At 39.4% G+C, this 133,160-nt stretch overlaps 2 protein-coding genes, 1 long non-coding RNA gene and 1 pseudogene across 3 annotated transcripts; 1 reads left to right on the plus strand and 3 right to left on the minus strand.

Moving 5' to 3' along the window:
* Positions 1-3,289: 3,289 nt before the first annotated feature.
* LOC128930099 (uncharacterized) lies at positions 3,290-26,529 on the minus strand. Its single transcript, XR_008477693.2, has 3 exons — positions 26,453-26,529; positions 9,063-9,122; positions 3,290-6,543 (listed from the first exon to the last, which is right to left on the minus strand). It is a non-coding gene; the product is annotated as an uncharacterized LOC128930099 (long non-coding RNA).
* A 3,871-nt stretch (positions 26,530-30,400) lies between these two features.
* On the plus strand, positions 30,401-86,831 carry RGS5 (regulator of G protein signaling 5). Its single transcript, XM_002760307.5, has 5 exons — positions 30,401-30,525; positions 64,977-65,087; positions 70,969-71,030; positions 79,279-79,445; positions 81,617-86,831. The coding sequence occupies exons 1-5, from the start codon at positions 30,482-30,484 to the stop codon at positions 81,776-81,778; spliced, it is 546 nt and encodes a 181-aa protein (XP_002760353.2). The 5' UTR covers positions 30,401-30,481; the 3' UTR covers positions 81,779-86,831.
* Positions 86,832-95,896: 9,065 nt separating this feature from the next.
* On the minus strand, positions 95,897-103,954 carry RGS4 (regulator of G protein signaling 4). Its single transcript, XM_002760305.5, has 6 exons — positions 103,602-103,954; positions 103,061-103,337; positions 100,115-100,219; positions 99,763-99,824; positions 99,008-99,174; positions 95,897-98,329 (listed from the first exon to the last, which is right to left on the minus strand). The coding sequence occupies exons 1-6, from the start codon at positions 103,657-103,659 to the stop codon at positions 98,090-98,092; spliced, it is 909 nt and encodes a 302-aa protein (XP_002760351.1). The 5' UTR covers positions 103,660-103,954; the 3' UTR covers positions 95,897-98,089.
* Positions 103,955-116,986: 13,032 nt separating this feature from the next.
* Positions 116,987-117,190, minus strand: LOC118149389 (U2 spliceosomal RNA; annotated as a pseudogene).
* Between the last annotated feature and the right edge of the window lie 15,970 nt (positions 117,191-133,160).

Here is a 133,160-nt window from a genome sequence, read left to right on the forward strand (position 1 = left end):
GCAAAGGTATTTGGGGAAAGTTTAATGAGGAACCAGATTCTTCTATCATTTCAAAACATCTCTTATTACAGATCACATTAATTACAAAGGGAAAAAAATGGGAAATCCCCATAAATCTCATTTTAATCAGGTGGTCAAAGTAATGTCATCAATGACCAGACACACAATGACGCAAAGTTAATGTCATTAATCATGTACTTTCTGATATCATGCACAGAGAAGAAAAAATATCACTCAAGTAGTGCTCCCGTTCAGGATTCATAATTAAATCTAACTATGGAGAAATATTTTTTAAAAATCCAAATTAAAGGAAATTCTAAAAATTGACCTTTATTCTCCAAAAATGTCAAGATCATAAAGGTTTAGGAATTAAAGTGATGAAAATAATAAAATGGATCTTGGATTGGATCTTGAATAAGAGGAAAAAAATGATATAGAAGACATAAAATTTGAACATAGGCTGAATAGTAAACAGCATTACAGTATTGATGTTAGGTTTTCTGAATGTAATCAATATACAAAGGTTTTAAAAGAGACACTCTGTGTTTTTCATTTGGGCCTATGCTATCCTTCATACTGGAAACATTGTTCTTATTTTCTCCATCTATGCATTTTCTGCTCATCTTCAAATTCCTGTAGAATTCTCTCTTCTCTGAAACCTATTCTGGTGACCCCAGCTCACATCCACGTCCCCCTCCTCAGCACTCCTATAGTAACACACTATTATATTGATAGGTAAATTAATGAAATAGAAGGCACAGCATATTAACAGATTGAAAAGACAGGATTCTGTACCTGGGCATGTCTTCTGTTTAATGATATTCATTTTTACCTGTTACTTGACTCCCTTCTTACCTGTAGACATTTCCTCCTTGAGAAAGTCCCCAATTTCTCAAGAAGGAATCTATAATGATATATATACAAACTTCAAACCACAGCCAATATTTTACCCAGACTTAATGTGTATATAACTATATTGCCTACAAAAAGTTTATACTTATTTTTAAGAGTTTGGTGAACATAATACCAGAAATATATCAGATATACCTGATTTGCTTCAGAAGGCACAGGAAACATTCACTGAGAATGAACAGTGAATAAAATCAAATACCGCATGTTCTCACTCACAGGCGGGTGATGAACAATGAGAACACATGGACACAGGGAGGGGGGCACTACACACTGGGGTCTACTGGGGGGAATAGGGGAGGGACAGCAGGTGGGGGGGAGTTGGGGAGAGATAGCATGGGGAGAAATGCCAGATATGGGTGAAGGGGATGAAGGCAGCAAATCACACAGCCACGTGTGTACCTATGCAACTATCTTGCATGTTCTTCACATGTACCCCAAAACCTAAAATGCAAAAAAAAAAAAAAACCTGGATATTTCAGAGATGAAAAAAAAAGAGAGAGACATTAAGGTTGTGTGTCTATGCTCATCGCAAGTAAGCAGTTCAGAAAATTGCTTCTACTTTAAATGGACAATTGGCCAATCTCCATCCCATAGCATTCTAGAAAAAAACTATCAAGAAATTAGAGTGCTGTACCTTAAGCCTAAGCAACCACTTAGTTCAACACCCATCCCTCCCAACTCCCGCCATCTTTGCATTTCACAGGAAAACCAAACAAAGAAAATGGAGTCCTAATAAAAGAAAATTAATCACCCAAGCATATACAATTAAAGGGAAAAAATGGTCTAGAATCCAGTTCTCAGAACTTCTGTTCTTTTCTTGTTTTCTTTGCATATCAGCCTCTCCGATTTTACTCTTAAATACAGAAACTATTTAGGTGATAGCAACTACTGTAGTTGTGAGAATACTTTACTTCTGTGCATACAGTGATAACAAGGAAAGGTGGAAGGGCTGCTATTTCCAACTTGCTTTGAATGAATGAAGTAACAATTTTAACCCTGAAGATAAGAATATGTCCTATTTAGCCTTTTTTTTAAAAAAATTTTAACACTTGTTTCTTCCCAGTACACCAGATAAAGGAGGCCTAACAAGCATAAAAGGTCCTGGGGACTCTAGGGCAAGGGGACAAAAGGCAACAGTACCAAATAAGTTCAGTTTATTCCCCATCACACAAAACATTCCTTCAGGCTTACTCTTGCCCTGTGCATACCAGTGGACTAAAAATAGACCCAATGTTTTTTCTTGAAACATTGTTTAGTTTACTATTGTTAAATTCTCCAGGCAGAGTGTTTTTCCTAGGAGATTACTTCTGGGGATCACAAAAGCTAAGGTTCTCCTGGATTCCTCCTACAAAGCACACTGCTCTCCTGGTCCCTTGTAACATGAACACAAACGCTTGTCTTTTTCCATTACACAGATTTAACAAGTCAGCTGTCATCTCCATGCCTCCGTTTTCTTGCCTGTAAAATGGGAACAACTGGTTATTTCATGGGTTTTGTATGGCTCTAAGTACATAAATGTGTGCAAATGTACAAGATTATTATAGTTGTCAGAGACCCATAAGAGGCATTTTTTTCAATAGTACCTATTATTTAAAAAGAGAAAAATGTTGGAAAAGTTTCTCTAAATATTATCTTTTTACATTTCACCTGTCCCTCAGGTATCCCACAGCTTCTGACATGCATGCAGTTTCTCGCATTCCACCTCTACTCTGCTGTATTGGCCAGAGAATGGATCCTGACTTGATTTTGCCAGTCAGACAAATGCCAATCACTGTGCAGCCATTTAAAGTCTAGAGTGGCCATCTTACAATCAATAATGGGAAAGGTGATTACAAATGGGATTGAATTTTTTGGTAATATGTCTTTATGGATTTTTTTAAAAAAGATATCTGATGAACATATCCTGTTATGCCTCTTACATGGTATATAGAAACCTGTTATAAATAATCAGACAACTGTCTTAAGAGGACCCTATTCTAACTAGTAAGTGTATTATGGACTTCTTTTTATATCAATCCAATATGCCATGAGATCCCGAAGGCTCATGATCAGGTGTTATACATCTTTTATCCTTTACAGAGTTAATTAATGGTAAAAGTAATTTAGTGCCAGTATAGTGTCACTGAATGAATTGTCATTAGAGACTGAGCTTTAGACTGTTTTTAAAAGTCGTACAAGAAAGGCATGAGTTGACACAGCCTTCATTGCTGGTCAGGTATGGCCAAGGTGTAGAGAGTCAATAAAGTGAAACTGAGTTAAACAAATCAGCCTATGTGGACTAAATACACCAAAAACTTAGTATCTTACAACTAAGGTAACCACCCAGAGACAAAGTAATACTAGCTCCTATTGGTGTTGTTAGCATTATCACTATAACTTTTTTTTTTTTTTTGGTCTGGCTAATAGGAGAGAAAATAGGATTGACACAAATATTGACTGTATAACCTACTATGTTCCCTGCTCTCCTTCCAAAGCTCACAACAATCTTAAGAGGTAGAGAGGGAGATTATGGTTATGTTAATATGAAGTACAAAGATCTCTTTTCTAGTCTTCAACCCAGGTCTTTTGACTCCCCAGATCAAAATTTTGAATTTTACCTCTGATTATAAACATCACCTCTCTCAATGCTTTTGATTAAGAAATGTGAAGTTCTTTGTAAACATGAATTCACAATCAATGGTGAAAGCAATGACTTTGATGGAGTACTATGACCTTTATTTTACAGAGGAATAAATTCAAGTAAAAAGAGATAAATTGTTTCTAATTAGCCAACCATTAGATATAAAGCCCAGGTTTATTTTATTTATATCATTTATTCATGTAGTTATTAATTTGGTGAATATTTTTTAATCATCTACTATGAGCCAGGTATCTGGAATATGCTGAGAATCCAGAAATGAATAAAAGGAATGAAAATCCTTGCCCTAGAGAACCCAAATGTTAGTGGGAGGAATCAGACAGTAAAGCACTAAGGACATAATGAGAGTATTGTATAGGTGTTGAAATTTTAATTAAAACCATAGGAAAAGTCTCACCGAAAAGACAATATTTGAGTAAAAGTCTGAAGGAGGTGAGAGAGACCGCCATGTAGCTATCTGAGGAAAGCATTCCAGGGAAATGGAACTGCAAGGGCAAATGCCCTGAGTCACAGGAAAGATACCAGTATGGTGAGGACAGAGTAAGAGGGAGGGGTCAGAGAGGTGGCAGTCATTGGACCTAGGGATGCAGGGAACATGTCAATCTTGAGAACTTGAATGTTATTGCTCCAACTTTGCCTGATGATATGATTTGGCTCTGTGTCCCCACCCACATCTCAACTTGAATTGTAATAATCCCCACATGTCAAGGGTGGAACCAGGTACGGTAATTGGATCAAGTGGTGGGGGGGTCCCAATGCTGTTTTCATAATGAGTAAGTCTCAAGAGATCTGATGGTTCTGTAAGAGTCTGACATTTCCCCTACTTGTACTCCTTCTCTCTCCTGCTGCCCTGTGAAGAGATGCCTTCCATCGTAATTGTAAGTTTCATGAGGCCTCCCCAGTGATGTGGAACTGCGAGTCAATTAAACCTCTTTCTTTTATAAATTACCCAGTTTTAGACAGTTTTCTTTATAGTGGCATGAAAACGGACAAATACAGTAAATTGGTACTGATAGAATGGGGTGCTGCTGTAAAGATACTCAAAAATGTGGAAGCAACTTTGGGTAATAGGCAGAGGTTGGAACAGTTTGGAGGGCTCAGAAGAAGGCAGGAAGATGTGGGAAAATTTGGAACTTCCTAGAAACTTGTTGAATGATTTTGACCAAAATGCTACTAGTGATATGGACAATAACGTCCAGGCTGAGGTGGTCTCAGATGGAGATGAGGAACTTCTTGGGAACTGGAGCAAAGGTAACTCTTGCTATAGTTTAGCAAAGAGACTGGTGGTATTTTGTCCCTGCCCTAGAGATCTATGGAACTTTGAATTTAAAAGAGATGATGAAGGGTATCTAGTGGAAGAAATTTCCAAGTGGCAAAGCATTCAAGAAGAAGTGGAGGATAAAAGTTTGAAAAATTTGCAGCCTGATGATGCAATAGAAAAGAAAAATCCATTTTCTGGGGAGAAATTCAAGCTGGCTGCACAAATTTACACAAGTGATTAGGAGCCAAATGTTAATCACCAAGTCAATGGCGAAAATGTCTCTAGGGCATATCAGAGACTCTCATGGCAGGAGAGTCTCCCATCACAGGCCTAGAGGCCTATAAGGGAAAAATGGTGTCCTGGGCCAGGTCCAGGGTCCCCTTGCCCTGTGTAGCCTTGAGACTTGGTGCCCTGCATCTGAGCCACTCTAACCATGGCTAAAGAGGTCAGCCTACAACTCAGTCTGTTGTTTCACATGGTGCAAGCCCCAAGCCTTGGCAACTTCCATGTGGTATTGGGCCTGCGGGTACACAGAAGTCAAGAATTGAGATTTGGGAACCTCCACCTAGATTTCAGAGGATGTGTGGAAATTCCTGGATGCACAGACAGAAGTCTGCTGCAGGGGCAGAGCCAGCATGGAGACTTCTGCTAGGGCAGTGCAGATGAGAAATGTTGGGTTGCAGACCCCACACAGACTCCCTACTAGGGCACTGCCTAATAGAGCTGTGAGGAGAGGGCCATCATCCTTCAGACCGCAGACCCTGGAATGGTAGATCCACCGATAGCCTGTGCACCTAGAAAAGCCGCAGGCATTCAATGCCCCTCTGTGAAAGCATCCTAGAAAGGGGCTGTACCCTGCAAAGTCACAGGGGCAGAGCTGCCTAAGGCTGTGCAAGCTCACTTCTTGCATCAGTGTGACTTGGATGTGAGACATAAAATCAAGAGAGATCATTTTTGAAGTTTAAGTTTTAATGACTGCCCTATTGGATTTCAGACTTACATGGGGGCTGGAGCTCCTTTGTTTTGACCTATTTCTCCCATTTGGAATGGGAAGATTTACCCAATGCCTGTACCCCCCTTGTATCTCAGAATTGACTACCTTGCTTTTGATTTTACAGGCTCATGAGTGGAAGGGACTTTCCTTGTCTCAAGTGAGACTTTGGACTTGGACTTTTGGGTAAATACTAGAATGAGTTAAGACTTTGGGGGACTGTTGGAAGGGCAAGATTGTGTTTTGAAATATGAGGACATGAGATTTGGGAGGGGCAAGGGTGGGATTATATGATTTGACTGTGTGTCTCCACCCAATTTTGACCTTGAATTGTAATAATTTCCATGTGTTAAGGATGGGACCAGGTAGAGGTAACTGAATCATAGGGGTGGTTTCCCTCATTCTCTTCTCATAATAATAAGCAAGTTTCACAAGATCTGATGGTTGTATAAACATCTGGCATTTCCCCTGCTTGCACTCATTCTCTCTCCTGCCACCCTCTGAGGAGGTGCCTTATGCCATGATTATAAGTTTCCTGAGGCCTCCTCAACCATGTGGAACCGTGAGTCAATTAAGACTCTTTTCTTAACAACTTACCCAGTCTCGTGTGTTTCTTCATAGACGCATGAGAACAGCAAACACACCGTATATTCAGCAAGATGGAAAGCCATCAGGATGTTCTGAGCAAAGATGTGACCATACTGTGACTTAGCTCTTCCCATGACATGATCACTCTGATGGCTGTGTTAAGAATAGACTAATAAATACAAGTATGTAGGATGGCAGACATTTAAGAGGGTAAATCATTAACTCAAGCAAAAGATGGTGATAGCTCGGGCCATGCCACAAGCATTGGTGGTTGTGAGAGTATTTTTTTCTAATTATCACTTAGGACTATCACTCCTCTTATTTTGTTATATCACTTTAAAAAATGTCAAATGTTTAGAATGATAATCCTTAAAAACTGAAGTGGAGGAGAAATGCAAAACAACTTTTGGTCTTTAAGGGTAGTAATGGAGGAAAGAAGTTGGGCACAGATAACAGTGAAATGCTAATTACTTGAAACTGTTTTTTCCCACTAGATATAATAGCAATAGTCTCCAAAGACTCACACCTCACATAAAACTTAGCCCTATTTGTAATCACACTTCTATTGTTGATTAGAAAAGAAAATTCTGTAGGTTAGTTCTTCTCTGTACCCATAGTTGGTATTTGCTTTACGAACAAAGTCAAGTTCTGGAACATTCTTTGGCTAATATATTGAGCATACTTATTAGGGTGGTGGCACTTCTCAGAAACCACAACAGATTTATGGAACAAATTTGTTCCTCAGAGGTCTTGGTCGCTGTCCCAATGCGCTCCTTTTTGGAGACCAGAGACTCTAGCATCGGTTGAGCAGTGCTTCCTCCTCAGAGGTGTGGGCTACAGGTCCAAGGGGCCACTAATTCAAACTTTTAACTTCAACACGATCCCTTTCTTCCCCCAACTCTAGAGGTGGCAGCTGCTTCCTGCAGTTTCTACCCTAGTAATAATTTTGTCTTTGCTTTTTTGCTTTTAAATGTATCCAGTGAACAATTTTTATACCTGTTTTTCATATTAAATCCTTTCTGTTAAAATTACTCATGATTTTGACTTCCTAACTGAATTGAATCCGAAATTGGAATTAATATTGTCCCAGGAAATAGTTCTTTGAAGATGAAATTTAGGGATTGGTTTGGTAATTCATTGGACTTGAGTTCAGTGCTGAGATTCTGGCCTTGAGAAATGAGATGCTCATAATTTATGAAATGCGGTGGTATTACAGTCAAATTATTATTTGTGATTGATTGGACTGGTGCATCTAGTGCAGCAAGTGCCTCAGGATGCCAAGGGTCTCATACACTTAACTCTGTGGCAGATATATAGTAATAAGTCCTGCAAGGACTTTGATATATGAATGTGTCTGTGTGTGTAGTGGGGGGTGTAGGAGGGTGTACACAAGCACTTCAAGAGAATGACAAACTCAGATCTTTAAACACTAAGCTTGACTCATGGTTAGAGGGTCCTAAAAGAGCCTCTGATTTTGTAACCAGAAGGTCAACATTGTCAGAAACCAAACACAAGATTTAATTCTGTAGGTTGCAGAAGTGTCACAGCCTCCCCGAATTTCTCATGTGAAACTTTGAGCCCCCATGGATCCATTGGGAAGAAAAGGATCCATGAGGATGGGTAAACCTGGATGGACTCAGCTATCTCAGCATATTGAAATCTGACTCACTGTGGCTTTTCTTTGACAGTGGGAGCAATCTTCCCTTTTGTATCTGAGGAAGCTCGTCTTCTCTTGCTTGAAGACCTACTAATACCCCTAATTAGATGATCATTATTCTCAAAACCCACCCCAATGGAAGTTACAAAACATAGAGGAAAAAAAACCCAGGGGAAACACTTTGTAACTTTGATCAGGGCAAGGATGTTTTGAACAAGATGTCAAAAGCATACGCAACGAAAGTACGAATAGGCAAATGGGTGTCATCAAATAAAGAGCTCTGCACAGCAAAGAAAACAGTCAACAGAATGAAGAGACAGCCTCTAGAATGGGTGAGAATATTTACAAACTACGTATCTGATAAGGCGTTAGTATCCAGAGTGTAAAAGAAACTCAAAAAACTCAATAGCAAAAAAACCAAATAAAATAAATCAGACGGGCAAAATATCTGAATATACATTTCTCAAAACAAGACATACAAATGGCCAAAGGATATATGAAAAAGTGTCCCACATCACTAATCATCAGGGAAATGCAAATCAAAACCAGAATGAGATAACCCCTCACCTCAGTTAGAATGGCTGTTGTCAAAAATAAAAAATAACAAATGCTGAGGAGGACGTGGAGAAGGGAGAACTCTTATACACTGTTAGTGGAAATATACATTAGCATAGCCATTACAGAACAACAATATGGAGGTTCCTTTTTATAGAACTACTCAGCAATCCCACTACTGGGTATGTATGTCCAAAGGAAATGAAAGCAGCATATCTATGAGATATCTGCAGTCTCATATTTATTACAGCATTGTTTGTAACAGCCAAGATAGGGAACCTATGTGTCTATCAACAGACGAATGGATTAAAAAAATGTGGTATATACACACAATGGAATACTACTCAGAAATTAAAAGGAGGAAATCCTGTTATTTGCAACAACATGGATGAAGATAGAGGATATTATGTTAAGTGAAATAAGCCAAACACAGAAAAAGAAATACAACATGGACTCACACCTGTGGAATCTAAAAAGTTGATCTCGTAGAAGTAGAGAGTAGAACAGTGGTTACTGGAGGCTGCAGAGGTAGGAAGGAAGAGGAAATGGAAAGAGGTTGGTTAACAGGAGGAATAAGTTCTGGTGTTCTATTGCACAGCAGGGTGACTATAGTTAACAACCATGTATCGCATACTTCAAAATAGCTAGAAGAAAGGATTTTGCATGTTCTTGACACAAGGAAATAACAAGTGTTTGAGGTGATGGACATGCTAATTACCATAATTGGATCATTACACAATGTGTACAGGTACCAAAACATTACACTACATTATATAAATATGTGCAATTATTATGTATTCATTAAAAACAAAATAAAGCTCAAAAAAACCTTACCACAATGGCTTTATGTTGCTCCCAGACCCGTAACTAGATTTTAATCCCAGCAAATTTGGGTGGGGGCAAGTATGAAGCCTGATGGGAGGAAATAAGATAATTGCAAGGTTTTGATAATTTATGAATTCAAACTGGTGGAATCTGTAGATCAAGGAATATGGAATATAAACTTGGGTTGTGTCTAATTTAATGATATGAGTTCTCCTGCCCGGTACTCTAGATTACAGCTGGTAGTAGTGCTAAAAGTGTATTTGGTGGATTGATTAAAACTTGGGCTATGTCTAATGAGGGTAAGATGTTAGATTTTTCCTAGCTTAAAGAGAAAGAAAGCCAAAGGCTTGGAGATATAGGAATGCTGAAGAATATTTATCATTTGTGCCCTACACACCCACCAACCCCTACACTTCATTCCTTAATGGGGTCTAGATAGCAATTTCTTCTTCCCCAAGGTATTAAGAAATATGTTAGTGAAAAGAGCAGCAACATCCTTAAAAGGTTGAACTATATCGATACTCTAACACCTCATAATTGCAGTGGGAGAAGCCACCATTAAGATGGGCTCTCTTAAGTCACTGAGATTGAAGAGGCCTGGGATAGAAGTGGCCAATTGGCAATGCTTTATCACATATGACAAGATGGGTGCATTTATTGTAATGCACAGCAGGACACAGTGATAGTCAGAATTCTTCTGACTTTGTAGTGGCCAGTTAATCTTTAAGAAACAGAGGCTGGGTGCGGTGGCTCACACGTTTATTCCCAGCACTTTGAGAGGCCAAGGTGGGAGGATCACCTATGATCAGGAATTTGAGACCAGTCTGACCAACGTGGTAAAACCCCACCTCTATTAAATATCCAAAAATTAGCTGGATGTGGTGGTGCATGCCTGCAATCACAGCTCCTTGGGAGGCTGAGGCACCTGGGAGGCGGAGGTTGCAGTAAATCAAGATTCTAGCCTGGGTGACAGAGTGAGACCCTGTCTCAAAAAAATAAATAAATAAATAAATAAAAATTAAAATTAAATAGAGAAGCAGCTCACTAAAATTTTGCTTTACATAACAGGAAAAACTCCATTCTGGTGGTCAGAAACCTGACTTCGGTCATCTCAACAAAGAATCCCTGTCTTTTACCTAGTTTCCACACCTAAGCCAGTTCACAGTTCAAGTCTTTTGAGTGCTGAGAGGTCAGGTCTCCTTGAGGATCTTCTCTGTTGCTCTGTCACAAGCATACACTGTAAAGATTCTTCTAAGCTTTCCATGAAGGGACCTGTGGCCATTTAATAAGGTCTATACATGGAGAAAAGGAGAACCCAGATCTTTTAGGAATGACTAAATACTGCCTGTTGAGGATCTGATCACCACTTTTGTCTACCAGTCAAGGTGGAGGCTTATGGAGGTCAGGTGATACAATGGCCCCCGACCTCTTTGGCACCAGGGACCAGTTTCGTGGAAGACAATTCTTCCATGTAGGTGGGGTGGGGAGTTGGTGGCTTTGGGATGAAACTGTTCCACCTCAGATCATTGGGCATTAGATTCTCATAAGGAGTGTTTAACCTGGATTCCTCAAATGCATGGTTCACAATAGGTTCACACTCCTATGAGAATCTAATGCTGCTGTTGATCTGACAGGAGGTGGAGCTCAAGTGATAATGCTCACCCACCTGCCACTCACCTTCTGCTATGTGGCCCAGTTCCTAACAGGTCATGAACTGGTATTGATCAGGCGGCCTGAGGGTTGGAGACCCCTTAGGTAATACACTGAATTTTGACCAAGTAAGTCCATCATTATTTCTCTGGTTCCTGAATAAAAAATTGAAAAAAGATGTATTGGCAACAGACAGATACCCCACATTGGATATCTGACTGATTGAGTCAAGATCATTATTATAGGAAGGGCCAAATGAAAACCTATGGAATCTTTATTTTCTGCCATGATAGTAAACCATAAAAATACTGGGTTCCTGGGAGAAGTGAAGATGTTAGTCTCATCATAAAAGTCTTAAAAGATGTAGAGATATTGACAGCTCTCTTATTCTAATTTAAGTCACATGGTTGGCCTATGTAAAAGGATTCTAGAGAATGACTGTAAATTATAAACTTGATAAGGAAACAACTCCAATGGCAGCTGCTGTTCTAGATATAGCAACGTCACTAAAATAAACCAGCATAACTTCCTGATAAGTGGCATGCAGCTATTGAGCTGGCAAATATTTTTTCTCTATACTTATTTGCAATAAACATCAGAAGCAAATTCTTTTTATCTGGTATGACTAACAGTAAAACTTCACAGTTTTGCCTCAAGGCTACATCAATTTGTCTGCTTTCTGCCATATGGCAACCTACGGAGTTTTTTTTTTTTAGACGGAGTCTTGCTCTGTCACCCAAGCTGGAGTTCAGTGGTGTGATCTCAGCTCACTGCAGCCTCTGCCTCCTGGGTTCAAGTGAATCTTCTACCTCAGCCTCTCAAGTACTAGGACTACAGGTACACACCACCATGCCCAGCTAATATTTGTATTTAGTAGAGATGGAGTTTCACCATGTTGGTCAGGCTGGTCTCAAACTCCTGACCTCAAGTGATCTGCCCTCCTTGGCCTCTCAAAGTGCTGGGATTACAGGAGTGAGCCACCATGCCAGGTCCCTACAGAGATCTTAATTGTCTTTCCCATACAACATTACACTGGGGAAAGAAGTTGGCTGATATCCATAAAAGGTCTCATTTTACATACATATATACAAATGGTGGGAAGGGCTGACACAGAGCGTCTCCTGATACAATTCACTAAAAAGAACCTATTAGTTTCCTGCTACTGCTATAACAAATTACCCAAAACTTAGTGCCTGAAACAACACAGATTTATTCTCAGAAGTCTAAAGTGAACATCACAACAGGGCTGTGTTCCTTTCAGAGGCATCTGGGAGAGTGTTTCCCAGCCTTTTTCACCGTGTAGAGGCTCCCTGCTTTTCATGACCCCTTCCTTGCATCACATCAAACTTGTCCTTTCATCATCAGATCTCCTTCTACTAATCCTGATCCTCCTGCCTTCATCTTATGAGGACATTCTGATGACATTGGACCCACTGAGATAATCCAGATTGATTTCCCCGTCTCAAGATTCTTATTCTTAACTTAATCACCTTTCCAAAATCCCTTTTACCATGTAAGCCGATATGTTTACAGGTTCTGTGAATTAGGACATGGACATCTTTGAGAGAGGGGGGCATTGTTCAGAGTGCCACAAGACCACAGCATCAATTCTATGGTTTGCTATAGAATTTGTCATGTGAAAATAGTTATAGAATTGGTCATGTGAAAGTATCAGGTGGACTCAGTTTGAAAGTCACCATAAAGAATCAAAGAGCTGAAACTGTCAAAGACATAAAAGAGAGGAAAAGAGGACCTACTCCAGATTGAAGGAGATTCATAAAACATGATGGCTAATGCAACACACGCATGATTCTTAAGTAGAAAGCTTGAATACTTAGTAAAAATTGAATGGAGTCTGGTTTGGATGAGTGCTATTTCAATATTGAGAGAAAAACATATGATTATTTTAATGGATGGAGAAAAAACATATATATAACTCCTACAACTCAGTAAGAAAAAGGTACACAACTCAGAAGAAAAATATACAGAATAACTGAATAATTTGCACAAGACTATTTAAATGGTCATATAAAGGACTCAACTTTACTTGTTTCAGAGAAATGCAAATTAACACCGTGATATGATGCCACTAAACAAGCAAAGGAATAGCTAAAATTATTAACAGTCCCTAGTGTTGGTTAGAATATAGAACAACTGAAAGTTTTTGTTTTTTTTTTCTTTTTTTGAGACGGAGTTTCGCTCTTGTTACCCAGGCTGGAGTGCAATGGCATGATCTCGGCTCACTGCAACCTCCACCTCCTGGGTTCAGGCAATTCTCCTGCCTTAGCCTCCTGAGTAGCTGGGATTACAGGCACACGCCACCGTGCCCAGCTAATTTTTTGTATTTTTAGTAGAGACGGGGTTTCACCATGTTGACCAGGATGGTCTCGATCTCTAGACCTCGTGATTCACCCGCCTCGCCCTCTGAAAGTGCTGGGATTACAGGCATGAGCCCTCGTGCCAGGCCCAACTGAAGGTTTTATAGATTGCTGATGGGAGTGTAAATTGGTACAGACATTCTGAAAACCTGGCGGTATTTACTAGAAACTAAATATATACTCCATGTCCCAGCAATACCAACCCTAGGTATATATAGCCAACAGAAATGAGTCCATACATTCACCAAAAGACATGTTCATAGAAGCAGTATTCGTAATAGCCAAAAATTAGAAAAACCCAATGCTCATCAACAATGTAATGAAAAATAAATTGTGGTATAGTCACAAATTTATAGTAATGGTTTTCAAGGTTTTTGGTCTCAGGACAGCTTTACTTTAAAAAAAAAATTATGGCAGAACTCAAGGGACTTTTGTTTATGTATTTTATATTTTGTTATATCTACCTCATTTATCATATTGAAAATTAAAACAGAAAATTTTGTAAACAGGAATGCATGAACACCATCATGTACATTGTAGCCTCTGTGCAACTCCACTGTACACTCATGAGAGAATGAGAATGAGGAGACATATTATATCTTAGTGTTTTATAAAAATGTTTTAGATCTTGTGAACGCACTGGAAAGGTTGCAGGCACCCCAAGAGTCCCCAGATCACATTTTTGAAAATCTCTGCCTATACAACAATGAAATTGAACAAACTACAACATTCAAAAGTATGGATTCGTTTCCCAAGCTTCATGAAGAAGCCTGACACAGAACTGTGCATACTATATGATACCATTTATATAAAAATAACAAGAACCAGCAAAACTATGCTTTTAACAGTCAGAATACAAGACGAGGACGGAGTGAGAACAGGCAGGGCTTCTGGGGTGCTCTTAGCGCTCTTCCTAATCTGGGTGCTGGTTGTATGAATGTGTTCCGTTTGTGCAAATCCATAGAGCTCTCCACGTGCAATACTTTTCTGCTTCTTGATCCCCAGCTGTTTCCCAACTACATTTTCACAATATGTACATTTGTCCCTTTTGTGAGGTAGAAAACGCCTCTTAGGTAATGCTGGAGAATATCCTGAGGCAATCTGTTTGTCTTTTGCCAAAATCCCATTCCTAAATCTCCTGTTTTCCCATAGTTTCTCTCACTAATTTTACCTTGGATAAAGGTTCCTAACCTTATTTATGCCACAGACACCAAGGAACTTAGGTGAAGCCTATAGACGCTTTCTCAGAATAATAATTTTACATAAAATTTTAACATTTTTAGTTTTTACATATTTTATTTTGCCTAAAATAAAATGCATAATGTATAGAAAAAATAAATTGAAATACAGTTGTGAAACTATTAAAAACATATGATATAGGTATCTATAATTCATGTAAATTAATATTTAAGATATGCAAAATTAATATCTAGCAGTGAATCTACTAAAATTTAAAAAATAGTTTTGACTGTAAATGATATTTTAAGACATTTGTAACAACTACAATGTGATATGAAAATATCTGCGAGTTCTATTGGTGACAAATTATAAATAACTACCTGTGGGTTTGTTGGTTCTACATTTATAATTATAGGAAATGCAAAATTTCAGTTAGAGGTTAATGAGAAGAAAGATATCATGTTTTCCTCCATTCAAGTTCATGTATGCTTTTGATTTTATCAATAGCCTCTCAAAGCACTTGAGACATACGGCACCTGATTAAGAACTCATGGATCATGCTCAACTTTTCAAACCTGCATGGCTCCAAATTATCAGACGCATAGTTTACTTGGGCTGCAGGGTATGACAAAGCCATATTTCCCACTTCTTCTTTTTTTTTTTGCAGACAAGTCACTTTTAGCCCAAGCTTGTCTCTATTTCTAAAGAGGGGCATGTTAAATGATCAACACAATTGACATTATAAATAACGGGTTCCTCATGGTTCCATATCCTACCTCTTGGGTCTGATCAATTCTGTAATTTAAAATCTGTTATTCATAGTACCATAATCTGTGCACCAACTTTCTCTCTGTCAGTTCACATTCCAAATAATAGAAACCCCAATTCGAACACTATTAACCAATGAGAAGATTTAATAAAACACATACCAGAAGTTTTGCACAATGATAGAATTCAGGTTCAGGATACTTTTAATCAGTAGCTCAACAATATCATGAGGATTCCAGGTTATCTGCTTTTCTCTCAGCTTGATTTCCCAAAATAAATTCTAAGGAACCCTAGCCCAGGAAAGAAGTGCCTGACAAAACAAAGAAGCCAAACCTCAGTGAAAAGTATACCCAGGAAATATTTCACAGGATAGTCTCATCGTACAGATGCACAGTGCTCATTGGCATATTCATGTATGTACAAATATTAGTCTTAAATAATGTTTTTGCTTAATGTTATAATTTATAGGAAAGAACGTACATAGTCATTTTGTGGAAGGATGCCAATAGTGCTCTGTTTTAGGCCCCACATTCCTTCTCTTTGATGGGAGGAAAAGTGCCAATGCTGATGTTTTTCAGAGACTCTTCTTCAACCGTCAGTGCTCCTTCATGCAAAAGACCCAGAGTAAAGGCATGATTGTTCTGTTCAGTTCCTTAGGGAAGGTGCATTGAAAAGTTGAGTCTTTTTTATTTTTTTAACTTTTATTTTAGATTCAGGGATATATGCACAGGTTTGTGATATGGGTAAACTTGTGTCACAGAGGTTTGTCGTACAAATGATGTCACCACCCAGGTCCCAAGCCTAGTACCAAATAGTTATTGTTATTTTTTTGATCCTCTCTCTCTTTCTACCCTCCTCCCTCAAGTAGACTCCTGTGTCTGTTGTTCCCCTCTTTGTGTTTACGCATTCTTGTCATTTAGCCTCTACTTATATGTGAGAACATGCAGTATTTGGTTTCCTGTTTCTGTGTTAGTTAGCTAAGGACCACACTTTGAGTCATTATTAAAAACCCAGTGGGGTTTATGAAGCCAACTGTAATGTGAGTATTTGGGGTTTGTGAGGTTTAGTTGGCAAGGTCTCTGTTAACCAAAATTTATTTCAAATTTCATTTCATTTAGAATTACTTTAAAGTAACGCTATCCACATTTTCTCAGGGCCAGTCACGAGCTGAGAACCCTGGAGCCCCTAGCCATGCTCACAATGGTTCTACAAAGTTATCAGCAAAATACTTGACACTTATTTGTGTCTTAAATGATAATATCTTCAGTGAATCCAGTATTAGAGTAACTGTTCTTATATTCAGCATTCTTTTTGCGATTGCAAATGATGACCTACTAAAAATCTCCTCAAAGTGGTTTGCTGACAGGTTATAAATCTCTACTGTGCTAGTTAGAGTTGATGTTAATCTGCCTTGTTATTATATACCGTAGAGTTGATCCCTGATGAGACAAAATTAAAACTGTTTATTGATGGATCTTATTGATCTGTTTGCTCCACAAGACAGTGAGGGAAATCTGTGAGGGCTGGAGTCCATCTGGTTTGTAAGTCTTTGCACTGTCACTTTTCACATGGTTAAAATTCCCCCAGCCAAGAGGTTTCACTAGGCCCACTAGGCTGCAAGGGAGTTGAAGCTGAAATGGTGCCTCATGTCCCTCTCTCCTGATTTTGAAAATCTTCAAGATACCAAATTCTCCCTGGCCCCCGAGCACTTGGCAGTCTTCCACAAGGGGATGAGACAGGATAAAGAGTGCTCTTCATGGGTTCCTTCCTGACTCCCACTTTAGCACAGGCAAAGCTCTAAAAAGTCCTGGTGAAAAGAATTGTTTAATTTTATTTAAAACACTATTCCTAAGCTTATTTGGCAAGAAACCCACTAACATTCTACGGAATTAGTTCTCCACTGAACATGCCTTTGGAAGGCCTTCATTATCTGACTTCTGTCTGGCTCTGGCAACCTTTTTCTCTAAAAAGGTTTAGGTGTCTGCCTATAGGAGTGTGTATAAAATTTTTATTTTACCTTAATTATTATTATTATTTAAATGAATAGATACAAGGTCTCACTCTGTTGGCCAGGCTGTTCTCAAACTTCGGGCCTCTAATGATCCTCCCACCTCGACCTTCCACAGTGCTGGGATTACAGGTGTGAGCCACTGTGCCTGGCCTAAAAACTTTTACATATAGTTTGGATATAACCTGAATGCCTAATAAGTCCCTTAGGGAATGGAGGGAAAGAAGACTGGAGAAGAGACTTCAACTTATTTATAAGATTAATTTATTCTCTAATGGTTGCTTTCATTCCGGCATAGAAACGTTAGTAGCTCCCTCTTCCAGCTGCTGTCATAGGTAAAGGTACTATTCTTTGGTCCTCCTATTCTCTGACCACACTTTCGTTTTTTGCTCCTTTATAAGTAAACCTTCTTCCAGTTATCCTAATTTGAGTGTGCCAGCTGTTTTCCTACTAACACACTCGTACTGCATGTTTACTATGAGACAGAAAGGGTCTAGGTACTTTTGATAATTTAAATCATTTAATCCAAAAATGTAGCTACATCTATTAACTATATTTGATAGATGAAGTGACTGACGTCGGAGAGTTTGGATCACTTGCCTAAGGTCTCGCAGCTAGTTAGCAACATGGGTTTGGAGTAAACCCAAGCAGCATGGCTCCAGAATACCTGCTTTTAACCAGTATACTATGCACACTCTTGAATAAATGATTTTGACTATAGAAGATGAAATACATACAGCATTTCCAATGAATGCAATAGATAAATATAAATCAACATGGGCAGATCTCGAAAATCTAAGATCAAGGCAAAAAGAAAGTTTCAGAATCATTCCATTTTACATATATGCTAAAATAAATACACAAAACTAGCTATAGATTGCTTATGGATACATGTGTGTATGTGTTTATACTAAATTATAAAAGGTTATTTGAAAGCAAACTAAGTGCATCATAATGGTTTTCATGATAATGGAAGAAAATGTGTCTAGAGAAGAGAAAACAGGAGATTTCAACTTCACCTACAATGATTTATTTGTTTAAAACCACAAAGTAATGAAGAATCTGGGGGGGAAAAAACAGACAAAATTAGGCAATTTTTGATTCTAGGTCATGAGTACATGAATATTTGCTATGTTACCCATTGCACTAAAAGAACACTTTTTATAGCTCAATTCCAAAAAGCAAACAGCAACAACAACAACAAAATTAAAGACATACAAATGTGAATAGTAACTAGAAGGTGAAGGCATGGAGATTAGATATGGAAAAAATTCTTTAAAGAACTTTGGCCATAAAGGGGAGGAGAGAGAGAGAGGGAACTGTGTTTGGTGGTAGGGGTGAGATTAAGGGTGGGTTCTTGAAGAGAGACTGGAGCATGGTTCTATGATTATAGAGAATGAGCCAGAATGAAGGGAGAAATTGATGATGAAGAAGATAGAAGGGGATTACATAGAAAGGAGAAAGGCCTTATATCTGTGAGCAAGGTTATATATACATAGTAATAGAAATGTGAAGGTGTTTGTTTCTGAAGGATTCTCCCTGAATTGAAATGTATGAAATGTAGTACAAGGCTTTGAGGAGAAGGTATGACACAGTCATTTCAGCAAGTGGGAACATGAACTTAGTAGAGCAACCTAGTGGAATTGCTGGGGAGGGCCAAGACCCACTTGAAGTTACTGATCACAGATTTAACATGAAATCTGTCTCTCCCGTGTGAGAACCTATGTGATTCTCTTTAAGAACGTTTAGTCGCTTGGTGAGATTAGACTTAGGTTTTGCTATAAGAACACATTGGAGGAATCAGGAGTCAAGGGAGTATTTGCAAGAGTAATCATACTTTACTCCAATGGAGCCCAACTATGGGACTAAAGCAGGGAAATAAATAGAAGAGGGATTTGAAGACTAGTGAGAAAGTAGAGTTCAACTGATTCGCTATGTGATGAGGTTAACAGTTCATTTTAATGGGGCCACTTGATCAGTTCATCTCAAAGAATAGGAGATGGTGTCAGAAAATGGAAGGTTTGGATTTGAGATCTTGGCAGGTGGAGAAGTTTCTGGTAATAATAAAATTTGGAGTGAATCTCTGGTGGAGTGACACAAAACTAATTAGAAATTAGTGTTTTTAAATCCGTGGTGGAAATGTTGACTGAAGGGAGATTCAGAGGGACTCCCCCGAATACAGATGACAAAGTGAATGGAAGAATGTGATACAGCAGTTGAAGTTCTGGAAACGCAGGAGGAAAAACCAGGAGGGAGAAGTTAGTTTTGTTTTATTTATCTTCAAACATGGATTAAATAAACAAAAACTTCTGTTTTCATTGCATAACCAGAAGCCTGGATGTAGGCTCTCCAGGCTGATAACAGCAGCCACATAGTGCCAACAGCCTCCTTTCATCCTTCCTCTAAACCATCTTTAGCTTGTGGCTTTTGCCCCCATGATTGCTGCCTCATGGTTACCAAGATCCATCACCAAGTTGTCATTACAGTCAGCTAGAAGGGAGAGGAGGACAAATGAGAGAGCCAGCTGACTCTTCCCCCATTTCAAGTGCATTCTTACAAATTCTGTCCAGTATTTTCTGTTTACACCACATTAGCTGAAACCATGTGATGTGGCTAATCTTTGCTTCCAGGGAAATTTAAGTTTTAATTTTTCCCTTAAAGCTGAGCATATTGTTGCTCCATACAAAATTAGTTTTGTTTTTTGGAAAAAAGCAAGTAATGTGTAGCAACGAGTAGTATCTGCCATGTGTTATATCCAGGGCATGAATTTTAATGGATAAATTAATTTTGTAAAAGAAAGGAGGCTTATTAATCTGAAAATAACTATGTATAGCAAAAGGGAAGACTAAATTACTTTTTGGTCCTGAGATCCACAGGATACAAGGAAACAAAATTGGATTTATTTTTTCTTATTTGAGGCATAGTTCAATTTCAGTGGAGTCCAAGAAGTGGTAGAAATGAAAAGAGAAGAAGAAAAAGATAGGGAGAGTCAGCTAATTCATAAAGACAGAGATATAGAAGGGCCAGTGATATGGGTATGACAGAAAAAGGAAGTGGAGCAAAATAGTGTGAGATTAATAGTTGATGAATAGTGAGGTTTTACTTCTGCAGGTGCCAGAGGTAAACAGAGACAAAATGCAGGATGGTGTTGATCCCTATAGTATATTGGAGGAGCTAAGATGCTGTGTGTCAGTGCCAGGCATGCCCAGCAGAGTTATGGAGGTAGTGTTCTGCACAACAGCACGTGGGCAAGAGAGGTGGGTTATCTGATGAGCCAGTGCCTGTGTCTTGTTGCTTTGAGAATCAAGCCACGTACTTAGGTGTTTTGTCCACCTGGAAGAGCCTTTCCTTTCTAGTTCTCATTAAGACAATATTTCTAGGCCATGCTATTATATTTGTGGGTATTCCCATTTATTTAATTAACTCATATATTTTTTCAGTAACAGAGATTTACTTATACAGGCACTCCAGCCTACATGTTTTGAGGAACCCAAAGGCAAATAAAACATGTTCCCTATTTATCCTCAAGAAGCTTAATGTATACCAAGGAAATAAGATGCAATAGCTGTAATCACCCAGACTCAAAAAGCCCCAGCATGTTAGAAATGGAAGGGAACTTAGAGGTCATCTATTCAAATCCCTCATTCAGACACTGGAACCAAAACGAAATAAAAACATTTGTGAAGAAGGAGATTAGGAATTGCAAGGCTAATCCTCAATCCAAAAGATCTTTCTTATTTTGTGGAAAAGGAATTAAGTCTAAGACATTTTGGCTCAGAAAGATCAAAAAGGACTTTGTTTTGAAAATGTCCTTCAGTGCTACATTGGATAATATTTGCAGTGAGAACATGGACTTACAGAATGTTCTTCCAACAGAAATTATTTGTCAGGGGAGGATGCCGTTCTCCAGGGAAAGGGACAGCTTTTTAAATGGCCGCTACTGACCTTGAGGATAAATGCAACATTAGAGTAATTATACCAGAAAAGCAGCTCTCACAAAACTATGATGACTGTTCTTTTTAGAAACAGAGTAGGACTCCTTGTTTTTAAATATTATCTAGAGGCCAAAAGCATGGAGCCTGAACCCAACTCCATCCTGCTTCTCATATATCCTATGTGGTGAGAGATTCCTGAGATTTCCATTAGAATCATCTTATTCTATAGTTGTGTGGGGTTTAGATACAGTGAGGCCACCCGCAGGGAAAATTCTATCAATTTAATAATGTAACAGAATATGGGTTTTCCAGTCACAATTGTTTCATAAACCAAGCAAAAAAAGCTGGTGAGAATCCTTCTAAAACTTCTATGGTTTTGCCACCGCCTCAACTAAGAAGACGGGAGTTACCAAAGAATCCCTCAGCCCACTCACCTTTTGTTTCCTTAATACGTTTTCTTAGAATCATCATTTTATTCATTTTATTTTCCCTTTGTCTCAGAATGGACCTACACATTTGCAAACCTCAGCCTTCCACTCCAGGCACTCTGCTCACATCTCATTCTCCTATTAGAAATAATAAACTTGTGGCTCCTTAAGTTGACATATCATTTCTCTCCTTCCAATCACCCTTAACCTCCTGAAAAAAAGAAATCTTTTCTCATTGCTTTATCTACCTCAACTCCCATTCACTAGCAAATTTCTTACAAATGGAGTTCTGTACCCATAACTTTTCTGACATCATTATCTTCAAGGTATTTTTTTCAGTCAACTAGCTTAGACAAACCTGAATCAAACAGTACCCATCTCATTGTTGTTTACTCCTGGCTTAATTCATGATTCCTAAATGCTCTTAGCTTGGGTGTTCCATATGCATTTCACCACTCCATTCTTCAGATTCCCACCAAGACACCAACATAAGACCAGCTTTAAAACTCCAGTGTATACGGTAGAGCCAGGCATAGCCAATGTAGACTAGAGCCAACCATGGTCTCATGCAGTCTACCTTGGGAAAAAACTCTTACAGGAGGTAATTCCGTGAGGGATTAAATCCTAGGCAGAAATTAAAAGCCATGAGTAAATTCAGGGTCATGGGGGAAAAAAATTAAAAAATAAGACAGATAATTTCAATAGCAAATCTTGATTGAGTGTTGACTGTGTGTAAGGCACTACTGTTATAAACGCTTTTACGCACTGTCTCCCTTAACTTCACTTTATAGAAAATACCAAGGTGCTCAAATTTTAAGTAATTTGCCCAGTGTCAGTTAGAAAGTGATAGAACTATAGTGTGAATTGAGACACTTTCTCTCTTTCTTCAGTCCATACTCTTAACTGCTGTACTGTATTGCCTCCTATAAAGTCACTGGAACCCTTTAAAAGTGTTTAAAAATATTTCAAGGCAATTAAGCGTGGCTATTATATCCATAAAACTAGAACAAGAATAGTTACTCAAAAGAATCAAATAGAAATCTTAGAAGTAAAATGTATAGTCATTAAAATGTTTAATTCAGGGCCAGGCGCGGTGGCTCATGCCTGTAATCCCAGCATTTTGGGAGGTTGAGGCGGGCAGATCATGAGGTCAAGAGATAGAGACCTTTCTGGCCAACATGGTGAAACCCCATCTCTACTAAAAAATACAAAAATTAGCTGGGCGTGGTGGCATGCACTTGTAGTCCCAGCTACTTGGGAGGCTGAGGCAGGAGAATTGTTTGAACCCAGGAGGCGGAGGTTACAGTGAGCTGAGATTGTGCCACTGCACTCCAGCCCGACACCTGGCAACAGAGCAAGACTCTGTCTCAAAAAAAAAAATGTTTAATTTATAAATAATTGATAATTTGTTAATAAGAATAAAGGCATACAGCCTGGCATGGTGGGTGGCTCATGCCTGTAAGCCCAGCATTTTGGGAGGACAAGGTAGGTGGATTGCTTGGGCCCAGGAGTTTGAGACCAGCATGGGCAACATGGTGAAACCCTGTATCTACTCCAAAAAATAAAATAAATAAATAAATAAATAAAAGAAAATTAGTTGGGCATGGTGGTGCATACCTGTAGTCCCAGTTACTTGGGAGGTTGAGGTGGGAGTATGACTTGAACCTGACAGGCAGAAACTGTAGTGAGCTGAGATTGTAACACTGTACTCTAGCCTGGCTGATAGAAAAAGAAAAAAAAAGACACACAAAAAAAGAAAAGAAAAAGAAAATTACAGTTGTAATCTTAAAATCAGTATCATATTTAATGAGGAAACACTAGGAAATGTCCACTAATATCAGGAATAAGGCAAAAACATTCCTTTCTCAATATTGTATTATAGATAGTAGATAATATAATCAAAGAAACTCAATTAGAGGCATAAAATTTGGTAAAGAAAAAAGAAAGCCATCATCTCTTTTTGCAGACGTCATGACAGCAGGCTTCAAATACTCTAGAGAATCGACAATAAAACTAACTTAAACAATAATATAATTCAGTAAGGTATCATAATATACAATTAATAAGAAATTAATTAGAGGACATATGGTAGAGAAAATCCTATTTGTAATAGAAGGGAAGAAGATTAAATACTTAGAGATAAACTTAACAATAAATGTATAAAACCAACAAAAGGAAAGTTATAAACACTCTTGGCAGATATACAGTAGACTCAAACAAATAGTAGGACATTCCTGTCCTTGGATAGGATGACTCAGTATTATAAAAATGTCAGTTCTCCCAAAATTCATTTATAAATTTAACACAATCCTAATAAAAATTTCAACAAGCTTTTTTTTAGGGCATAAAATAACTCGATACTAAGGTTCAACTTGAAAAGAATGAACATACATTAATAGCTAGACATTAAACATACTACCGATCTTACATAACTTAAACAGTATTCTACTGGTACATAAACAAACAGATATACTGGTGAAAAGAATAGTCCAGAAATAGACTTAAGTATACATGGAAATTTACTGTAAGATAAAGATATTCTGTAATTTCAATTTGTATTTCTTCTTCACTCGTTTATTTAATAGAAAGTTTTTGAATTTCCAGGAGGAAGAGCCTTTTTGGTTTTGTTCATCACATTTAATTTTATTTCATTGCAATCATAGAACATTGTTTGTAACATTTCTACTTAATTGGACTTACTAATTTTCTTTTTGAATTGTTATACCCTCATTTTCTGTGTGACATTTTCATAGGTATTTGAGAAGAAGTTAGATTCTCTATTAGCAGAGTGCGGATATGGGTGTGTGTGTGTGTGTGCGTGGTTTTGACCATACTTATGTTTTGTCCTCTTTCTTGTGCTAAAAATAAGCCATGTCAGTCTCTGATTATTAGAGTGTCTCTATGTACCAGAACGGTAGTTGCTGTATTATTTGTGCAGAAATATTTATATTTAATACTTCCATTTTAAGTTGTGGCGTTTAAGCCTGAAAAAGTAGTTGCTTTTGTTGTGTTTAATACATTTTGGCTTGGATTTATCTTCTGTCAGGTTTGCTTCTCTTGCTTTCTTGTTGTTTATGATTTTACCCTTGCCCTTTCTTTATTTTTAATCTTTCTAAATAACTTTGTTTTAAGTATGGCCTTTGTATACAGAATATAGTTGGGTCTTCTTACTTTTTTTTTTAATGGAGATGGGATCTTGCTCTGTTGCCCAAGGTCAGAGTGTGCACTGTCATAGCTCCCTGCAGCCTTGAACTCCTGGGCTCATGTAGTCCTGCCTCAGCCTACTAATAGCTGTGACTGCAGGCATGTACCACCATGCCTGGCTAACTTTCTTAAAAATTGGTTTCATAGAGATGGGGTCTCACTTTGCTACCCAGGTTGGGTTTTATTTGTAAGCCTAACTAAAACTTTTATTTTAATGAAAAATGTATGCATATCTACATTTATTGATATAACTTATGTGTCTGGTCTCAAAATTCTGTCACACAATGTTGTATAATTATGTGTTTTTTCCTGATATTTTCTATATTTCATTCTTTATGAACTGTTTATTCTTTGCTCTTTAATTCTTTCTTTTATTTTTTTGGTATTTAGGAGGATTTATATTTCTGTTCTAAAGGTTACCTTTGTCATATACTTTACTTCATGCCTTTCATCTCCTGTTTTCTTATTTAATATCTGGTTTATCCAGCTTTATTGGTATCTTTTAACTGCTCCTACAACAATGATCTAATTCCACTTTTATTTTCTCCTTTCTCCCACTGTTAGTTTCATTATTTTTATAAAGAATTTTTCAACACAATATTAAAAAGCCAGTTAGTAAGATTGTTTAAAAAATGGGAATATATAACTAATGGAAGAAAAATTACAATGGCCATATGTATATGAATAGAAGCTCAAATTCCCTAGTAATTAGAAAGGTACAAATGAAAACGACATGGTATTTTTTGCCTGTCACTGGAAAAAATTAAAGCTTGGCAAGTGATGCATACTGGGGAAAATGAGGCTCTCATACATTTCTGTTAGGAGTCTCAATTGGTCTGATCATGTGATAATGCTGTAGTGTTACACCTCTCAGCAGTTGTTCCACTTCACGAACTATATTTTAGATAAACTGCTCCAGGAGACAGATATAGGAATATTAATTTAAGTACTTTTGCCAGAAACGAACAATTAGAAATGACCTAAATATTTAACAATGGATCTGTAAAGAAATGCAATTTTATTTGTATATGATAGAATTATCTCCAGCAATTAAAAAGCATGAACTAGAGGTATAGGCTTTACACTTTCTGTGTTAGTACTGATGCTTTTTAATCCTAAACAATTTTATTTTCATTTATATGATCAGAGGGTTTTCTATTTGAAATAGCAAAAATAATACCACTTATCTCCTGCTGTCGTTGTGGGAATTAAATGTGTAAATACATGAAGTGTTTTGTAAAATGATGGATACATAGAAAATATTCTATAATGTTAGTTGTCATTACAATCTAAAAACAAAAAACAAAAAAATTGTAATCTTAAATGAAAAAAGATGTGGATTATATTCACATAAATCAAAACACATACAAATAATTACTATATACTTTTTATGAATCCAAATTATCTTATTTGTGCTACTATAACAAAATACCTGAGACTCAGTGTTCTATAAACAATAGAAATTTATTACTCACAGTTCTGAAAGCTAGGAAATTCATGATCAAGGTCCCAGCAGGTTCAGTGTCTGATGAGAGCTGCTCTCTGCTTCTCCAAGATGGTGCCTTGTTGCTGTCTCCTAACATGGCAGAAGAAAATGAACCCCCTCCCTGAAGTCCTTTTATAATGGCTCTATTCTCATCCATGAGAGCTTCAACCTCATGGCTTAATCACCTCCCAACAGCCCCACCTCTTAATATTATAACACTGATTACTAAGTTTCACCACATGAATTTTGAGGAAAACATTCAGACTACATACAGCACATATGAATATGAGGACATTAAAAAAAGATCTCTAAGACCAGACACCAAAATCATAACAGGTCCTGAGTATGCTGAAAGTGGAAAAACAATGGACATGGGAGTTCTTTTTTTTTAAGAAATAAAAAGGCAACATTAACTATATACTTTTAATGACTCCATATTGTCTTGGTTTCTGCTGCTATAACAAAATACCTGAAACTGGGTGCTTTATAAACAATAGAAATTTATTTCTCACAATTCTGGAAGCTGGGAAATTCAAGATCAAGGTACCAGCACATTCACCAGGACTATATTTAAAATAAAGTCCAGGGATTTTAGTTTTATCCATTGCCACTGTATTTCTTTAAATAAAAAAAGCCATGGAAGCAATATCACAACCTATTGACAGTATACATTTCTGGGTGGCAGAATTATGAATTGAGCTTGCATGTTCTTTAAAACATTTATCAGAAAGAAAGAGAAATCAAGTAACATGAAGGTGAAGACGACCTTGCCTCTGTTTCCTCCATGCACTCCTAGCTGGCTTAGGGTGAGACTCTTATTGCTATTAGGGACATTAGTTAGTGAGTGGACACTTGTTCACCATTGATCACATAGTCCCAGAAGTCCCCACATTGGAAGTTATAAAATGCATCACAATAAATACATTGCCAATAATAGTTAAAATAAAGACACACATGATTTAAGGAAATGAATTAGAAATGAATCAGAGCAGTTGTGTGGGCAGGAGACCCTTTCACCTGATGAAAATGTTCAGTGTCTCACTACCTCCCCTTGCACGGCTAACTTCTGCCTTCTATAGAACCGTAGTATCTAGCACTTTGGAGCCCAAACAACCTGTGGCATCCTCCAGGGCAGGTGGATATCTCTTTGAAGCATCTCCTGAATTTCTTCCCCTGTTTCATTAGGTACCACTCCTAATCACTCCTTTTCACATTCCATGAAGAGGTGGTTGAAATCACACAGAATATGATGGCTTGTTTCTCTTTTTCTTTGCCATTATAGATTTATACCTTTTTCATATATTTACTGTCATTTTTGAGGGATTCTCAGGAGGGAAAGGAGATTTCAAAATAGTTCAATTTATTTTTTTAAAGACTTCAAATTTATTTTACATAGTACACTCCCTCCTTTTTTTTTTTTTTTTTACTGTGATTAAAAAAAAATCACATAACAGAAACTCTATCCTCTTCGCAGATTTTTTAAGTGCGCATTACAGTATTCCTAACTATGGGTGCAATGTTGCCCCACAGATCCCCAGAATTTTTTCATTTTGCATGACAGAAACGTTATACCTACTGAAACTTGATTGAATAGCAGCTCCTCCGTTTCTAACCTCTATCAATCACTGTGTTACTTTCTGCTTCCCGAGCACACTCTTTTACATGCTCTCTGGTTTTCCCATCCTCACAAAGTTTTAAAAACAAATAGGTGTTGGATTTAGTATTATTTCTATTGAAATTTACATTTTGGGTTCTAGTCCATCTTTTAGTAAATTGAGATAATTTCCATTCTTGGATAGTCCATCACATGACCTCCTCTGGGACAGTCAGAAATATGCTTTGATTTTTAGCCCTTGCCAAGACATTACCCTCCATTGTACTACAGCATTCTTGGGGTTTTTCTTTTCTATATTATTGTCTCCTCAAGGCCCCTTGATTTAGACTCTTGTCCCAAGGAGTCTCTTCTACAGGTTTTATATTTCCATTTTTAGATTTAATGGTCAAGAACAGTGTCCACATCTCTCAAAAACGGTAATTAATTGATTTGCTAATGTTTACTCAGTCAGTAGACGGCAGAACTTGGACAGTTGCGTTTAACTCATTCAGTATTTACAGATGTCTATGTGCCTGACATTATGCTTAATGCTGGAGGTACAAATGTGCATGTATCAGGATTTCATATATATATGGCTGGGCATGGTGGCACACACCTGTAATTCCAGTGCCTTGGAAATCTGAGGCAGGAGGATTGCTTGAAGCAAACAGTTCAATACCAACCTGGACAACAAAGCTAGGCCCTGTCTACACAAAAAACTTCAAAACTAGCTAGGGGCGGTAGCATGAGCCTTTAGTACCAGCTACTGAGGAGGCTAAGGTGGGAGGATCACTTGTGCCCAGGAGTCTGATGATACAGTGAGCTATGATCATGCCACTGCACTCCAGTCTCCGATCTGGGTAACAGAGTTAGACTCTGTCTCGAAAACATGTGGTTGTGTGTGTGTGTGTGTGTGTGGCGGGGGAGGGTTAGAGTTACAGCTTTCAATCTTTTCTGATTATGATCCATAGTAAAAAATATAGTATACTTAGTGGCCCTGTGCATACTTACATATTGATCATTAAAGTCAAAATTTCAAAACACAATACTTTCTATATGCAATGGACTTGGATATTTGTCTGTTTTTTTTATTTCATTAAAAACATCAAGTCATAATACACTGCATTGACTTTACAAGCTACTAATAGATGTTGATCAACCATTGTTTAAAAAGGGGAGGTAAAAAGGGTAAAAAGGGAGTCATTTAAAACAACTAATTTCAAATAATGGAGAAAATTATGAGAACAATATTTAATTCCAAATTCAGAGCTTCTCTTACAAATTATGCGGTGCCACTTGTTTTTAGGTTGAACTCATGCCTACCTTTTAGGCAGTTATATTCACAGATTAATTTGTGAGCACCCTGGGCCCCGACAGGACAAGACATAATTCACGTAAATTTTGGTAAATATTCAGGTAAATATTCCTTGAGTGATAGAAGACAGGAAAAGTTTGAAGGGGGAGGGAAGACAAGCCTAGGCAAGGATGGCTAGGGTGGGGAGGGCCAAAGAATTATAAAGCATTAGTCGTCCAAGTAAAGAATAATCAGAAGACGACTTACAGAATTAACTGAGTTCGGGGTAATATCATTATACTCAATCCCTATTCGGATTTTGGTCTATGGTCTCCCAGATCACTTTTTTAGTACCTTCACAGACATATGGATTCATAAAGAACATATAGTAATTATTCATATTTGTTTTGATTGATATAAACAGTAATCTTTTCTCTCAGCTCCATAAAACCTTCCCTGGTGCCCCCTGAAGGCTCACAACATCCCAGACTGGCCTCCATCACTCACTTATAATGTGTTTCGGGGTCTTGAGGGCAGGGAGCTTTCTCTTTCTTCTCTGAATACCTAGCATCCAGCTGAGTGTCTGGCATATGGTAAGTACTCACATACACATTCCTTGAATTCTCTACATCTCAATTTCTTTCACTGTGAAACAAAGTTGGGCTAAACAATCTCCAGGAGCCCTTACCGTCCTAATAATCTATGACTTTGACCGATCTGCAGTGGTCCAAGGCACTTTGCTTCACGAGAAAGCTCACCTCTTTCCTGTCATTGGCCTGGGATTATGAGTTCCAACAATAAATGGCCTGTGCAGAGTTTAGGGTCTAACCCGGCCCTGTCCGGTCAGCAAGAGAGTTTTGGGATAAGAGCAGATGAAAGCCTTGTGCCACAGCAGTGCCTGCAGCAGTGAAAGGATTCCCTCCTCCACCTCACGCCCCACTGCTGCTGCTCTCCAGCCTGCAGCTTCCTCTAAGGCTCTGGATTGGCTGGAAGAGCAACAGAGGGCTGGGAAAGAGCTTCTATATATGCCTCAGAAGGAAAGGCATCCCAGACGGTTTTGAAGTTTTCAAAGACTGGTTCTGCTGTTAAGAAGTTGTACTTAAAGCGGAGGAGCTAAGCCACCTGCCAAAATGTGCAAAGGACTTGCAGCTTTGCCCCACTCATGCCTGGAGAGGTGAGAACCAAGTTATTGCGGTTTAAGAGATGTAGATATGAAGAGTCTTTACTCATGGGAGCAGAGGTAACAGAGGTATTGCAGTTTGTGGCTAAACTGAGGTGAAGCCAGTGCTTGCAGACTGCGTATAGTCTCTTCTCTGTAAACAATATAGAGGTTTTGAAAGATCCGAGCTAGGAGGTTTATACAGTTAGAATATTTTATACACCATTTAATAACCAGAACATCATTTCCTTCAAGGAGATGCCTATTCTGTAAGTGCTTATTCTGAATAAAAACTGTATGGTTAAAGATATAGATTCTAACATCAAACTGTCTAGATTAGAATCCTGGCTCTACTAGTTACCCCTTGTGTAGCTTTGGGCAATTTATTTAACCTCTATGCAGCTCAGTTTCCTTATCTGTAAAATGGAGATACCATGTTCTCTACCTCACAGGCTGGTTATGAGGATTGAATGAATTAATGTATATGCAGCACTCAGAAGCATGTCTGGCACCTAGTAGGACTGTATAAATGTTAATTTTTATTAATGTACAGGGACTGGAAGAGGGAGGCAGGTTTGCCTTGAGGAAGGAAATTTCCCATTGTTCTTTGTTCTCTGACCTCATTAGATAGAAATAGCTGGATGGCTAGACAAAGAAAAAGCCCTTGGGATGCAGGGGTTATTTATTAGCTAGCATTCTTTTTTAGCTAAATGCATCAAAAACTTTGATGCTCCTGGTTGTCCCTAGGCTGGACAATATTCTGGAGGGAATTCTAGGTATCCAAGCTAAGTAAACAGAAGAAGAACAAATATCTTACTTGTTGGAAAACTTAACCCAACCATCCTATCTGATGGAGAGAAGTAGGGATGCTTCTCCTCTTATTAAGAATGGATTTGATTAAGCTGATTTTGATCCCATATGCATTAGGAATGTTTGTCTTGAAATACTTTGTTGTTTAATGGGCTATGACTCTGTCTCTTACAAGCTCAGGTCTTCTTTTTGTTAACTTCCACTCTAGAAATAACCTAAAAACAATTTTAAGGTGATAACATAGTAACATATAATTTTTTTTAACCAATAATACTATCTAGTAACTGAATACGAAACCTCCAGGGAGCCTTACTCTCTGAATTATGGCTTTCAAACTTTTTTTGTTATGATCCATAGTAAGAAATATAGTTTACCTAATGACCTTGTGGTCATTCACTTACATATTGATAGTTAAAGAAAAGCATAGCATATTATTATTGTTTTTAAATTTACATAAAAGAAACTTGTAGCTATTACATTGCAGTAGTTAGATCGTAACTAGGGGGTCAATACTGTCTATTGTACCAACCTGGTAGGGTTGGTTTTAAAGAGGGTAGGTTTTAAAGGTGAGTACTATCTATTGCTATCAGCCTGTTCTTTTCTCTTACCTACTGTACAGAAAGCCTAAGAAACAGGGAGAGCACAGAGCACTGAAAGGCACCCGAAACTCGTTGAATATGAGATAATGTATACTTACTTCCTTTTTCATTTTATAACTATGAGAATTGCAACTTGATTTTAATGGATGATTTTAGCCCACTTATTGTTTGAAATTGTGTACCTCATGTAGTGAATAAATCTTGCCTTATTAATAGGTAAACAGTTGACTTTAGAATGATTGTAATATCAGTTTTCCAAGCATTTGGTGATTCTACAACACATTGCTTGGCATTTGGTGAAAAATCAATAGAATTTCTATTGAAAATTTGCCATGTTAATTATTTTGCTCTATGTGTTCTCATAACTATGCATAATATTTACAGAGATATACAGATGGAACATTTCTTTCAATGATTCCTATTACTGTATTATATCTGATTCACTAGCAACATTAATATTGGATCACGTCTTTTAATGCACAGTAAATTCTTATGCACCAGGATTAACTCACGTTCATGTATTAAAGAGTGGCAAGTCATAAAGAAACAGGCTTTTTTCCCCCAGAGATTCACTGAATCTTTTATTTACTGGAATGTGGTAGAATACTGCAATTTGCGTGCACTATTATATATTATTTCATAATCTGTTTTATTTGTAAATAGGGTAATTGTAATTTCTAATTATAATGCTGTTGAGAAGAATGTTTTGGAGAAATGGAACTGTGGAGCTGAGAAGCTGTTAGAAAGGGTCTAACACTGTCTAACCTTAGAGGAAAATGATACTTGAATAAAGCTTCCAAACCTGCTTTCCATGCTCTATTCTCTGACTCCCACCCTCCTCCCCCACACCGTCTCCTGCCTTTGCATTTCTTCTCTCCATGCCACAAAAGGAACATGGGTATGCTTCAATGCTTAGACAAAAATAATTAAAAATTCATATCAAATAAATTAGGGCAGCAAATACACATTACAAAAAATCTGCTTTAAATGAAAAGCTCTGCTGAAGAGTCCAGTTCTAACTTCTATATGGTTTTAGAAATATAATTCAGTTTACAAAAAGCTGAATAACATACCATTTATTTATCATAGTGGAAAGAGTACTAGCTAAGAAGTAAGGTGTAGACTCAGTTTTGTCATTATCTGAATTTGTGTCCCTGAGCAAGTTATTTCACTTTCCCAGGACTGTATTTTCTAATTTAATAGGCAAAAGTTCAATTGATTGTTCTCTCATATGTTTTCCAGTTCCAACATAATGTAAACAAAGTGAGGTATGCACTTAGTCTCAGTGACTACTAAGAGATATAATTAAAGGAAATTTTCCTGATTTATTTTTCTGTAAAAGTTTGAGAGCAGGTGGGACATGCTGGCTCATGCCTGTAATCCCCTCACTTTGGGAGGCTAAGGGAGGAGGATCCCTTGAGGACAGAACTTTGAGGCTGCAGTGAACCATGTTACACCACTATACCCCAACCTGGGTAACACAGCAAGAGCCTGTCTCTATAAATCAATCAATTAATTAATTAATTAAAAATTAGAATAAAGTTTGGGAACAATGAAGAATCAAATAATGAAAAATAATCAAGGACCCAGTCCTGTGGTGAAACTGCTGGGCCATGGCAGAAGCAACATGCTCAGTGATTCTAACGCTGATTCATAAGAAAGCATTTATAAGAATCATTTCCTTCATGTAAGGGGAATTTTTTTGACAGCAACTCTTTATTAGTAAAGAATATAAAATAAACTTTTTCTTTAACAACAAAAAGAGAAGTGTTTTCCATAAGATTAAAAGGTGGAATATATATACTGGGTGAAGATTACCAAAATCTGCCACATAAGGTAAGAAAAACTTCAATAATTAACAGACTCACTTTTCCAAGGCACATAAGGAGAAATTTAATCCTAGAACATATTCCTTTCTCAATGTCTAGAGAAGCTTTCAGCCAAAGTCAACTTTAATATATTTGTATAAACCACTCTTTATTTGGATTTTTAAAGAATATTGCTCATTAAAATTTTAAGTAGGCCTCACATATTTTTATATGTTTAAAGAGGCAAATAATCCAAACACCTGGGTAATGAATAACCATAAGCATACAGTTTCTACCCTCTGGCTTATTGAAACCTGTACTATACGAGTGAGAATCTTACATGGTCAATGAAAAAGAAAAGAGTTGTGTCAATTGAAGATCTTATTTTTACCTACGATTTTCACTTTGAATTTTAGGCTTCTTTTGAAAATTTATTCTCATAGTCTGTTGCATTCCTCTAAACAAGTTTAAATTTTAAAGTAAATATTGCTCTTTGGGGAAATGGAAGTATCCTGAAACAAAAAGTGTTACTATTAGCCAGGTGCATTACTCATGCCTGTAATCCCAGCACTTTGGGAGGCCAAGGTGGGACGATCACTTGAGGCCAGGAGTTTAAGACAAGCATGGGCAACACAAAGAGACCCTATCTTTAAAAAAAAAAAAAAAGTCCCACAAAAATTAGCCAGGCACAGCAATTGCCCCTTTGGTGCCAGCTGTTCAGAAGCTGAGATAAGAGGATTGCTTGAGCCCAGGAGTCTGAGGCTGCAGTGAGCTCTGATCACCACCATTGCACTCCAGCCTGGATGAGAGAGTGAGACTCTGTCTCTGAACAAAGAGTTATTTAAAAAATTAAAATTCTAATAACTGCACTGGTTGCTTCATATTATGATGACAACTTTGAATTTTAGGCTTAAAATTGTGTGCTTAGGGTTATTCATTGCACAAAAGTTCGGATTATTTGTCTCTTTAAATATACAAAAGTATGTGAGTCCTACTTAAAATTTTAATGAGCAATAGTCTTAAAAATCTAAATATCATTATAATATAAAGCAATCAGTGCAGTTTTTAGTATTTGAAAGAGCTACAAGCCCTCTGCTGCTCGAGGTGACTGGCATAGGTCTGATTTCTGTTTCGGACTAAAAAGGCTGTTAAGGGTATATTGTGTTTAATCCACAGTTCACACTGGGGCTTTTGTCCATCTCAAGGGTGTGTCAATGCTAGGAATTTCAGAAGCCATAGAAAGTAAATGGGAAAGGTGATTTTCAAACATTTATTATTTTTAAATTTATTTTATATTTTTATTTCTTTTTTAAAATTTTGTTTTTAAAATGTATTATTATTTTACTAAACAATCAGTTTTCCCCTACGTTCTCTGATTTATGTGGGTCAAGTGTGGACAATTTAGAATAGAAAGGCAGCTAATAAGCAGAACTACTAATAAACTAATCTTCTGAGATTGTTAAACTTCTGAAAGCACTAGAGTGAGTCAAGGTCCCTGGGTTTGCAGGATAAATAAATACAGCGATTTCCAAAGGGATGAGCGTATTCCTGGGCTAATTGTAGAGAAAAGGTAAGCACCAAGTGTATTAAAGACTGGCAGTTAACTTGAGCAACTGATAGATCAATTGGAATGAATTGAGGAGCATCAGAGAAGCCTGAGAGAGGTCATAGCAGAGCATCTGGCTGGGTTTTGGATCATGCTTGCTGAGAGTAAGTATGAATTCAAGCTTACTATCGTTGATATACTAAAGATGTAATTGAAAACATTGCAGTGAAACTTTATAATGTTAAGAAAGTGAGTGAACTATTTAATAACATTTGGAGGGGATCACTAAGAAAAAAAGTTTATTTTGATTCCTACTGATGAAACAATATCAATTATCTCTTTGGATTGCCTTTCAAACATGTGTACCTGCCTTAGGCATAAGGATGAAAGACCTATGCCCTGCTCCCATGGAAATTTAAGCCCAGTTAGGGAGATAAATAAGAAAAACTTAATGCTCAGTGTTGCAATCTACTATGAAGGAATACGTGCATAAAGTGCTAAGAAGCACAAAAGTTGAGGTAGTAGATGGAGCCCCTCGAGTTTTGATGGATAGGGAAGAATTTACAAGGTTACAAGGATGATGCTTGAACCAAGTCTAAGAGGATAGAGGAGTGCGCCAGGTCTAGACAGGAAGAGGAGAGAAAAAGAAGACCATCTAGGCCAAGGGGACAGGCCGGTATGAGCAGAGACTCAGAGATGAGAGGGCACAGCCAATATGGCTGATGTTATGACATCTATGCACAACCTGTATTCTCTCTCAGAGGTCAGCAAGGAGGGAGAACTCTGAGTTTCTAGCCACGGTTAACCTCTTTGGCAACACGTCCTTCATATGGTTCTCTGGGAACTTCTTCAGTGCTCATCTGTTCCCAACTTTGAGGATGGAAGAGATTTATTCAGGGAAACATGGTCCTCCTCTTTGCCTAAATAATTCAATACTAAAAATATAGACTGTATTTGGCATATAGTAGGCAATAAGTAAACATTTTGTTGAAGGAATGCATGATTGAATTTACAGCAAATAGAGACAGGAGCATTTCCAGGACAGCCTGGTCTTTTCTCTGCTTTCCTTTTCTCTGGGTGTTAGGGAGACCAAGAACAGCATCGGTGGTGACGTTTTAGGCCACAATGGGAAAAAGAGTGTGTGTTGCTAAATAGAGGTGCCTGCTATGAGAGAAGGGGAGTGGGGATTAGGAGACAAGGAAAAGTAAAGTGCATTTCTATAATTTCATGAGGAAAACCGCATTAAAGAGGTGAGTCTTCTTTTGGCTGCAATAAGGTATCCCTTAGATGAGCTCTAGGAAATTGTACTGCCTGGGCTGTTCCTCACGCAGTTACTGTTGAAGCTTCCTTAGTGAATTACATCCTGTATTCTAGCAAGTTGCCCCTTCTATTCTGTCTTTCGTTTAGTCTGGGTTATGCTGAATCATTAGATATCAATTCATAACACTTTCAGATCCCAGAATCTTATATTTTGAAACATCCCTGAAAGGTTATCTTCTTCTCTGCAAGGACTACACACTATTACGGGATAGATGATATCTAGGGACAGAGTTTATTTATGACTCTGGAGCCAGTGTTAATGGTGTTTGTCTGTACTGCTGGCCAGAGAGCAAAGCGGCTAAATTTTAATTAATTTAGTCAGGATCAATCATTAGTAACAGGAACCAGAATATGGCTGGAGGCCAGAAGATAACAATTTCCTATCTCTTTCCTCCTTTAAAGTTCCAATCAGTTCTCAGGTAACATTGCATCTGCCTTACTTTGAAGGCTGAGTCAGCCAGAGGATAAAGACCAGTGAAAGCTTGATTGCTTCTGACCATGGGAGAAAGTTACCTTAAGATTACAGGATTCGGGAACAGGAAAGAAAATGTGCAGAGTAAGGAAGGATGTGAGCTCACAGTCTGTCCCCTCCCGCAAGTCCAGCGCTTGAACTGCAATGCGGTGGGGTAGAAAGAACGGTGATTGTAACTTTACCTCTATTTCTTCCTTACTCTATGAACTTAGGCAAGTCACCAACCCTTTCTGAACTTCATTTTCTCATCGGTAAATGAGGATATTTATCTTGTGGGGAAAAGTGCTATAAGAAATAAATGAAATATTATAGTAAGTTGACTAGTTTTAAGTAGAAGGACCCCTATTAAATAATTATTTTCCTTTCATCTTTCTTATCCCCTTTGTAGATAGTGAAGAAACATAATTTCAGTCAGCCAATTATGTGCCAAGGCCTTTGATGATACCCCTTTTTATCCTTTGTCATCATAACCTCATCTTTTAAAACATAATACATTTATAAAATAGTACAGTATTTTTTAAATACTTTATTCATAATTTTTCAACATATATAGATTTTAAAGTATTATTGTTACTTTTGTTTCAGTAGTTTTGGGGTACAGTTGGTGTTTGGTTACATGAATAAGTTCCTTAGTGGTGATTTCTGAGATTTCAGTGTGCCCTTCACCCGAGCATTGCACACTGTATCCTATACACAGGCTTTTATCCCTCATCCCCCTTTCAACCTTGCTCCCTGATTCCCCACAGTTCATTATACCACCCTTAGGCCTTTGCATCCTCATAGCTGAGCTCCCACTTATAAGTGAGAACATATGATATCTGGTTTTCCATTCCTGAGTTTTACTTAGAATAATAGCCTCCAGCTCCATCCAAGTTGCTGCAAAAGACATTATTCATTTTTACATGCAACATGGTGTATGTATACCACATTTTCTTTAGCCCCTCACTAGGTCAGTGGGCACATAGGTTAGTTCTATATCTTTGAAACTGCAAATTGTACTGCTATAAACATGCCTGTACATATGTCTTCATATAATGACTTCTTTTTTTTTTTTGAGATGGAGTTTTGCTGTTGTTACCCAGACTGAGTGCAATGGCACAATCTCGGCTCACTGCAACCTCCGCCTTCTGGGTTCAGGCAATTCTCCTGCCTCAGCATCCTGAGTAGCTGGGATTACAGGCACGTGCCACCATGCCCAGCTGATTTTTGTATTTTTAGTAGAGAAGGGGTTTCACCTTGTTGACCAGGATGGTCTGGATCTCTTGACCTCGTGATCCACCCGCCTCAGCCTCCCAAAGTACTGGGATTACAGGTGTGAGGCACCGCGCCCGGCCACATAATGATTCTTTTCCTTTGGGCAGACATTGGATTGGGATTGCTGGATCAAATGGTAGTTCTGCTTTTAGTTCTTTAAGGAATCTTCATACTGTTTTCCATAGAGGTTGTACTAATTTACAGTCCCACCAGCAGCGTAAAAGTGTTCCCTTTTTACCACATCCATGCCAATAGCTATTGTCTTTTGACTTTATAATTATCAACATATATTTCTTCTTAAAACACATATCAACTCTATACAAAATAATAAAGACTCATTAAAAACCATGATCATACCTAAAAATTAACAATAATTCTATAATTCACTGAATCTCCAGTAAGTATCAAAATATTTTCAATGCTCTTTTCTCAGTTGGATTGCTTGTATTAGGATCCAAAAATGTTCACATACTGAGATTTCTTAATCTTGGTCAATAGGCTTCCTGTTTACTCTTTCTTGCAATTTATTTGTAAAACACAGTCCTTTTAGACTCAAGTATAAGAGGCTATAACATGTGGGAAAGGTACTGGACGGAGAACACAGGCATCTGAGCTGTAACATTGTCTTCTACTACCTCGTGGAGGGTAAATTATGAGCCACTTCCCCTCTCCCAAGTACCACTATTATATTTGTAATAGGACATGGTCTATTATATGGTCTTTTATATTCCTTCTAGCTCTAACACCTTCTTATTCTGAATTGGGACACCATGTATTTTGAGAAAATATTCCATTTATATTCTAATTTCCTATTTCATCTAAGTCATATAGAAAAGGCTGGGAAACAAACTCCTGTATGTAGCTTAAAAGAAGATATCGCCGGGCGCGGTGGCTCACGCCTGTAATCCCAGCACTTTGGGAGGCCGAGGCGGGTGGATCACGAGGTCAAGAGATCGAGACCATCCTGGTCAACATGGTGAAACCCCGTCTCTACTAAAAATACAAAAAATTAGCTGGGCATGGTGGCGCGTGCCTGTAATCCCAGCTACTCAGGAGGCTGAGGCAGGAGAATTGCCTGAACCCAGGAGGCGGAGGTTGCAGTGAGCCGAGATCGTGCCATTGCACTCCAGCCTGAGTAACAAGAGCGAAACTCCGTCTCAAAAAAAAAAAAAAAAAAAAAAAGAAGATATCAATTAAATATGTGCAATTTTCTTCCCGTAACTTAAAAAAATCTGAATGGACTCAGTTAAGAACCTCATGTTTTACCTGGCGCGGTGGCTCATGCCTGTAACATGAGTGCTTTGGGAGGGGCCAAGGCGGGTGGATCACAAAGTCAAGAGATCGAGATCATCCTGGCCAACAGGATGAAACCCCGTGTCTACTAAAAATACAAAAATTAGTTGGGCGTGGTGGCGTGCACCTGTAGTCCCAGCTAATCGGGAGGCTGAGGCAGGAGAATCATGTGAATCCAGGCAGCGCGGAGGTTACAGTGAGCCGAGATCATACCACTGCACTCCAGCCTGGCGACAGAGCAAGACTCCATCTCAAAAACAAAAAACCTGATATTTCTTTAAAAGACCTGTGATGACAAGTTCAGAATATACTTCCAATTTGTGAAAAGTATATATTAACAGGCAGTGGAAAGTGACTCTATTTTGGTGAACTCTATGAAGACAAAGGATGGTCTCAGTTTCTTGTACAATTTGAGGATGAATTAGAATCTGAATATAACAGTTTATGATGGTTGCACTTTATTTACAGTTAACTTCATTTTTTCTTCTTCAAATGTGTAAGGTCATTGAGGGCAAGATAAAAAAGTGAACACAGACACATCTGACTTTGGGTGTGTGGTACCACAGACTACATCTATGCTACACTACATTATCTCCAGTGGGAAAGGGTGGCCCTCTCATGCTCTTCTGAATGCTGCTTAGAGGTAAACTTGTCATTTGCCTTAACAGTGCAGGAGTTTTCCTCCTTGAGGATTGGATGAGAAGGATAAGTCAAGGTTTCTAGGTCTTTACATAATTAACCAATTTTCGTCTGCCATCTGGCTAGATCATGAAGCACTGACAATTCTTGGAAGGGCTATGAAGACTGCTGACTACATAAATCCAAGTCAGGCATGTGTATGCACAGCAACTGCAGTTTTCCACCAGATTAGGAGCATATGGTTTGCCTCCAGACTACGCATTAGAAATTGGGTCTTTCCTGGAAAATCTGTAGGTGTGGTCAACCTGATTAGAGGATGCACGCATTATTAACACAGCTAATCCATGTGTGTTTTTAGGCTCATGTTCCCCTACCATAGAGCTCCTGAAAAGTCCAAACAGAGGTTATTTATTTGCAAGGCATTCTGTTCAGTTGTCATGTCTAGGTAAAATAACCTGATTTTTTTTCCCTCATTCTAAAAGGAAATATTTCAGTGTTTAAAGGAATTGACCAAGCAGCTTTTGAAAACTTTGGACAGTAGGTACTTGATAATAATGTTGGTTTCACAAATAGTAAGTAAGGCTAAGACCTTTATTCTATATTCTCCATGTTTTCCTTCCCAACTGTTTCCCCAGGCACTGCTCAAAACAGCACCTAGCCCACACAGACAGATCATTTAGAGCCTTAAAACTCTAGATTCTAGAAAGACATTGGAACTATCATGTTAGAGTCAGAAGAAGAAAAGCAGCATGAAATAAAGTAACTGTGAAAATGTGAAGTGCTCTCCCCTTCCAGTGTTTGATATTATTAGCAAAGCGTGTGGAGCTGTTTTGGTCAAGCTACCTCTTTTTGATATTTTCTTGTACCGAACATCTGTTTCTTGATGAGGCACTTGTCTATGGGATTCAGGAAGTTTAGAAAGAATCAAGATGTTCCACTAAAAAATAGCTTCCTCTATTTTGGCAAGTTATTTATGTGATAGTTTGTGAGAGATAACCAGTGCATGCGAGTGTGAGGCCACATAACCTGGATACTTGGGACAAGGTCAGCAGTGCAGGTCACACTGAAGACATTCCCGGAGGACCTGGGAGTCTGATGCTTTCTGGATGACAAGCTTCCAGAGTCTGAAATCTTGCTTCTGAATCACCCAAGTGCAAAACAAGGTGTCATTTGAACACACACATGCATGTGCACACACACACTTACAGACATACACCCTCGATATTATTTATGACTTGGATAAAAGATGGATTGTTTGTTGAAATCAGAGATTTGTACACACAAACTGAAAGTATAGCTGGGCCTGGTAGGAAGAAACAGTTTTTCTTACACGAAGATGAACACAGGGATTGATGGGAATTTTTTTCCATCTTAGTCAAATAGGGGTTTCCTATATTCATAGTTCAGATTTTAAACTAAATGGGAAAAACAAACTTTTTCTCTCTTCTCACACAACACTTCATTTCTGACACCCAATGTGTGGGCTTTCCAAACCAAGAAATTCCCTAACTTTTTGCAGTTACCAACTGCATGTTTTACAATTCAGCTGAACTCTGACGCTATCTACTTGAAGTTAATGTCATATTCCACTGGTTAAGGGCTCAGCCCGCTGTACTGCACTTCAGATGGCAATTCCAAGTTCAACTATAAATTGAGATTTCCTGTAACCTCTTCCTTAGCTTCAATAATCTGTATAATGGCTCATAAGACACAGAAAAACATTTTTACTTTTACTGATTTATCATAAAGGCTATTGCGAAGATATAGTTGAACAACCAGATGAGGAGGTACACAGGTCAAGGTATATGGGAAGGAGCACAGAGCTTCTGTGACTTCTCCGGGCACACCACCTCCCAGCACCTTGACACGTTCATTCTTGTTCACCAAACAAGAAGCTCTCTGAACTCTGTATTTTAGAGATTTTTATGGGGGCTTCATTACTTAGGCATAATTGATTATTAAGTCAATCTCCAGCTCATCTTTTCTCCCCAGAGGAAGCTTTGTTGAAAGCTCCAAACTTCTCATCATAGTTTGATTTTTCTAGTGACAAACCCTTATCCAGGAGGCCACCAAGAGTTGCCTTGTTAGAGCAAAACATGGTCTTCTGACCCAGGAATTCCAAGGGGATTTAGGAGCTTTGTGTCAAGAACCAGGGTCAAAGACCAAATACTAAAACAAAATGTGTTCCTAGCACCCTTATCACTCAGGAAATTATAAGAGTTTAGGAACTTTGTGCTGGGAGTTTATGGCCAGAGACCAGGGGTTAGACTATGACATCATAAGGAACACACTCATGAAGGCAGTAAGCTAGCCCTTCACGCCTGCACTGCCCCCGGTTTAGACAACCAATGTTTCAGTCACTTGCTCTACTTGTGCATTAAACTGTTACTCTGAGAAGGATATCTTTCTGCTCATTGTTGGACATTACAGGCTATACAGTGTGTTCCTTGGTCTGAATAAATGGTGGCTGGCTACCCAAATCACTGCACTATCTTCCTTTATTTTTTTATACCACTTTGAGCCTTTGCATCTAACACCTCATAAGCAAAGCACACTCCAGGGTCAGTGGCTATTCCTGTCAAGACCCACTTGTAGCCCCTGAAGGCTACCGGCATAAGTCTCACTTGCCAGCTGTGTTCATGGCCTTCCCACCACGGAATGTGCCACATAGCTATCCACAGTCTGTCTCTTTTGCTGACAAACAGGACAGTTCTTACTGGCATTTTGTTTTTCAGAGCGCGCAAGAAGAGTATGTCCGATTTAGTCCATCTCTGCCTTACTGCAGTACTCCCCTATCCACTCATTTCATGGACCCAGGCGACTGTCACAGGAGAGCACACACAATAAACACATATTATTGATCCAATCACCTTTCCAACCTGAAAGGGACTTCTGATGGCCAGCAGTATGTTCTACTTTAACGAACCCCTTGAATTCCCATAGTTGTCTCCATAGAGCTGGGGCCCCAGGTGGGTAACCCTTTAATGGGCTAGCCTTCCACTAACCATATGGCCAGGCAATTGGCCACTGACCATGATTCAGTAAAGACTGAAACTCAGGGCCTTTCATCATTGTTAAATTCTTCTATCATTGCTGGGCAAACAGCATGCAATTCAGCCCACTAGACTGAGCTGGTTTTTATCTTCTTTGATAGGGATCCTATATCTCCTTGTGATCTTAGCCTTCCAACAGGATGCTGTCCATACACTTTGAAACTGCTGTCCACAAACCAAGTAACTGTTTGTCAGTCAAGCACTGTTTATAGGGTATTGTCTAAATGATGATAGAGGTTGGCAGTTCCTCACACAGTTCCACAGCCAGTCCTAGGGGAAAAGGGTTCCCTGCTTTTAGATGCTGCTTCCATTCTCCAGGTATTATGATCCTGTATAAGCCATTCTTATTTCACTATGGAACTCTTCCAGGCACTGCCATCCCCATTAGAGTGTTTCTCTGATATCACCAAGACACCATGGGCATTTCAGGTTTCAAGATTATTTTATGTCCTTCAGTTACAGAGGCAGTTTCAATTAATGTCCAATAGCAAACTAATAATTGACCCTCAAATGGAGATTCTCTAGTCCAAAGTCCCAGTAGTTCTCACTGGGAGGCACTCACAGGCTTTTGCTATAAGCCTCAGTCTAAGCTCTGATAGTCTTTCAAACAAAGACTATGTGCATTCAGCCTCGACTCTGTATTGCTTAGGATTGAGCAATCTTATTGGCTCTAATCTAGCATGCTCTATTAGCATGGTTTGGAGAGTGGATTTACATGTCTTCTGTATTACAGTACTAGGTAGGGGAAGTACTCCCCAGTCAGATATAATGTTGATTTCCATAATATAACCACTTCACACAGAGCCTGCTTAAACATTCCAACTTTCATAATACTGTCACCTTCAAATTTTTTCATAATTCTATCAAATTTCAAATTCTATCAAATCTCAGATTTTTCTATTCTTTCAATCTCATTGTAGCCTAAGTGAGGACTTTGCCGATGGTTTTGGTACCACAGTGCATGAGACTCCTGTTTCTAGGAGTTCTGGAAACTTTTCTGCTCCACTCTCTGACCATTTACCCACTTATAGCAAAAGGTTTTGGGTTCCCATGAGGGGGTCAAGCTCAGAGACCCTGACCTCATTGTCAATCTTTATCTCAATGGAATAGCCTAACTTTTGCTCCAAGCAATTGCAGGTGCTGTATCTCCTTGTAATCTTAGTCTTCTGGCTTTTTAAACTTCTCTAAACTGGGGTGGACAGAAGGAACTTGGTTAGGGCCCTTTCATCACCAGAGATCACTTTGACCCACACAGCCGTTGTCAGTGTGGTGTTAAAAGTCTTGTTTTAACCCCATCAATGTTTGTTTTATTCATCGCACTTCTTAATAACCATCTAAAGATTTTATCATGGTTGCATGAGTCCCATTATACATCTCTTTATTTTTCTGTTTGTTTTGCTCCATCGGATCACCTAATGTCTTAACAACTTTTTTAACATTTTTGCCTTGTTGGGAAGAGTTCTTTGACTCTTCCTTCTGCCCTTGGCCATCCTCTTGTTAACTACTTGTACCATTTTTATTAGCATCTGTACAACCCATGAGTGGAAGCCAAGACAGCAAATTCAGTAAAACTTCCCAGATTGTCATTTAATTTTGCCACGGTAAAATTATATGGAGTGCCCATGCAAATGGTGCTTTTTTGCCCATGGCACTTACCATGTCCTGGGAAAACAGGCATATTCAGTGAGTGAATATCCTGATTTTCACAATTCAGTCCCTCATGGCTTGTGCTCTAAGCACAACAGCCGCTTCATCTGGGCTGTTCTACGTGGCATTTATGTGGGGAAAGGAATGGCTCACCTTCTTGGGATAGACAGAACTTACAGTAGCTTTTATCTAGCTCACCAGGTTGGCTCTTCCCTCAGGAATGATCTCCAGGGTCTCTGGATCATGTTTTACCATCTGTAATTATCTCATAGTAAACTGTGGGTCCAGAATCCACCCTGAATTCATTTTAGTAAAGGTTTTTCAAGAAGCTGATATACCAATCCACAAAATGAAGGAACTCCTTCACACTATATGCCCTGGTTTCAGTAGTTCCCGGGGTGTGCCCTCTCCCTGTTGACTACCTTTTGGGTGACCAGAGGGCTCACAGGTAGTTCTGCCATTCTGCATAATGTTTCCTTTTGTGGGTGCCTTTCAGGATAGCGGCTAAAGCTCAGACAAACTCACACCTGAACTTGGTCCGAAGTTGAGGTCTAACCCAGCACTTTGAATTTAGCTACTAAACATAACAATGGCCACAGGACTGTATGCCCGGCATGCCTCTTCTTAGTTTGTATTTCCTTACATATCCAGTGAACCAGCTCTTCACAAGTCAAATCTACCACCATTTCTAAACTCCACTGGTAACTCTGATCTTTAGTAACTGAGTGCACCACAGCTGTAAGTTCATACTATGTCAAAAAAACTCTCCTCAAACATGTTTTCCATCTGCTCTCACACCACCACAACAATCATCAAGAAGACTTCTGTGACTTTTAGAAAAACCCCCACATGCCAAGCAGTGGACACCAGCTGAGTATCCTCCAATTCAATTTCCCCACTATCTACGCAGAGACAGCGTCAACTCCCACAGGTTGAGGGCTCAGTCCCCCAAGACCGCTCCCCCTGCCAGTGGTAATTTTCCACCTCTGGAACTTCTGATAAACTGGCTTCAAGTTAAGATTCCCAAGATTTCTCTTTGGGTTCGATTAATATGCTGGAGTGGCTCACAGAACTCAGGGAAACACTTAATGTTTACTCGTTTATTGGATATTGCAAAGGATATTGCAAAGGATACAGAGGAAGAGACTAGGGCAAGGCCTGGGGGAAGAGGTGTGGAGCTTCCATGCCCTCCCTGGAGTGCCACCCTCCACCCTCCGGGAACCTCCAGGTGTCCAGCTATCTGGAAGCTCCTTGAACCCCCTTCTCTTGGGTTTTTATGGAAGGGTTTCTTCTGCCAGAGTATGAGGCAGGACCTCTCAGGGAAGAGTCTTAAGACCCACAATTGCAAACGTGGGAGAAGATTAGAGTTCTGCCTGTGGTAGGTGAAAGGAAGGCTGGAGAGATTCTGTTTCCTGAGGCCCAACACAACCATTAACACAAAAGACCATAACAAGGGGGTTATGAACCAGGAACCGTGGATGAAAACCAATGTATATCATAACACCACACATATTATAAGTGACTAGGGGGCCATAGCCATTCTCATTTAGCTGTCAAGGTTGAGAAAAATGCAAATAAGAGTTTCTCAAATTCTAATCTGAGGGTTAAAACAGCTGTTATTTTCAAAAATTTTCCTCTAATCTTTTATCTTCTGGATCTACTAAGTATAGCTCAGCTTTTATCTCTCTTCCTGGTCCAGATGGGGCCCTGATGTTTGTAATTACACTGAAATGTGAGTGCAGATGGCTGAGAGGAAGGGATACGTAACTGCCATTAGCCACTATGGAAAACATTTTATTAAATGGATACTGGCTCAAGAGCATGAAAAAGAAAATGTCAAAGACAGCTGACAATTATGACAGACTAGGAATGAGTGCCTAGCACAGTTTTGATCACACAGAGGTATGTAATAAAAGTCCATTGAATTGAATTGATAGATTCTGCTCCTTATATGGGATGTGAATATTTTCCCCATTCTCTAATATGACCAGCTTAGAATCAAAGACTGAGAGTTGATTCAGGGTAACAAACCAATTCCTTCTTCTGTAGATGAGAAAACAGGTCCAAACTGTTTTGGGGACTTGTCCAAGGTCACATAGTTGTGAGTTGGAGCTCATGCAAGGCCTCTGGATTTACATTTCATCTTCATTTTATTTTATCTGATAAATGTTTATTTAGGAATTTTGGTCATATATTCATAATTTTGTTTTTTAAGATATTTATTCTTCCATTAGCACATCTTTTACAAAGTTTTGGTTACTACACTGCAGTCTTTAATAAGAAATGATATTTTCCCTATTTCTATTTGCCAGTTACATATAACTACCAGTTGGAATATCTGAGCAACATGAGAGAGGTGATAGTCCATAACAATTAAAAGACCATATGCTGACATGAGACCAGGCTGAATTCTACCTCTATCATTTACTTGGTGAATCTGTGAATGCAGATCTAAGTTCTCTGTGAGGTCACAGTAGCACCTCCCTCCTAGGATGATTGTAAACACTAAATAAGTTTATGCATTGCATGTGTTGAGAGAGTCATATAGTTAGCTGAGAAATGCGTCATTTATCTTAATGTTTGCTTTTTCCTAGCTATCTTCAGGTTGGAACAACCTTGCAGCCAAACCCCAGAATGGATCTAAAACAGGGAACTGGAAAGCATCAGGAAATATCTTCATCTCCCTACAGAGGTGTAAGAATGAGACTCCCATGAAAGGGCCCCTTGCAAGGAATACTAGAAAGTAAATGAGACAACTGGATGACAGGAAGAAGGAGAGAAGGGAGGATCACAGATAACCAAGTTGAGCCTAGGGGTTGAGAGGATAACTGGACGATTGATGGAATATGATTACATGAAAGGGAAGCTATTTGTAGTAGGTGATGAGTTCATTCTTCTAAACTCTTACGTTGTCTTTTAGGAATTTTCAGATTATTTCAAGTCAAAAGCCCTGATCTTCCTGAACAATTTTATAGTTGTTAGTTATTAATTTGATTTTAAAAACAGCTGTGACTGCCATATGCAAGACTCCAGCAAGTAATTCATAGGTAACATGGCCATAAAAACGAAGCCCACCCTCACCTCTGTATGTATGCACGTGTAAATGAAGACGATAGGACACTGTCTTGTCTGGTTTGAACTCCGGTACTTAGAAGAGAAGGAGGAATATTGGAACAAATAGCTGGTTCAGGAGAGGAAGATTAGATAAGGCTGAGAAACAGATAATTCAGTAGAGGTTAAAAGAATTAAGATGATCGGTTGGGTCCAGTGGCACACGCCTGTAACTGCAGCACTTTGGGAGGCCAAGGTGGGCAGATCACCTGGGATCAGGAGTCTGAGACCAGCCTGGCTAACATGGGGAAACTCTGTTTCTACTACAAATACAAAAACTTAGCCGGGCATGATGGTGCACATTTGTAATCCCAGTTACTTGGGAGGTCGAGGCAGGAGACTCGCTTGAACCCAGGAGGCGGAGGTTGCGGTGAGCAGAGATCACTCCACTGCACTGCACTCCAGCTTAGGCAACAGGAGCGAAACTCCTTCTAAAAAAAAAAATTAAGATTATCTATTAAGTGAAAATAGAATGGTAGAATGAAGATGGGAGAACAGGCTGACTGGTTTTAAGTCTATTTCCTACAGTTACCTAAATTTTGGAAACAAAAGCTAAGTGAGATATATTAGCTTCTTATTTGCTGCTCTAACAGTTGCCACAAGCTTAGTCACTTAAAGCAACATGAATTCATTCTCATACAGTTCTGGAACTCAGAAATAGAAAATGAATCCCTAGGGCTGCATTCCTCTTGGAGGCTCTCAGGGAAATTGATTTATTTGCCTTTTCTAACATCTAGAGGCCACCTGTAGTCCTTGACTCATGTGACAGACAGCAGTACAGAATTTTAAATCTTTCTTTTATTGTCAGACGGCCTTCAGACTTGACCCTTCTGCCTTCCTCTTACAAGGACTCTTGTAATTACATTGGGCCAGCTTAGACAATCCAGGATAAATTCCCACTTCAAGATCCTTAACTTTATCACTTCTGCAAAGTCCTTTCTGCCACCACAGAGGGTGACGTCGGGATGTAACTTTGGCCATCTGACTTGTTCCCCTTTCTCCTCTTGTTTCTGTTTCTATGCCTTGCTAACTGTTGTTCTGTCATCTAGATACCTTTTCATTTAACAGATACTGTTCTTCCCTTCTTTTTGGAGGATGGGGTGGTCAGGGAATGTTCCCAACACCCTCTACAGCGTCTCCAAGTTCTTAGGTCTTTTTTATTTCTTGGTGATGTGTTTCATAACTGATGATCTCCTGTCACCCGTGACTTGCGTTTGCAGTACATAAAAATACATTTGCATTTGTCTAGGATGGTTCATGTCTACAGTCTAGAGAGGGGTACTCAGCCCGAAGACACCCTGCTGTCTTGTGGCAACAGGCTGACCTTTTGCTTGGTTCCAGACTTTGTTGCTACACGAAGTCCTCATCTCTAACTTAGTGCCTCCTATTCCAGTAACCCCACAATTTAGGGGAGTTTCTATTCTTTAGTCCTCAATGTGCAAGAACCGCAGGGCAGACTGCATTGGTCATTGGAAGGAAAAGGAAAGAATATTCTAAAGATGCTGAGAAATTTCCAAGAATGTAATTCTGCAACATTTGCATGAACCTTGAAAACTTATATGAGATTTTTAGAAAACGTACTGGGGAAATGTGAACTTTTATATTAAACACTGGAAGGAATCTCTGAAGAGATGAGAGAAAGACAGAAAGAGGGTGCTTGCTTTGGGATCCAAACCAATACCCTTTCCTTCTCTGGCATGCAAGGTCCCAGTAAAATAATACATCCTCAGATGTCCACTCCTCTGGGAACACTTTTCCAGTTCTCTCTCAGAGAGAAGATATTGCTTCATTCTATAAACTGTCAGAGAACTTTTCTATGTTTCTTGCGGCTTATATCATTTTTACTCAATTTTCCACAGTCAACTTTGTCTGTGTATTTGATATTACCTAATTTAATTATTAGCATAATCTTTCAAGATAGAAATTGTCAACGTCATTATTTTACCAGTGAATAAGTTAAATGTCTGGACCAAGGTCAGAAAATACACCCGATCACCCCGAGTTTAACTTCAGGTTTGCTAATTCAAACCCAAGGGCTCTTTCTACCTTATCACAGCTGCACCTCAATAAAAGCATCTATGCATGTCTGCTTTGTAAAATGAAAGCAATCTGAGGTCAGGAATAATTGTCTATTAGTTTTGTAAAACAACCCCATAGCACCCAGTACCGTGCCTGACAAATGGTGTTTGCTCTATTAAAATCTGACAAGTAAATGAATACAGAAATGAATCAATAAACAGATTGTTCTTTACAATGGAAATCTTGGGAATAATAAACAGGTGTTAAATTTTGGGGGAAAAAGAAGTGGTTTGAGATTGAATTCAGTGCTTCAGAAACGGTCCTCTTATTCCTCATTGTTACGTTATTATTTTGCTCAGCAAACTCAGAAAGCTGGCAGAGAGAAATGTTGACCACGTATTGTTGTTTTCAGTGATTAATGTGTATATTTTATGTAAATGTATTGTGAGGACACATTAAAGTCCTGGGAACTGTAATCTTATTAAGTGATGTAATACATGTTAATGTTTATTAAGATCTCAATTAATTTTGCTTTTCTCCTCTTTCCCTTCTTCTCCAATACCTTTTACTACCGCTTTCATTCATTTTTTATGATATATAAAATGAGTTAAAAATAGAGTCATGTACAATAAGAAAGCTTCCGTCTATAAAGTCCCTCTGTGCAATTCCAAGCAGAAGGACATGGAGATGCTCAAAGGCTTTGAATGACGGTGGTGTTCAGAGGAGCTCTCGTGGGAATCCCTTCTGACCCTTCCACCTTTGGAACCCAGAATAAACCATAAATGTCTGTCTTCCTTGACTTGAGGACAATTTTCCCACTATTCATTATCTGGCTTCCAAAATGATTTGCCAAAAGTCCAGCAATCTTGCAAACAACATTTTGAATAAGATGAGGGAATCTAAGGCCAAAGGGAAATAAACTGTTTGTGTCCTGTTGGTCTCGTCCCTCCACTGTCTCCTTCCTTACCCCCAGCAACCTACTCTGAGGGACGAGCATGTCAGAGACAGGCCAGAAAAGCATGGGAAATATCTCAATTTCCATGGGAATCATTGAGTAGGGAGTGGCCAGTGCTTGGGAAAAACAATACTCTTTTAAAAACTCAAGTAAAATTACAGCACCGGGGGGTGATATTACAATGTAATTGAACTGAGCTAGGCAGCAGTGGTGATCTCCACACTTACTTTCTTTGTTCCTCCATAGGAGTTGCCAATGAAAAGGCCGGCAGTGTGTCTTCTCTTTGCTATCTGAATTGGTTGCATTATGCGGTGGAGGTCTTCTGAAAGGAGTTTACCTTGAATGTTAGTTAAATAGATCTCTGTTGAGCCTAGCCTAGCCTAGCCTATGCTATCCATTCACCCATTCAACTAACATATATCAGTCAACACATATATGCAAGATGCTATGATAGGGATAGGACAAAATAATAGTGATAATAATAGGTAACGATTACAGAGTAGTTATAAGACTATACACCAAGTGCCATGCTAAACCCCTTAATGCATGAACTGATTTAGCACCACAACATTATCTATGAGTTAGAAACTCTATTATTACCATTCTTACATAGAAAAATGAAGGCTTGGAATTTAAATAATTTGCCATTGTCACTCTGCTGGTAAATAAGAGTTGGAATATATCCCAAGCAGTGTGGACCTGTGCTCTCATCATCTATGCCATCCTAACAGTTAAAGCAGCTTTACGGGGCTCATTTTTAAGATGCTCTGGGGAGACCAAGGAAGTAAGATACGGTGCGCATCCTCAAGGAGCTTGCTATCTCACTGGGAGTGCATACACGTGGGACTGTTAGGTATACAGTTACAAAAAGCTAGAATCATTCTGTGAAAACATGCTATCCGTACCTCAGAAGAAGAAATGCATTCTGTTCTTTGCTCTGTGACTTATTGGCCATGAGAACTCGGAAACATCTTTTAATTTCTATAACTCTAAGTTTTTCCACTTTTAAAATGGGGAGTGCAAATTAAAGCTCTTTGAGATCCCTTAAAAATGCCTCTGTTATGTGATTTGATAGTAGAAAAGAGAGAGAAAGCAGTCCGGGAAGGAATACTTACAGAGGCTTCAAGAAAAGAGTGAGGCTTGTTCTGGTCCTGGAGTATTAAATTGGCAGAGGTGGAGGGAGGAAAAGATGGTGTGCTTGGGAGATACCGAGGAGGCCAACAGGACTAGGTGTGCACGTGGTTGTGGGGAATAATGGGAAATAAGGTTAGCAGTTAAGGATGTTAGAAGTCAGAAAGTGATGTTTGAAGTAGATCTGGTAGATCAGTGGTTCTTAAAGCATGGTCCTGAACCAGAGATGTGAATCCTCCAGCCTCCCCTCAGACCTCCTGAATGAAAAAATGTCAGAGCAAAGGCTGCATACCATAGGATCTTATGTATATGGAAAGAACAAAACTATAAGGATGGAGGACAGCTCAGTTGTTGCTAGGGATAGGAGAGGGTAAGGGCTTTATTACAAAGGGGCAGCATGGGAGAATTTCTGGGGTGACAGAACTGTTTTGTATCTTAACTGTAGCAATAATCTGTGTTAAAACTCATAAAATTGTACACCCAAAAATGGTGGGATAAAAGAAACTTTAGAGTGGAGCTCTGCTGTCTGTGTTTTAACCAGAGCTCCAAGTAATTTGGGTGCACACTGAAGTCTGAGAATTACTATGTTTAATATAGAGAATCATTAAAAGTGAGGAGGAAATTGTCTCTGAAAGGCTGGTCTGATAGGGAGTGCTGAAGGCACTGCAATAGGAAGAGGGAAATGGGCCGGTGGGATATTACAGTAATTCAGACCTGGAGAAACGTGGTAATTTAGGTTTGAGGAAGTAAGAACACATTTAAAAGGATTTTCTGGGCTGGGTACAGCAGTTCACCCCTATAATCCCAGCATTTTAGGAGGCCAAGGCTGGTGGATCATCTTCACTCAGGAGTTTGAGACTCTCCTGGGCAACGTGGCAAAATGCGGTCTCTACAAATAGGTACTAAAACAAAAGTTAGCAGAATCGGCTGAGCCGGGATGTGGAGGCTGCAGTGAGCCAAGATCATGCCACTGCACTCCAGCCTGGGTGACAGAGTGAGACCATCTCAAAAAATAAAAATAAAAGGATTTTCTGGGAAGACAGAAAAACACGCGAGAGATTAGCTCTTGGCAATAAAGAAGACAGTCTAAATAATGTAGATCGGAGAGTTTATAAATTGTGAGAATAAGGAGAATATTATAGTTACATAAAAATGGGGAGTTGGGAAGAAGTGTTGAGTAAAAAGGAATACATGGTGCCATTCATGAGGCATTGAACATCTCAGGGCCTTGATTTTTCTCATTTCTATATTAAATATATTGAATGTGATAATATTGAAATCTTAATTTATGAGAGCTAGAGGAGCTGTTAGAGGTTGTTTCACTAAACTTCCTTCCTTCCTTTCTCTTTTTCCTTTTCTTTTTCTCTCTCTTTTTTTTTTTTTTTGATAGAAAACAAGAGAGCTCAAATAACATATTCAAGATCACCCAGAAAAGTACTGACTGAGTTGATAATAGGATTTAGTCAAGGGCAAAGTTTTTGTTGTTGTACTGTTTTTTGTTTTCTTTCTCTATTTCCAATTGTTATGCTCTATGTTACATTCTATGATGACAGCTGTCATTTTTTTCTGTTAATAAGCTACACATTTCCCTTCACTGGCATGGGACTTTCTCTAAGTAATAATAATAAATCTTGCCACTTATCTAGTAGTATAGTAAACGTGCTGGGCACTAACATTAGTGTTTCATGTATAGTAACTCACTTAATCACAAAAGGCTTATGAAGTGGTTACCATTTTACAGATGAGAAAACTAAGGCAAGGTGAGGTTTTAAAACTTGCCAAAAGTCACACATGTAGTGACATGAATCTAGTTTGGCTCCAACATCCAAGCCCTTTACCACTATGTTATTGTCTCTTGCTTAAGAAAAAAAGAGCTTAGTTTTGGTGTTAACTGGATTTTCTAAGTAAGAGTTAATTTGTTCCACTTGACTTTCTCTCTAGGAACAGTCTTTTTAACATGTATCCTATTTGCTTTTCAATCTTCCAGTTATATAGCGTGAGACAGGATTTTTGCCATGGTTGGGAGCTGGACATTGTCTCTGCCAAGTGTGGGGAAGTTTTAATGCAATTCAACATGTTACTTGTGACTGTAGTAATGGAATGGGGATCTGGAAAGTATCTTATGATATCGCTTGGACAGATCCAGGTGGTCATATGACTTAGTTATTTAAAACAGCTGGTTGCTAGTCTTTTCTTGATAACTTTTCTTCTGTAATGGAAACTTCACCACATTTATTGCTCACGATTTCCATGGTTTCATCACCATTACAGTTAGTAAGTTCTCTTGAACACTTCCTGTTTAAATTTAAGCAATCTTGTATGTGTGTGTATGTGTGTTGGGATAGGGGCCTTTCACAATTATAGATGGCCGGGTTTTGAAAATTTATAAATGCATCATTATTTATCAGTTTCTTGTTCGAAGCTTCACAATCTCTTGAAGCTAGAGCCCTGTGTGTGAGTTTGGGTATCATCTTGGCTAAGGGTAGGAATCCTGTTGCTTAGGATCAAGTCTCATGAGGGGCACCACATAGTTGTCCCCCTCTGTGCTCCTGCCAACTCCCTGGTCTCCTGAAAAGGTGCACGTGGCCGGAGAAGATGAGGATTTGCCTAGTATCAAACCCTAAATCCCTGTCCTCTGACATTTTCTCAGGGATTCTCTCTCTTTTATTTTTCTGCTTTTTTAATTTTTATATTATTTTATTTCATTTCATTTTATTTTTTTGAGACAGAGTCTCTCCTTTGTTTTCCAGGCTGAAGTGCAGTGGTGTGATCTCGGCTCACTGCAACCTCCGCCTCCTGAGTTCAAGCTATTCTTGTACCTCAGCTTTCCGAGTTGCTGGGAGTACAGGCACATACTACCACGCCTGGCAAATTTTTTGTATTTTTAATAGAGACAGGGTTTCACCATCTTGGCCAGGCTGTTCTTGAACTTCTGACCTTAGGTGATCCACCTGCCTCGGCCTTCTAAAGTACTGGGATTACAGGCGTGAGCCACGGTGACCAGGCCTTCTGCTTCTTTCTTTACCACTCATCAAATACAGAAATCTTTCAGTCCTTCTCTCTGGGAACAAGCTGCCATATCAGTGATTTAGGGTTTTAGAAGACAGATGCCAAAATGCGATACTACTGTCAATTATCATCTGCCTTTGACCTCACAACACAACTCCCTCAGAGGCAAGAAAGCACAAAATACCGGCTACAGTCATTTAAAAGGAAAAATTCCATGTGGAGGAATACACAAATTAACATCTGAAATATTAATATGTATTTAAGCTATTATTATCTTTAAGAGTTGCTACAGATCACTTGTTTTCTGCCTGTTTGCCGTGGAGATGGGTGACTGTGTGATCATGGGTGGAGTCCTTGCACCTAGATTCAGGAGTTGTATGATTAAATAAAAGTCTGGTGATCTCATGTGGTCCTCCACACTTGGATATATTAGAGATCCGGGGAGACAAAGTCTGTTTCCCCCACCCCAGGTTACCGAGGAAGAGGATGCCCGACAAGTAGGGCCAGGTTTATGAAAGCAAGACCACCCTACACATAATGAAATCCAATTGTTCTATACTTTTTGGACAAATACTTATTAACAAGCTCAGGTAAAATGTTCATATGACTTATTCTATAATCCCAATAAAGTCCTAGTTCTTTCTACCTTGACTACACCTTGGATGAAAGGTTTGCTCAGATACAACAATATTCTAAGCTGGAATTCTAATACCCTTTAGTCGGTATCAGACAAAATAAATCTCAGCATCAGTGGCTAGATAGAGGACTATGTGGAAATCAAGCCACAGGTTCCATCTCTAAGGGTTAAGAATGAATTACATTTTCAAAATCTTTCTGTGGAATTGGTGGGGATTTCCACAATAGCATCACCAGTCCAAGTGACTTGAATATTATGATTGTGACTGGAGAGAGCCCATTATCTAATAAACAAGGCTACATGTAAGCACTCCCTTCTAGCATGTGTTCTGCTAGTTGGCAAAGCATCTGATTCAATCTCGATAGACACAACTGAGGCAGCTACAGCAGCCTCCTTTGGAGCATGGTCTTTCTAAAAAGCTTGTTGACCACCGTTGAGATGCAAATGCAAGTAGCCGAATTAACTATAACAAAAGTTTTCATCTCATTGTTTTTCATTCCTTGTTTTGTATCTGTCTTACCCAATTTAAACATAAACTCAATGAGAGGACCTTGTCTTTTTTCATTTCATTGAGAATCTCGAAACATAGTGTACAGCATGTGGTAGGCATTCAGTAAGCATATTTTAATTTGTTTAATAAACAAAAGGAGAAGCTGCACGGGCTTTTCCTTTTTTCTTTTTTTTTTTGAGACGGAGTTTCGCTCTTGTTGCTCAGGCTGGAGTGCAATGGCGCAATCTCAGCTCACCACAACCTCCACCTCCCAGGTTCCAGTGATTCTCCTGCCTCAGCCTCCCAAGTCGCTGGGATTACAGGCATGCACCACTGTGCCTGACTAGTTTTGTATTTTTACTAGAGACCAGGTTTCTCCATGTTGGTCAGGCTGGTCTCAAACTCCCAATCTCAGGTGATCTGCCCACCTCAGCCTCCCAAAGTAGGATTAGAGGCATGAGCCAGCCTGTGCAGGCTTCTCTCTGTCCACCATGGTCCTATGAAACAAAGTCAGCTTATTTAAACAAGAACCCTAGGAGACTTCCTGGTCTGCTACCACAGGCTACCTGTGATGGTCCCTTACTGACAATGAGTTAACGTGGGGCAGTTGAGGTAACAGCTTGAACCAAAAAATGAAAATAGTTGTTATTAAGACAATCTGTTGAAGGGAAACAGAACATACCAAGAGTTGGAACGGTATAATAAACGTGCTTTCTGTGAATATATTTGACACAAATGACATTGTCAGTTTCATCTTCGCAGTCATCTTATAGTTTGAAGGGGCTTATTACATAATTAATCACTAATATGAGCAAAAGCCTAAAACACTACTAGGGAATGATTCACTTGTGTTTAGAAAAAGAGCTGTCATTTCTGAAGTCATAACACTTTAATATTACCACTACTATGTATTCTTTAGCATGTTCTTCACCTTTTTATCATTTGGAGCACCTGAGGAGTATTTCATATCAATTAACCATAGAGTCATTTTATCATCTATCATGTATTAATTATATAAATCAAATCAATATATGTTTTAACATGGTATCACACTGCATGGCTAAACTTCTCTTTCATATGCTGTTAAAGCACAAGCAATGAGTGATTTTTCTGCAGTTCGAACTGAAGTAGGTTAATTCAGAAAAAGGGTAGACGCCAAAGCGATAGATTCTTTCTACCGCAATCACCCAGCACTGCCTTTCCGTGCAGCTGAGAGTCAATCTTGATTTTAGGGGCCATGCCAAAGATTCTGGCAAGTTGAGGATTTCAGCCCCAGAACTGAGCTGACTTTCCACTGGCATATCCTTACACTCTGCTAAGGGTTTCTAGGATCATCCATTACCCTGTCTCCATGAGCCACCTACGAGGAGCAAACTCCACTGATCTAAAGTCTTAAATGAGCAGCCAGGGAGAAGGCTTTTCCAGCTTTCAACCAAATGCATCCCTCCTGACTGGCCCGCGCAGGGGCCCTCTGGGCCCCCTTCCCTCTGTCAGTCTCTGCTCGATTCTGCCTCTGAGATTAGTTCTCAGCTGCACAGAACTCAGAGGAGCTCCTGTCTCTTCTGCTCTCTAATCCGGCAAACGCCTTACTCTCGGCTGTGGACATTGACAGCTAACGAGGGTTTTAGAAGCCTGCGTCGATCTTTCCTGGATATCTGCTCCAGACATGTTCTTTTTAGTCCGTGGAAAGAAGCTTCGTAGCGTTTCTTCAGAAGGAAGCATCCTGGAACCGATCTGCTCTCAGCTTACATCGTTGCTAATGCTCATGCCTTTCCATGCCCAGCAGGGGGCATCTGCGACACGGATTTAAATTGCATTGAATTTAAATTGGATTATCCCATGTGAGGACACCGCTTTTGGAAATGTGTTGTAAAAATCCTGCGTTATACCTCTAAGCTTTCCTCCATCTCTTCTTCCTTGTCGTTGTTCCTGACATATGTCTGGCATCTACAGAGAAACCTGTTTGTGATTGCCAAGTCTTTCAACCACAGGAATAGCCTCTGCCTCCCAGAAACTTCTGTTTCTTTTAAATCCTAAAAAATCATGGTCTCATAATTGACTCTTTTCAGATTGCTACTGATTGCAGTTATCCTCCCGGCCTCTTCTCATCAGCATAGTTCTCTACAAAATGAGGAACTAAATGCCCCACTTGACCATTCTCAATCTCTTTCAAGGACAGAAATTGAATGCATTTACTTTATAGTGCGTATAGTCATTTAATGGTGTTACCTCTGTCCAGCTAACAAATTAGAGACATCTTAGTCCTCAATGACTCATTTTAAGCTGCACTCCAATGTTTCACCTATTCCACCCCAAAATGCAGTTTTATTATAACCCAGCGATTCAGTTCTTTTATTCATTAATCAATTTACACAGCAAATCTTTATTGAATGCTATTAAATGCCAGGCCCTACGCTAAGTGCTAAAGCTGTAATTGTGAACGAGACACATATTCACCCTGCTCTTGGGGACCTGACACTTCAGTGGGAGAGACAGACAATATTCACATGTGCACATGGAGATATAAATGCAAATTGAAAAATGCCATGAATAATGAATCCAAAATTCAGAGGGCTCTGAGGATATCTCAGGAGCAGCTTTTAGGTATGTAATGTTTCCATTTGCACATTGGGAGGTTAGGGCTCCTTGGGGTTAGAGTATACTTATTTTATTATTATACTCCATCTACTCTCATCAATGATTGAAAAAATATCTACTATACAGTTTACACGTATGTTTTATATTCAATTGTTCCAAGTGTCTCTGAAGCAAGCAACATCTCTGTAACTCTTGAAACACCTAATATAATATTTTTATATAGTTGGTTCTCCATATATTCTGGTAGAATATGATTATATTTCTCAAAATTTAACTATGTTTCTGTTTTTAGTGATTGCTTGTGCTGGTTTTCCACGCTTATGCATCTTAAGGTAATAACCCAATAAATGCATGCACTAGCAGGAAGGACTGAGGTGGGCCGTGGCCTTCTGAGTTTCGACTTCCCAGCCAGCCAGCATACCTACAGAGGGGGCAGTTTTAAAATTGCACAGCCCCAGGATTATTCAAACCGTTTTCAGTTTGAAATCACTACTATGAGTCATCTAGACGAAGAATTATCTTCCTCTGCGCCTTTAATTAAACTTTTACTCAAGCGTTTTCAATGGGTTTTATGTCAAAACAAGTTTTTCTTTGTTAAACAAAAGAATAACAAGAGGAAGAGGAGAGATGAGAGGAGGTAAAAATAGTTTCTTGTTAACAAGCCCTAATGTAATGTGGCCAGGAAAAAAAATGCCCAGCGTGCAGTCAAACAGAGCCCGAGACCAAGCATGAAACTGTAAACAAATTAGAAAATATCTTCTCTGGATAGCGTTGTTTTTGATGTTAAATTAATGTCAGATACATTCAAGTTTATAAAGGGAAAACAGTTTGTTAGGCATGAGCTATTGTTTTGTTTGAATTTTTCATTTGATTTGTTTTATTTTCATATTTATGTCTGCGAGGCTTTGGTACAGAGGAAAGGGAAAGGGGGATGAAATGATATTCCAGGAATTCTTGAGGAGAAAAACAAATCTGCTGACATTATTTAGTCTTGTGAAAACAGTACAATGTTTAAAGTGGTTTGAACTTCAGCATTTGTCAACTCCTTGGCCTTTGAACTGTTACTGTTGTACGAGCAGAAAAGCAATACTATTTGTTCCCTGAACGGTCCTGAACTCCTAATTAAATTTAATGGACTTCACAACTTACATACTCTTAACTTTGTAATGCTCTATCCTTGAGCCCATATCAAGCCAGAAGTTGAAGCCATAGAAAGAAGCGTTTTCCAAAGCACTGAGTATCTTTTCTCCCTTACATCCCCAGGGCAAGTAAGAGAAAAAGAGTCACCTGATGTTCTCGCATGTTCTACTCTGAGGAAACGGAGTATGATTTTCTCTTGGCAATGTTGTAAATGATAGTTGATTTCTAGATCATTCCACAAAAAAGTCTAAGCCGTGACATAGACAAAATAGTAGTAGGGTTCTGGTTCATCCTGGTCTTAAAAGAATTTTGTGGTATGTCTTGAGCATTTAACTACCATTTATAATTGGTGTTTTCACAGAAAATATATCTGGAAATGGTAAAATAAAATGTGAGATACACTGAGTTCATAGGATAGGATGCCACCTCTTTACATAGAGTCTTTGAGAGGCACCTTTCAATAATTATATCTCTTGCTTGTTTTCATACCAACTTTGCTGCAGGGTGGGTACTGTACAGCGGTCCCTCCAACATCCATCCCTCTGTCTGGAAGGGAGGCAGAGTAAGCTCATCTAATTGGCTTTTTGCTCTCTCACATTTCACCCTCTTGCAGTACAGACTACTTTCCCATTGCTTAAAATAACACGTACCCCTTCTCTCTGGAAAGCTCACTCTTTTCTAGCCCAACTGACTGACTGCTGCTCATTCTCTAGTTTCACCTTTGCCTCCTCTGAGACGTTCCGCCCTGATTTGTCCTTGTGGACATCAGGGCTCCTCCACTGGAGCTCGGCTGCTTTCTGGACAGTCTGTCTCTAAGTACCCGTTTGTAATTGTTTCCACGTCTAAGACCTCTGCAGTCTAAAAACACCTTGAAAGCAAGGAGCAAACCTAGTGGTGTTTGTATATTTACCATGTACTGCCTGACACAGTAAACATAATCAATGAGTAAATCAGTAAGGAATAAATGAATTAAGTCACTAATAATTCTTTTACAAACATTCAACTTCTTTGTTAATTATCCCTTAATCTCCAACTATTTTTCTTGCACCAGGCAATCAAACACAAATATTTTTCTGCCTTTTACAAAAGCAAAAGGCTCAAATGGAGCTAACGATAGAAAAAAAAAAAAAGGAACTATAGTTGAGAGGGGGGATAAGTTCAAAACCAAAGGAACCAATCAAACAGGAATCTAAACACAAGAGACTTTCATTACATAATTGTTATCTAAATATTGGTGAGTGGACTCTCCGGTCAAGGGTGAAACTGAAAACAGTAGCAGCATGCATTCCACTGGTGTACAGGAAGAAAGGGACCTATGGATCCAGAAGGAGATGGATTGTGGATGAAGTTTTTCATGGACTGGGTGGGTACTGCGTCCTATGCACCTTGCATCGCTGACTGTAATACTGCACATTAGCCAGCAGAGGGTAGCCACAAATATTGCATGCATTTCTCCTCCCCACTTAATGTTTTCTTCATTTTTCAGATAAATATAAAATTGGCAATTCTTGTCCCCAGAGGGAGAATATAGAAGGTGGTGGGTGTAGTAATTCCATAGTAACTTGCGGGGGATTTTTTGTATGTTTCAATGTGATGCTTGAAGCTAGGGAACATGGGTGGTGGGTTGGAAAAATGTGTAGTCAGAACTAACTTTGAAGAAGCCGTGTTCTATGCCAAATGCTGTGCTAAGTGACTCATATGCATTAGTATATTTAATCATCTCAAAAAGTCTTAGGATATACCATTTTATCAGTCCCAATTTCTGGGCAAAAGAACTAAATATCAGATAATTTAAGTAATTTGCAGCCCCTGGAATTAAAGCAATATTATTCTAATTCACAATATTATATAAGCTCCCTCAGCAGAACAGTCCCAGTTTCTACCCTAGGGCTGTGCTGAGCTTGATCTGAGGTAGTGTGGGACCTGAGATGGCTTTAGTCAGTGAGAGGGTTTTAGGGAAAGAATGAAAGCAGAATGAAATGAAAAGAAATCACAAGGGTGAATCACAAGGTCAGGAGTTCGAGAACAGTCTGTCCAGCATGATGAAACCATGCATCTACTAAAACTACAAAAAATTAGCCAGGCATGGTGGCATGCACCTGAAATCTCAGCTACTTGGGAGGCTGAGGCGGGAGAATTGCTTGAACCCAGAAAGCGGAGGTTTCAGTGAGCCAAGATCATGCCACTGGCATTCCAGTCTGAGCGACAGAGCAAGACTCCATCCCCCCCCCTCAAAAAAACCCAAAAGGAAAAAGAAGGTATTTAAGACTAAATTACAAGAAAGTAATTGGAGTAAGCTTTTTTTTTTTTGAGACGGAGTTTCATTCTTGTTACCCAGGCTGGAGTGCAATGGCACGATCTCGGCTCACTGCAACCTCTGCCTCCTGGGTTCAGGCAATTCTCCTGCCTCAGCCTCCTGGGTAGCTGGGATTACAGGCACGCGCCACCGTGCCCAGCTAATTTTTTTATTTTTTGTATTTTTAGTAGAGACGGGGTTTCGCCATGTTGACCAGGATGGTCTCGATCTCTTGACCTCATGAATCTAACCACCTCGGCCTCCCAAAGTGCTGGGATTACAGGCTTGAGCCACCGCGCCCGGCCCCGCTTTTTACAAAAAAGTATTGGAGTAAGCTTGGCAAATTGATGGGGGCAAGGTCGGGAAAATAAGATACCAGTTACCTTTTAGGCCCATAAGTTACCAAAGAAGCAGAAATGAATAAATTATGAAGAGTTAAACTGGGAAGGACAAAAGCTAAAGGCATCACATGGACGCATAGTTCTAATTTAGCGCGCCTCACACGCACTCACTGTAGAGATGGCTATTCCTAAAACAGTTTTCAAAACCGTATTTACTAGCCGAAAGGAAAATGCGTTATGATAATGAGGTGTTTGTGGGGTTTTTATAAGTTACCACGATGGGTTTCCTTACATTTTTCCTCCTAATATCCGTAACTGCGAATCTCAGGCATTTTATTTACTTAAATTGCCTCGTCACCGTTTTCCTGTGAACAAATGGGGAAAGTATGTGTACAACAGTAAAATCCTACTTGGCGGCCATGTGAACTTCACCACATCTCTTTAAGAATTTGTTTATGATTAGCATTGACTGGGAGGTAAATGTTAGCCCATTTGTAAGGAACAAAATCAAGATAGCTTTAGTTCACTTTGGCAAATATTTTTAAATGTTTACTATGTTGCCAAGCATTGTGCTAGGCATAGGGGTTAAAAGGTATTTAAAAGGCTGGGCAATGTGGCTCATGCCTGTAATCCCAGCACTTTGGGAGGCCGAGGCGTGTGAATCACGAGGTCAGGAGTTCAAGACCAGTCTGTCCAGCCTGGTGAAACCCCATCTCTACTAAAAATACAAAAAATTAGCCAGGCGTGGTGGCATGCACCTGTAATCTCAGCTACTTGGGAGGCTGAGGCAGGAGAATTGCTTGAACCCAGAAAGCAGAGGTTGCAGTGAGCCAAGATTGTGCCACTGTGTTCCAGTCTGAGCGACAGAGCAAGACTCCGTCTCATAAAAGAAAAAAGGAAAAAAATGTATTTAAGATTAAATTCCCATTATCAAAAAGTTCTCATATTCAAGTGGAAAAACAGAAACTTAAGTCAATGACCATAATGGAATATGATGAACCCTTTCTTAAAAGCATGAGTAATGTGTTAAAGTCACTAGAAAAGTATAGCTTTTTGGGTCTCCCAATATTCAACAACTTGTCCTATGGATTAATATTTCAGATTTGCCTGGTGCTTTTCTAGTAATGGGTAGATTAGAAGTTTAGTTTTAAAACTGAGCATGAAAGTAGTTGCATCCTGTGATGGAGGAGTACCCAGAATTCTGATCATATCTACTCACTAAAATACTGAAGCTACAAAGTAATACCTTCTGCTGTGGTTCCCTGTTTGGCAACTAGTACTCATTTATCAAGGCTCACTGCGCATAAGAAACTCCAACAGCCGGCCGGGCGCCGTGGCTCACGCCTGTAATCCCAGCACTTTGGGAGGCCGAGGCGGGTGGATCATGAAGTCAATAGATCGAGACCATCCTGGTCAACATGGTGAAACCCCGTCTCTACTAAAAATACAAAAAATTAGCTGGGCATGGTGGCGCGTGCCTGTAATCCCAGCTACTCAGGAGGCTGATGCAGGAGAATTGCTTGAACCCAGGAGGCGGAGGTTGCGGTGAGCCGAGATCGCGCCATTGCACTCCAGCCTGGGTAACGAGTGAAACTCCGTCTCAACAAAAAAAAGAAAAGAAAAAAGAAACTCCAACAGCCATGGGGAACAATGGATAAGAGGTTGGAAACAAAAATTTTATAGAGAAATAAATAGTTGAGTAGTATGATATGAATTTATAGCTGGAAATGGCTCAAAAAAAACATCTAAAATGATGGTTAACATCATCATTTTACAGACAAGGGAACCGAGGTCTGGCAGTAAAAAGTAATCATTTTTCCCAAATGCCATATATCTAATAATAGTGAGGACCAGAGCCCTCAGAAGACTGGTAGATAATGCGTGCTTAGTTCCACCTGGGAACTCGAGCATCAGACAGCTTGGGCTCACATCTGTCCCCACCAAATACTGACTGGGTTATCTTAAATTATTTAAACTCCTGTCATTCAGTGACCTCATCTGCAAAATGGAAATAAGACTATAGTATCTGCAGATACAAAATGAGTGAACACATATAAAACAATAATGAGGATTAAAATATAGTGCAAATTAACCACGGACATACTAAGAGTTTGGGAAATGCTAATTATTAGAACTTAGGTGGCCTAATTTCTGCATTAGTATTCTTTCTGCCACAAGAGACATAAAAGTGAAATGGGATTTTGTTCCTTTGTGTTTCTCTGACACAGGAAGAAATCTCTCTTTGAAATCTGTATGCTCCTGGGATGTCCTCATTCCCCCTTGTGTCTCTTCTTTCAGGGCCAAGGAAATTAAGATCAAGTTGGGAATTCTCCTACAGAAGCCAGACTCAGCTGGTGACCTTGTCATTCCATACAATGAGAAGCCGGAGAAACCAGCCAAGACCCAGAAGTGAGTCATGAATATGGATTCCACTCATTTCCTCCAGAAGATGGCTATTTTTCAACTGTTCAGCACCATGCCTCATCTGTAGAACTACCCCCTTCAAATACTCATTGAGGATCATAAGACCCTGAGAGAGTTGGTTTGCAAAGAAGCTTTTTTTAAAAAAAAAACACAAAAAAACGATCTCATGTTTGAATCATCTTATTGAATACTGGTAAAATATTTTAAAAATGAAAGATAAGGCTCTGCCTTATTTTTGGAGAGACAGACCATACTTATAAAATGACACCAGCCACTTCCTCAGTTACTTACCACACAGCCGTGTGGTAAAAACACCTGTTCATTTACTGTCTTAGTAACCACTCCTGATTCAGTTAATTATGAACCCTGGATGCTTACCTGCTGAGGACCTAGCTAAGGCTGCTTCCTCAGCAGGGCCATATGAGAACACTTCCCTCAGAAGGATACTAAGGTCGAGGCAGACAATGTAAGCCTAATCGTTCCTTCCCCAAGATAGTGGTCCTCGAGGTCCAACAGAGAGAGGAACAATATCTGTTACTTAAGAATGAACACTTGACTAGCTATTTCTATTTAATGTACACCAAGTATTATGCTTCCAATTAGTAAATTAATATTCTTGATTGGATTTCTACAGTCTTCCCTCATCCCCATTCCCCTCTCCCTACATATTCCTCCTGTCAATTCAGACATCCTAGGGAACTATACTTCTAAAGAATCATGATGTTATGACAGTGAATCCTGCTGTCATAGCGGGAACAGCGTGCATTGGCCCTGGCTTAACTCAGGAACACGACTCCCAGCGTTCCCATTGTTCATCATCATCCCTGCTAGCTACAGAGACTGTCACTACCTAGACAGATACACTCCATCTTCCCATAAAAACAGAGATATCCATGAAAATCAAGAAAGGAAAATGCGAAGAAGAAAACACCAAGGTATTCAGACTCCTTCACTCTGCTATCTTAGAGCTTTGAGGCGACCACAGAAGTGTGGTAAAAATACAGGAGTCACTTTAACCTCCATTTCTCTCTTTAAATGTAACATTTATATAAAGTGACCAGCCCATCCTTTGTCCAAATGACCTCAACTTAATATAGCTGGATTGATTGGGAGATAAAGAGATAAGTTATTCTTTTTCTTTTCAAAATCTTTTTCCATTAACCTAAGTGAATATTTCCATCCCCCCTTATTTTTTTATTACTTCAAAGTGATTCAGAACAGGAAGTGAGGCATAATTGAATTTTCTGCATTTGAAAAGGGGAAGCTAATTCAGTGTGGAGCAGCAGGCACCAAGGGGTAGTGGAGAGTAGGAACCACATTTCAGAGCAGGAACAGATCAAAACATCTAATTTGAAGTAAACAATTGTTATCGATCTGTTGGAATTAACCTTAAAAAATATTACATTTCCTGTTTTAAATCTCTGCTTTAACATTCACTTAGACCCTTAAAATGTTAGGCACACCGGGGATTCAGAGAGATGATGTTTGGAAGAAACCCTGGGGCTGACCATTGATTGGATTATTTGCTTTTCTTGTCTTCCATCTCCTTCCTTCCTCCAGAAGACTAAATTGTTTTGGAAAAATCCTTCATATCCCTAGAGAATAATTCTGTGTCTATTGCATTTTCAACAGTGACCACTAAACAAGTTTCCCACTCTCCTCTGAATCCATAAACCCCGTTCCACCTCCTCATATTTGGCAACCTTCTACGCCATTTATCTGACAGGAAATAATGTGTTCTGCATAAGCTCCATCCCTCTCTCTCTCTCTCTCTCTCTCTCTCTCTCTCTCTCTCTCTCTCTCTCTCTTCTCTCCACTTGAAAATGTCTCTGTATTTTTAACTCATATTCTTCTCTCAGAGGAGAAAATAGTCCTTCTCTTGATTGGAGGTATTTTAACCCCTCTCATATTCTTTGGGTTATTGACATCAGTAGAATCAGTTTTTTAAACAGCATTTTCTATTTTTTAACATGTATTTTTGAGTTCTCATTAAAAAAAAAAAAATGGACCATTGGGAAAAAACAGAAAAAAGCTACTTACGTTCCTGCCCCCTAAAGCCAGCTCTGTTCCCTTTTAGCATTTTTAGTTGCCCTTTTTCCCTGTGGACCCTCTTCTCCTAGGAGCAAACAGGTACCCATGCTCCATGCTGAAACATTTCCTTCCCACCTTTGTCTCCTTCTGCATCTATACCTTTCTCTTACTTTAATTGGCCAACTGTAGAAAACGAAGTCAGTTCTCACGGCTTTCAGTCTTTTCTGTATCATTGCATCCAGCTTCAGCCTTTCTTCCTCACCGGAACTGTGGTCTCTAGGGCCCCATCTGTGACTTGTCTGCAGCGTTTGACAGCTCACCAGTTGACCTACTCTTAAAACTCTCTTCCTTGACTTCTGGTCTTGCGTTCTCCCCCTGCCTTCCCTTTCTCTGAGTACTCTCACTGTGGCTCACCCTCTGGACGTGAGCATTCCTTAAGGCTCTGCTATAGCCCCTTGATAAACCACGGACAAAATTAGCCTACCATAGGCTTAGTTTGTGATAACTGTTATTACGGCTTACAAGTTCATCAACTGTAAAATGTTAAGAACCGATATAGATATCCATAGAGTTGATTTTATATTACAATTGTCTCCCTTTCCCCATGTCAGCAATTTTCAAGCCCTTTATTTGCTTTGCTGTTGGAGCAATCATTTCATACTCAAGAATGACCTCCACACATAAACAGTAGCTAGCCTGTGCCAGGCGGAAACAGTTAAAGGACGTTCTCCTGCATACACTCACCTGGTTAACTTAGAGTGAGCCTGGCTGTAAGGAATAAAGATGTATGAACAATTTCAGGCCCACATATGGATATCAAAAAATGACATGTTTTGCTTGTTTTTAAGTCTGTATCCCCAACCTTGGTGCCCAGGTCACCACTGTCCATCGGGTAAGGGCTCAATAGATGCTCATAGACTTGACCCTGGTCATGAGCAGACTGCACTGTGGGGCAGGAAGGGAGAGGGGACCAGCCTTGTCTAATTGACAGTAAATAACTTGAATTTTCTTTTCCTTGTTAAGAGCACCGATGTGTAAGAACATTATTAAGACATTTTAAGTGTGTGCCAGACACTGCATAGATTAAAAACCAAATCAAACCAAAGCAGAAACAAATGAAAAACAAAACCACAGGCACTTTAGAGAGGTTACAGCTAGTAAGGACCAGCATTGCCAATAGCAGTAATACTGGTTAACGGGACCTGTCATCAAAATCTAAGTTTGGGGTTATCTGTGGCTTTCATCCACCAAGCTAACTCAGGGCAAAACCATTATGCATTTACTTATGAATCTGACACACATTTATTGCAGGGTGGATTGATGTTGTAAGGGTACAGCATGGGATAGGGTGGAATGGGAAAAGCTCTCTAGGCATGACAACCCATACCCTTGGGAAGTGAGTGCATCATTGCCATGTGAGAGATTCAGTGCGTAAATGTGGTAAGAGTAGAGTGAAGAGAGAGATGGCCCTTCTGGCAGAGATGGCTACTTCCTGGGCCAGGTGGCATTTACACTAGGCATTATAAAACATGTGGCTAATCATCTCTATAAATGTTTGAGTTTCATTTGAAATAGCTTCCTCTCTCTCCCACACACACCCACACATAGAAACTCCATGCCCATCCTCTGTGGTCAGCTATGACCTAGCAAACTGGGACATTTATTGGTCATTTAGATCTGCATCTATCTTGTTTTCAATGAATTTAGACCTAATGAGGACTGGCAAATTCTGAGAATAGGGACAGGATGAACCTCTGTTAGCTCCTAGGCTGGTAATCAAAACACTGGGCTTCATGCTGTGGGGACGTGTCCTGCTTGATTGTGCCCTTGAATCAATTTGGACCAATTTCACTCCCAAGCAGGCTCTGCACATGTCCTTTTCAGGAATTTAATCTTGGCTGTGATGTGCTGCTGTTATTGACCATTAGCCTAGTTCCAACAAGACCATTTGGGACAAATTAGATCGGATAACATGCTTAAGTTTGGTGCACCTGCTCATGTCATTTCTTCTTCCTTTGCTCCTCTATACTAACCAGAGGAAAAGTGGGGCAGGAAAGTGATTTCATTTAATGAGAATATTTGTAAAATCAGGAAATCCTGTGAGTAAACCAGCCTTCCTCTTGCTCTGAGCTAGTTTCTTTTGTCCAATAATTTAATGTCCTGCTGCTCTTTCAACAATGAATAGGAACTTGGTGGGTGTCTATTATGTGTCTATTATTGAAACTACTGTAACGAAGAAGGTAAGACCTTGTGACAAACATGTAGATATGAAATAATAGGTACAAAAACAGTTCTCTACTTGCAAAAATATAAAAGAGCCAAGAGGATTTATTGACCTCTAGTAGATCCTTTTCTGGATAGAAGTAAAATGAACCAGAACACTACAGAAAAACAAATACATTTCTGAGGCATTAGTGTGTTTTCCATCTATAATGGCTGGGTTTCTATCCAGGAAAACAGAAATCACCCAAGATTATTTCACAAGGTTTTTTACCCTCACTTTGGCAAGTTTAACTTGCAAAGAGTGAACACATAAAACTTTATGAAAAATCATATAATCAGGACTCACAATCTATGCATGTTCTGGAATGAGGATTAAAGAGGGAAAGGAATTTTTCACAATATTTTAGCCCAAAACCTACTGCTGTCTTGGATTCCTTACATAAATAAAGTGAAGCTGATTCTGCACCTGGGACAGCAAAACGAAAAGTAGAATGAGCGGCTGTCATATCAGCCAAAGCTGCCTATCTGAATAATTTACCTCTCCCGAAATGTCCTTGTATAAAAACTAGAAGCAGGAATTTTCTTTGATCGCCTGGACAGTTGATAAACAAATTAAGAGCTAAGGAAATTCCAGTTTAGGAAAAAACACCTCATTTGGCCTTAATATTCTAATAATGCTTTGTCAGTCTGTTTGGATTTGACAATGAAGAACTCACATTATAATGCAAGAGTTCGAGCCGGGTGAGCCGAAGCGTGTGCAGTCAGCCATTTTTCCCAGACAATACCAGCTCCACTTGACACATCCTGCTGTGAGAGAAAAATTGGTGGTTAAAATGAAATAGCTGCAGGGTTTCTGCATATATAAATGTTAAAATAGAAACAGCCTAAGGAGAAATTATGTGTTGGCTATAACCCTCTCCTTTTGAGTCAGCATCTCAAGTATTTGTGTATAACATTCCTATTCAGGATATATTAACCACTTTTTTTAATCAGACAGAGTACATCTTTTTTTAAAAAATAGTCTGATCCTGTCCTAAGTAGGTAGAAGAAATGTACCTACAGTTTTTAACATGTAAATTTGCAATGATCACACTCCCAACATAAGGAAAGCATTATACATTCACATCTTCCACTAGCCTTAATTAGATGGCTTTGGGATGTGGATGTAGAACCCCAATGCCTTTTGCTGATTCAGTTAGGTAGTTAACATGCAGTAATGGTGAGGCCGAGAACAGGAGTTCAATCCCTGTAATGGAACAACTGAATTTCATGAAGTTATATTTGGAGAAAAGATCACAATTGGAACAACTTTCATGGGATATGCAAGAATATCAAGTCACAGCTTAACGACAAGTAAACTGTACTTCTAAAAAGAGACAGACCTAACCAAATCATTCAGAAAAGGTGAAGATATGCAATAGAGCTGTATGTAAGCAAACCCAACTCATCAAACCCAATTGTTAGAGAGGAAATAACTCCAACTTCTTTGTCCTGAGCATAGACCAACAGTCACATCATTTCCATCTAAGAGAAAGAGGGAGGAGTTACTGCTGGTACATGTGGTTCAATCCCGACTGACGCCATACCCTTTCTCTTCTTGTTATCAATGTAGGCCCTCGCTGGACGAGGCCCTGCAGTGGCGTGATTCCCTGGACAAACTCCTGCAGAACAACTGTAAGTTTGCGTTGTTTTTTAAAATAAAGGTCAGGTTAGGGACAGACACAAAAAACACGTTTGTGTTGCCTGTGCTCTTCTTCCCCAATTTGGACACTTCTTCAATTTTTGAAGGTGGTATGAACAACGGAAGGGGGCCACAGGTATGTGATTGTCCAGTTCACAAGGAGAGTCCATGGCACTGTGGGGGAATGTGACCGTAAGGTGTTCTGAAGACTCATGATTGTAGGTTGTGTTTCCATCTATCCTGCTTACTTGTATGAGCCAGAACAAGTGGCTTGACCTTCTCAACATTCTCATCAGTAAAACACGCAGAGAAACTACCTTTCCTGACTTAGCCTATAACAAATTGATAAAGATCAGATATAGCAGTGTAAAGATCACTAACGAGTCACGAGTGGTACCTCCTAGTTTAAGCTATTATACTGTAACTGCTCTTGTGACCTGACCTGGTTTATTATCTCCCCAGCCTCAGTTTCCTCTTCTGGCACCATGCCTTTTACATTTTCATTCACGACATGACAAAGGTACTAATTAGTGCAGACTCTTTTCCAAGCTAATGCCAGTGGATCTATAAGCACTAGGTGCCTTTCTCCAGTCCAAAATCCTTGCTGATTCCCGTGACTTAGAGTATCAAGTTCAAATTTCTGGTGTTCAAGATCACCATAACTATATGGCCCGCCTGTAGGCAAAGTGAACTCTTCTCTGTTCCATGCAGGATTTCTACATTTAATTCCCTTGGCTGGAATATCTTTTACTCACATCTCTCTCTGTTGAAATTCTCTCTCACCTATAACAGATAATTCAAATAAGAAATGTCCACTGTTCCTTGAACATCTAGAACAATTTATCCACCCTGTAAATTTCCAAAGCCATTTGTCTGCACATCTTTAATGCCACTTAATACTTTCTGCCTTATATTCTGTTTATAGTTGGCTCCCTTCTACAATAGATTATAAACTCACCAATGGGCAAGAGTTAGTCTTTTTCATGTAGTTAGTTTTACAACAGGGCATATGTAGTGTCAGGAAAACAAATACTTGTTGAATAATTCACTCTAAAATATGATTCAATATAAAATACCTCATCTATATTTCTCCATCTTTATCACAAGAATGGAATATAAAAATTTGTTACATGCTTTGCAAAACTAAGGATTTACAAAATATTTCTCACAAGACTATCATGATTAATAGACACAGAGTAGATAACAAGGAATGTGTGTTGAATTGAATGCGAACATTCTTTATGTCTTGCTTTTGATGTCATAAGCTCCTGCTTACTTGCAATAGAATTAATCTTTTATTTTTGGAGACAGACTACCACAGTATGTAATTTAAAACTTTCTCTAGCGTATTCATTTCTGATTCTCTCTCCTTTTTTCTTGTGCTAAACAAAGTACCCTGCCCTGACACATACAAGATGTTCGGTGAACATTTATGTAGTGAATGAGTGAATGAACTAATTCATTTTGCTTCTTGGACCTAGAAATTCCACGAGGTCAACTAGTAGAAAAATATTTATATTGATTAATGGACTTATTGTCTTGCTCCAGTGGCTTCTGGGCCAATAGCAGATTCACAGATGACCTATTGATACATTATGAATGCTAGTACTCCGAACACAGGGGCTTATTGCTATTGTCAAAAAACCTGAGAGTTAGCAGAACTATTTTCATGTTTTCAAAACCGTTGAGAAGAATAAATATTTATGTGCTGATATACAATCCTTTTCAGTCACACTAAATCCTTAGGGCCACATGTCTATATATTTCAGGCTTTTAGGAGACAGAGAGCTACTAGAATAAGAAAGATAGAGTTAGATAGAATTAGACAGAGGCAGTTAGTGCTAACACCTTAGCATTTGTTAAAGGACTGAAGATTTTCAGCTTGCCAACAGATGATTACCATGGTGTGAGATTGAGACCTGAGAGCCTCACAGTAATATTTTCTACTTCTCAGAGGGGAAAATATACTTGGACCTGTGTGTGTTCACATATGTGCATGTATATACACATGCATGTATATATATAATCACAGTATTTCATTGAATTATATATATATTTTAAAATTATACATGTGTATTTATGTGTGTATGTAGTACGTGTATGTATTCTTGTGTGTGTTTTCCTGTGTGTTTATATATAAGTTCCACATAATTATCTTCTTAAGTGATTAATATTTTTAAGACCTGAGCAATTAATTTCCCTAAAGCAATAAATAGGAAAGCATTTATAACTATTCTGGTCAATGCTTTCCTTGAAAGGGACACTAGTCCATTCAAACTAGCCCAACTGAAAAAGAAGGGTTATGGTATGGGTACAGAGACCCCATAGAAACAAAGGCAAGCCATGGCCCTCTGGGAGGTGAAGCCATCAGTAAGTGAGACAGTCTCTTCCCTCTCTAGTTCTCTATTCTTACTGTCACTGTATTGCTCTCTTCTCCTTTATCTGTCTCTGTTTCTCCCCATGATTCGTCTTTCTCTGTCTCTCTTGCCACGCTGTCTTTGCTCTTTGTTTCTCTCTGTCTGGCTGTTCCTAGAGAAGAACCAGTGCAATGCCAGGCATACCCAGATAATTCTACTCCAACTCCAACATCACCGATCTGAAGAGACAATATCTGACCTATTTTCCCAGACATCAGCTATGGAATACCATGAATAACTGTAAGCCAAACCAATAAATCAGTTCTTATGAGAAGTTCTTTGAATCCATGAAAACTTATAGTTTCTGAAACTACCTAACATTAGCTGTGGCTGATGCAAAACAGGTAATGAAGAAAGATACATTTGGGACACATATACATTGAAAACTTCATAACTGGAGCCAGATGCAGTGGCTCATATCTGTAATCCCAACACTTTGGAAGGCTGTGGCAGCAGGATTGCTTGAGGCCAGGAGTTCAAGACCAGCCTGGGCAACATAAAAACACCCCATCTCTAAAAAAGAAAGAAAGGAAGAAAAATAGCCAGGTGTGAGGCAGGAGGACGGCTTGAGCCCAGGATCGCACCACTGCACTCCAGCTTGGACCACAGAGAGAGACCCTGTTGCTATAAAAACAAATCAAGACAAACCACTTTACAATCTCTTTTTGCATGTTTGATGTGATCAATTTAAACCATTTAACTTTGAGGAATAGCATCATTGTCAATTTATAAGGGAAATTTGGCGGTTATGTTAATGTAGGAGATTGATTTTCACAGTTGCTATATTAAATAGTTCCCCAAGAATTCCTTACATTCACATCTTTCTTTTTATTGAGTGAAAGTGAAGTTAACTGGTACCAAGCTTCTAAAAAATATGACAGCTAAGCTGCTACTCTTTTCTAACACGGTTCCTCTCATCTTCCTTCATTTTCAAAGTAATTTTTAATCATCTGGTGTATGTGACTATTCTGAAAGGACATCAACTTCCTACATGTTTTGCCTTCAGTTCTTTAGGTGGCACCATCTGTTTTCATTTCATAGGCACGTGGGGCGTATACACAGTGTGTTTTTTTTAAACACAGAAATAGATTTCACATGGGAGTTTAAATAAGACAGTGACATTTAATAATTCCCCACATAACCATTTTTAAGGGCAGAGGAAGAACGAAACAAGCCAGAAACAGTAAAGTTTTTATGTGGATCTCCCTTCCGCAGGAGCTCCAGAAGGTCAGAGCGTCTCCTTGAGATCCCCCGGCTATTTAGATTTGTCCATGGGAAATGAAGGAACCTGGATCCAGACACATCTTTTCGTTTCTGTCTTTGCACTCTCCTTTTGCTTGTTCCTCTTTGGTTTTCTTCCTTCTCATTTCTGGTTCATTTTTGTCATCATCTTCCTCACAGGCAACCATAATTTCCTTGAAAATAATTATTATAATAAAAGCAATAGCTCATACTTATTCATCATGTGCCAAGTGCTGTTCTAAGCACTTTCCATGTTAATTTAATGATTGTAATAATTTTAGGACTTGAGTGCCATTACAATTCCTAGTTTTTAGAAAATGAAATTGAGATTAAGGGGGGTTAGGGATCTTGCTCATGAAATAAAATACAGCAAAATCCATAAATAATCTTTTTTTAAGTTAGTGTTCTTTGATTCTGTCACTTGGAAGCAAATGCTTCCCTGAATGTGTCTTATTTCCATGGGAACCTCTGTTAAACGTTAGGTGCACAGATTTAGACTGGGAGGTGGGATTTAGACCAGTGCAAACAGGTGAAACTCAAACCTTGAACTCAAAGAATTAACAGCCTCATGGAAAAGATACAAAAGAAAACAAGCCCAACAAAAGAACAGGAAGTGAGTGCTTCTCCCATAATGGTAAAAATCCTCAAGAGCAGGTCAATGGTAGTAGACTGCCTTACAGATGAGGCAACATTGGAGTTGGGTTTTGAATTAATTAAAAGATGAATTTAAAATTTGTAATGAATAATAATGAACACCAACAAGGATTGTGCTATGTAATGATAATTATGTTTGGTACCATGTAAGAACTTTATATGCATTATTTCTTAGTACAACCTCATCGGATAGGTTCCTTTGTTATCTCCATTTAACAGATGAGGCAACAGAGTCTCAGAGAGATTTGATGACCTGCTCAAGTTATTGAACCAATAAGCTAGAAACAGTGCTTATCAACTATCAATGACTTCATTTTTATCTCCCCTGGTTGAAGAGATTTGCATTAATCTAGTTTTGAGTTGGAGTCACGCTCTGTCACCCAGGCTGGAATGCAGTGGCACAATCTTAGATCACTGCAATCTCGGCCTCCTGGGTTCAAGTGATTCTTCTGTCTCAGCCTCCTGAGTAGCTGGGATTATAGGTGTGCACCACTAAGCCCAGCTCATTTATGTTCTTTTAGTAGAGATGGGGTTTCACAATGTTGGCCAGAATGGTCTCGACCTCTTGACCTCATGACCTGCCTGCCTTGGCCTCCCGAAGTGCTGAGAACACAGGCGTGAGCCACTGCACCTGGCCTCACTAATTTAGTTTTTAATATTTTTCCTTTATACCAAACTAACTGATTTGTCTAATGCTCCTTTGATTTTCAAAGTGATTTTATAGGTGTTTTCATCTTGTTCTTAGGTAGGGCTGCTAGTTTACATTGATGTCAAAAGTGACACCATTCATTGTAGTGTGGATTACAACTGGGAGTGTTCCTGTAAGACCAGATAATCAGGTGGGTTTCATTGGCTATCTAGATAGTGAATGCCTGCAGAGGTGGGTCGAGAGGCACTCTGAGGCTCCATGTAGGCTCAGCAGGGAAGAACGTGGTGATTTGTCAGGGAGCCATGCTGAGACTCTATTGGGGTGTGGAGTGGACAGAGGAATGGTGATAGGGCAAAGAATATGTGTGTTCTTTACAGAATAGAGACATTTGGCCTGGATTGTATTTGACTCTGACCTAATAGGATGTCCGCAGGGGTCACAGAGAGAATCACTGTAGAAGGAACTGATAGACAACCAGAGGCTAAGGGGGAGAAGGGGTCTCGGGGGTGGCTTTAGTGGGACCCTCTAGAGAATGCCCAAAGCCAGGAGAGAGAAGGAATAGCTTTATACATCTCACAGACCAATACAATAGAAAGCCATTTTATGAGTTATACATTAACAAAAAGGTTAAAATAATACTGTGGAATTCAGTGAAAGTTATTAAATTACTATCCAGGAAATGGACTTACTGCACAGGAAAGTTATTTTGCAAGCTTATTCCATGGAAATGCCGTCAGCGGGAACAAGGGGAATCCCAGCATACTTCCTCAGGTCATAAATAGCAGTGTTTGGGAGGACTGAGATTTTTGTCTCTACGTTTTAAACAGACGCAGAATGGGTGATTCAGAGATAGGTTATAGGATATGCACTAATGAGAATAAACAATGGACATTTTAACCATGACAGAGAGAGAAATAGGTCTTATATTTTTCTGTTAGCGCTTACGTTGACTAATTTAGTGACATGTCACTAAATTAAGACAAATAGTGCTGGAAATATAGTAGGAAATATTAGGAGAGAGAAAAAATACAGTTGATTTTATCCAGTTATAGGTTATCAAATGGTTTCAAAGTGATTCTTCTAGCCAAGTTTCTAGAAAATAATTTTTTTTCCTTTTTCTTTCTTTTCACAAGTGTTGAAAATTGTTTATGATACCTACCATTGCCCCAGAAATATTTTTAGTATTAATCAATGAAAAATATATTTAGGGTAAGTACAGGAAGAAGGGATCCAACTGCAAAGTGTCTTATCTGAACCCTGAAATCGATGGTGACCCTAATGCAAGTTAATAATCACCCTAGGCCTTCTTTTTCTTTAAAATTGGGTATTGTTGCAGGGTGCCATGAAGGGTGTGAGGACAGTAGAAATGTACAGGAGGTAAACTGAAAATGGACAACTATAGTGTCTTTTTTATTATTGCATACATTTTGTGCTTATGTGAAATCGATGTATTGGCAATGACTAATAAATGAAAATTTAGAGCCTATAAAAAGAATAGGGAAAAAGAATACATGGAAATTGGGCCAAAGGAAATGAATTCAGAACATAAATATGATCTCTAAGCAGAACTGATGTATTGCAGATGTGTCTTCAGGTGGAGGCAAATTAGAGAAAACTGGCCCCGAAAGTACTGGTGACAGTCATCTTGCCTTCTTCCCTGGGAGGCAAAGTGACATCCAAAACATGTTACTGAGGATAGGTCTGTGATTTTGACACAGCCTCTGGAAAATTAGAATTATGTCTCTCCTCCCTTTGGAAATCTTTACTTCTATTAGATAATAAATGAACATGAATTATCTCCCTATAGATAAACATTTGTTAGAATTTTGGCTTATATTGTGTGTGTGTGTTTCTAAGGAGAAGGAAAATACTGGACCAGGCCCAGGAATTCTTATATATACATAGTTTTATAATTTTAGTCTTATAGCTTTAGTTTATAATTTAAAAACTGTATCTATATATAATAGGCTATATCTATATTTATATAAACTATAATCTATATGGACTATAATATCTCTATATTACATATATAGTTTTTAAATTATAAATCGAAGTTTATTCTACATGAGCAATTGTACACTGAAAGCAGAATCATAATAGCTATAATTATATTAAATTTAACATGTTAAGAAAACCTGATGTATAATTGATGGACATGGTAAGTACACTGCATGGGGTAACTTCATCTGGCCCTTTCCCACACATCCTTTGGGTCTCAAATTGAATGTTACTTTCTTGCCTTCCCTTAGCCTAAAATGAAGTCAGGACTCTCCTATGATTCTGATACTACCTTTCATATAGTTTCCTTTCATTGTGTAAATATTTCTTCTATTTCTTCATTTTCTTTCTACTCTTTCCAGAATCTATAAGCCATTAGGACAGGAACCATGTCTATTATCATAGGGAGTTATCATAGTGCTTGGAACATAATCTATACAAAGAGAAAATAAAGATTTGTAAGTAGTTCATTGTGATACTTAACATTAACATTACTTATGTGAACAAGCCAAGTTTTAAATGTATTATTTTATCCTTTGTGGTTTGTTAAATGTCCAGAATGGCATTAGTGTTAATAGTGTTACTTAATATATAAGTAGGTAAACATTTGTCACTAAAATAGACATTGCATTCAATTGTTTAGAAAGACAATGTGGTAAATCCCTCTGTCTAGTTTCAGAGTTCCCTACAGCTGTATGATGAGCAGGCTTGAGCTCTGTGTTCTCTTCTTTCTTTCTATCTTCCGTCTCTGTCCCATTCCTTTTGCATTCGAATGAAGGGGTAAAGGAAGCTAGATATGAAGGAGCTAAAGCTTGTGCATAGAATAGCATTGGTAAGCCCTTTCTCTTTCCGTCACGGATACAACATTTGTGTTGTCCAAGTGCAGTAAAAAGCAGGCAGCCATTATTGGACAGTTTCTTTTCCAAGAAGCTGAATCATGCATCTCTTGAGAAGTAGCTTAGAATAATGGATACATGCATGGACTCTTGAGCCAGACTTCCCTCAGTTTGAAATCTGGCTCTGCCACTTACCAGCTGGTTATTAATGGGAAAATCACTTGATCTCTCCGACCTCATTTACAGAATGGGATATTGATAGCACCTGCCTCTTAGATTTGTAAGGAAGATTCAATGAGTTAACATTTGTAAGATTCTTACATAAATGACAAAGATAGTAAGTAAATAAGACTAGGCTATATAGTAAGACTAGGCTGTATAGATGGGTCTGCCATTTGTTAAGTAAATGAATGAATTTCTCCAACTGCCTTTTTTTCCTTGCTAGATGGTCTTGCCAGTTTCAAAAGTTTCCTGAAGTCTGAATTCAGTGAGGAAAACCTTGAGTTCTGGATTGCCTGTGAGGATTACAAGAAGATCAAGTCCCCTGCCAAGATGGCTGAGAAGGCAAAGCAAATTTATGAAGAATTCATTCAAACGGAGGCTCCTAAAGAGGTTGGTCTGTGGGTAGGTGGGCAGTTAAGGGTAGCTCATCAGCTCTCAGGAAGGATTTACATCTGAGACTCGGACCTCCTGTTGGGAGGCAAAGGCTATCCCTATTTGTGAGTTGGCCACCTTATTAAGCACCTACTGAGTACAAAGGCAGAACGATATGGTCAAGTATTTATGAACATGAATCCTGCTCAGACCGCTTTTAGTTGTATGGGTCTCACTTCAGTAGCATGTAGCCTCTAGTGGGAATCACACCAATCTGAAATCTGGCATGAATTGTGGAGTCTCTCTGAACCTATTTTTTCCTTTGGGAAAATAAGAATAATGGAGACTACTTTGGAGAAATGTTGTGAGGTTTGAATTAAAAAGTGGGTGTAAAAATTTCTTCACGTTGAACATCTCTGATCTGAAAATTTAAAATCGAAAATGCCTCAAAGTCTGAAACTTTTTCAGCACAATGATGCCGCAAGTGGAAAATTCCACACCTGACCTCATGCGATAGATCTCTGTCAACATGCAGCCAGAACTTTTTTCATGCACAAAATTATTAAAAATATTACATAAAAGTACCTTCATGCTATGTTTAACGGTATATATGACACATAAATAAACTTTGTGTTTAGACTTGGATCTCATATTAAGATATCTTACCTCGTTGTGTGTATGCAAATATTTCAAAATCTGAAAAAATTCAAGATATCTAAAACATTTCTGGTTCCAAGCATTTCGATAAGTGATATTCAACCGGTATATTAGTACTTTCTCACGCTGCCATGAAGAAATACCTAAGTCTTGGTAATTTATAAAGAAAAGAAGTTTAATTGACTCACAGTTCTGCCTGGCTGGGGAAGCCTTTGGGAAACTCATTATCATGGTAGAAAACACTTCTTCACAGGGCAGCAGGAGAGAGAATGAGAGTGGAGCAGAGGGGGAAGCTCCTTATAAAACCATCAGATCTCGTGAGAACTCACTATCACGAGAACAGCATAGGGGAAACTGCCCCCATGATTCAATTATTCCCACCTGGTCCTGCCCTTGACCTCTGGGAATTTTTACAATTTAAGGTGAGATGTGGTTGGGGACACAGAGTCAAACTATATCAACCAGGATCTCAGTGGTCTGAACTCATTAATGCCTAATGAGTATTTCCACAACTTTTCTTTGTTCCTCTTTCCTTTCTCACTCCTATTCTTTTCTCTAAATGCCTCTCTTTTTTTTCCCCCTCTTTACTCTTCTTTATCCTTTATTTTCCCACTTGGACTTTGCCATTTACACTGTAGTTGGGACAATGGTACATTTACTCATAAAAATCAAAATATTACAAGAAAACGGTGCTAGAGATGTTAAAAGTCAATATACCACTGATTGACTACTAAAGACCAGATTTTTGTTGATTTCAAAGAAACTTTGGGGAAGTTGATCTGCTTTTTTCTTCGCTAATTATAAAACCACATTGAAAGCCTATCGTGGAACTCAGGATGGACACAGCAAGCCTGTAATCCCAGCATTTGGTTGGCCAAGGCAGGCAGATCACCTGAGGTCAGGAGTTCGAGACCAGCCTGGCCAACATGGCAAAACCCTGTCTCTACCAAAAATACAAAAATTCGCTGGGTGTGGTGGCATGTGCCTGTAATCCCAGCTACTCGGGAGGCTAAGGCAGGAGAATTGCTTGAACCAGGAAGGAGAGGTTGCAGTGAGCCAAATGGTGTCACTGCACTCCAGCCTGGGTAACAGAGCTAGACTCTATCTTAAAAAAAAAAAAAAAAAATTAGGCACCAGGACACCTGGATTCAAATTCTGATTTTCTAGATTCAAATATGCTTATCAGTTCTGTGATCTTGAGGAAGCCACTTAATCTTCTGCATATACATATTTTTTTCTGAAAAAGAAAAGCATCGTTCTTAGGACTGTTGCAAAGGATTAAATAAGTAATGTGCGTGTTAGCTTCTGTGGGAGGTCTGACACCTGGTGGGTGTTTCATACTGGTTGGATGCATCTGTTGGAACATCAGCTGCATTATTCCATCACCTATAAAGTGAGAAGTGACATGTCTCACTTTTTAATGACTTTCCTCCCTTCTTATGTTTTATTGATGAGAAATTCCATCTCCCTCTTCACCCCTCATCAAATTTTATACCTCAGTTTACTTAGTGATCCTGTTTCCTGGTCCACAGGTGAATATTGACCACTTCACTAAGGACATCACAATGAAGAACCTGGTGGAACCTTCCCTGAGCAGCTTTGACATGGCCCAGAAAAGAATTCATTCCCTGATGGAAAAGGATTCGCTGCCTCGCTTTGTGCGCTCCGAGTATTATCAGGAGTTAATCAAGTAGTAATTTAGCCAGGCCATGAAATCATCCTGTGAGTTATTTCCTCCACAATAACCCTGCGTTTCCCAGTAATCCATATATCTTCCCACAGCAGCTTTGCTCAGTGATACCCACATGGGAAAAATCCCAGGGGATGTTGCTTACTCTTTTCGCCTACACTGCTTGGGATGCTTATCTACTGTTTGAAGGCCTTCTTTCCCCTCTCAGTTCTTCCTGCCCTGTTCTTAATTAAGATGTCTTCAGTTTTAGTCAGACCCAATCAGAATCACAGAAAAATTCTGCCTAAGGCAAAGAAATATAAAACAAGAATATGGTATCAGTGAATGTGGATTTAGGTAATAGATTTCCACCTTAATTGGTCTGAAAAAAAATCTAAGTGTGAACAGACCTGTTTCAAAGGAGCTTAATTGATCTCACTTGTTTCAGTTCTGATCCAGGAAGCTCACTCCTCTAATTATTTCTGAACTTGGTTAATAAAAGGTGATAAGATTTTTATGAAGCAGCCACTGTATATTTTAAGCAAAGATGTTATTTAAAATATTGATCCTTCCCTTGGAACACCTTCATGTTAGCTAGGTATTATAAATAAGAGATGCAACCATGAATACATTGTGTTTATACAAAATCAATCTGAACACAATTCGTATAGATTCCTATTTTTACCTTCCTCACTGGCCTCCCTCCACCTGCCCATGGTTACCAAATTTTGTTTTAAATCAATGATCTAAGGTCAGCAGTGAACTACTTTATATGTATCTATGCTCCTAGACTGTAGGTCAAATGTTTGCATTTTCAAATTATTTAAAATTCTTATTAGTGTAAAATTCACAAATTTCTAAATCCAATCATGTAAAATAAAACTTTCTTCATTGGAGTAGTCTCCCACCTAAATATCAAGATGGCTATACACTAAAAAGAGCGAATATGGTCAATTCTAAAATGGCTAATTGTCCTACAAAGCTATGATCATAGACTAATGACATTTGTCTTCAAAACAGCAAATTGTCTTTAGAAAAATTAATGTGACTATAGGTAGAGGCCTTCTAAGGTGAGACACATTTAAGGTACACTGCATTTTGCAAAAAAAAGGTAATCTTTCAGCAACCCCACTATTCCCTCACTATTTTGCTTCCTGCATTAGTAAATTTTACTTACAGTCCAAAGCACAGATTTATGCTCCTGATATGCCTTATTCACAGCTAATTGATAGACCATAGGATTTTTGGTAGGTTTAAACTTTTAATTCTGTATTTCATGATTATAAGTCTTGCTAGAATTTTTCTATTCTTTAATAGATTTGATTAAATAATGCTTTACAGAATTTAGTAACAAAATCGAAGTAAACCATGTCTGAGGGTAATCGAGATGAGGATATTGAGTTAACTCAGAAGAAAGAGGGTGACTTTTAAAAGATTAATAAAATTCTGCAATGTTAAGTAGACTATTACATTGTCTAGTCTTGTATTTCCTCCTTTTGTTGCTCTTTTTCATTCACACACTCTTAGTTTCCCATATTTGTAGCTCATTTATTTGGTTATTTCTTAAGAATATTGAAAGTGAAGCAACTATGTGACCGTATTCTTCAGGCAAACACCGACTGTGCTTGTTGGGTTTTCCCTGTTTTTGTGACTTCGAGGATAATTTGACCTGCTGAATACTTGCCATTTCATGCTCTGAAAATGGGTAGAGTGGCTGGCTGTGCTGCCAACAATTGCTAGTAGTGTGAATTCATTCATAGTTGCCAGTATTTTTATGTCAAAAAAAACCCTCCTTCATCAAGCAGTCCAGAGCTAGGCCAGATCAATGTTGCAATCATGAAGTTCTCATTACATGCAATCGCGTAGGATTGACAAGAATCTCAGATAAAAATTTCCAGAGTGCACTTCCAGCACCAGCTTCAACACCTATCTGCATTGCTCCCAAGCTAAAAAACTGCCAGCCCTTTACTCTCTCATACAGCTAGAAATGTTAGAAATCCAAAATCTTGGTGCATTTTTCATAAATGCTAAAACATTTAAAGAAAAATATAATCCAATAATACAAAATTCAGATATTTTATTCACTTTATTTGAAATATCCAAATGTTTGAAAATTCCCAGATAATTAACTAGCTATTACAGATCTCACCTGGAGGGTTGATGTTATGAAGATGCCAATGGACTGTACTCAGAAATTAACTGGACACCCTATGGAAGTGGGTAGACGTTTCGGTGGAAAATAAGATGGGCTTTTACCTTTTAATAAGCTGAATCTAGGAGGTAGAGGGCAGGAAAGAGCCCCATGAAAGCCATTCTGAGGAGATATAAAAAGGATGGAAGACAGAATGTCCTATAGTGATATCGTAACATTATATCTACATATATGTCTATCGATATCTATAGCTATATAATCCTACATTTAAAATCATATTCACACACATGTTAGAAACTCTTCTAACATATGAAGTAATAAAATTAGAAAGAATACAAATATTCTAGCCCCAAATGATAAACCAAATGTATTGAAATTGTTCTAGAAAATTTCTTTGAACACTTTTGAAAGTTTTTGGTGAAACTTAGAAAAAATCCTGTGTTACTAATAATTTCCAAGGTAATACAAATAAAATACATTCTTTTAATTCTGGGAAGTCAGAAAAAGTGGGGTGATCTTTTCAGGAAAAACATGTGTAATATCGATCACTCCATCTCCCCCTCCTCCTCCTCTTGTACATTCTCTTGAGTTAATGTCCGGGAAAGCATGAAGCTTGATGCAAGAGCCCTGTGGTGCCAGAGTTTTCATCCCCTGTGAAAACATAACTACAGTTGGGAGTGAATTGGAGTTGTACAAAGGTGGTGGAACCAAATTGTGGTCAATGGAAATAGGAAAATATGGTTCTCACTCTTGAGAAAAAAACCTAAGACTAGCCCAGATAATTGCCTGTAACTTAAGTTTTTCTGCCTGGTTTTGATATAGTTTAGGGCTGGAATTAGATTCAGATTTAAATTACATCAGGACAAAGAGAGAGACTATTAACTCTACAGTTAATTAAAAGGCATGTTCTATGTCGATTTGTTAAAGTAGTGTGAATAATCTTCAAGCACGTGAATAATCTATCTTCCCCCCCCCCACACACACACAGAAACACACAAACACACATGGAGGCACATTTTTTTTTCTTCCAGATAGACACCTTTTAAAACGCAGAACTAACTGAGGCATTTCAGTAACTTTGCTTTCACATTAATAAAGCCAAACGTGTGGAAACGTTTTGTGCCTCACTCTCCATACCCTATGTACTCCAATTCTCTATTGTATAAATTATGCTTCGAGTAGATTTCAGTTTTCCATGCCAAGGAGAAGAACTTGGTGAAAGAAATTACTTTTATTTTTATCCTCTACAAAGCCATAGATTTTATTTGGTAGATGTATTCTCTGTACACAAGCTATTTCAATAGGATGGAGCTGTTAATTATTCTCCAAAGAGTAATAGACATGCAATAGTTTCAATAAAAACTGGGCCATTAACAGATAAATTGATAAACTGATAAGCATTCCCTTCTAAGTTTTTGCGGAACTGCCTATCCAATGACAAATTTGAGAATCATTGAAAAGGCTATATTTCAGAGAAATGATTTTCAATATTGAAACTGTTTCCCCTAGCAGGCCATTTTCCCTGTTTCCTGGGAATTTAGCAAGTTTAGGAGAGAGTGGTCATGAGAAGAAAGGGAAGAAAGGGGAGAAGGGAAGTAGTTAAAAAGTTAGTGCCAGACCTATGAAATTCATCCCTTTGCTAGGAAATATTTAAGAGCAGTTCAGAATGGTTGAAACTAGCTTTTGCCATCTTCAATATTTGCAGGAAGGTATTTCCTGACTTGCAATGCAGCTAGATGTAAAATTTTATTTTAACAGCCTAGAAAGCCTTGACTAGAAAAAAGAATAAAATTTGAGGCTTGCATATTTGTCTTGGCATGTGCCAGAAAGCAGAGAATGGAAAATGGAATTTCTAACATCCAAGCATCCAAACCCAAGGGCTAGGCAACACTATGTAGGTTTTGGACATAAAGTTTGGTGCAGCTTGGTTTATCCTGGTTTATAAACCAGGATAAATTGCTATTAAAGCTCTCTGGTTTATAGTCTCTTCATTCTATTAGACAAGCATATACTGAACACTTCCTTGGCACAAAGCTCTTTAGTTAACAATTTAGCAGCTACTGTTTGTGTTAAACACTTTTCACCAAATAGGTTCTGAGGCAAACAAGAGCAATGAATATTTAAAGGAAGGCTTTCCCAGCATCACTTACCCATCCCAGAACTAAAAAGATCAACTTTTCCAACTGAGAAGACACTCCTGGCTTTGAATGGTAACTTACAGCAGAGAGTAATAGGCAGCAACAACCACAACAACAAATCTTTGGAATGTTATTCTCAACTCATGGTTTAATAAAAAATCTTTTTATTTTTCTAGTAGAGAAACTACCAATCAGCCTCTTCAACCTTTACATCCTGTTTACCAAGCCTCTTGCAAGATACTTGTTCTCTCACCTGAGATATTTTGGCCTCTCCACCTCGTCCGTATTCCTCCCTTTGTCTTCTCCCTTTGCAGGAGGAAATATTTAAAATATTTGGGTCTAACTTCAATTATGTAATAATTAATACATTAAAAGCATTTAACTTCCTGTCTAGAAAAACATACAGGCTATGGCATAGACAATAAAAAGAGAAATGCTTGAGAAATTTGCCACCGGAGACAAGTAATATGAATAAATATTTGCCAAAAGTTCTTTTTATGTCATACAGTGTCAGAATTTGAAGGAGCTATTTTTCTTCATGTTACAACTCACAAGTCATCTTCAGAAGACACAGCCAGGAAAATGCAGTAGAAGTGGAAGGTTTATAAATCTGTTTGTAAGCATTTGTCCCATATATTTTAAATTCAAGAACAATTGTGTTTATCTTTAGAATTTTGTATTCAATACTTTATGTACTATATGACTCACACTTCTGGATAATTAAAGCACCAAATATATATCTGTAACCACCATCACACATATTATATTAAATATATATCTCTATAACAGCCTCATATGAGTCCTTCTTGACTCCCATATATTTTCTACATGAAACGTTCTTCCTTAAGATAGGCTTGTTGTTTCACCATGCTTCTCATACCAGGTTAGCTCTTGATCAATTGGGAGGATGCTTACTATACTAATAAGGGCCAACTATAATACAGCCTGACATGCAAAACTCAGGGAAATACAAAGTATCCCATTTTCATACACTCGTTGACTACTTTCCTTTGGATTCAGGTGACAATAATTTATTGACTCAGGTGCCATCACTGTTAGAAACTGACTGAACATATTACGTCATTTGGATCCTGCGACATTCAGTGAGTATAATAATTCCTGTCTCTTCCTCCCCTGGTGAATGACCTGAAAGATTTGAAATCCAGATGCCACTGCAAGCAGCTTAATTCTGTGACCACAGATCTGATGCTTAAGTCGTTAAGATAATGTGGGATTGAGACTGGGTAAGAGGCGATCATACAACTAGTGGGGTTGAAACTGGGTAAAAGGGGAAGGTTGTGTTCAGAAAGAAGCAATAGGAGCAGATTTATAGGGAGAAATCCTGCAAAGAGAGAGAACGAGACAGGCAGACAGACATAAAGAGAGATTAAAGAGAGTGTCTGTCTTGGTCTCTGATAAGTTTCTTAATTTTTATCCCCAGGCTTCATGAGGCCTAACTGTATTTAATATAGATATGATGCCCCTGAATAATTTCAATACCACCTACTCTCCTCTTTATTTTTATTACCTTGAATGAGTTTCCAATAGTTTTCACCAAGAACTATCATTAGAGCAAAGATCATCCACACTTCTTTGTTTCCCCTACAGAGAAGTGATATTCTTGAAGTCACTCTGCAAATCAGTGGCAGAACAGAGATTAGAGATCCGTTTGACTGTCTCTCAGATGCCTGTTTGGCTCACTAAACAAAAGTAACCCCATATAATTCCTCATGACATTAGGGTTATTGGCTCTAACTTGAACAAAAGAGGTTAAATGAACCATTCTCCAAGTGGGAACCCATTCTATCATCTGTCAAAGTCAGGTAGGCCAAGAGCTCCAAGTTATCAGATTTCTAAAGCACATTGTACCAGTTTTACATTTTCCAAATCAGCAGTACCTCGAAAATCATTTTGCCCATTAACCACTTTCCAAGTTCATTAACTTTTCAGATGGCTTCCCAGTGCCTCCACTACATCCTGCATTTTAATTCGTTTCATCTGACAAGCTCCTAGTCTGCTTTCCATGCCTTTCCACTGGTTGGTCAAATCTTACCCTCTTTGAACAATTTAACTTGGTAAAGCAATAAAAGATATCAATGGAAATTTTATTTAAAAGTCAATTTTTTTATTCCATCCTTGGCAGACAGTCTCTGTGGCCAGGTTAGCCTGGTCTCTGTTAATGAGGTCACATTTTCAAGTCACTTTCACCGTAGGAGAATGCTTTTGATGCCAGGGGTACAGGGGTGGGTACACCCACAGGCAATTTTGAAGGTCAGTTACGCCTTGAAAGAGTGATGCCTTGTGAATGCTACTAGAAAGAACTGTCTGTGACAAGTGAGAAATAGACAGCTGCCTCAGATTTTGCTGTTACATGCCCTAAGCCTTTTTGCTTCCAAGCAGAATTCTTGGAAAACAGAAGAGACACTGAAAAAAAAAAATTGGAGCATAGGCACTTTCATGAATAAGTGTGAATGACAATGGATGTTTTGTTTTAATTGAACATCTATTTTGACTATTTTAATTTAACTAAACGAAAGCCTTAACTTCTATACTATTTGAGTTTCTCAAACAAGTAGACTAACAATGAGCAAGGAAGGCAATAAAGAAAAAGTCCAGATACAGAAAATGTCAGAGTTGGAACAGACGTTACACATGCTCTCATAAGCCCAGGATGAAAGTTCACTCCTCCCCTCTTTGCAGATTCTTTCAGCTTAGATGTCAGCAATTTGGGGAACACAGACACTTAGAGCCCAGAGAGCAAAGGAGGAACCTTCTTGCCTGGCCAGTCATATCAGCCAAATTACTAATGGTGATCAGTCGGGTAATGGTCATCACATACAAAAAACCACTCTGCCATTCTCCAAGGGCACCATACCCAGGCTAATCTCCATTTTAAATATGAGGAAATTTAAGCCCATAGAATTGAAACATTTGTCCAGAGTTACCCATCTGTATAATGCCATAATGTTTACAGTATGATCTGATTCTTAGTGTGGGGTGTCTTTTTTCCTCTGGAAAAAAATTTATATCATGTCACATTCACATATCTATGCTAACGAAAAATAGACGTTCTTAAAACTGATGTCAAAGAGCTATAAGACACTAGAGACCCCAAAGTTGACCCCACAACACGCTGCTTCTCAAAATGGAGTCCTCTCCCATATCTCTGTAATAATTTTCCCAACTAACTATCCTTTTGGGTTAGCAAACTACTCCTTTAAGTGTAAAATATCCTATTAGGAAGTTATCAGCCATTCACACTTTAATGTGAATGACTCCAATGGGATGATACACATTGCTTGTTTCTTAAAATCTTTCTGAAGACAGCCCAGAGATAAAGGTGTTCTGATTGAAAAGACTGGTTTGATTGAGGAAGAGAAAGTTCTGCCTATTTTAGTGTTACTTTTCAAAAATTGGTAATGTATATGTGTTATATACATCCCCATTCTCTGACGGCACCAGGAAATAATAAAGATTTATGTGCATATCAGTCTTTTATCCTAAATATTGCTCTAGCAACTATGATGTATTTACTCTCTACTGAGATTCAGAGAACAGACAGTTCTCATGCTAAATTTCCCAACTACCCATTGCAAAGTGTTATTTGCAATTGATTGCATTTTGTTAAGCATTGTCCATCACTTAAGAATTCTCCCTCAAATGGAAATTCTCATTTAAAAAGGTAACATAGAAAATCTTTAACTGCCTTTTTTGATAAGGGAGGAAACAATTTAGAGGATTTATCCAATTATGTTTTATTCTTCTGTTTCAGACCTTTCAATAGTTTTCCATGCTTGTACCCTCCTGTAGTCTTAGACACAGGGGACAGAGAAAGACTTGTCTAATCTATAAACCCATGTGGGGTACTCTTTACTTTTCAATGATTGAATAACACCTCAAATATCCTTATATTGTTATTATTGAGATAGAGTCTCACTCTGTCACCCAGGCTGGAATGCAGTGTGGTACAATCTCTGCTAACTGCAACCTCTGCCTCCCAGGTTCAAGAGATTCTCCTGCCTTAGCAGCTATATGGGAGTTTATTATGTATTAAAGTACACAATCACAAAGGTACAGTAGGCTCCACAAGCTGAGGAGTGAGGAGAGCCAGTCTGAGTCCCAAAACTGAACAACCTGGAGTCCAATATTTGAGGGCAGGAAGCATCCAGCTTGGGAGAAAGATGTAGGCTGCGAGCGTAGGTCCATCTGTCCTTTTCATGTTTTTCTGCCTGCTTTATATTCTCTGGAAGTTGATTAGGTTGTGCCCACCAGATTAAGGATATATCTGCCTTCCCCAGCCCACTGATTCAAATGTTAGTCTCCTCTGGCAACACCCTCACAGACACACCCAGGTTTAATACTTCATATCCTTTCTTGGTAGAAACAAAGAGTACGAACTTTTACTCCCCTAGTTCTATAAAACTAATCTGGGGCCAAAACTAATCTGAGAAAATGCTTGTCTAAATTAGAAATTGGGGAAGATTTATATAAATAACAGATTCCCAGGTCCCAACTCGAGAGATTTGGAGTTTTAGGGACAGGTACCCAAAACAACAAAACAAAACAATGTTTAACAATGTCTCTGTTGAGTTTGGAAACTCTGTCCACAAACAGTCATTTTCTATGTACTAGGCTAATGTCTTAATGCAAATCAAATGAGATGTGTTTCATAACCTTGAGGAACCGGCAGTGTCGCTTGAGATACAATGATAAATTCATGTCACAGGACAATGTGCTAGTAATAATCAAAAAAAAATAAAAGCATGCCAGAGTATCGGGGGAATCCCACAGAGGAACATTGAAATCATGCCAGAAAGTGGGGGAAGGCTTTTCAATGTGAGTAGTCTTGAGCTAAGTTTAAAATAAAGAGTAGGGGTTAGCTAGGTAAAGGAAAAGATCAGAAGACAAAGTTGGAAGATGATAGAGGCAATTAAAAACATGCTATTTCAGGACCAGCAAATCTTTATTGCAAGATCCAATGAGGAGTTGTAGAAGATAAGGCCAAAAAGAGAGATCGATTCAAAATCATACAGAGTACTGAATACTAGCCTAGAGTTGAGAGTTTTGCAAATTTTAAGCAGGTAATAACCAAATGAGCATCTCAGAGCAGACTAGCAGCTATTTGGAGTAAATTAGTGGCTATGAGATGGGATATTGAGAGGCCAGGAGAAAGGCTAAGGCCATAACCCGGGCGATACAGCACAAGAGCCTGGATGAAGCTACATCCACACAGGTGGAGAGGCAGACATAGCTTTTCATAGGGTTTATCTAGAGAAATTCTGCAGAGTCGGGTGACTTGGAGTGTATGGAGTGAGTCAGAAGTAGGAAATTGGGATGATTCTGTGGTTTCTAGTTGGAGTGACTCAGTGTAAGATCAGGCCATCACCAAGGTAGGAAACAGAGAAGGAGAAACAGCATTTGACCTGGAATTTACAAACAGTCCTTACAGTTGTGCTTTTTAATACCCCCAAAGGCATTAAAAATATTATTTCCTAGAAGGCAATAGGTAGCCAAAATATCACGGCCTGACAGGGGAGAAACAAGAAGAAAAGGCAGGTGGATGTTAAAGGTGTGGTGGAGAGAGAAAAAGATAAGCAAATTTTGTCTTGAATGTGACTTCACTAGAATGTGTTTCCCACAATTTGTTGTTATTGAGGAGATGTCTCAGTGACATATTGTCTTAGAAGAAGATGACTGCACAAAGACCAAATGGATCGGTAAAATCATCTAGGAATTTTACAAATAATACTTGAAAAAAATCAACAAAAATTTTCTTTTACTTCGTTCAGAAGCAATAGCTTCAAAGTTGACCTTGCAAAGTCACTCTCAAGAGGTGACTTCACTAATTCTCACGTTCTAACTTACCACATTTTCCCATGCTCTTGCCTTTACTGGACTTGGGTGTGTGTCTGTGTGTTTGGGGGCAATTCCCAGAGGGAATTTGACCCAAATCCTCTGCTCACTGTTGGCTTCCCTCCGAGAAGAGGAACAGGAACAATGTGACCAGGAGTGCCTATTTCCAGCTGGGATGTCATCTGAGTGTGAATCCTGGAATGGCTGACTAACTCAGATTCCCTGTACAAAGCCTCCCCAAACAGTACTAAAATAGAATCAAGGAGAGTTGGGGTATTCTTTTATCCTTTTTTCTTCAGGTATTGAAAACAGCAACAATGGAAGAGTCACTCTGTGGATGGTTCAATATCTAGCAAACTTAGAGTGAAAAAAGGATACAGAAAAGTGATTCTTAGAGAGAAATCTGACCTTGGTATCTGTTTCTTGCTTCCAAAACTTACCTTTTGCTAGTCCTCTGGAAACCTCTCACCTGCCCCAGCTCAGATAGGACTTGGAGACCAGCCAGTAGAATCAGTTGCTCTAGGGTAGGCACAGCTGACTGTGACATGAGGACCTGTGCATATTTGGCATTTGTCCTTCCATACCACATGTATCTTCATTTTCTTTTCTTCTTCTCTCTCTCTCTCTTTTTTTTTTTTTGAGACGGAGTTTCGCTCTTGTTACCCAGGCTGGAGTGCAATGGCGCGATTCGGCTCACTGCAACCTCTGCCTCCTGGGTTCAGGCAATTCTCCTGCCTCAGCTTCCTGAGTAGCTGGGATTACAGGCACGCGCCACCATGCCCAGATAATTTTTTGTATTTTTAGTAGAGAGGGGGTTTCACCGTGTTGACCAGGATGGTCTCGATCTCTTGACCTCGTGATCCACCTGCCTTGGCCTCCCTAAGTGCTGGGATTACAGGCATGAGCCACCGCGCCCGGCCCTCTTCTTCTCTTTTATGTCCCCTTCTTCCACATTTTCTTTCCTGTCTTTTCCTTCACTTCTTTTCTCCAGTCTTTTTATCTGTTTATCTCTTCCCTCCATTTTCATTTCTTCCTGTTATTCTTCCTTTGCTTGCTTTTGTTTCTGCTATTTTCCCTCCTTTTCTGGCTTCTTTGACTAGGGTACGCAAGTGTGTGGGCTTTGGAGGTGAATTTCTGGGTTTGACATAGGCTCTACCACTTCTTTTGTATATGATCTTGGGCAAATTTTTTTAAATTTCCTATATCAAAATTTCCCCATCTACTCTGAAATTATATTAATGCCATCTGCTCCAGAGTTTCGTTATAAGGATTTAATATGGTAATATAAAGCTGTAAAGCACTCAGCATAGGCAGGGCATAATGTAAGATACTACTACTGCTATTATTATTATTTTATGAGAGGGAGTCTCACTCTGTCACCCAGGCTGCAGTGCAGTGGCGTAATCTCAGCTCACTGCAACCTCCACCTCCTGGGCTCAAGCGACCCTCCTGCCTTAGCCACCCAATTCACTAGGATTACAGGCGCATCCCACTACCACCTGGCTAATTTTTGTATTTTTATTAGAGACAGGGTTTCACCATGTTGGCCAGACTCGTCTCGAACTCCTGACTTCAAGTGATCTGCCTGCCTCAGCTTCCCAAAGTGCTGGGATTATAGGCATGAACCACTGCACCCAGCCCTAGTGTTAAATTTAAGTCTCCTTTGGAAATCAAGTTCTCTCTCTAGGCATTGTTTGCCTCCATTTGGGTGCCTTAGAAATAGAATAATTCCTGATCTCAGATCTCCCAGTAATCTCTTTGAATGCAAAATTTTAAGAGTCTCATTGCTCTACCTGAGCTAGCCGGGCAGCAAAATTTAAAGAAAAACTAGATTCTAATTCTAAATGGATTCTAAATCATCTCATCTGATTTTTTTCTTATATCACAAATAGAAGTAAACCCAATATTTTCCTTCCTCATGTCATATTTCCATGCGACATCTCAATGAGCAAAGCAATGCATATTACAACATCAGATAATTTAGTTGTTTACTTGTGGTTTAATGACCTGAGCAGATTCATGCTTTGAATTCAGCCTCTGAAATAAATGAATGGTGCAGTTTAGTTTTATGATGTGTTTTAGAGTCAGGCTCATCAAATGAGCCACTTTATCTGACTGGCTTTCCTCTGCTGTGACTTTTCATCCACATGTTTGGTATGGGCTGAGAAGTAGTTGATTTCACCTTCAAGGTACTTCTTTTTTATTTCTTTTCCTTCCCCTTTCCTCTTTCATCCTTCTATAGTCACGTTTCCAACTTTAAAAATCTAAGCATTATTAACATGCAGTGCCAGAACACAGCCTGAGGCACCTTGGCCAGTGTTTCCCATCTTTAAAATTTAAGGGGAAATGCTCATGATTAGCATCTATATCTTAAGGTTGTTGTGAGAATTAAGCGTGTTATTTATAGAAGGGCCAGTCACAGAACAAACAATAATAAATGTTTTTCAAAAGGTGGTCCTTGTAATACATATCTTCAGAAAAAGGGTCAGCCAATATTTTTTTGTTTCTTTAATAGAGAAAGAATGAGGGAGGTAGACTGGGGAAAACGGCACTGCTCACACTTGCTGCTAATAGCAGTGACTTTGAATTATGCAGCAATTCTTTTTTTTTTTTAGGCAGAGTCTCACTCTGTCGCCAGGTGACAGGCTGGAGTGCAGTGGCACAATCTCAGCTCACTGCAACCTCCGCCTCCCAGGTTCAAGCAATTCTCCTGCCTCAGCCTCCCAAGTAGCTGGGACTACAGGCACACGCCAGCACGCCCAGCTAATTATTTTTTTTGTATTTTTAGTAGAGATGGGGTTTCACCATGTTGGCCAGGATGATCTCGATCTCTTGACCTCGTGATCCACCCGCCTCGGCCTCCCAAAGTCCTGGGATTACAGACTTGAGCCACCGCGCCCAGCCTACCCTGCAATTCTTGATTATCAAATAGAGTGTACAGCAACTATACAGTCTCAGTGAGAGTCTGACACATCTGTAGTGTAAGAGAAGAATGATAGTTTGGTCTGTTTTGAGGGGAGATTCTGAGAGTTCCCTCTAAATGTGTATGAAAAATTTAGATTCCTCTATGTATTTTTCTTAAAAGATGGTCAGGTCCATAGTTTTTACCAGATCCTTAAAAGGATCTATTACTCGGCTGGGCGCAGTGGCTCACGCCTGTAATCCCATCACTGTGGGAGGCCGAGGTAGGTGAATTGCCTAAACTCAGGATTTCAAGACCAGCCTGGTCAACACAGTGAAACCCCATCTCTACTAAAAAAAATACAAAACATTAGCTGGGCCTGTAGTCCCAGCTACTCACGAGGCTGAGGCAAGATAATTGCTTGAACCTGGGAGGTGGACAGTGCAGTGAGCTGAGATCACACAACTGCACTCCAGCTTGGGCAACAGAGTGAGACTCAGTCTCAGAAACAGGGATCTATTACTCAAAAGTGTTGAAGAGCATCCGTGCTTAACATCTTGTACTACTCTTACAATGGGAAAGAAAGATGATGAAATGGGAGTCTCATGACACAATAAACACAGCACACGTTGCCTATCACTGAGGATGTGAACGTTCTGTGACCTCTTTTCCAGGAAAGAGAATTATTAAGAGAGAGGGAAGGATTTTGAAGTTTGGGTAAGAGTCTATAGCTCCTTTCAGCCCTCTCAATTTCCCACTGCTCTACCATCTCTCAAGCAGGCAGGTCATCGGAAGTAAAAGAACACTTCTGGAAGGTGAACTCTATCAATTGAAAATCGATTGAGAATCTGCAAGCAAATCACTTAATCTGTTTAGCAGTGTCTGAAGCTAAGATTGCCTTGGTTCTATGAGGAAAACCAGGCAGAGCAGTGGCATGAACTAAGGAATAAACAATATTCAGTTTATGCTTTCTTTCCCAGTTCACTGGCATAGGAGGGATTAAAAACTCGGTTTGAGTCTTTTTCTAAAGTCACCCTACACTCTGATGTTTCTCATAACATGTCTCTGTGGATCATTAATGTGTTTCCAAGCAAATAGTTTCATATGGAGCGTTTATTTACCCTTATTATTAAGATGCATGTGTTTCACTGGAAGCATCAGCTTTGAGGCCTATAAAGCACATTAGAGAAATATGCATGCAAAAGGAAGTAGTAATCTGTCCAGAGAGCATGAGCAGGCAAGCTCACCATAGGAAATAGTGATGAAACAGCAGGGAAATACAACCGAAAAACACACTCAAAAATGTATTACATAAAATAATTTACTTCTCATTCAGAATGACCTTCCAGACCTATTGGTAAGACAGCAGTCTGTGAGTTCAGATACAATCTGAAAGTCATGACAATTATAATAGGGCAAGACCAATAAAGTTACACATTTGAAGTCAACTAGAGACAAAATTGTGGAACTGTGTATAACAGAAAATGACACTGATGAGGAACTGCAGGGATATTAAGGGCAAGATTGCCGGAGAGACAAGAAGGGTACAATTAGAAAATCTACATCTTTAATACAGTGATATTTGTATGCACACACTCTGTGTCTTCATTTTGCAGCCCATTACATTGGCTTAAAAGCCACAAAGGTACTCATGCATGTAATTTATACTGGAGAAACAAATGCAGTGTATGTGGATGCATGTGTGTGCACTTTCAAAGGCAGTATTTTTAGAAGAATGAGAAGAAAATTACTTCCTGGGCATTCATTAATAATACAGGTGATATCCTGCACCTCCATTTATAAAACAATATAATAATAAAAGCTTGTACAAAATAACATCATAAATAACATAAATGAGAAGTTTTCAAGTATTTCAATGTGCCTTGAAAAGTTTCAAACAGTAGCTCTAACAATTGGTTAGACGATGATTTTTTTTCTTTCCTTTGCCTCCCATTTAGTCTCAGAGCCTAAAAAGAAATGCTTCAGTCTCTGTTAGCCCTGATGTTTGGAATGAAATTAACAAGATTCTACCTTGGAAGAGAAAACTTACGTGGGCTCTTCAAATTGTGAAAACTTGTTTCCCTCTTATAAAATATAATCTTTCCCCTGCTGCTGGTTTATAAATATAGGCATATAGCCCAGAGCCATTATAAAGAAACAACAACCAACCACAATAAACTAAGAAGCCTCATCTGATGGCTAAGGTTCTCAGGAAAAAATGAGAAGAGCACCTTGATCAGGAGAGGAAAAAAGGATAGAGGGTAAAAACGGTAACCTTTAACTTCTGCGCACTCTTTCAGCCAGTAACTTATGGTAGGTGTGGCTGGTAAGGCCTTCACTGCATTTCTTCATTCAGCTCAACAGTCTCCCCACTCCGTATCAACCCAGCTGCTAATAAGCATGCCCTGGCAGCCTAGGAGCTCAAAAGTGCCATCAGTGAAAACCAGCTCAAAGGAGCTAAGGTATTTGCTCTTTAGAATAGTGCTTGAAGTGGAGGCTGTCAGTGGTTAAATCAAGCGTGAAGTTCCTTGGATGCTTCTCCAGCGAGATCCATGGAATTTTACAAAACCAACTTTCCACAGGTTAGCATTTCTTTCTTAGCCTACGTGGCAGTTAGTTCATTTTGCCCTGTTCAAAGGTAGTATGAAAGAACAGAGATCGAAACATGCATGTAAGTACATACACATACTCTAGTTATGAGCACCTAGGATCTTTCCCATCATTCTTGCAAAAGTTTGTGTGTGTATATACATACACTCATACATATATATGTATACACAGACATCTATATACAGAAATAATGTATATATGCGTATGTGTACATATATATCTATATATATATATAGACATACACACAAGCACATATCACAGATCAACCTCATCTAAACATCTAGTCTGCAGAATGTGCTGGCCAACAGAATACATGTGCATGTGGCTGTCATGTGACATGCACTAACCAACTAACCCAAGATAAAACTGTTGGGAGGAGGAAACTGCCAACTATCTTTGAAAATCCAGATTGACCAGGCCGTGATTTAGATATTTGCTCCCATAGAACTCTCAAAGAAACTTAGGGAAATTGGACTGGGATGGGGTCCCACCCCGATGAACACTCAAACACCAAAAGCTATATCTAGTTTATGCGTGGAAGTGACTCACACATGGCAGGCAGCATGACTATTAGGCTACAATGTGGATAAAGCACTGGAGCTTAATACAGATCAATATTTGGCCTCAGGTTTTCCAGAGCATTGAGTCTCGGCATTTCATCCCTCTGCCTCCATGTGAGAATCAGGCACACTGGGGGACCAGGGAAGCACAGTCTGCGGAACTCTTGGCTCCTTTCTGCTTCTCTGCCCCACAGCTGGAAGGGTTGACCAAATCAAGATAGAATCGTGACTTGAGGAAGCGGCGGTAGGAATCCTTCTCCATCAGGTTGAAAATTTTCTTCTGGGCCTCATCGAAGCAGGTTATTGTAGGCTCCAACATGTTCCGGCTTGTCTCTTCCCTGGTGCAAGAATCCAGGTTCACCTGAGGGGCAAAGGCCAAGACTCCATTAGACCTATATCCCGATGGGAGGCTGCATGCTTTGTAGCGACTTGTAAGTGACTGTGTACCCACCATATTTCAGAAGTGAAAAACAAAAGTGACATCAGGCTCGTCCCTGGCACATGTGAGAGAGTATAAAAGATTCATTCTGTTTCAGAGTAGGGAGGGCAAGATCTTCTGTTCTAACAAATTGGGGAGATTCATCAGAAAACTTCATGAAGGGAGGTTATGTAAGTCACATGGACGAAGGAGATTTTTTAAAAATCTGATTTATTTGGGGTTGTCAAGATTATGATAGTCAGCTCCACTATTCTAGGAACCTTCACCAAGATCCAGAGAGTTCTCTGCCATAAAAGCTTAACTTTTTGGTTGTTTGGCTAATGAGTAGAAGGAATAGACAGAAAGCCGGATAGAGGGAAAAAGTTCTAGTGTTTGATTGCATAGCAGGCTGATGACAGTTGTCAATAGTTCTTGCTGTATATTTCAAAATGGCTAGAATAGGAGATTCGGAATGTTCTCTAACACAAATAAATGATAAATATTTGAGACATCTATGTACCAATTGCCCTGATTTGATCATTACACGTTGTATGCATGCATCAAAATATCACACATACCCCATGACTAGGTACAATTTTCATGTATCCGTAAAAAACCCACCTCTTTGGTTGCCTGGACTGAGATGAATTCATTATAGATCTTTTTGGCCTTGGGACTTAGTTTAGATGGTGATTTGATTTTCTTGTACTCTTCACAGCTGATCCAGAAGTCAATATTCTCCTCACTATATTCAGACTTCAAGAAAGCTTTGAAAGCTGCCAGCCCACCTGTGATACAGAAGGAAGGACCACAGTTGTCATCACACCGGCTGGCCTCTTGGATATGAGATTTCACATAAAGCTGAGGTACTTGGGGAAATAAAGCATGGGTTCAAGCAATCCCTTATTTCATCCGCTTTTTTCAAGTCACTTGGAGTCAGGTAACCCTAATCTGTGTTTGATGTCTAGTGGATTCCAGTTCTACCTAATGATTCACACTCAAGTTTGAAGCCTCTTTCAAGAAAGTATTTCGTTTCTGAAATGCCTATGCAGCTATCTGTTACCAAGGTGGATATGGGAAAGAGAAACTGATATTGATTTTGCAAGAAAATATCAATATTTATCATTTTTTTCTCTCTTCCCTTTTTCCTTGTGATGAGAGAGCTGATTTCCTACATGGTTCCTGTATAAACTTTTCATTGTATATCGCAAAGCTCTAGGGCATTTTAAATTTTAAACAGACTGAATATAAGACCAAAAGGGTCTCCTGAGTCTGAATATCAGAAAGAAGCCAGGCCTTGCTGCAGTTACTAACAGAGCAGCACGATATAACTTGTCTGATCTAGAGTACCTCATCCAGGTTGCTGTCAAACTTACATTCATGACTAATCAGGTTTTCCAGTGATTCAGCCCATTTCTTGATTTCCTCTTGGCTCACCCTAGAAAAATTAGAGAGAAACAGAAAATAATTGGAATACTATGATACAAAATTGGGGCAAGAAATCTAAGATCCTGAATGTAAAGCAGAGATTTTATTTTCCATCATTATTACAAAATATATTGTTGATGAGGGCAGTTTTTCACTAAATGTATAGAAATTTCGAATGTAGTTATACTCTCCATGAAAAGGGGGGCTCTCTTGGTTCAAATCCAGCTTAAGTAGGAGCACAACACATCTATCATCAGATAGTTAATACTCGATAGATCTTCACCAGGCCTTTTCTCTTACCTCTGGCAAATAACCACTTTGTCCTTCTTGCAGTGAGAAGAATTATGTTCACAGGAATCAGATTTCTGCAGCAGGAAACCTAGCCGATGTTTCATATCTTTTGCACTGCACAGAAGAGGAAAAAAAGAATCAATTATGATAACCAACTTTCATTAAGAGATACCTAATGGTAGAGCTTCAAGAGTCCATTACTAGTCTATGGCTCAGAGGCATTTATTTAGGGAATAGGAGTTGGAGGTGGCATGAACTCTGAGGAAAACAAGATTCCGCTTTTGGTTGCCTATGACTTGCTACAAAACCTTGAGGCACAGTCATAACACTAGTTCCTTCATCCACAACTTGAATTCTGACCCTTCAGTTTACCTCAGAAATCTCAGAAGCCTTTGTATGCCGGTCATTTTGACCAACAGAATACCTTTGGTATCTTCAATAGAACCACACTGAAAACATGAGTGATCTCTGAGTAATTTTTAGGAATCAGAAGGCAGCAGCTGCGAAAGATGCACATCCTTGCTGCACGCCACCTTCTGGCAGGTGATTGCCATTTCCATCTGTCTCCCTGCTGGCAGAGAGGGAACTGTAGAAGCACCTCAGGAAAGTAAAAGTCTATTCCGTTCCAGCCCTGTACATGGTGGGCCAAGCAGTCCCTGCTGTGGGGTATGCAGGGAGAATACACTGAGGTGCGCAGCTCCAGCAGAGGGAAATGGAACATGGACGGTGAAAGCAAATGCCCAAGCTGAAACCTGAGCTCCTTGGGGCTTCTTTGTAGACAGTACCTGCTGCTGCTGCTGCTTTCCTATTTAATAGCTACGTTAAAGGACATATACACTATAAAGGGCATTTGGGGCTTAAAAACTATAGGGAGAAGGAGGCTAGAGACATCACTGAGCTTCTAGTTTATTGCGGCCGTTTTAATAGGTAGCCAGGGCACAACAGGGCTCCGGACTAACTAGAAAAACGGGGTCCTTTAATAAGCCTTAAACTCAACTCTCTTACTTTTTCTTAACTATCCTCTTGCTTGCATCTCTTTTATTTTAAAAGCCAAGAAATAATTTTAAAAGAGAAATACCATTCTTTAAAAAATGAATAACTAAATGTTCCTATTTGGAGCAAGAAAAATAAAGCCACAGAGATATAAAGACATTTAGGATGACTACTAATACATTAGTGGCTTATGTGTGTAGGTTTTCCCAGAAATTCTGAATTCCATTATGTTCGCTGACTGCCTCTTAAATAGTATTTTCTCTTCCTCCCAAGACTACTTTCCCTCCTCTGCCTCCCTGACTGATGACTGGTCAGGGGATATACTATCCTTTTTGATGATAGTGAGATATAATCCTGAATGTTAGGGTAATTCCGAGGTGATAATATAAGTATATCATGAAGTCCAAATAGAAATGAATTCATATTTCCATGTGCTGGATCCACCTGAGATCTGAGAGCTATTGATCAATGCAGGGGCTAAGTGTGCTTAGCAAGTATTCTTATAATAAAACCATAAAAATAAAAACCAAAATGACTTCAGAAGTTATTGGAGCCAGGAAATCTAGATTTGGCCCTAACTCACCCACCATCTATGTGACCTTGAGTAGGAGATGGCTCCTCTGGAGCCTCAGGCACTGGTGGTAAAGATGTTGCACTAGACCATTTGGAGTTTACTGGTGAGGAAAGGGAAGAGCAGCTCATCTGGCTAACACAGGGTTTACCTCCTTAGATTAGCTGCTTAACTCTTCAAGGGCAGAGCTCTAGTACTACCTTTCTTTATCTGCCTTGCAAAATATTTACCAGAGCATAACTTCTCCTGACCCTCTTGTATTTTTGAATGGTTCATTTTATATGTAAGTTAACTGAAGCTTGAAGTGATTTGCCCCCCTCCATTCAGAAAATTAATCATGAAGGTCAGAGGCACTTATTTCATACTCTCTGCCAGACCCTCCTGCTTCATTTTAAAGAAGCCATTGACACTTCCACACTCATGAATGACACAATATTTGAAAAGTAAATGTTTGAATAGTACATAAAACATTATGTTTTCTGAAATTATTTCCAAAATAAAAGTTGTGGTAATTTCTATTTGCAGGGTGATAAGAAAGCAGGTATATACCTCTAGAATGACTTTTTACCTTTATCTGCAAGATTAAGTAATGGAATATGCACTCATTTTGTGTTTCATTTTCAAGTGGCTAATATACGATCATTCTCTGAATGCATTTGTTTATGCTTTTAAAAGCATAAACAAATGCATAACTGTATGCCTGTAAGGTGTTTTAAAAACATTAAGAGAGCATACTAACAAAACAATGTCTTTAAGGTGAGATCTTCTACAAAACTGTTAACTGATTTGTAATGATCAGTACTTCTCAACCACACTCATCTAAGATACTTTAAGAACTAGAGATAGAGCAGAGAGATACGGAAGATCTCATTGTAACATTTGATTATAAGAACATAGAGAGTGAAAGATACTGAGCACCACACAGAAAGCATAATGCCTTTCCGATAATGCAGCCAAACCTCATTATGGGGTACTTTCCCTCAAACAAGATGTAGCGTACAATCAGAAAGCCCAGAGCCAGGCTTCTATATACTCCGGGGATGCTCAAATAACAGTAGGAATCACAGATGGAGATATTACAGACCACTATCCATAGCCTCAAACCTTATCTCACTTCTTAATTAAAACTAGCTTGCTTAGACCTGGCTTAAAGAACAGAACGGTTACCAAAATTGAGGTCATAAAACAACACGTAAGGACTGAAATTTGGGGAGCACATGTCTTAAGTCACAGTATCTAGCTTGTCTTGGAGGAAGAAAGTTAGGAAGTCATTGCTCTCCTGACCACATTGTTTCTAACTGCACAGAACTAGGTTAGTAAGTACAACATGTAAATGACTGAGAAAGTCTATCCAAAAGTTCAGCATGGTTAATGGCTGAAAGCAATCTTACCTCCTCAAGCAAGAAGCCGGCAGACCTGCAAGCCCTTTGCACATCTTATTTAACAGCTTGGGATTTGCAAGCAGAAAAGAAATGCGGCAGGAGGAGCTGTGGCTTCGGCTTTGAGCGTACTTTGCCTCTTCTCCGGCAAAGATACTGTCAGAATTCTCTGAGCGTCTTTCTCCCAAGCCTGTAGGGGTCTCTTTTATAGCCCAGCTACGACCATCCAGCCAATCAGACGACAGCTCTGCAGTACCAGCTCCTCTGTCTCCCTCTGCCTCTCCAGCCCCTGAAAGAGACGAGGAAGAAAAGATTGACGCATCAGCAATGCTAAGCGAACGAGCAGAGAAAATCCTTCTGCAAAGTAGGCAGACAGAAAAAAATGTACTCAACGTCTCTATGAATGTCAAAGGTTTAGAATTTCTAGAAAAGGAAAAAAAGCGTACAATGCTGCAAAATATAGTATTTATTCATATATCTATTAAAAAAAAAAACAATATCAAGGAAAGTTACCTCCTGAAGGAAAAGTACCAGCAAAAATTCTGGAGCTTACTTAGGAGTTGACTCCCAATGTCCTTCCTCTTTTGGATTAGAAGCATCATATTATACATGGTCCAAGGTCTGATCTTCACGGTTTCCAAAAGGGAGTTGGTAGGATCATCGTCTCCATGCAGCGATTTGCAGAAGTTGCCTTGGTTGTTATGCAAACAGGAAGGTGGAGAGCAATAGCTGGATGACAGACAGTTATAAGCCCGGCAGCAAAGAGAAACTAGCCTAGGAAAAATAGATTCGCGCTATCTGTAATCAACCCGACTGCGGAATACTTTTCTAGAAATCTTGGTAACAACAGAATTCAGCCTAGCACTGACAGTTTCTCCTTTACATGCCTGCATCCTATAAAAGTCTAAAACAGCAGCTCGAGGACCAAAGGAGGGAGTAGATGAGCAAATACACACACCAATTCTTATTGGCAAATGGGTTTATGTCTTATGTAACTCTAAGTCTCCAAACTGCTATCTCAAAAGATAAAGAGGGATGTACAGAGAGAGAGAGAGAGCAGGCAGAAAAATATGTAGTTTGCCTTATATATCACCGGCCTTCAAACTAATCATATCAAGTCCTATGGGTGCTTCTGAACACCTGGACAATTAGTATCTTTTACGTACAATATCATGGACTGAAACGACTGCGTGGACAAAAACATTCAGGCATTTCACATCTTATGGCCAGATATCAAATACCTACACCAGAGTTACAGAGGGATCTTTTTCATGGAGGAAAGCTATACGTGGAAGGGGGGAATGAATTGCTAAGTCTGACCAGAACAGCTTTCATTTTGAAAGCAGATAGGTTCCTAATCATAGGCTACCATGAGCTGTTCTTTATTTATAAGAAACAGAGGCATCAAATGGTTTAGGTGGAAGAGGTGAAAATAGTTGGGTTCCAGTGAAATGCAAAATACCAAAAATATGGAAAGAATGGCACAAAGCAATGCCCATACGTGGCCCTACCTAGTACATGCCCTTGAACATCCTACGCTGCCCCCAGTACCACCTCCTTCCATGACTAGCAGAGCAAGAAGACAGCAGACAAATATAAAATGGTGGAGGGACCATAATCCACAGAAGATGCATTTAAATTATAGGAAAAAGTCTCTAGCTGCCCATAAAGATAGAAAGACGTTTTATCAGATTAGCTACTGGGCAACTTTTCCTTGAATTATAACAGAACAAATGAAAGTTGACAGCCATCCCTGATGGTGGTATGGAAGGAACTGCAGTACAATGTGAAATCAGGGAGGTCATCAGACCAAGGAAGACGAACCAGGGAGAAGAACCAGTCAGAACTGACATCAAAGAGGACAGATTAATTAAAAGGGAAAGAAGGTCACTCAAAGAAGAACCATGACCTTCTTTGTTTACCTACGCACCTAAGAGAGTGATCACTCAAATAGATTGATTTTGGGAACATAAGCGAGGACCCAAGAAGATTTACTGATGTCTGAAATTCTACAATGAGAACTTTATGTCTTGGACTTAGAATAAGAGAAGCCTGATTTGTCACGAGTTAAATATAAATCACTGCAATAGATGGGACTTTAAAGGCAATCTAGCCTAACATCCTCATTTCACCAAAAAGGAAATAGAGACCCAGAAAGAGAAAGTGACTTGCTGAGGTTACAGCTTCTTACTAACGGAGCTGGGTCCAGATCTAGGTGTCTCTATACTCAGTTATGTGAGTTGTCCGCTGTGCTATCCTGTAACTCAACAGTCTGATCAAATGAGATAAACTGTATAAATAGAGATATTTCCAAACTATAAAAAATAATTTTTCCTCATTCTATTATACACAGTAGAGAATAGAATCCAATGTTAATCTTACATCTTTTATTCAAGGACTGCTCACTTGCCCAATCTGTTCTTGCTCCGTGAAAGCGGGAGTTGCAGCATACCTCACTGTGCTAGTTCCCTATTAGAACCAGGTCTTCTAACCTGCTTAACTCATTACTCTGTTCAGGCATTTCATATTTACTCACTTCTTTGGCTATTAAACCTTGCTTTCTTAGGAGTTTAAAACTTTAAAAAAAGTGTTTGTAAAACGCTTCACATGAGTTAACTTATTCTTTCACTGTGGGACTTGCAGATTGTGTTTGAGGAGGCGAGGGCTGGTACATCATGATACCTTGACAACCTTCCACCTTCTTTCTCTGATATGCACAAAGCAACGAATTCTGTTATTCTATGATTTGTCAATCCTGGGTGACTCTGGTAGTATAGAAGGGCTTTACTCTCAAAAGATCTACTTGTTATTTATTCATTTGTTTAAGAATGAATAAATAAAATTCATTGGTTTACGAAATATCTTTTGACACCTACTCTGTATCAGGTACTGTTTGAAGAACTGTATTTAGCATGGTGAACAAGCAGGCAAAATCTCCGCCCTAGTAGAGTTTTCATCCCAGTAGGAGGAGTCAGAAAATGAACAAATCAGATGATTCCAGATTTTGACCTGTACCATGAATAAAATGGGCAGGTGATGTGCTAGAGGGCGATCAGATGGTGAAGGACTAATTTAGCCAAGGTGGTCAGGAAAGGCCTCTTTAAAGAGGGGGCATCTAAAATAAGATTCGATGAGTGAGAAGCAGAAAGCAATGCAAGAAGCCCAGGAATGAGTATTCCAAACAGAAGTAAGAGCGAGTGCGAGTGCACTTTACCTAAATTGAGAAAGAACACAGCCATAAAAAGAAATGAAATCGTGCCTTTTGCAGCAACCTAGATGGAACTAGGGCCATTATCTCCAGTGAAACAAGTCAGACACAGAAGGACAAATACTGCATGTCGTCACATATAAGTAGGACCTAAATAATGTGTACACATGGATGTAGAGTGTGGAATGATAGACAATGGAGGCTCAGAAGGATGAGAGGGCAAGAAATCAGTGGATAGTGAGAAATTACTTAAGGGGTACAATGTACCTCATTCAGGTGATGGATACCCTAAAAGCCCTGACTTCACCACTATACAGTCTATGCATGTAAAAAGAATATTTCACTTACAACCTATAAATATACACAACATTTTAAAATTTTAAAAAAATTGCGGAAGAAGAGGAGGGAGCCAGCATAGCTAGGGAATTGAGAACATGATGGAAGTAGCATAAAAAGAGATGGAAACGTAGACGACAGATCCTGCAAAGATTTGTAGGCTGTTGTCAAGAGGCTGGACTTTATCAAAGTGCAGTGGAAATCTACGAAAGAAACAGAAGCAGAGGAAGGGCATGATCTGATCATTCTGACTCTTTTGAAAGAATGATTGAGATGAGTGGGCAGAGTATCAAAGCAGGGAGACCAGTTAGCAGAGTTAGCAACTTGAATCCTGTCTCATCAATTACACACACACACACACACACACACACACACACACTAGATGGAGTCACCCTCTGTCACCCAGGCTGGAGTTCAGTGGCATAATCGTGACTCACTGCAACCTCCACCTCCCAGATTTAAGCAATTCTCCTGCCTTGGCCTCCCGAGTAGCTGGGACTACAGACATCTACCACCATTCTCAGCTAATTTTTGTATTTTTTAATAGAGACGGGTTTTTGCCATGTTGGTCAGGCTGGTCTTGAACTCCTGATCTCAGGGGATCTGCCCATCTCAGCCTCCCAAAGTGATAGGATTACAGGTGTGAGCCACTGTGCCTGGCCACAAATATTTATTTATTTATTTTATTACTGTACTTTAGGTTCTGGGGTACATGTGCAGATCACACAAGATTGTTGCATAGGTACATACATAGGAAGGTGGTTTGCTGCCTCCGTCCCCCCGTCACCTACATCTGGCATTTCTCCCAATGTTATCCCTCCCCAATCTCTCCACCCACCCACATAAAAACAGACAGTTTCTCCTGGGTCTTTGGGTCTTCATTTTTGAAGACTCCCATGTCATGTAAAACTTTAATTAAATAAATTGTTTACGCTTTTCTCTTGTTAACTTGTCTTTTGATATAGGAGTGTTGGTTGCGACCCTTATGATGGAAGAGAAAATGTATCACAGGTTTTCACTCCTACTGCGGCTTTGGGGGAGAAGGAGAGATAAATGAAGATGCATGGATACGCTGAAAACTAAAGTATGTTTCTTGTGACTCTGAAGACCAAAATTTACTCTGCAGCTGATGGGGGAGAAGCGGTAGCTCAAGTACTTAAGCCAATCGGGTTGGTGTTCTAGAAAGAAAACTTGGGAGGCAGAGCAAAAGAACACATTGGATATGAGAGAAATTGGCAAAAAGTTTGAAGGCTCTTATAATAGTCCATCTGAAAGGTGATATGACAATAAAAATATGAACAGGATTGTTGTGAGAATCAAATGAGGTCATGTATAAAAGTTCCTTAAACTGTAAAATGCTAACATCTGGAAGGTATTGTTGACTTTGACGACAGGCTTTAGAAGAACCGTTTCCTACTGGCGGACGTTAAGCCTCACAGCAGGATGTGAATTATGTGTGGTCTCCAGGTAAATTTCAATTTTTTCCAGCCTTTGCTCAGGGAGAACAAAAGAAAACATTTCTCAAGCACTGACCGCATCAAATACAAGGAAACAAGTCATTGTGGCAGGAGTTGCATCCTTTACTTCTACCAGACTTTACATGGGCCACTGCTTCTCCACTTGGCAGGATAGAGGCCAAGGCTCAGCCCCAGGCTATGCTTGCACCACTTCAGATTACAATTTCCTCTCAGCTGTTAGAAGCCTCCCTCCTTTATTGTTTACTACAATGGCCTAGACACATCAATGAGATTTCAGTTATTGATTTTTACAACTAAAAGGAAACATATGGGGCTGGAGGATGCTGTGTACCAGGAAGATAGACGGGGACTTCCCAAGTATGTCTTACTTTTGGGAAATGTGTCTTACGCTCTGCACCAAGCTTTGTGGGCATATGCAATAAATCAAGAACTCTAACCCTGACATTGGATAGCAGCAGGTGATGCATCGCTGATTTCCCTGGAAGAACAATACCACACTTAATTAGCTAGGGGGAAAATAATTCTTTTTCCCAAGAAGTAGGAGAAAACCCAAAATATCTTTATCCCAAAGATTAAATCTTTTTTCTGCAGCACTTAGCCCAAGATAGAAACAGCAGTTTCATAAGAGTTCATTTGCATTGTGCGGGTGGAAAGAAACAGTATGGTGTCATGAAAAGTGCTTGAACTTTACAGAGACGCAGACCTGGATTCCAATTCTAGATCCTCTAAGAAGTCTTGACAAATCAGGGTGAACTTTCTGACCTCTAGTTTTCTAATGTGCCCTGGACCTCCATTTGCCCTCACATTTTAACACTCTGGTACTCTCATAATTCAACCCACTCTGACTCTTCATCTTCCTTTCCACTCTTTCCTTCACTATGTTCTACTCTGTAGCCATCCCAGACCACTGAGTAGTCCCCACACATTTGTGTATTTCCCCTACTCTATGCCATCAACCTGAAATGTCCTTCTCACAATACCCTATCAAGCTCTCTTTCCCTTGTCCCCAGTGGTGAGCAACTGCTACCTCTGATGCAATCTGGGAGTACAGTGTTTGGGCCTGACCTCTGTTTCACTCCTCTTTAAATCTGATCATGATATATTTGACAGTTCAGTTCAGTTCAACAAACATTTAGGTTGAACATCTTCTATGTATCTGACAAAGATCCTCATTCTTGAGATATTAATCTAACAAATACACATAGAAGGTAGAGTAATGGGATATGACACTGAAAAGAGGGAAAGGAGGCCGGGTGCGGTGGCTCACACCTGTAATCCCAGCACTTTGGGAGGCCGAGATGGGTGGATCACGAGGTCATTAGATCGAGATCGCGAGGTCAATAGATCGAGACCATCCTGGTCAACATGGTGAAACCCCATCTCTACTAAAAATATAAAAAAATTAGCTGGGCATGGTGGGGCATGCCTGTAATCCCAGCTACTCAGGGGGCTGAGGCAGGAGAATTGCCTGAACCCAGGGGGCGGAGGTTGCGGTGAGCCGAGATTGCGCCATTGCACTCCAGCCTGGGTAACAAGAGCGAAACTCCGTCTCAAAAAAAGAAAAGAAAAGAGGGAAGGGAAACAGAATGGAGACTTGACCAGAGCACACGAACATGACTTTTTTGTGCCCCCTCCAACTCTCCCACCCCATCCAGCTTCCAAAGCATTGATGAATCTCCTGAAGCCCAGTTTAAGACCTTCTTTTGTTAGCCTACTCTGAATATTCTAGCTAAACGTCAACTTTTTCTTTTAAGCAATTGTAATCTCTATCAGTTTAGACAATACACGGTTTGGTTCATATTTCCAGGCCTTCCCATTCCAACACAACTGTGAATTCTTCAAGAGTTTTATGCCACTTTTCCACAATGCTAAGATCCTCGGAGGTTCTCAGTTCTGATTGGTTTGGGGCATTTTTAGTAGTGGTGCCACCACCTAAGTTGGCATGCCACCTCCCTGGGTAGCTAATCTGAGGCATATCACCCTTTTACATGTAGCTGTCTCTGGAATCTCTATAATAGAATCAGTTTAGTTTTTAAACAAAATCTTTAGAGACAGGGTCTTCTCCTGTCACCCAAGCTGGAGTGCAGTGGCACAATCATAGCTCCCAGTAACCTTGACCTCCTGCGCTCATGTGATCCTCCCTCCTCAGTCTCCCCAGGAGCTGGGACAAGTGTGCGCTACCTAATTTTTTAAATAGCCAGACACGGCCGGGCACGTGGCTCAAGCCTGTAATCCCAGCACTTTGGGAGGCCGAGACGGGCAGATCATGAGGTTAAGGGATCGAGACCATCCTGGTCAACAAGGTGAAACCCCATCTCTACTAAAAACACAAAAATCAGCTGGGCATGGTGGTGCGTGCCTGTAATCCCAGCTACTCAGGAAGCTGAGGCAGGAGAATTGCTTGAACACAGGAGGCGGAGGTTGCAGTGAGCCGAGATCTCACCATTGCACTCCAGCCTGGGTAACAAGAGAGAAACTGTCTCAAAAAAAAAAAAAAAAAAAAAAAAAAGCCACACACCATGGGTTTTATAATGCTTGTGAATTGTGTTTTTGTTATACTAGAAGGATATGGAAAACTTATGGCAAATAATAACAATAACAACAATAATAAATTTTATAACAATCAGGAGATGATGGTGCCTGACTGAAAAACAGGAAACCTGCATTCTATTTAGCTTTGGCTAGTAAATGAAAAGGTTAGATTGAATGTCAACATTTTTTTCCTCTTCGAGGTTCTTTTTTTTTTTTAAGCTTTCTCTTTAGGAATAGATGGTGCTCTAAAATGTTCTACCCAGCTCAAAGGAGAGAACCAGGCTGACTTCAAATGTTGGCCCTTAAAAGCTGTGGACTCTATGAGAGATGAAAGAGCCCCAGAGAAAAAAAGCTGGGCCTTCAAAAGAGGTACCGGTATGAAAAGCTTCACTCTAGAACAAACCTCTCCTCTCAATATCTTCATTATGGAGTCTCATTTCCTCCATCACTTCTTGCTTTTGCATTTTCTTCGTTCATAGTCCTGGGTTTCTCACACTTAATGCAGTATGTGAACCTGGACACAGCCTCCACCATGCCTCTGCCACATGCACTGAGTTTTGGCAACTTGGCCATTCTTCTCTGACATTTCAACCCTGGGCCCATCCTTTAGGTTTACATTACTCTGTTGCTCTCAGCAACTCAAAATAATAGCTAGTCTTGGGCCAGGCACAGTGGCTCACGCCTGTAATCCCAGCACTTTGGGAGGCTGAGGCGGGTGGATCACGAGGTCAATAGATCGAGACCATCCTGGTCAACATGGTGAAACCCCATCTCTACTAAAATTATAAAAAAATTAGCTGGGCATGGTGGCGTGTGCCTGTAATCCCAGCTACTCAGGAGGCTGAGGCAGGAGAATTGCCTGAACCCAGGAGGCGGAGGTTGCGGTGAGCCGAGATCGCGCCATTGCACTCCAGCCTGGGTAACAAGAGCAAAACTCCGTCTCAAAAAAAACAAATAGCTAGTCTTTATAGAGCACACATATATAATGTGTTACCTTCTTAACTACCTGACATGATAGTTATTAGTTTCTTTCTTTTTCTTTTTGAGATGGAGTTTGGCTCTTGTTCCCTGGGCTGGAGTGCAATGGCACCATTTCACTCACTGCAACCTCTACCCCATGGGTTCAAACAATTCTCCTGTCTCAGTCTCTGAAGTAGCTGGGATTACAAGCATGCACCACCATGCCTGGCTAATTTTGTATTTTTAGTAGAGATGGAGTTTCACCATGTTGCTCAGGCTAGTCTCAAACTCCTGACCTCAAGTGATCCACCCACCCTGGCCTCCCAAAGTGGTGGGATTACAGATGTGAGCCACTGTACCTAACCAGGTATTATTATTTTCTTATTTACCAAGTGATGAACCTGAGGCACAAAGAATTTAAGTGATTCGTTCAACAGTTACGTAGCTAAGAAATAACAGGGCAAGCTCAGCCTGCTTGGCTCCAGAGGCCAGGCTTTTAACCACCATCCAGTGCTACCCATTGCAGGTTGTGCTTCTCTGCCTAACCTTAATAAGCTATTAGAAGTCTCCTATCTCATGAGCTTGCTCGTTCTCACAGTAGTGAGCATGTGTGCATTGCTTCCTTTCAGGAAAGCAAGATGATGGAGTCAGTGTTTCTGGTGTCAGTGAATTACCTAATGATTTTAATCTTCAGTCTTCACTGGCATTAATATAACTAAAAAGTTAAAATAAGGCAAGATAATAAGGAAAGGGCAGTTCTTTAAGTCTGACAAATTCCTGCAGTAGTTTGTCCTGGTAAATGAGTTCCTATGAGTACAAACCTTTAAACGCTGCATTTTTTAAATTATCACTTGACTTACGAATTAAGGTATGAAGAAGTAATCTTACCTGTTTCTATAAAGGTCAAGTTTTAAAGAAATACTAAAACAAAATCCTAACAAAGAGAACCAAGCTGAGGAGGGTTTATCAAGTTTTATCCCTCACTTCTGAACTAAGTATCTCACCCACCAAAGCTTTGCAGGCAAAAACCTTCACAACTCTTTTAGCAGTTCCATCTAGACTCATGTAAACAAGTAGATGCATTCACCTACGTCAGTCTATAGGAACAGCTCCCCTTCATTTCAAAGGAAATAGTAGCGATAAAAATAATACCGTAATGCCATGATGTTGACCTAGAAATTTAACAGGACTGTCCCACAATCTACAGCTCATGCGCTTTGTTTTTGCAGGCGTGTTGAGTCATAAAACTGTTTCAGCCATTTCCGTTTAAAACCACCCTTCCATGTCACTTCTCAGTTTGTGAAGCACCTTTTACTACATTATCTCATTTGCCTTTCACATCAAACTCAATATGTCCAAAATGGAAATAATTTCCCCCTCTCAAAGCTACTCTGCCGTTAGTGTTCTTTATTCCCGTAAATCCGCCCTATATCAATGTTTCTCACCCTGTTCCTCCTCTCCATCCTTCACTGTCCTAGTTTAGGCTCTCTTTACCTATCCCTTGGAACAGATGACATCATTTCTCTTTTAAGCAGAAATAATCCTGTTTTAAAGGAAGCCCTCATGCAGACAGAGTGACATGAAGCCTCTGGAGGGAAGGAAGGGAAGGGAAGTTTTCCATTCCTTCAAGGACATTCTCTGAAAGCCCTAAAGGGTTATTGGAACACAGTTATGCCAATTTATTTAATTTTTTAAATCTGTGTCTGTTTTACTCTCTGGTCTTTTACAAAAAAAAATGCTGTTAGTCTACAAGACAGCAGTAATATTCTAAATGAAATTCAATATCAACTTTCCTCTCCCTAATTAAACAAGCTACTGTCATACTCCACCTCAAAAAGTTAATACTATTAAGTTTTTACAAAATAAAGTTCGAATTTCTTAGCTAAGACTACCCAGAACATGACATGCAAGTCCAATCTATATGAATTTCTACACCCTTCACAAACACTCTAAAATATTTTTCTCTTTAAATGATCTGTGCTTCCTGTTACCCAACTCATTTCTACTAGGAGGAAAAACCTCCCGCACTTCAGCTTCCCAAGTTTGGTGCTATCCAACCTTCATACTCAATACTCCTACAGGAAGAGTTTCTGAAGCTGTCAGTTAAAAGGGGACTTTTCTTTTTTTTTTTTTTTGGAGACGGAGTTTCGCTCTTGCTACCCAGTGCAATGGCGATATCTCGGCTCACCGCAACCTCCGCCTCCTGGGTTCAGGTAATTCTCCTGCCTCAGCCTCCCAAGTAGCCGGGATTACAGGCACACACCACCGTGCCCAGCTAATTTTCTGTATCTTTAGTAGAGACGGGGTTTCACCATGTTGACCAGGATGATCTCGATCTCCTGACCTCGTGATCCACCCGCCTCGGCCTCCCAAAGTGCTGGGATTACAGGCGTGAGGCACCGCACCCGGCCGGGACCTCTTTCTTTTAACTTTCCAAAGTATTTTTCATCACTTCCTATCTGGTGGTATTGAACAATTTCTGACATATATGTTAATTATGTATCTATTACTGTTTTCTTATTATTTTATAAACTTATTGATAACAAGAGGCTGACACCATTTCAATCCTGTGGAACCTACTCATTTCTAGCGTGTGTCCTGCACTTAGTAAGATCGAGCTAAAGATCTGAATGAACAAATGTGAAGATTAAGAATTATTTTAACATACGTTTTACAGAGGAGAAAACTAAGAAATAAGATCCATATCAATCAGAACAAACTAGCTTATGCTGCAGTAACAAACAGTCCCCAAACCTCAGTACCCTTAAAGAACAAAGACCCATTTCTTCTTCTTGCATGTCCTTTTATATCAGATATGACTGTGCTGTTCATTGTCTCTGCTGCAGAGTCCAGGCTGTTGGAACAGCCTCTCTGAAACACTGCTGATACTCACAGCAGAGCAAAGAGAAAGCATACGGCAATATGCATTGTTCCCGAAAGCTTCCGTTTAGAAGGGACAAACATTAGTTCTGCTTATATTTCATTATATATCTCATTGAACAAACTTGATGTCAAAAGGCAAGTAAGTACAATCTTGCCCCTATGATATGGTTTGGATCTGTGTTCCTACCAAATCTCCTGTTGAAATATAATCCCCAGCATTGGAGATGGGGCCTCATGGGAGGTCTTTTGATCAAGGGGGTAGATCTCTCGTGAATGACTTAGCACCATCTCCTTGTTGATGAGTGAGTTCCTATGAAATATGGTTGTTTAAAGATGTGGGAACCTCGCACTCGCTCTCTCTCTTGCTCCCCCACTGCCATGTGAGACACCTGCTCTCACTTAGCCTTCTGTCATAAGTAAAAACTTTCTGAGGCCTCACCATAAGTGAGCAGATGCCAGTGTGATGCTTCCTGTGCAGACGCAGAACTGTGAGCCAATTCAGCCTCTATTCTCTCTATCCTTATAAATTACCCAGACTTGGATATTCCTTTATAGCAATGCAGGAATGACCTAATACATCCTAAGAGGGGCAACAAATGTTTTTGAACAGTAACACAATATACCACAAGGAGCTTATCTTTTTTTATTTAATTTTTTTTGCAGCCTCCCTCTATAAGGAGTTAAATGATTTGTCCCAAATCATACAACTAGCCAGTGACAGGATATAACTTGAAAAGAAATTATTTGACTTATAAATCGAGTTCCTCTTCATTTCATCATAAAGCAGACTGACGATCAGTGGGAATAATGGAATGACTATGAAGCAATCGTGCTCTGACGCCCTTAACTGACCTAGCAGCCAAGAACATCTGAAGAGGTGGAGAACAAATGAGATAAGTGATTTCTTAAGGTCAGTTCTTTTGGTGTATCAGTATTGAGAGTCAACTACTGTGGCCGTGGATGGAAATACAGGAAGTGACAGCTTCTTTTACTGCTGATTGCCTTAAGAGGATGCTAGAAGCAGTGAGAATGCAGTGAATGGAATAAAGCTCCAACTGCATTACCTGGACTCCAAAGATTATTACCAGCATTCGAGAGCAAAAAAGCCTGGGGAAACCTGATAGCACAAGGATGAGAGAGACACAGTGAGGCTGAGGGTGCCTTTGCTCATATGTCTCTTTTAGTTTATTAACTTTCCTGTCAATGACAAAATTACCTGAATTTAGTCCGCATAATCAGAGCAGATTTCTGGCTAGTTCTATGAAGAATTCAACAGTCACTGAGTTTCTACTGTTAAGTATTATGTTAGGCCCAGGAAACAAGACAGATATAATCCCTAATCTCATGCAGATTATAATGTAATTTATAGATGTATAAGTACTACATCTTACAGACATCAAGTAACACATCACTTCAAAGGTGTTGAAAACAAAAGGGGAGGAACAAAGTTGGACTGGACACTATTGGTGCTCTAACAAGACTCTTTTGAAACCCTTGAATTGTTTCTGTGAGCTTCTCTCCCAGCTTCTGAGGGCCTTTGCTTCTAATTGCCTGCACCTGATCTTTTTTTGGATAGCTGCCTTCAGGACACTGGAGCCCATCACCTGCAAGCATAGAAAGTGGGAGTTGCCTGGGAGTTTAAGTGCCCTTATCCAGTGATTGGTTGGAGTCTAAAATCCCAGCCTCTTTGCCTTCCGGGAAAACAAAGTTAGGGGCAACATTTACACTACAGAGTTCTCTTGATCAGGCTGAGCATGAGCCTTTGATGACCGAACCCTTGCTGGATACTGTGGCCATTAAGAATGCACCTCACAGACCTCCAGCTATAAAGAGCATAATTGACTGATGGCCCCAACTGCTGCTTCTGAACTCCATCACTGAGTTTGTGCCAAGGCCACACTTCCCTCAGGCTGTTCCCAGACAATGACTGAGTGTGGCAGGGACACTAAGACAGGCCCATACCCAGGAGGCCCAGAATTCCTATAACAGGTGACTTTGGCTCAAGAACTTACTTGACAGGCTCAGCTAATTTTCCTTAGACTGAACAGGAGTCTAGGATGCTCCCACCACCCTTCATGCCTTCTTCCTTCATGTGGGATCAGACCTGTATCACAGCCTCATGGCTTTCCCAGCCTGTTCTGATGACCCCTGCCAACAGACTCTTATAAGAATTTCCCTGATAAAATCCTCAGCTGCTTAATTCCATCTTGGCATCTGCTCCTCAGAGGATCCAGACGAATACACTGGGCTTCCCTATCCTTACTCTTCATATGCACTTCTTTATGGTTTCTCCTGCAGATGCTTGCATATGAATCCTCATCTCAGGGTCTGCTTCTCCAGAATCCAATGTACAACAAGGGCTCAATGGAAATACATAATAAATGGACCTAATCAATTACCGTTACAGCTGTGTTGAGGTTTGGATGAACAGTAAACATTAGTAGGCAAAAGGATGGAAGAGAAAGTGTGTCCCAGGTGGAAGAAATATAATATTCAAAAGTTAGGAGGCAAAAGCAAGAATGTCAGGGTCAAAGAAGGAGCAATTAATGACTGATTTAGTGATAACTGAAGAAAAAAGCCAACTATGAAGAGCCCGGTTGAGTATGCCAAGGACTTTCAGCTTTCCTTAAGAGTAAGAAGCGGTTGTAAGATTTTCAGCAGAGAGACAAAAGGATCCAATTTGCATTTTTAATCTGATGAGAACAGATGCTACGCTTGATCTTAGCCAAAAGACCAAGAAACAATAAGATAGATATGCATTTCAAAAACATCATTCTGGAGCATGAATTGCCGAGTAGCACGGAAGTCGGGGGAGCATTGGTCTGGTGTGGGACTAGGGAGGTTCAGACTAAAGCAGGGGTCAGCAAACCATAGCCTACAGCCTGTTTCTGTATGCCCCAAGGACAAAAGATAATTTTTCATTTTTAAAGGGCTGTTGCAATGCACTGAATGTTTGTGACCTTCCTCTTCTAAATTCTTATATTGAAGCCCTAGCCTTCAGTGTGACACTATTAGGAGGAGGTAATCGGTCATGATGATGGGATCCTCATTAATCGGATTAGTGCCATTGCAAATAAAAACCCAGAAGGGATTCTCACCCTCTTTCTACCATAGAAGGATACAAGGAGAAGTTGGGAGCCTGCAACCCAGAAGAAGGTCCTCATCAGAACCGACCCTGCTGGCATGCTGATCTTGAACTACCAGCCTACAAAATTGTACAAAATAAATCGTGGTTGTTTATAAGCCACCTATTCTATGGTACTTTGTTGTAGCAGCCCAAATTGACCAGGACAACTGTGAAAACAATAACAACAAAAATGAAGAAGAACATATAACAGAGCCCATATGTGGTCCTGAACCCCTAAAATACTCCGTGTCTGGCTCTTTGCAGGAAAACATGTGTGGATCATGGACTAGAATAATGACAATGGGAATGGAGAAAACTGGTTGGATCAAAGAAATATTTTGCAGGTAAAATCAATCTGTATTTTTGAACTACTGTGTATGGGAACTGAGAGAAAGGAGACATCAACAAATTAGCCTGCATTTCAAACTGGGCAGTTGAATGGATGGTACTATTTATGGGGGATGAGAGATAAGAAGCTAGTTTGAGAGAGCCTGCAAAACACTCACACTGTATCAAAATATACCTTTGCCCATTTTAACTAAATTCAATTCAATAGTTTTATAGTGTAGACCACAGATGAGCAGTTGCAATCTGTCCTCCAAATCACTTTACAGTCTTAAAACAGGAAGAAGTAGCAAGTAAAGTTAAACATAACACAATACAGGCCAGGCGTGGTGGCTCTGCCTGTAATCCCAGCACTTTGGGAAGCCAAGGAGGGTGGATCATCTGAGGTCAGGAGTTCGAGACCATCCTGGCCAACATGGTAAAATCCCATCTCTACTAAAAAAAAAAAAAAAAAAAAAATACAAAAATTAGCCAGGCATAATGCATGCCTATATTCCCAGCTACTCTGGAGGCTGAGCCAGGAGAACTGCTTGAACTCGGGTGATGAAGGTTGCAGTGAGCTGATATTGCACCACCACACTCCAGCCTGGGTGACCAAATGAAACTCTGCCTCAGGAAAAAAAAAACCTACACACAGTACAGAATAGTATCAGGTGAGTGTCATAAGAAAGATACAAAATGCTAAGAGAGTTCAATGGAGCAAGAGAGAGAAACTGAGATACTATCCATTTAGAAAACAACAGGATGAATTTCATAGATGTGTCACCTTAAGTAGTCCTTAAAATATGACTAGGATTGCAAGAAATATAGCATAATATATATATATACACACACACACACACACACACACACACACATAAAGATAGATATCTAACTATATATACACACACACACACACACACAGAGATAGGTATCTACCTATATAACTATGTGTATATATATATACACATATAGTTACATATAAAACTTTAATCCCAGAGCCCCTCTTGGTGCCACTTTTAAATATCCACAGAAAATCAAGGAAAAAATTATTGAAAATTCTAATCTTGAACATTATCCAGTTTATAAGCAACAGCTACATTTATTAGAGTCCTTCTTTCTTGCCTATCCACTTACTTTACACCTTTAGCACCTTTGAATTCTTCCACTATTCTACTTACACACTCTCCAGAAACCTAGCTGTCTCAAAAACCTTGATGCTTTCATTCCCATGCTCCTTCTTCTTCAAGCAGCTGAGGCACTTGTCATCTGATTTTGTTCCACAAAAACCTGAGAACTGCAATGGCTAAGGCAGAACTCTTTTCCAAAGACTAAGTTTGGGGTAGGGGCAGATTGGGGGACTCACCTGTTAAGAAATATCTTTTCTGCCCCAAGAAAATAGAGCGGGCATCACTGAGGTCTGTTTTAGGAAGATTAATTGGAAGCTGAGTAGAATGAATAAAGACTGACAGTACATCTCAGGATATTCCATGCAGGTTTGTCCTACCAGGTCTCAGTAGGTGTTACAGAATATGACACAGGGACTACATTATTTGGATACAAGAGAGAAACAGAAATGACTGCACTTCATGAGCTGAAGAGAAAAGGGGGGCAGGTGAGACCTGTATTTGGTGAACTCTATGTACCTTTTTGTTGTTGTACTGTTGAAAGAGTATTCAATTTTTGGGAGAAAAAGGTCATGGGGGAAAATATTTCCATGAGAGGCCTATTTTTTAAAACCCAGAGAAGGATCTAAAATCAGCATATACTTGGCCCAAGCTCTATCTCTGAGCCCTTCACCCTACCTCTGAGGACCCTACTGCGCTGATAAATGAGAATTCACATTCATGCTAATGTTCCCTCAAGCCACTGAGTCACCAGAGATTCAATTATGCTTTCCACATTTTCCATCTTAAGGCAGAAATGGACTAATGCATTTCAGAAAGATATTTGGTAATAAGTCTTGCAGCTAGGATGTTTTTCATTTTAAATGTCAGGTAATTGAAAAATGTGATCATGATTATTATTAACTATATTTCCTGGCCTAATTCTATTTTAAAAGTTCAGTGCTAAGTTTCATGGCTGTTCTGAAGGCAAAGAAGATAGGGCTCCTAATCTCAAAAATAGAAATGTATATAAATAGTGACACAAAAAGAAAGGGAGGGAAAGAAGGAACATTGAGAATGCGAGCAGAATGTGATAGAGATAACCTCAAATGTCTCATTGGGACATCGATGTTATCATGAGTTCCAATTTTAAATCCTGTCATGATTCTAGAAGCAAGGTTAGTATCCTACTCAAACTCAGAGGTAGAGGAGTTATTAATTCCTGTCTTTCTGGTGTGTTATTTTGGGTAAAAGTGTGATGAAAGGAGAAAGTGTTGACAACGGGAGAAATTTGTTGTCATTTTTTTTTTTTCAAACTCTACTTTTATTCAAGTACTACATTCCCCTTGGCTAATCTAGACACCCGTCTTTTTTTCTCTAATCACTGCTATTCTGCCAAAGAATAGGCATTTATTGAGCATCTACTGTATTCCAGGCCCTTCCAACTTTCAAAGACACAGACTGCTTGTGTCAAGAGACCAATAGCAATAGCCCCTTACCATTTTCAGTGTTTATTCCATTTCCAAGATGATTCCACACTTTGATCAAGGAAATGTGTCTATTAGTCCTCCTTTGGAGGAAATGGAGATGAGTATGCTGTTGGAGATCTCTGAAGAGGAAATGCTTTAGTCTTTGATTATTCATCCAATAAAGCAAACTGGGGATCTTTCTTACTCTGTATGAAGGCTTTCATCTGCTTAATAAACAGGGAAGGAATGAATGGCTTTTATGGAAACTTATAAACAAAATGAAGTGAGAGATCTTTAGAGATCCCAAGAAAAGAAAAAATATATATGGGCCATGTCTTATAGGTTCAGAAAACTGGCATAAATCTCAGAAAAGCCACCTCCTCTACCCTGACCCAGGCCCCAGCACAGTGCCCATGTGCTTCTGCATACATACATGTTCTCATGTGCTTTCACAGCAAGCCGTGGGCTAGGAGCACAGTGAGAGGATGGAAAAACTATCGTGAGCCTGTTTTTCAGCAGAGGAAGCTGAGATTCAGGGAGGTTACGTTGGGGATTATTGAAAACCACTAAGCTAGTAAAATTGGGGTCCTGATCTTCTGACTCCAGTCCCAGTGCTCCTCCCAGTAAATCACAGCTTCTACCTGAAATGTGGCCTCTTGGAAGCCCAGTTAGAGACAAACGTAGAAATGACAGAGACCTTTTGACAATGACTACCCCAGTTTCCGCTCCACTTTATAGAAAGATCAAGTGGGAAAATGCACTAGGCTATTAGAAATTATGCCACTAGAGCATTGTTGATGAGAATTGTGGGTGATTTCATCTGCTCAGAGATACCGAACAACATCCAACAGCAGGTTGCTATGACAATGCCACTCTCAGCTTAGTGCCTTTAAACAGAAATATCTCAAGGGCAGAGTAATTAGGTAAGTAGAGCAGTGAGTCTGCGTTGTTTCATGCAGTCATTTTCCAATGATTACCATTTTATTGTTGTGCCTTGTGCTCCCAAGTTCTGCCTAATATAGCACATCTCCCTGGGGCAGAGTGTGTGTGTGTGTTTTTGTCTGTGTCTGTATGTGTATGCATGTGTATGTGATATGTGGGTATCATGGGGGTAGTATTTTTAATTAGTTCCTGCCCCCCAATACCCTTTAGCAAGTGGCACCATATGGCAAACTCCCACTCAAGTGCAAATATGACAAAAGATGTGGGACTCCAAGATACACGTACAAACTCAAACTACGCTTGTCGGGGGTTATGAGTACATGTTATGGGAACAATATTTGCTTGTGCCTTGTTTTTTTCTTTTTAAATTAAATTTAAATGCATCTCAATATTGCTTGTTCCAATTCCCTGTGACTCAGATTGTTGTTTCCCAAGGCTTCCGAAAGGTTTTTTGCTTCTATTTCTAATGCCTGGCATTCCTACCCATCCAATCAGGTGCCACTGCTACCCTCCCCATCCTCTGGGTCCCGGAAATCTAGAACTCTCTCCTTGAATTGCTTATTCATCCCAGGAGAATGCTGCCAAAGAGACTATCTAATTCTCTGGGCTTTATCCTGAGTCCCCTCCCAACATAATTTTTAAAACATTGTTACTTGTCAAGCACCTGCTATGTGCCAGGCCTTTCGTCAGGCACTTCAGGTATTTTATCAGGTAGTCCATCCTCATGATAACAAGGATGAGAAACTGAGACTCACAGAAGTTAAACAAAATCTCAGAATCATGTGGTTATTAAATAGCAGAGCTGGAGTATAAACTCAGGGCTGGCCACGCCCATTCTTTCTATTATATCACGCCGCCTTACTTAAGGAGGGCTTATATATTTAAGATATGAAAGGAACAGTAGCTCATTCCCCCTGCCTTGCTTTGGCATGCTCTATGGCTCTTTAACAATTGTCTCTATTCATTTTAACCAATGAGTCTCACTGCTGCTTTTCTGGCAACAGTTGGCAATGTCTGGAGCCATTTTTGGTTGTCACAACAGGGGGGTGCTACTGGCATCTAACGGGTCAAGGCCAGGATTGATGCTAATCATCTTGCAATGCACACCTCAGCCCCCACAACAAAGAATTCTTCTGTCCAAAATATCAACATGGCTTAGGTTGAGAACAAACCTATGAATTTAGACAAGCCCTGTGGATTCTCAGGAGCTGGAAAATACTGCATGTATCCTTTACTTATGGAATTCAGTTCACTGACATCTGCCTGGTCTTCAGTCACGTAGAACACAAACCTATGCCTGGGAGGGATCTGAACACTTTTCTTTCATTAGAGCCCTCTGTGGGTGTCCACACACAAGAAACACTACTACAATGGACAGACAAATAAGAAATGTCATAAGATGATATAATAACTTTCCAGTGAACACACAGGGGACACGGTATTTGTCTAGGGAATCAGAGGAAGCTGCCTTCATAAAAGTTGTGATGCTTAACCTGAAAGATGAAGCACAGGTAAGCACTCCTCAGGTGCACAAGTGAAGGGTCAGCTATTCCAAGAAGAGTGGAGAGTTGGTGCTATGCCTTGGGGGTGTGGAAGAGCATGGCTTGTATGAGAATATGAGAAGAAGCATGATCCAAGGGCCTAGAGCAGAAGGGAGTGGTAAGACAAGAAGCAGAGCAGGTAGATAGGAGTCTCATCTTAAAGGACTTTGTGTGGAGCTTCAATGTTGTCTTCTAGGTGTCAGGAAGCTTGGTTTCCTGGCTCTGTTTCCTTTTAGTAAAGGCATGGTTATCCCAACCTAAAGATCAGCTACAAATCCCAACCAATAACTGCTCATAAGCATATACTGATTATTCATTTCATAAGGCTGCCATAAAAATAGGGGGTGGCTTACAATAACAGAAATTGATTCTCTCAGAGTGAGAAATGCTAGAAATATGAAATCAACATGTTAACCAGACCAGGCTGTCTCGGAAGCCTGTAAAGGAAGATCCTTCCTTATCTTTTCTAGATTCCGATGGTTGCCAGCAATCCTTGACATTCCTTGGTTTATAGATGCATTACTCCAATCTCTGCCTCCATTGTCACCTGGCATTCTCCTTTTGTGTCTGTGTCCACATTTCTCTCTTCTTAAAAGGACACCAGTTATATTAACTAAGCGATCACCCTAATCTGGTATGATCTCATCTAACTTGATTACACCTGCAAAGATCCTATTTTCAAATACGGTCACATTCAAGGTGCTGGGATTTAGGACTTAAACGTATCTTTTTTTGAGGGCAGAATTCAACCCACAACAACTGACTAGGTCATAATTCCCTACTTATACTAGGTCAAGCCTCTCTGACTTGGTACTAACACCTTTTTTGCTGGGACCACTACTGCTCAAAGGACACTCTACCTCCAATTTTGTACTTGTGTTACAGTCTGTGAAATGAGATGAACAGAACTTGTGCAAGGTTTGGAGAAATTAAAGGAAATCATGTTAAAGAGAGACCAACGGAAGTGAAACTTTACAAAGCCAAATCTGATAGAATAAACTGTGGTGCTGTATTTGCAGGACGGTCAGCCTGACATTTTTAGCCATGTAAAATGTGCTACAAGATGTTTTTATTCCTAAGTAAGTGGTCCCACAGGGGAGATTAAAAACAGAAGTTATTATCATCATTATCTGAAACAATGTAGCCACATTGTCACTAGGTAGTGCCTTTAGAATTTCGCTGTTGATGTGTTCTGTTGGTTTTCTGTTTTGGTTTCCAAAGCTGTCATCTAACACAAATGTTGTCCTCAGAAGCATCCTGCAGTTTGTTTCATGCCTCATGGGGCTCTAGCTAGTCAGAGCGCACAGTGCAGTGACTATGGGAACAGTAAAGCGCATTGGAGTGGACTCTGGTCTAAGAATTTGGGCTGTGTGGGAGCTGCCATGAATTTACCACGTGACCTTTAACAAGTCCCCTTACTCTTCTAAGCCTGTTTCCCTGTCTAAATATTAGGACTAACACTTAATAGCATCATGCAAAATTTATTCTTCAGCGTTCAACTTCTGTTCTGACCTGGAACTTGATGGTAGTTAGCAACATGGTGTTCATCTTTCATTATTGCCCTCAACATACTCCCACCTCATTTATTCCATGTAATTAATCACTAATTCTTCTTTGTACAATTTATTAACTTTCTTAAGGGGAAGTTGACATCTTACTTTACAAAATCAACCCAGTCCTCAAATTTGACCGCATACATATAAGAATGCCTCAATACCAAGTGTTCTCTGAGCAAAGTGAACTGTGCTTTGAAAAATGAAGTTATAACAAATTCTTAATCCATTCAGTTTACTGGTATGTATCAAAGGGTCAAGGCAGTCCTCCATTTTTACATGGCTCCAGGACTGAAACCTCTGTCTTCCTCCTTGAAACAAAGGGCACACACATGGGAAATTTGGCTACATTAAGAAGTCTTCTAACTTTGTTTTCCATCCTCTCCTCCATGCCCTTTAGACATTGTGATGGCCCTTTAGCCTTTAGCCTTTTTCTGATGAAAATCAGAAAAGAACTTGATATTATTTATTTACTTTTTAAAATGTTGCTGAGTACTTACCCTACCACTGGGATTGCAAAGACCAATCAGATATCATATTCAAATCAACAAGACCACAGTCTAGTGGGGCAAGGAGTCAAGCAAATTAATAAGGTGCCGCAGCAGTGCATGTGCCAGTTTGAAACAGCTGAGGGCTCAAATGATGGTCAGTAATTTGCCTCCAAGGATGTGACTCTTGCACTGAGTCCTAAAATAGTCAGATGTTTCCAAATGTGTAACCTGAATAGAAAAATATTTCAGAGGGGAAGCATTCCACTGCATGTGTAGTCAGAGAATGGTGAACCATTTAGATCATGAGGTAAGAGTAGAGTAGCAGATTAGTCTACAGGGTTAGTCTATCAGATACAGCTGGCTAAGAAACATGGATTGGGCATGGTGGCTCACACCTGTAATCCCAATATTTTCGGAGGCCAAGGAGGGCTGATTACCTGAGGTCAAGAGTTTGAGACCAGCCTGGCCAACATGGCAACCCCCCCCTGCACCCCACTTCCGCCGTCTCTACTGAAAACACAAAAATCAGCCGGGCATGGTGGTGTGCGCCTGTAATCCCAGCTACTTGGGAGACTGAGGCAGGAGAACCGCTTGCACCTGGGGTGAGGAGGTTGCAGTGAGCCAAGATTGCACTCCAACCTGGGCAACAGAGGGGGTCTCCATCAAAAACAAAGAAAAGAAAGAAGAAAGAGAGAGAGGGAGAGAGAAGGAGGGATGGAGGGAAGGAAGGAAAGAAGGAAGGAGAAAGAGAGAAAGAAAAAGAAGGAAGGAAAGAAGAAAGAGAGAAAGAGAAAGAAAAAGAAAGAAAGAAAAAAGGAAGGAAGGAAGGAAGGAAGGAAGGAAGGAAGGAAGGAAGGAAGGAAGGAAAGAGAAAGAGAGAGAGAAAGAAAGAGGCCAGGCGTGGTGGCTCAAGCCTGTAATCCCAGCAATTTGGGAGGCAGAGGTGGGTGGATCAGGAGGTCAAGAGATCGAGACCATCCTGGTCAACATGGTGAAACCCTGTCTCTACTGAAAAAAAAAAAAAAAATTAGCTGGGCACAGTGGTGCATGCCTGTAATCCCAGCTACTCAGGAGGCTGAGGCAGGAGAATTGCCTGAACCCAGGAGGCGGAGGTTGCTGTGAGCCGAGATTGCGCCATCGCACTCCAGCCTGGGTAACAAGAGCAAAACTCTGTCAAAAAAAAAAAAAAGAAGAAAGAAAAGAAAAGAAAAAAGGAAGGAAGGAAGGAAGGGAAGGAAGGAAGGAGGGAGGGAGGGAGGGAAGGAAGGAAAGAAAGAAAGAGAACTTGTTCCTTGTTCACCTTCAGGTTTTATGCTTCAGAATGTTAGGCAGCTCTAACCTTACCTGTGTAAACACAATGGAAAAAGAGTAGTCCCTTCAATCCTCCCCCCACAGAGCTCAACCGTCCAGGGTCACACTCAAGCTGCTGTGCTGGCTGCGAAAATCCCAAGCCAGTGGGATTGAGTTTGCGAGTGGGACTCGCGGAGCCAGATCACCTGGCTCCCCGCCTTTAGCCCCCTTTCTCTCAGGTGTATGGGCGACTGACTGTCTAGCAGGCCCTGCAGGAGCCAGTCAAAACGGCTGCTCAGATTTGTGCTGGGAACTTGCGGTGCCGACTGAAGCTGCTGCCCAGATTTACCCTGGAAACCCGAGGCGCCTGTCGGCATGCGGGAATCTCCTGGTCTGTGAGCAGCAGAAACTGCAGTAGAAGCGCAGCATGGGAACCGGAGCTCCAGAGAGGCGGGACGTCCCTGATGGCCTCCACTGGGTAGGAGGAAGTGCCCGCCCACCCGCTACACTTCCCTGGTGAGGCAGCGCCCCACCTGCCTCGGTTTGCCCTCCTTGGGCTACACCCACTGTCCAACTAGTCCCATTGAGATGAACCTAGTACCTTGGTTGGAAATGTGAAGATCACTGCCTTCTGTGTGGCTCTCACTGGGAATTGCTCCCGGAGCTGTTCCTATTCGGCCATCTTCGCAGAAGTCTGCCATTCTTTAAATTCAGTTGTGCTTATAACCAATATGATGGCAAAATACATCCTTATTATTTAATTACATTGTATATGTTCATACAATGTATGTGCACATATATAGTTTATTAATGCATACAATATAATACATACATTGATAAAGATATGTACATTTAATTATATTGTATATGTTGATTTTGACTTTCTGCATGTCACCTTTGGCAACAGGCTCAAACCCTAACACTTATTTTTATGGCTTAGGGGGAAAATACAAATGGCAGCACACATATTATGTGTCTAAATCAGCTTCTGGTCCACAGACTCCTAGGGGTCCCTGAGTCCTTTTTAACTCTGTTGACATTTAAACTGCTGCTTGAGAAGAAATATTGTATAAAATTGCTGATACCTTTACACCAAAGGTATCGAGGCACCAAATTGTTCTTGTAGTCATATCCTTTACTCACAGAAAACAAGAAAGAAAAAGCAGGTTTCTCTAAAAAAAATTTCCTTGGTAAAAACAATAAATAGTAAGATTATTAATTTTATTAAATCTTAATCTTTGAGTTCCTGTCTTTAAAATATTCTATAAGATCTTTTAAATATACTGTGAGATGAAATGGAAACTTTTCGTAAAACACTTTACCGCAACCTAAAATACAATGTTATCTGGAGGAAAAGCACTTGCGCAATTGCTTGAGTCATGGGGTGACCTACTCCTTATCTTCCTTTTTTATGAACCATGTTTACCTGAAAAAATGGCTGACAAACTATAGCAATTCAGACCTGAGTATCTTCAGGAAATTTTCTCAAATATGAACTCAATGAATCCACCACTTCAAAGAAAACAAATGACAGTATTCATTGCCTGACATAAAATTGGACCTCTTAGTAAACATAAAAGTTTAGAAAACTTTTATCTGGTACCATGAGCTTGACAGCTTCCCTATACTAAGTAAATTTTCTGATGAGATGAGTGGTGATATTAGTGGATTTTATTTTTCAGTGTTGGTACTTAACACTTAACTGATTTTTAAAATATTGTACAATCTAACAATGAATTATCCAAAAAGGAAATTAAGAAAATAATTTCATTTATAATAGCATCAAAAATAATACATACTTAGAAATAAATTTAACTATAGATATGAAATACTTATACACTGGAAATTAGAAAACAGTGATGGAAGAAATGAAAGCAGACACAAATACATGCAAAGATATCCTGTGTTCGTGGACTGAATAAATTAATATTATTAAAATGTCCATACTACTTAAAGTGATCTACAGATTTAATGCAATCTCTATCAAAATCCCAATGCTAGTTTTTACAGAAATAGAAAACACAATCCTAAAATTTATAGGATTTTAGGAACTACCAAAGACCCTATATAGCCAAAGCCATTTTGAGCAAGAAGAACGAAGCTCAAGGCATCATACTTCCTTATTTCAATGTCGATTACAAAGCAACAGTAATCCAAACAGTATGATACAGACATAAGAAGAGGCAAATATACCCATGGAATAGAATAAGGAGCCCAGAAATAAACTAACCTACACATATATAGTCACGAGCTCTGACAAGAGTGCCAAGAATACACTATGGAAAAAGAGTAGTCTCTACAATAAATGGTATTGGGAAAATTGTATCCACATGAAAAAAATAAAATTGAACACTTATTTTACAATCTTACAACTAAACAAAAATGAATTCAAGATGGATTCAAGACTTAAACATAAGACCTGAAACTATAAAACCCCGAAAAGAAAACACAGGGAAAACCTTCCTGACGTTGGTCCTGGCAATGATTTCTTGGATATGACACCAAAAGCACAAGCAACAAAAGCAAAAATAGACAAGTTACATCACACTAAAAAGCTTCTGCACAGCAAAGGAAAAAAATCAACAATAGAAAAAGGCAACTTATGTATGGGACAGAAAATATTTGCAAACCATATATCCGATAAAGGGTTAATATCCAAACTATATAAGAATCTCATACAACTCAATAGCAAAATAATATTAATAATAACCCAATTTAAAAATCGACAAAACTAACTGAATAGACACTCTCCACAGAGGACATATAATTGGTTAGCAGGTACATTAAAAAGTGTTAAACATCACTAGTCATCAAGGAAATGCAATTGGAAACTACAATGAGGTATCCCCTCACACTTTGTAGAATGGCTACTATCAAAAAACAAAAGATAACAAATGTTCCTGAGGATGTGGAGAAAAGGAATCCTTATACACTGTTGGTGGAAATGTAAATTAGCACAGTCATATGGAAAGCAATATGATAGAAAGTTTCCTTAAAAATTTAAACATAGAACTAATATGATTCAGTAATCCCACTTCTGGGCATATATCAAAAGGAATTGATATCAGAAGCTCAAAGATATAGCTTCATTCTTGTGTTCATTGCAGGATTATTCACAACAGACAAGATATGGTATCAACCAATTGTTCACTGATAGACTAATGGATAAGGAAAATATAGTATACCCATACAATATTATTCAGCTTTAAAAAAAAAAATTCTGCCATTTGTGGCAAGTTAGATGAACCTGGAGGATATTATGTTATGTGAAATGAGCCAGATACAGAAAAACAAACACTACATGATGCCACTTACACAAAGAATCTAAAATAGTCAAACTCATAAAAGCAGAAAGTAGAATGGTGGTTGTCAGGAGAGAGAGGAAAGGAAAAATAGGGAGGTATTAGTCAAAGAGTACAAAGTTTCTTATATGCAAATTGAATAAGTCTTAGACATCTGTACAATATGCTGTCAATAGTTAACAATATATTTTATACTTAAAAGATGCTGAGGGTGGCTCTCATGTGTTCTTACCACATGCGTGCAAATATTAATAATAAATAAAAGGGTGGGAGAAACTTTAGAGGTGATGGATAGGTTTATGTCATAGACTGTGGTGATAGTTTCATGGGTGCATATTTATCGAGTTGTACACTTTAAATATGTATCACTTTTTTTTTTTTTTTTTTTTGAGATGGAGTTTCACTCTTGTTACCCAGGCTGAAGTGCAATGGTGTGATCTCGGCTCACCGCAACCTCCGCCTCTTGGGTTCAGGCAATTCTCCTGCCTCAGCCTCCTGAGTAGCTGGGATTACAGGTGCATGCCACCATGCCCAGCTAATTTCTTTTTGCATTTTTAGTAGAGACGGGGTTTCACCATGTTGACCAGGATGGTCTCGATCTCTTGACCTCGTGATCCACCCGCCTTGGCCTCCCAAAGTGCTGGGATTACAGGCATGAGCCACTGCGCCCGGCCATATGTATCACTTTTTACATGTCAATCGTACCTCAATAAAGTGGTTTAAGAAATATTGTGTAAGGAAATATGTCAATGTTTGAGAGATCTGTATAACTCAGTGAACCAATATTTACCAAAAGACTAATTAGTGCACAATGTAACAAGTATTAAAATTTCTTTGATATGGTTTCAGAATTTACATTGGGAAACATCTTTAAGGAATTACTATTTGTCAGTTTTGGTGTGGAAGGAAAAAAGAATATACACAATTATGTAAAAAGGCTATAAAAACATTTCTTCTTTACCCACTGTGTATCTGTGTGAAGCCAAATTTTCTTCAAATATGTCAATTAAGACCACTTATCACAACAGATTGAATGCTGAAGTAAACAGGAAAATCCACTGTCTTTCTTTAAATCAGGTGACAAATTTGCAAAAATGTAAAACAGTACCACTCTTCTTTCGTTTTGAAAAATGTAGTATCTTTCATAAGAATGTTATTTATATCAACTTTAAGTTCTTAATTGCTTTTTAAATAAATTAATTATAAGTATTTAAAATTTTTAATTTTACTTTTTAATGTGGTACATATAAATAGATGTTATTCACATATATAAAAGCCCTTTGGGGGTCTTCAATAATGTTTAAAAGTATAAAGGGGTCTTGAGACCAAAAACTTTTTAAAAATCCAGCCAACAAACTATTAAATAGAATATGTTCTATCATCCTATCTTGATAATTTAGAATTAAATTTAAAATTCTTCTACTCCTCAGAAAACTACCTTGAAATATGAGAGTGTGAGGTAAGCCAGGCATTACTCCACACCCTGAAGCCTGTCCCCCTTTCTTCTCTATGGACCACAAGGGGTCTTGAGGGCATACAGGTCGATGCCCAGATCACAAGTCCAAGTGGATACCAACCAAGCAAACAGCTACCTATTGGCCACCTTTTGGGCCTAGGGGTATGCATACCCACAGCAACATCCACTCTCAGAAGGACAGACACTTTGAAGAAACCTATGTAGGCCCTGAAGGCAGGATTTGGACCACTGGGGCAAGAAATCCAGGGTTCCAGGTACTCATGGCTTGGTCTAGATAAAAGGTCTTGGGGCACAGGTTCCAGCTGAGTACTTCTCCTCTGTCCTTGTAAATTCTCCACTGCCAGGGGAACATAGAAGAGGGCCATAGTGGAGCCCTGAAATCAACAAAAGACCTCTTCCCTCTCTTTCTTGGGTCTGAAGGAGTACAGTGTCCAATCCTTTATCATCTTTGAACCACAGTTTTCTCTCCATAAACTGAGACGGTCAGACTAAATCCCATCTCGCACCAATCCTTCAAGACTGTTTTGTTCCTAACCCAAGGAAGGTAGCAATAAGTTCTTGCTGAGTAATCAAATTTGTAAAGCATAAAACCCCCTAAAAATTGGATACGTTAAGTGAGATTGATAAAGAGAATCCTTTCCTTCCCACCAGTAAACTGAAATGGGGAACTCTAAAGCAACTCTAACTCTTCCTTTCACTAATCTTAAATTCTAAATATCCATGAGAAAGTCTGTCCTTCCCATAACGTTTTCTCTGTGAGTCCTGCCTGTCAATGGAGTCTTAGTAAAAGCAAAGGGGGAAAAGAGTGTCATCCGAAGGGGAGTAAAATCTGACTAACCTCATTCAGCCTTGATACATTCTGCTTTGACGGCTGTCATGGCTTCAGCTGCTGGCCCGGCGTGAGAAAAATAATTCAGTTGCATATAAATGCAATCTAGGGCAACGATCAGTTGCATCTGTCTCCACCTCCTCCTCTGAATTCTTCCCCCAGCTCATTCTCATAAATCAAAGTTAAACCATTTTCTCTGTGCTTCCATGACACCTTATACCTTTATTAATAGCATACATCATTTTTTCTGCTTGTTAGAGTTATTTTTATATGCCTTTCTCATCATTAGATTATTAATTTCTTTAGGATGATGACTATGTTTTCATGATTTCTCTTCTTCCCAATGAGTTGGAATGCAATAATGTTTATTGGCTCGACGTAGCCACATAATTTCCACTGATTGCAACTGTGAAATATCTGGAAGAAAGTGATGAGGATGTTATTGCACTTTAAATTATGTCAAATAATTGCTCCTGGAGATGGTCCCTTTTTGTCTGCTTGGCAAATATCTATTTATCCTTTAAGACTTGGCTCTGGCCAGGTGCGGTGGCTCAAGCCTGTATGTAATCCCAGCACTTTGGGAGGCAGAGGCAGGTGGATCACGAGGTCAAGAGATCGAGACCATCCTGCTCAACATGGCGAAACCCCATCTCTACTAAAAATACAAAAATTAGCTGGGCATAGTGGCGCGTGCCTGTAATCCCAGCTACTCAGCAGGCTGAGGCAGGAGAATTGCATGAACCCAGGAGGCGGAGGTTGCGGTGAGCCGAGATCTCGCCATTGCACTCCAGCCTGGGTAACAAGAGCAAAATTCCGTCTCAAAAAAAAAAAAAAAAAAAAAAAAAACTTGGCTCAACGATCTCATCTTGCCCCAGTACAATCAATCACATTGCCCTTTGTTCACTTTAAGTTCAAGTAGCGTTGGAGTCTCTAAAAGACTACCCCTTCAACACCAGGTTTTTGGAAGAAATATCTGAATTAGAATTTAATCTCTCTAGAAAGATGCTTACTGCCCGAGTTCAACAGAACTCAGCTCTCTGAGATGTTTCATGAAAAAGGCATCTCTAGTCAAGTAAGAGCTGAAGATGTGCATATTATATCTCCCTAAGAGATTTACCACATAGAATAGTATTGTGAAAAGTCTGCTTAAAGAAAAGTAAGGAGGACCGTTTAAATTTATTTGGTCAAGTCTTTTAAACTCTTTTGGCCTAAAGGTTTTTTTTAAATGTTTTTCATCTTTTAACATACTAGGGAATGCCAGTAC

The sequence above is a fragment of the Callithrix jacchus genome, chromosome 18, assembly GCF_049354715.1.
Source record: "Callithrix jacchus isolate 240 chromosome 18, calJac240_pri, whole genome shotgun sequence".
Lineage (NCBI taxonomy): Eukaryota > Metazoa > Chordata > Mammalia > Primates > Cebidae > Callithrix > Callithrix jacchus.

Coding starts and splice junctions, on each gene's coding strand:
- RGS5 (XM_002760307.5), top strand. CDS start 30,482: ATGTGCAAAGGACTTGCAGCTTTGCCCCACTCATGCCTGGAGAG. Junction 30,526..64,976: donor CCCCACTCATGCCTGGAGAG/GTGAGAACCAAG, acceptor CTCTTCTTTCAG/GGCCAAGGAAATTAAGATCA. Junction 79,446..81,616: donor AAACGGAGGCTCCTAAAGAG/GTTGGTCTGTGG, acceptor CCTGGTCCACAG/GTGAATATTGACCACTTCAC.
- RGS4 (XM_002760305.5), bottom strand. CDS start 103,659: ATGTATAATATGATGCTTCTAATCCAAAAGAGGAAGGACATTGGGAGT. Junction 99,175..99,762: donor AAACCTGATTAGTCATGAAT/GTAAGTTTGACA, acceptor TCTGTATCACAG/GTGGGCTGGCAGCTTTCAAA. Junction 98,330..99,007: donor CAGTCCAGGCAACCAAAGAG/GTGGGTTTTTTA, acceptor TTTGCCCCTCAG/GTGAACCTGGATTCTTGCAC.